At 41.7% G+C, this 144179-nt stretch overlaps 1 long non-coding RNA gene across 1 annotated transcript; it reads left to right on the forward strand.

Moving 5' to 3' along the window:
- Positions 1–5376: 5376 nt before the first annotated feature.
- LOC140202520 (uncharacterized) lies at positions 5377–68058 on the forward strand. The gene is made up of 4 exons (XR_011887119.1): positions 5377–5424; positions 33865–33966; positions 35931–35985; positions 67945–68058. It is a non-coding gene; the product is annotated as an uncharacterized lncRNA (long non-coding RNA).
- Positions 68059–144179: the final 76121 nt, after the last annotated feature.

Consider the following 144179-nt stretch of genomic DNA (forward strand, 5'->3'; position numbering starts at 1 on the left):
CAGACTCCGGAATAGTTTCTTTCTCCAGGCCATCAGACTGATTAATTCATGCTGACGCTGCTGTATTTCTACTTGATATCCTGTTGTACATAATATTCATTATAAATTACTATAATTGCACATTGCACATTTGAATGGAGATGTAACGTAAAGATATTTACTCCTCATGCATTTGAAGGACGTAAGTATTAAAGTCAATTCAATTCAATTGAGGAATTGAGTGTTCTGAGGAGCTGATACTAAAAAAGAGCTGAGGCCAGCATACATCATATTGAAAGGTAGGGCAGGCCTGAAGGGGCTGGAGACCTACTCCCACTCCGATTTTCTTGCATTCTTGTGTGTACAGCCATTAAAATACATGTGAAAACATTAATGTGTTCCAAAGTTAATGAAAGAATAAGTTTAATTGTTTAACATTTGCACAGTAGATTGTAAGAAACCAGCAATAACTTACAATTTTTTCTCAAACTCATTCTTTGGATGAGGGCATTGAAGACAAAGCCTACATTTATTCTCCACTACAAACAGCCATTAAGATCATTTTGAAACACTACAATCCATGTGATAAATTTTCCACAATACTGGTAAAAATTATAATGAAAAGGAAGTAACAAAAACTACAGGTACAAGTATATTCTATGATTAGGAGGAAGAATTGAAGGTGGTAGCATTCAAAAGCCCTGGCACTTCTAGATCGTGGAGGTTGTACTCTTGGGAGAGACCCAGCAAAGAATTCCGGGTAAATCACTGCATTTGGTAACATAGAAGGGCAGTAGATGTATATGTAAGAGGAGACTTGCCCCTTATAAAATAAGTTCTGAAAATTCTGGACAAACTCATCAGGTTCGCCAAAACCTAGAAAGAGAAGTCATTAATACTTTAGGTTCAGGACCCATTGTCAGAAATGAAATTTTAAGTTTTTGGCATCTGCAGGTGGTTCTTCATTTTCTTGTCCTTCCTGAAGCTGCTTCATGTGTGAGGCAGAACACTTAATCAAATCAAGGACTTGTGCTCTGTGAATAATGTAGGTATTTAGAAAGGCAAGAGAAGAGCCGGTCTTTGTCAAGAGTTCATTCTCTGATTTGCTTTGACAGCCCTAGTTTAGAAAGACCAGGTGAACATGCTCATTTTAGTATTGATAAAGGGAAGAGATTCGAGAAAATTTCAGATCCATTTAATATGAGTAATAGTTATATAGACAGACTGGGAGAAGTGGTGTGTTGATGAAAATGCCTTCGTACTCCTGATTTACATCTATTGCAGGATAAGGTCCATCATTCATGGATCTAGGTTTAATTTGATGCAGCCGGGATTTGGATAGGCAATAGTTCTTTCTGTTGTTGGGGACGGGGAGGAATAGGGGACTTATTACAGGATGTAACTTACTAAAGCAAGTTTGAGAATACAATTTATAGAGTGCCAGCCTAAACAAAATATGAAAGCACTAGATAGTATCAAAGCAAAATTATAAAGGAGCTTTTGATGATATGAGAAGTCAGCATTCTGACTGTAATATCTCATTCACTTACATCACTAAAAATGATTGGAAGTAACTGAGGAAATGCTCTTTAGTTTTAACTTCTCCCTCCTAGCAAGGCTAAAGAAGCCCATGGAAAATCAATTATCAAACAATTTCACTCATATCCTTTACAAAATTAAAGTGTGTGGAAGCTGGGGAAAGGGAGAAATAGCAGACTTCAGACTCCTTAAACCTTATCCACCATTCAATAGGTCCACAGCTAAACTTATCCTTGGCTTCAATTTGACTGTCTTATCCCATTCCCATAAACATTGATTCTCCTGTAGCCCTAAAAAATCTATCTCATCATTGAACATATAGTAACCACAGCATTTATCGCTCCCTAGGGTAGAATATTCCAAAGATTCACAACCCTAAGTATAATGTAAATAGTGGGGGTCCTCTTCTGACTGCATGTAGTGCTACCAAAGTATTGAGTCATGAAGAGCTATGGTAAACTATTTAAGCACAAGTGTCTTATTTATTCCATTTTTGCCAACTCTTCCTTGAAATCATAGAAATCATACAAGTATATCACACCCTTACGTACACTTCAATGTGTTTTTCCTTTTCTGAAAACTGTGATTCACATGCTTACATTATTTATGAGCTCAGTTCCTCTACAGGTTTCCTAACCGTTTTATCTTCTTAAAGGAATTTGTTTTATTTGTGTTGTATCCATTTCTTGACTGGAGGAAGGCATAATTCCTTAATTCAGTACAATCTTGGGCTAGCTCTTCCACTATCTCCAGCAAACTGACTGCCAGAACACTGTCAATATCATGTAGCTCTTCAATATTCTCTTGCATATCTCTCACAGGAATTAAGTTATTTAAGTGTACATCTCAGACTTCTATTTCCAAATGATATCTCTTTGTGCCATATACTTCAACTATCACTCTAGCATTCCAACTTGAAATGTCAGACTTATTAAGCGGTAGTAAGACATGAAATATATCAAGTTGTTTAAAATATTTCTCTTCATGGCTAGAGACATTATTTTGTTTCCCTCTCATCTGTTTCTTTCCTAATCTCTCCCCTAAAGATTTGGCTGAATTATCCTCAAATGTGGTTTGAGTCTTCCAGTGTGAGTAACACAGCAGAAGTAATCATTTGTGGTATGTGTTGTCAATCTGTGATTTAGGAAATAAGTTTATTGATGAATATCTCATTGTTTCTTCAGTGCTCTTGAACAATTCCCACTGATCTCTTTGCTACACCATTTGAAGTTGGATGATATTTGAAATAAGCATACAGTTAGTACTATTTTGCTGCACATATGAGATAAATTCTGACTTACTTGGATTAATTTGCACTTATCTTGATACAATAATGGCAATCATAACTGGTAATTTCTGTGGGCATTACGTAAGAGCTAGAATGATTTTTTGTTTGTGCATCTGAGTGCAATGTTGAAGTATCTATGATGCAAATCTCTTCTGGTTTCAACTCTCCCAGCACTTTGGTCAATTGGTACAATTAACTACAAACAGAAGAAGCTCTCTTTGTTGTTATAACTTTTCTGATCAAATGGACAGAAATTCATCTAGCATGGAAAAAACATCTTTCAGCCTAAGAAATTCCTATACAGGACTTTCAGCCTATCTTTATCATTCCAACTAACAACCATCTATAAGAGTAAGAGACGAGAAGAACTAGCTAAAATCATACATCCTGTTTATTTCACTCTCTCTCACTCTACTGTGCATGTTTACATACATCACGCATATATGTTAGTCATGTATATCCAACACACTGAGGAAAGAAATTCACCCAATGGTTATGGCATCTCTTCTGATCCCATTTACTTTTGTAAGCTGTGAGGAAGTGTGAGACCACCCCGCCCCCCCCCACCCCAAATAGGCAAGGTAAACACAAAAGAGCTTCCATTGAGCTGATTGCTATTGCCAGGCCACAGTGTGCTGAATCTCATTTCTCTATTGAGTTCCATACTGAAGCAGTAACTTCAGTAGTTACCCAGCACCTACTTTGGAACTAGTTGCTGAACATATGAAACATTATAATAGCAAACCTATTCATTTAAAAAGAGGCTAATAGTTACTGTGAGAAAGGTAATTTTCATTTATTGATTATCTGTGAGGACTTAAATGCTTAAAATGTGGGAATACTCAGCAGTAATCAACATTTAGCTGACAAACAACATTTAGGAAGAGAAAATTTTAATACAGTAGATCAAAGACCTTTCAGCAGATTGTGCTTTTAATTTTCAATGATTTCTACATTTTTAAAAGAGCCTTTATTTGTATTTTATATTTAAAATTAATTTATTAACAAATTACTGCTGCATTTAGTTTTCCCATGTTTTCGAGGTCACACAGTTCCTTGGAGCCTGGTTTAACTGGCTATCAAAATGTTTCAGTGGGATCTGTAACTGGAAGGCCCTTCACCATCAGATCAAGATGGTGGCTTGTGGAGGTCAGGGCAGGTTTAGCATGGAGGCCACTTGCAAGAACAGGAAGCAAGAATTTGTATCCCTTTAACTTGTTGAAATGCATTTTGTCTTCTTTCTCAGTTCATTGGATGGGAGAAAAAGAAACCCAGACATTATCTTCCTTGCATTGCTTCCTTGTTTGATGGATGTGAGACCAAACCATTCAAACAACATAATTCCAAAATCATATGAAGTTAGTACTGAAACCACTGGGGCAGCAATGGGGCTTGCTTGCTCTGCTTCGGGAGATGAAACCCCTTATCCATATTCTGTCTTTTATTCTATTTTTTATACATAGTCTGTTGTTATGCCATGAGCTGCATTGCATGAAAATATAGTGAAATCAGATTTTGTACCAACTTTCAAATGGAAATTGGACCTGTCCTTCAAAAGAGATTATTTTTTTCAATGCCATGTGGAAAATGTGACAGGTGGCGGACTAATTGGCCACCAGCTTCCTTCTGTGTTTTTTTTTAGTTATATCATTCTGTTCTGTGCTGTGAACTGGATGGTGGTGATCACAGGTAGTTGTTGAATGAGAGCAGAATTAAGCTCAGCCTGATCAGTTAGACTGATAGTGCATCTCACACCAGCAGGTCAGGCAGCATCTGCAGAAATAGGAACAAAGTAATCATTTCAGGTTAAATACTCTGAGTGAAAACAAATTAATTTTAAGTTGCAAACACGAGGAAATCTGCAGATGCTGGAAATTCAAGCAACACACACAAAAAATGCCAGTGAACGCAGCAGGCCAGGCAGCATCTATAGGAAGAGGTACAGTCGAGGTTTCAGACCGAGACGAAGGATCTCGGCTCAAACGTCAACTGTACCTCCTCCGACAGATGCTGCCTGGCCTGCTGCGTTCACCAGCATTTTTTGTGAAATTTTAAGTTGTAGAGGCGGAAGAGATGGATGGATGGATAGGACAAAGGGAAAAAGTGCAATCAGGTGAGACCAGGATTGCTCAGGTGATAACTGCAGGTGAAACCATCTGGTTGATAGTTTAATGAAAATAGATATAGATAGTGCTGTGGATTTAATATTTTGGCAATATTTGAGTAATATTGTAAATATATTGTTTGATTAAGCATTCTTTGTTGTTTATGTGATTTAATGTGTGTTATAGATATGTAAAGATATATTAAATGCATAAATCTTGCCATGCGTGTGTGCCTCGCTTAAAGTAAAAATGAAGTTAGACTCGCATTCCTGAGTCCTTTGTTTCCTTCCAATTAGTTTTATGTTCTGAAGTTACAAAACCTAACAGCAGTGATGAGGAAGTTTTAAACAAACCTGAAACGATTTCCTCTTCTGTTGATGTTCCAGTTTAAAAAAAGCTCGATGAAATGTTTGAGTTTAAAAAAAACAATCGCAGTGCATTTCACTTCAGAAGGGAGAGTGGTCACATTCTTTAAAAAGGAAGAAAATGGACAAATTCTTGGGTTCATAAACTGTGAGTACCAGTTGATAATAATTAGAAAATACAAAAAAGAGCAGAAATGGTTTGCTACATTGAAAAGATTGACGTGATCGATTGCACAAGAGATTACTGGATTTTGTATACTTGGTGAATTGTGCAGTAGTTTAAAATAAATGGAATAGCTAATGAGAAACAAATGCCAATTTTGCTGAGTGCATTGGATTTAAAGGCAGACAGTTCGCTTGAAGTTTGACTGCTCAACTGAAATGAGCTTTCCTGATATTGTGAAAGTAATGCAGGAATATTTAAAACCAAAACCGTTGTTGATTGCAGAACACTTTAGGTTTCATAAACGGAATCAAAAAGGAGAGTCCATTTCAGCGTACGTGGCTAAATTGAAGAAGTTGTTTGAGCATTGTCAATTCAGTAATGAGTTTAACGATGAATTGAGAGATAGTTTACTTTGTGGAATCTTACAAGAAAACATTCAAAATCAGCTCCAAACTGAAACACAACTCATATTGAAAAGAACAGTTGAAATTGCTGTATCAATAGAAACAGCAGCCAGAGGTGCAATTGAGTTGCAGTCAGGAATGAAAATGAGCAAGAACAAAATTGTAATTTATAAATCGAAGCTGGCCTGGCTGAACAATTTGTGCTATTGTTGTGGCAGGGCCTCACATACACCAGACCAATGCAGGTTTGAAGGTGAAACTTGCAGAAAATGCAACAAAGTGGGTCACATACAATTAGCATGTCAGGCAGGGAAATACACTGTACAGCGAAGAGAAAAGGATAAAAATTCAAAGTGCAGTTTCAAAAAGAGCACTAATCTGCAAATTGTTGATAATGATGAGAGTGATGTAGGACTGGGTAGTTTTGAGATTTATAATCTGAAAACTAACAATAGACAAGCGATATGGCTTACACCAAAAGTATACAGCAAATTAATTAAAATAGAATTGAACACTGGCTCGACTGTTTCAGTCATTCCACAATATTCCACAGCCAGTGAGATGAGTTACGGGGCAATAGAGGCATGGTGCAGATAAAGCAGAAAGCAACAAATACTGGACTGAAAGTGTTATATTTGAATGTAAGAAATAAAATGGACAATCTTGAAATTCAGCTACAAATTGGCAAGAATGACGTTGTGGACATCTCTAAAATTGGCTGAAGGATGGCTGACATTTGGAATTGAATGTCCAAGGATATACAGTCTATCGGAAAGATAGGTTAGTAGGTAGAAGGGGTGGTGTGGCCCTGTGTATAAGAAATAATATTAAATAATTAGAAAGTGATAACATAGGATCGGAAGGTGTAGAGTCTCTATGGGTTGAGTTAAGAAATGACAAGGGTAAAAGGACCCTAATGGCAGTTGTATAACAGGTTTCCAAACAGCAGCTTGGATGTGGATTACAAATTACAGCAGGAGATAGAAAAATTGTGTCAGAAGGGTAATGCAATGATAATCATTGGGGATTTTAACATGAAAGTGGTTTGGGAAAACCAGGTCAGCACTGGACCTCAAGGGACAGAATTTGTAGAATGCCTAAGGGATGGCTTTTTAGAACAGCTCATTGTTGAGCCCACTAGGGGATCAGATGTGCTGGATTGGGTGTTGTGCAATGATCCAGAAGTGATAAGAGAGCTTAAGGTTAAGGAGCCATTAGGGAAGAGTGATCACAATATAATCGAGTTCACTTTGAAATTTGAGAAGGAGAAACTAAATTCTAATGTGTTGGTATTTCAGTGGAATAAAGGAAATTACAATGGCATGAGATGGGAACTGGCCAAGGTTGACTGGAAAGGGACACCAGCAGGAAGGACAGCAGAGCAGCAATGGCTGGAGTTTCTGCATAAAATCAGTGAAGTGTAAGACAGATATATTGCAAATAAGAAGAAATTTTTGTTTGGAAGAAGGACACTACTGTGACTGACACGTGAAGTCAGAGCCAAAGTAAAAGCAAAAGGGAGGGCATACAAGGAAGCCAAAGTTCATGAGAAGATAGAGGATTGGGAAGCTTTTAAAAACTTGCAGAAGGAAACTAAGAAGGTCATTAGGAAGGAAAAGATGAATTATGAAAGGAAGCTGGCAACTGATATCAAAGAAGATACTAAAAGATTTTTAAAGTATATAAAGGGTAAAAGAGAGTTGAGGGTGGATATAGGACCAATAGAAAATGATGCTGATGATATTGTAATGAGAGATGCAGAGATGGCAGAGGAACTGAATGCCTATTTTACATTAGTCTTCACAGTGGAAGACTTCTGCAGTATACTGGACATTCAAGAGTGTCAGGGAAGTGAAGTATGTGCAGTGAACATTACTACTGAAAAGGTGCTCAGGAAGCTTAATGGTCTGAGGTCTGAGGGTGGATAAATCTCCTGGACCTGATGGAATGCACCCTGGGGTTCTGAAAGAAGTAGCTGGAGAGATTATGGAGGTATTAACAATGATCTTTCAAGAATCAATAGATTCTGGCATTGTACCAGATGACTGGAAAATTGCAAATGTTACTCTGGTATTTAAAAAGGGTGGGAGGCAGCAGAAAGGAAACTATAGACCTGTTAGCCTGACATCAGTGGGAAGTTATTGGAATCAATTGTTAGGGATGAGATTACAGAATACCTGGAGGCAAATGACAAAATAGGCCAAAGCCGGCATGGTTTCCTAAAAGGAAAATCCTGCCTGACTAACCTACTGTAATTCTTTGAGGAAATTACAAGAAGGGTAGACAAAGGAGATGCAATATATGTGGTGTACTTGGATTTTCAAAAGGCCTTTGACAAGGTGTCGCACATGAGGCTGCTTAGCAAGATAAGAGCCCATGGAATTACAAGGGAGTTACTAGCATGGGTGGAGCATTGGCTGATCGGCAGTAAACAGGGAGTGGGAATAAAGGGATCCTATTCTGACTAGTTTCCAGTTATCAGTGGAATTCCACAGCGATTGGTGTTGGGACAACTGCTTTTTACAATTTATGTCAATGATATATGTCAGCTCCATCTTGGGTGCTTGCCTACAAAGTACCCAGGACATCTTTAGGGAGCGGTGTCTCAGAAGGGCAGTGTCCATTATTGAGGACTTCCAGCACCCAGGGCATGCCCTTTTCTCACTGTTGCCATCAGGTAGGAGATACAGAGGTCTGAAGGTACACACTCAGCGATTCAGGAACAGCTTCTTCCCCTCTGCCATCAGATTCCTAAATGGACATTGAATCTTTGGACACTACCTCACTATTTTTTAATAAACAGTATTTCTGTTTTTGCATGTTTTAATCTATTCAATATACATAATTGATTTACTTGTTTATTATTATTATTTTATTTATTATTATTTTTCTCTCTGCTAGATTATGTATTGCATTGAACTGCTGCTGCTAAGTTAACAAACTTCACGTCACATACCCGTGATAATAAACCTGATTCTGATTCTAATTTGGAGTATGGAATTAATGGATTTGTGGCTAAATTTGACGATGATACAAAGATACGTGGAGGAGCAGGTAGTTTTGAGGAAACAGAGGGCCTGCAGAGAGACTTAGATAGTTTAGGGGAATGGGCAAAGAAGTGGCAAATGAAATACAATGTTGGAAAATGTATAGTCATGCACTTCGGTAGAAGATATATACGGGCAGACTATCATTTGGATGGGGAGAGAATTCAAAATGCAGACATGCAAAGGGACTTGGGAGTCCTTGTGCAGGATACCCTAAAGGTTAACCTCCAGACTGAGTCAGTGATGAAGAAGGCAAATGCAATGTTGGCATTCATTCTAGAGGTATAGAATATAAAAGTAAGGATGCAATGCTCTATAAGGCACTCGTGAGACCACACAGGTTTGGGCTTCTTATTTCAGAAAGGATGTACTGACATTGGAGAGGGTTCAGAGAAGATTCACGAGAATGATTCCAGGAATGAAAGGGTTACCATGTGAGGAATATCTGGCAGCTGTTGGGCTGTATTAACGTATAGCATTAATGGTAAGACTCTTGGCAGTGTGGAGGATCAGAGGGATCTTGGAGTCCGAGTCCATAGGACACTCAAAGCTGCTGCACAGGTTAACTCTGTGGTTAAGCAGGCATACAGTGCATTGGCCTTTATCAAACATGGGATTGTGCTTAAGAGCTAAGAGGTAAAGTTGCAGCTATATAGGACCCTGGTCAGACCCCACTTGGAGTACTGTGCTCAATTCTGGTCGCCTCACTGCAGGATGGATATGGAAACCATAGAAAGGGTGCAGAGGAGATTTACAAGGATATTGCCTGGATTGGGGAGCATGCCTTATGAGAATAGATTGAGTGAACTTGACCTTTTCTCCTTGGAGCGACGGAGGATCAGAGGTGACCTGATAGAGGTGTACAAGATAATGAGAGGCATTGATTGTGTGGATAGTCAGAGGCTTTTCCCAAGGGCCGAAATGGCTAGCACGAGAGGGCATAGTTTTAAAGTGCTTGGAAGCAGGTACAGAGGAGATGGCAGGGTAAGTTTTTACGCAGAGAGTGGTGAGTATGTGGAATGGACTCCCGGCGGCGGAGGCGGAGGCGGAACGATAGGGTCTTTTAAGAGACTCCTGGATGGCTACATGGAGCTTAGAAAAATCGAGGGCATTCAAATTTTGTGAGTATAAAGAACCAGAATCTACTCTGCATGCATTGTTATCGCATGAACTTCAAGTGGGACTCAAAAAGCTGCTTGTAAAAACAGTTGCAAAGACTAACGCCCAGCTGGATGAATGGAAGGCCAAAAAGAAAGTAGTCAATGGAGATATGAAAACAGAGGATGTGTCAGATGATGTTGTTGGTAAGGAAACTAAGCGGAGAGCTCAGATCATAAAGGGAGAAATAGAAGGATTAATAAGAGAATATTCTTGTGAACCAAATGCACCTTTCCAAGATCAGGATGTACCTCCTAGAAAGAGAAAAAAGCTGAAGAAAGAGAAGGATGACAGAGGCACTATGGAAATGAAAGAGGATAGATGAGGCCTGATTTCTCGAGAAATTAGCAAATGCAGAGATACCAATAAGTAACTAGAAGAAAAAGGAAGGCAAAGAAAAGAAAGAAGTTGAAAAGAAGAGTGGAGACAGAGAAAAAAATGAGCAAAAAAGAGAAAGGTGTGAAAAAGAGAAGGAACGTGAGAGAAAAAATAGTGGATAAAAGAAAGCAAGAGAAGCTGGGACTGGGGGAGGAGCAAGGATAGAAGGAGATCCAGAGAGAAAAGTAGAAGAAAAGTGTACAGAGCTGTCAGAACTACTTCCTGCAGTCTCAGAGTCAACTCTTACAACCACCATGAAGGAGGCCCCAGTTCCTGATACTGTTTTCACAGACACAAGCTTCACTTACCAAGCAGTGAAGTTCGTCAGGAACCTCATTTGTCAGGAAAGATATTATCCCACATGAGTAAGAAATCCTCCATGGCAATTAAATCTTTAGGCCTGAAAGGGATCATTTAAAATTTACTATGCTTTGGATGTCTATATAGAAGTTGTATTATAAGGTATACCATATATATAGTGTATGTATATGAATTAAAATGCACTCTATAGAGCTGAAGTTTGTAGCCAAGCAGGGAGGAGTCTTGTATTTTAAAATTTCAGCAATATTTGAGTAATATTATGTATTGTTTGATTAAGCATTCTTTGTTGTTTAAATAATTCATTATGGGTTATATGTAAAAATATGTAAATTGCATAAAATAAATTACCTCACATAAAGTAAAAGTGAAGACTCGAATTCCTGACCCTTTGTTTTCCTTCAATTAGTTTTATGATTTGGAGTTACAAAATATAGTAGAAAGAGAGAGGGGGGGAAGGGAGAGAGAAACAGGAAAAAAGGATGTAGAATCTTCAAAACACAGAACTGAGGAGTAAGAAGTACCTAGCAAATCAGACAATTTTACTGTTTTAGCAGAGAGAGATAGAAAACACTGTGTTAGTCTTACAAATGGGGGCTAGTCCTGCTACAAACAGAGCAATGTGTTAGCCACACACACAAATTGCTGGTGAATGCAGCAGGCCAGGCAGCATCTACAGGAAGAGGTACAGTTGACGTTTTGGGCCGAGACCCTTCGTCAGGACTAACTGAAAGAAGAGATAGTAAAAGATTTGAAAGTGGGAGGGGGAGGGGGAGATCTGAAATGATAGGAGAAGACAGGAGGAGGAGGGATGGAGCTAAGAGCTGGAAAGTTGATTGGCAAAAGGATACCAGGCTGGAGAAGGGAGAGGATCATGGGCCGAGATGCCTAAGGAGAAAGAAAGGGGGAGGGGAGCATCAGAGGAAGATATAGTGAGAGGGACAGAGGAAGAAAAAAAGAGAGAGAAAGAAAGGGGAAAAAATAAATAAATAAGGGTTGGGGTAAGAAGGGGAGGGAGGGCATTAATGGAAATTAGAGAAGTCAATGTTCATGCCATCAGTTTGGAGGCTACCCAGATGGAATATAAGGTGTTGTTCCTCCAATCTGAGTGTGGCCTCATCTTGACAGTAGAGGAGGCCATGGATGGACATATCAGAATGGGAATGGGACGTGGAATTAAAATGTGTGGCCACTGGGAGATCCTGCTTTCTCTGGCGGACAGAGCGTAGGTATTCAGCAAAATGATCTCCAAGTCTGCGTCTGGTCTCGCCAATATATAGGAGGCCGCACTGGAAGCACCGGACGCAGTATATCACCCCAGCCGACTCACAGGTGAAATGTCACCTCACCTGGAAGGACTGTCTGGGGGCTGAACGATGGTGAAGGAGGAAGTGTAAGGGCATGTGTAGCACTTGTTCTGTTTACAAGGATAAGTGCCGGGAGGGAGATTGGTGGGAAGGGATGGGGGGTGGTGAATGGACAAGGGAGTCGCTTAGGGAGTGATCCCTGTGGAAAGCAGAAAGGGTGGGGGAGGGAAAGATGTGCTTGGTGGTGGGATCCCTTTGGAGGTGGCGGAAGTTACGGAGAATTATATGCTGGACCCGGAGGCCACTCTGTCCGCCAGAGAAAGCAGGATCTCCCAGTGGCCACACTCAAAATTGAGTCAGAGGGCTTCAATATGCTCACAGCCACCAAGCTGTGTTTCCTCAAGCTTGTATTGGGCCACATAACACAATGCAGGAGACCACATGTGAGACTGGAACTAAGATACGTAACTAAACTGGCAGAAAACTGAAAGCTCAGAGTTGCCTTTGCAGGCACAACACAGGTGCCCCTTTCTACTTAAAGTGGAGATCAGATCACCTTTGATACACGCCTGTTGGAATGGCCCAGGCTCTTGGGAGCTACCCACATCTCCTTGTCATATTCCCTGTCTATGGCCCACTTGTTCTCCACTTTGCAGGACTTTCTATACTCACCTATAACTCTGTAGTCACCATTTACAGTGTAGTTTTCTTCCTCTTGGATCTGGGTCCTATATCCATTTCTTTAAGTTCAAGTTTAATTGTCATTCAAACCAGTCATGAATACCCATGAATACAGCCAAATATATTTCCGAGGCCAAGGTGCAAAAGAGTCCCAACAGTCATACACAGCACAATGCACAAGTGGCACATATAATTACGAGAGCTGTAAACATGCAGTCACATAAAATAACAGCATTATAGCCCAAGTCCCTGAGTGTCATGTCTTGTAGATTTATGGTTCATCGGATGTTGTCGTCAAGAACAAGCCTGCAGCAGTCCAATCATCGCGTGCTAGTGTAACCGCAGATGAAGGCATTCCAGCTTGTCTTCCACCAAGCAAAAACTGGAGAGCAGCAATGACTGGAGGGGCGAGACCCGAATGCAGCATGGCACACTGCCACCGGTGTCTCTCCCCACCCCCCATGGGCGGTTGCAACAGGAGACTGCGAGGCATAGGGCCCGGTCCGCGCTACAGGCAAAATCACGCAGCTCCCCTGCCATCAGTCTCAGCTATAAAGCAGTAAACTGGACTTGCAGTATTCTACATTGCCAATGTGCAACAGGGTCTTGCAAACACTGGGAAAATGTCCAAGGCGATCATTTGGACCACGCATTGCCTCTCAAGCATTCCTGTAGCATGCTGGAACACAACCCACAGCAAGTCCAGCTCCATCACTATTGAGCAACTCACTAGTGGAGTAGACCTGCAGTATCTAATGTTCATAAAAAAACAAATAAAGAATGAACAATTACACTTTTGTTTGGACCTGGAGAGACTGCTGTGACCAAACACGACGCCTTCTTATCAGTAGCTGGTATAGGTCCAATATTACTATGTTACTAATATAGTAATGACTAATATTACTATATATTGCTGATATACTATTGATCATAGTATATTAATGAGTACGATAGCAATTAATATATTATTATTGGAATAATATTATTCATATTGATCTTCCTTCTGCCTTTACCTTTTCTATTATTTCTTTAGTCCTGCTCTTTATCCCACTACAAACTTTCCTCTTGTTTTCCATAACTATGGTGACATACAGTACTGGTTAAATTACTGCATTAGTAATCAAGAGACCTGAACTGTGATGGGAGTCCTTGACGAGGATGATTTGGGCCAAACTGCTGGAGTACCCGAGGCTAGGATCAAGACACAGAATAAAACTGGAGCAAGAACTGAGCCCAAAACAAATGCTGGATGATTACTTCGGTTGGGCTTATGACCGAGCACTGAGGCTCCTTTCAGGTGCTCTTCAAATACTCAATTCTTGGTGCCCAGAAACATGACTGCCAATTAGGCAGATGGTCCTGAACCTTTAAAGGGGCTGAGCCAGCTATCCATATTCTGGAGAGTTAGAGAGTCTAAAACCCAGAAGCTGGTATGGTTGGGTATATGTCATAGCATGAACAAATGAACTGAAAGGCAAGTTATGCAATTACATTTAAAAAGGTATTTTGATGAATCTAGGATATTTAAATTCAGTTAACTCATTAAACTAGAGTTTAAAAGTGTAACTAGTTTAACTCATAGTGATGGTGAAATTATTAGATTAATTTATTTTTGAGATCTGGATCTCTAATATATTTGAGTGAAGTTGTTACAGCACTAGCACATATCCGATAATGTGAAAAATTATAGTACAGTATGTTTCATCTTCTAAAAGAAAGACAAATCCAATCTACTGTGCGATTAAACTACTCTCAAACAAGAGAAAATGATGGAATATGTTGTTGTATCGTACTGTGCAAAAGTCTCTGGCATACTAGCTGTATATACCTGCCTAAGATTTTTGCACAGTACCGTATTTGTCAACATGGAGTGGAGAGCATGTTTGTAAATCTGGCAAGATCAAAGGATGTAGGGAGTAGCAAGGGTGGAGCACTGTGGGAGGAGTGTCAGACAGGTGGCAGAGAAGGAGTGCCCGGGGCAGAGGTGTGGCACAGCTGCAGACACACCCAACCCTGAGACACCAAGCAAGGTCATTTGATTCCAAAAAAATTGGTTATTGATCATTGCAGATTGTCTCTCTGTTGCTTCCCGCTCCCTCCCCTTTCCCTTCCCCTTTTCCCAACCATGATTCCCCTCTCCCTGTTTCCTTCCCGCTTCCAATCCACAACAGAGACCCATATCAGAATCAGGTTTATCATCACCCACATATGTCATGATTTTTTTTTTTTGCAGCAATACAGCGCAATACATAAAATTACTACAGTACTATGCAAAAGTGATAGGCACCCTAGTTATATATATATATATATATGTGTGTAAGACTTTTGCACAGTACTGCAAGTGCTATAAAATGCTCAGTTTAAGCTGCAAACATTGAGTAATAGAGCACTACAGCACAGAAACAGGCTTGTGGCCCACCTAGTTTGTGCCAAACTATTAATTTTGCCTAGTCCCATCAACCTGCACCTGGACCATAGCTCTCCATAACCTTCCCATCCATGTACTTACCCACATTTCTCTTAAATGTTGAAATCAAATCCATATCCATCACTTCTGCTGGCAGCTCGTTGCACACTACCACCATCTTCTGAGTGAAGCAGTTCCACCTCAGATTCCCTTTAAACATTTCAACTTTCACCCTTAACCCATGACCTCTAGTTTTAGTCTCAAAGTTCAAAGTAAAATTTATTATTAGCGTATGTACATGTCACCACATTCAACCCTGAGATTCTTTTTCTGTGGGTATATTTAGCAAATTTAGAGAACAGTAACTATAAACAGGATCAATAAACAACAAACTGTGCAGTGCAAATGTAAATAAATAGCAATAAATAACAAAAGCATGAAATCACAAGAGAACAATATAAAGAGTCCATCAAGTAAGACTGTCTGTTGTGGGAACAGCAGAAGTAGGATGAGTGTAGTTATCTACTTCTGTTCAAGATCCTGATGGTTGAGGGGCAGATCTCAAACCTAGTGGTGCAAGTCCTGAGGCACCTGTACATTCTACCTGAAGGCAGCAGCGAGAAAAGTGTATGACCTGGGTGGTGAGATCCTTTGATGACGGGTGCTGCATTTCTAAGACACCGTTTCATGTAGGTGTGCTCAATGGTTTGGGGGGGGGGGGCGGGGTGAGTGGTCTTACACATGATGTACCCGTTGAATCCACTCCCTTTTGTAGGAATTTTTGCTCGAAGGCATTTGTGTTCCCATACCGGGCTGTAATGCAGTCAGTCAGCACACTTTCCACCGCACATCTATAGACGTTTGTCAAGTTTTTTGATGACATGCCCGATCTCCGCAGAATCGTGAGGAAGTAGAGGAGCTGTCATGCTTTCTTTGCAATTATATTTCATTGGTGGGTCCAGGACAGGTCCTCTGTGATAGTTACACCCATGAATTTAAAGTTACTAACCCTCCCCATCTCTGATCCTCTGATGACGACTGGCTCATGGACTTCTGGTTTCCCTCTCCTGAAGTCTACAAACAGTTCCTTGGTCTTATTGACACTGAGTGAGAGGGTGTTGTTCTTACACCACTCAGCCAGATTTTCAATTTCCCTCCTGTAGGTTAATTCATCACCACCTTTGATACAGCCCACAACAGTGGTGTCATCAGCAAACTTGTACATGATGTTAGAGCTGTACTTAGCCACAAAGTCACAGGATAAAGCGAGTAGAGCAGGAGGCTAAACACACATTCCTGCTGTTCTCCTGTGCTGATGGAGATCGTGGAGGAGATGCTTTTGCCAGTCTGAACTGACTGGAGTTTGCTAGTGAGGAAATCCAGGATCCAATTGTACAAAGGGATATTGAGGCCTAGGTCTCGGAGTTTGCTGATTATTTTTGAGAGGATGATGGTATTAAATGCTGAGCTGTAACTGATACAGAGCACCCTCGTGTATGCACCTTTGCTGTCCAGATGTTCCAGGTTTGAGTGAAGAGCCAATGAGATGGCACCTTCTGTAGACCTGTTGCTACGGTAGGCAAATTGGAGCAGATCCAAATCGCCACTCAGGCAGGAGCTGATATGCTTCAACACAAGCCTCTTAAAACGCTTCTTCACTGTGGATGTAATCAGAAAAGCCTGCTTGCAACTACCCTACCTGTACCCCTCATAATATTTTGCATACCTCTATCAAATCTTCCTTCAATTTCTGCGCTCCAGGAGATGAAGTCCTAACCTATAACTCAGGTACTCAGGTGCCAGCAGCATCCTTGTATACGTTTTCTGTACTCTGTCAATCTTATTAATATCTTTCCTGTAGGTAGGTGATCAGAACTGCACACAATACTCCAAATTAAGCCTCATCAACATCTTGTACAAGTTCAACATAACATCCCAACTCCTGTACTCAATATGAAGGCCATTGTGTCAAAAGCTCTCTTAATGACTATATCTACTTGTGACCCTACTTTGAAGGAATTAATGGTCCATATTCCCAGATCCCTTTGTTCTAATATACTCCTCAGTGCCCTATTACTCACTGTGTAAGGCCTACCCTGATTTGTCCTCCCAAAGTGCAACACTTTGTCTGCATTAAACTACTTTACATCTACCTGATGAGACATGACCTACCAAAGTTCAAGTTCAAAGTCAATTTATTATCAAAGTACGTGTAGGTCACCACATGCAACCCTGAGTTTCATTGTCTTCACGTTTATTCATTTATTCATACTCAATAAATCTATAATAGAATAATAACCATTATACAATTAATTAAAAACCAGACCAACTTGGCCATTCAACCTTTGTGCAAAAGATAACAAACTTTGCAAATACAAAAAGAAAAAAATAATGGTAATAAATAAATAAGCAATAAATATCAAGAATATGAAATGAAGAGTTCCTGAAAGTGAGTCCATAGGTTGTGGTTATATCTCTATGATGGGAAACTACTTGTTGTAGGATTTTTCATTCAAGGGCATTGATGCTTCCATACCAGGCTGTGATGTAACCAGTCAATGTACTTCCAGCACACACCTATAGAAGTTTGTCAGAGTTTTAGATGTCATGCTGAAACTGTGCAAACTTTAATGAAGTAGAGGTGCTGCCACATTTTTTTTTGTAATTGCTCTTACATGCTGGGCCCAAGACAGGTCCTCTGAAAAATAAACACCAAAGAATTTTTATTAGATCATTAGATTATTAGATTATGAGGATATTCTTTATTTCATGCATAAAGCCACATTAACCATCTTTTAATCCGGCCCTCCCCGTCAAAATACTTAAATATCTGGTCTCTTAGAATATCTTCTATAATTTATTTATTACTATAAATTACACATTGCACATTTAGGCGGAGAGATAACATAAAGATTTTTACTCCACGTGTATATGAAGGATGTAAGTAATTAAGTCAATTTAATTCAGTAATTTATCCGCTAATTTTTGATTTGAATGTTTTATGAGAGTTAAGCTCTAGAGGTGTTCACCTGACATCAAGGAAGCATTTGAGTGAATGTGGCACCAGTGATCTTGGCAAAATAGGAAAAAATGGGAATCAAATGAAACTCTTCATTGTAATACACACAATGTGCTGGAGGAGCTCAGCAGCTCAGGCAGCATCTACGGATGGGAATAAACAGTGGATGTTTCGAGCCAAGACACTTTGTCACAACTGGAAAAGAAGGGGGAGGAAGTCCAAACAAGTAGGTAAGGAGATGGGTGGAAAAGTTCAAGGTGGCAGGTGATAAGTGAAACTGGGAGGGGGGAGGGGTGAAGTAAAGAGCTGGGAAGTTGATTGGTCGAAGAGATAAAGGGCTGGAGAAGGGGGAATCTGATAGGTGAGGACAGAAGGCCATGGAAGAAAGGTAAGGGAGAGGAGCACCAGAGGGAGGTATTGATAAGGAGAGAGCGGGAAATGGGAATGGGGGATGGTGAAGGAGAGGAGGGGCATAATTACTGGAAGTTTGAGAAATCGATGTTCATGCCATTAGGTTGGAGGCTACCCAGAAGGAATATAACTTGTTGCTCCTCCAACCTGGGTGTGGCCTCATAATGGCAGTAGAGGGGGCCATGGACTGACAAGTTGGAATGTGAATGGGAAGTGGAATTAAAATGGGTGGCCACCAGTTCCCGCTTTTTCTGGCGGACGGAGCATAGGTGTTCGACGAAGTAGTCTCCCTATCTATGTCGGGTCACACTAATATACAGGAAGCCACACTGGGAGCACCAGATACAGTAGATAACCAAAACAGACTTGCAGGTGAATTGTTGCCTCACCTGAAAGAACTGTTTGGGGCCCTGAATGGTAGTGAGGGAGCAGGTATAGGGGCAGATGTGGCTCTTGTTCTGTTTACAAGGATAAGTGCTGGGAGGGAGATCAGTGGTAAAGGATGAGTGGACAAGAGAGTCACATAGCGAGTGATCCCTATGGAAAGTGGAAAGTTGGGTGAGGGAAAGATGTGCTTGGTGGTGGGATCCCATTGGAGATGGTGGAATTTATGGAGAATTATGTGCTAGGCTTGTGGGGAGGACAAGAGGAACCCTAGCCCTGGAGTGGTGGTGGGAGGATGGGGTGAGGGCCAATGTACGCAAAATGAAAGAGATTCAGGTGAGGTCAGCGTTGATAGTGGATGAAGGGAAGCCCCTTTCTTTGAAGAAGGAGGACATTTCAGTTGTTCAGGAATAAAAACCTCAACCTGAGAGCAGGTGTGGCAGAGACGAAGGAATGGAGTAAAGGGAATGACATTTTTTACAAGTGACAGGGTGGGAGGAGGTATAATCAAGATAGCTGTGAGAGTCATTAGGTGTATAAAAGATATCACTAGATAGACCATCTCTAGAGATGGAGACAGAGAGATCAAGAAAGGGGAGAGAGTTTTTGGAAATGGATCAAGTAGGGTATGAGGGTAGGGTGGGGTGGAAGATGGAGGCAAAATTGATGAAATTGACTAGCTCAGCTTGGGTGCAGGAAGCAGCACCAACAGTCATCAATGTAGCGTAGAAAGAGTTGGAGAGCAATGCTGGTGTAGGCTTGGAACATGGACTATTCCATGTAGCTAACAAAAAAGCAGGCTTGGCTGGGACCCATCCAAGTGCCTATGGCTACACCTTGAGACTGAAGGAAGTGAGAGAAGCTGAAGGAGAAATTGTTGAGGGTGAGGACTAGTTCTGCCAGATGCAGGAGGGGAACTAGGTGGGTCTAGCATCCAGAAAGAAATGAAGACCTTTAGGGCCCTTCGGATTGGGGATAGAAATGTACAGGGACTGGATATCCATAGTGAAAATAAGACAATCGAGGCCAGGGAACCTGAAGTAATTGAAGAGATCGAGTGCGTGTGGAGTGTCACAGATATAGGTAGGAAGGGACTGAACCAAGGGTGATAGGATGGAGTTGAGGTATGAGGACATGTGTTCAGTGGGACCAGATAGACAGAAACAATGGGTCTACGTGGCAGTCAGATTTGTGGATCTTCAATAGGAGGTAGAAACTGGAGGTGCAGAGTAAGGGAATTATGAAGTTGGTGGCAGTGGATGGGAGATCCCCAGAGTTGATGAAGTTAGTGACGGTGCGGGAGACAAAGGCCTGGTGTTCCTTAGTGGGTCCTGTTCGAGGGATAAGTAAGAAGAGGTGTCTGAGAGTTGCCATCTGGCCTTAAGCAAGGTTGCGGTCAGTCCACCAGACTACTACAGCAACCCCTTACCTACAGGTTTGATGGTGAGGTTGAGACTAGTGCAGAGAGAGTGGAGAGCAGCAAGTTCAGGGGGTATGAGGTTTAAGTTAGAGGGGGGAGTGTTAAAGTCAAGGTGGTTGATGTCTCATCGGCAGGGAAGGATGAGAAAATTCAGAGCAGGCAGAAGAGCAGAGGGGGGTGTCCAAGAGGAGGAGGATGGTTGAAGAACAGAGGAGTAAAAGCTCTCCATTTGCTGGAATGACACTCCGCACAATGGAAAATGTTATGTTTGGGTTGGGTGGGGGGTAGGGGTTCAATCATTTGTAGGCCAGGATATACCATACCTCTGTAGGACTTTCTCAGAAACAAATCCTAGGTCCAATTATCTACAAATGTTTCATCATTGACTTTCCTTATATCATAAGCTCAGAAGTGTGGGAGCTCACTGTTGGCTGTATCCATCAAGTTCCTCTCAGTAATTGAAGCAGTTCTTACCTGCATGAAGAAAGGCTAAGGCAACATTCAAGCAATACTAAGTAGCAAACATCATTCACACCACACAACTGCCAGACTATGACTATTCCCAGCAGGAGAAATCTATCAATCTAATATTTAAATTGTTCCACTATTGCAGAAGCCCCAACATCAATATAATTGACTCAGCATTGACCAAAAACTCGATGGACCATCCGACTTGTGCTTTCCATGCCTTTACTTATATCCAAACCATTGCTTGACACTTGAAAAGCATTTTGTAAGATGTCCAAATTGATTCACCTCACAAACAACTTGGAATCTCAGATACTGTATCAATAAGGTTAAATTTAATATTCTACAACTCTCTTGTGACATTAATGTACTGCAAACCTAAATAGGTTCAACCCAATGTCCTGTGTTTCAACAGGTATTACAGCAGCTAGATATGACTTTTGATGCTCTGCTGATGCAGGTAAATTCTCCTACAGCTATTTCCTGAAGTTCTATTTGAGCCCATCCAGGTGGAGAAAATCTGTCAAGACCTACAGAGCAACAGAACTCAAAACTGCCTTAAACAGTTTATTTAAAACCTAAACAAATTCCACAAGTAAAATAAGATAAACACAAAAATGGCAAATGATGTTACACATAATGTTCCATAAATAACTGAACAGATGTTATAAATTATTGCAAACTATTGTACGTTAATAGAGTCTCTGTATTCTGTACTTTCCATTTCTTCACCCTGAACTGCAACTTCTGACTATCTTTCCCTACAGGGGTCAATGCTTTTTACAGTTGTCTTACAAGCTACTCTTTTTAACTCAGATATGAACTATTCTCCAACTCAAATGACTTTAGATAGAAATGAAAACGCTGACCACTCAGGTTATTCTTCCTCTGACTTCTTACTAGGAGTCCCTCACAACACCAAAACCCTTAATCGCAGTAACTCCTCTCTCTCAGCACACTTCACTTCTAGAACATTTTGAGTAGACCATTCATCTGGAGCAGAGGGAGAAAAGCCTGTATAAAGAAATGAGGGAAAAAAATGGAGCAAGATCTGGCAAGTGTCAGGCGGAGGGGTGATGGAGGTGAGAAGAGTGGAAATAACGAGCGGCTCGATGTGATGGGTGAATGCAATAAAGGATGGTAGCTGAGGTCCCATTACCACAACAAAGGTACTATCATGGAGCAAAGTTTTTTCAGGTTTTCAAACTTATATAAACTTGTTAACGAATGTTTCTGCTAATATTCACATCTGCAGGCAGTTCAGGACAGAGCTAGACATAATGAAGTCATCTTGCTATTTATGTGATGGCTTGCCAGTTTTGTAACTGTGTTATATAACATAGATCAAGATAAAATGTTTGTCTTTCAAGTAAGCAAATAATTCAGGATTTCTTTTCTAGCTTAAAGTCTTTTTCATAGATTTATCTCTGACACACAGGCCCTGCAGCACCTTGAGAAAGGAATTTCATTTTAACTTTTAGTCAATTCTTGGTTTACTGGGATATTTGCCTTCTTCAAAGTTCAAAGTTCAAAGTACATGTATTATCAAAGTATGTAGACAGAACACAACTCTGAGATTTGTCTTCCAGCAGGTAGCCACAAAACAAAAAAGCTCCATGGAACCCGTTCCTTGAAAAACATCAAAGACCCATTGCACGAAAAAAGAACAAATTGCACCAACAGCAAAAAGTGAGTGAACAACACATGGAATATCAAACATCAAACCAGAAGTTCAGGAGTATTCAGTTTAGTTCTGCTCAGTGGCCTTAGCCGAATGCACGCCGCAGAACCAGACTTCACCAAAACGCCTCAGTCCTCACTGATCAAACTGCTCTAAAACAGCAAAAAGGAGTAACTAGAATCCAGTAACACATGCAACATGACCTCAAAGTCCCCTAAGATGAGTCCACGTCCATGAACCTTGTTGATCATATTTGCAATGTAGAACCCAAAACTTCAGCACTTTCCTCTGAAAGCAGCTAGAGAGAAGGAGCGGAAGACCGGACAAATGCAGAAAGACTCCGCCGAACACTTGTCCTTCCTCTACTCTCGTCTTTAATGGCTTCAACCTTGCTCAATACCTGAATTGGAGAGAAGTATTGTAGTCAATCAGGCCTCCAGGCTGCACACTCCACTCCCAATCTCACCAAACTCCTTTGGAGACAACAAAGTGCCGGATCACTCATTTGGCCCAAAAACATACCATCAAAACCCATATCACTGGTTCCAATCGCACACAGCTTAGTAGTAGAATCATATTTGAAACAAAGAGTCAAAGAAGTATTTTCGTGAGCTGTCTGCAGGATGTTGCCATAGGTCGCTTTGTTTGCTTGCTGCAGGGATATGATTACATCAGTTAAAATCTAATAGAACGTGTGCAAAGGATATCTCATGGCAAACTAGAGGAAGCAGTCTTTAGGAACTTTGTTTGCCCTGTTTGTTTGGCACATAATACTTCACATGTAATTGGCCATTGAGGTCAGGATTTGACCTTAGGGTGTTATCTCAACCTATACATAACCTAAGGAGAAAATTTATTTTTGAAGTAATCTGATGAGTACATTTTTGGTGTCAGCATAATATATTTTCAGCTACAGTATATACATTACTATAGCAACTAAAAGATGCTTATATATCGCTGCTCAAAATTCTCAAATAGTTTTGATGCTTTTTTTCATTCTGTTGCATGCTGCACTCAACAATCTCTTAGCTTATTGGTGTCAAGAAATATTCAAAGCATATCTGATAACACCCTTCAGTAACCTGAAGTATGAGGTCCAAGAGTGCTATGACTCTTGGTGTGAGATAACCTGATATTCATTCAAACAATATATCCCCTGCTGGAGATGCCAAAAAAAAACATTGTCTCCACAGGGGTACACAGTAGCACTACTTGCAAAATGCTGTACTGGTGCTCTACCTCTCTTACTAGCTCTTCTTTCAGTTAGTCCTGATGAAGGGTCTCGGCCCGAAACGTCGACTGTACCTCTTCCTAGAGATGCTGCCTGGCCTGTTGCGTTCACCAGCAACTTTTATGTGTGTATCTCAAACTTGTGACCACTTTCACGAAAAGGAACAAGGCAGTTGTGAACAGCCCCACCTGTAGGTTCCCTCCAAGGGCCCACAACATCCTGACTTGGAAATACTCACCTTGCCAGCAATGCCTGGATCCTAGATATGCATAACAAAACAAAATATATGGACAGATTCTAAAGCACCGTTCAGTTTGCATTAGCCATTATCTCCTGAATAGTCACACTGTTCTGCTCTCTGTATAACACAGCATGTCAGTGAAGCTTGGAAGCTTGGAAGTGTGATAGGGAAATGATGTAATGCACAAATCCTTTCAAATGTTTCCAAGAGACAGTGGAAGGCAAGTGGAACAATGAACTACCAGAGCTGCACAAAGCTGCTGGGATGCTCTCATTATTCTGGGATTCATGTGGTTCATATTGACTCCATCTAATACCCACATGCCAAAACCCACTTTTGGCACCGAACCTCCTGCTTTTACTTACAGGGTTCTCATTTGCAACCAGTTATCTCAAGCATTCCTGTTCCAGTGAGTACATGTTTTAAAAATGCATTGTTAATGTATTTTAACATTTCCATTTCCCAAATATACATATATATCAGCTTTACCCACACCTAATAACTAAACTTTCTTTGAAGGTGCATTTTGTGTTTGGATCCACACAATAAATTTCTGTGCTTGTGTACTGGGAATAGACTTAAGTGTTTTCTTCAACTGCGCTTCTCTTGTGATATATAGGAATTAATTGTAAGTTTAAATATTCTGTATTAATATTTTTTTCAGATCACTTACACCTTTATTTAAATCTTCATAAATATTTTGGGGTGCCATGGAAGTGTGGTGGCTAGTGTAATGCTGTTACAGCTTGGGGCATACCGGAGTTCAGAGTTCAATTCCGGCACCATTCTGTGCATCCTCCCTGTGGAATTTATGGTTTTTCCCCTGGTGCTCCAGTTTCCTCCACAGTCCAAAGACGTACCAGGTAGGTTAATTGGTCATTGTAAGATAGGGTTATCAGGGTTGTGGGGTTGCTAGGGTGACGTGTCTCGAAGGGCCAGAAGGGCCAACTCTGTGCTGTATCACTAAATAAATAAAATAAATTTTATTTATTAACTCCCAAGGTTCTCCACGATCTCCAATTCTCCAAAACATTGCAAACATTGATCACTACCCTCCTTAGTATTTTTGGAAGTTATTATCTTATTTATCTCTTCCTATTTTATCTCCAAGGGCTCTCATTTTAGCCACTTATCTCCTGAGAAGCATGATTTCAAATATCTTCTAAAAGTTTTAGATGTGTGATACCCTTTACCTTATACAAAACCACCAATTTTGATATATGCTTAGTGCATTCACTTAATTCATTTGGAAAGAATAACCTTTTTGTAAGCTTATAAATATTGCTTTTTCATTTGTTTTTAATAGTACTTGAATTACTTCCCTTGTAATACAAAAAGTCCCATGTTGTTTCCAACAACAGCTGAAAGAATTGACCAAAGTTTGACTTTAAAATAATTCTAGTAGGCCATTAGGACATACTTTATTGTTGATATTAAGTGAATCAGTGGAAATGGCATTATTACAGCAAAGTAGTGTTAAGATCAAAGCTCATCCGTGACCTGATTGACTAGGGAAGCAGGAATGAGGGACGAATAGCCTGCTCCTGTTCCTATTGCTTATGTTCCTCTATTCTTTAATACTACCTGACCAGAATACACCATAACCATTTTCAGTCAAAGTATTCTTCCTGCTTCATGATTTTATTAAATATTTGTTTTGCAAATTTTCCATTGAGTCTTGTTGTCTTATGATTTTCTACTATGTAACTCTCTCTGCATCATTCCCCTAAAAAGAATTTCTTTGATATTGCTAGTTTTAATTGCATTATGTAATAATGAACACTTAGTTTTGTACTGAGTCATTATTCTTAATCCTTATATTCAAATTTTCTGGCTTTCCTCTCCTTCCTCACTTGACAGTGTTAAACTCATGTTGCACAGTGGTGCCACATTGTTTGCCCTACCTTCTTTCCAGCCAACTGTTTGCATTCATGTGGGGTCTTGTCAGGGAGTTTCGTCTGTTCATTTGTTTGGGCATCACAGCTGTGGTATAGATTAAGTGGAAGTGAAGAGTTTGGATTGTTTTCTTCACCTGGCAAGAAGTACTAATGGTAATTGCAGCTGAGGTCAACTTGCACAGACCTGTGACAAGCCTTAGAGCTCCCTGTTTCTGTCCAACTACTCAGCCATCATGTGAGCCTCCAGAAATTAAATACAATTGTACTACAAAATATTAGCCATCAAATTCATGATGTGCGTCTCATAATGACAGTCTAGATTGATTGATAGGTACTGGAATTGTTCAAACACTCCAAGCAATTACTGTGTAAACAAGTTAAAGAAGTAAAGGGTATAGTTCCTGACTTTCTAAAACACAAAGAGGTAAAAAATGAAGGACTAAAGGTCGTCAATCAATCTCTTGAATATTATTCTTCATTCCAATATTTTATTGATTAACATAAGTTAGGTCATTGTGTGTTTTTCACTATGTCTCTAACCTAGGACCAGAGTTTCTCAGATTTTAATATTCGCCATACACTTCACTTTAAGATGAAAGAGGAAGTATTTTCACTAACACACTGGAGAACACTAGCGACTCATTAGAGACAGATGCAAAGTTGAACATTTAGTCCCTCAGGGCTGTTCTGTCATTCAAACTCATGATTGATCTCATACCCAAACCACTTTTTTTGCTGACTCTCTGATTCCTTTCGTGACTAATTGATCTCAGCCTTGAATCTAGTGATTGAATATCCAAAGCCTGCTGGAGAATTCCAAAGATCATAATCCTTTATTTCAAATCATTCACCCGTCTCAGTTCTAAACAGCCGAACCCTTCATCCCGAGACTGCCCTTCTCACCCGTTGCAGCCTTTAAGCTCTTCTACATTTCCCATTAGACTCAGCATTCACCCCGCTGTTTCCTCTGATCCCTTCTCAAATTATTCCAGAGAGTAAGCACACAAGTCTTGTGCAGAGAGTATGACATTCATAGGGGTGTATCCAGACGTGTCTACCACCCAGATTGACATCACAATTTATCGTTGCTCTTTCTGTCATCTGAACCTTTCTTGTGATTTTCTAACTGTTTTTCTTTCTTTATTTTCAATGCTTTGAGAATTTTAGGGGTTTATAAAAATATAGAGTAGCGAACAGATCAAAATGCAGTGTCACGTAAATAGAGGAAAATGGAAGTTTATAGAACAATTAGATTAATACTTAAGAACATGAGATATAAGAGTAGGAATAGGCAATTTTGCCCATCAAGCCTGTTCCACCTTTTCATCACAGCTGATCCAATTTTCCTCTCATCCTCAATCTCCGGCCTTCTCTCTGTATCCATTCATGCCCTAACCAATCAAGAATCTATTAACCTCTGCCTTAAGTATACATAAAGACTTGGCCTCCACAGCTGCCTGTGTAAAGAATTCCACAGATTCATCACTCTTTGGCTAAAGAAATTCCTCCTCTTCTCCATTCCAAAAGAACGCTCCTCTATTTTGAGGCTGTGTCCTCTAGTCCTAGATTCTCCCACCATGGGAAACATCTCCACATCTACTATCAAGCTCTTTCACCATTTGATAGGCTTTATCATAGTCATAGTTATAGTCATACTTTATTGATCCCAGGGGAAATTGGTTTTCGTTACAGTTGTACCATAAATAATAAATAGTAATAGAACCATAAATAGTTAAATAGTAATATGTAAATTATGCCAGGAAATTATGAAATCAGTCCAGGACCAGCCTATTGGCTCAGGGTGTCTGACCCTCCAAAGGAGGAGTTGTAAAGTTTGAGGGTCACAGGCAGGAATGACTTCCTATGACGCTCTGTGCTGCATCTCAGTGGAATGAGTCTCTGGCTGAATGTACTCCTGTGGCCACACAGTACGTTATGTAGTGGATGGGAAACATTGACCAAGATGGTATGCAACTTAGACAGCATCATCTTTTCAGACACCACCGTGAGAGAGTCCAGTTCCATCCCCACAACATCACTGCCTTATGGATGAGTTTGTTGATTCTGTTGGTGTCTGCTACCCTCAGCCTGCTGCCCCAGCACACAACAGCAAACATGATAGCACTGGCCACCACAGACTCGTAGAACATCCTCAGCACCGTCTGGCAGATGTTAAAGGACCTCAGCCTCCTCAGGAAATAGAGATGGCTCTGACCCTTCTTGTAGACAGCCTCAGTGTTCTTTGATCAGTCCAGTTTATTGTCAATTTGTAATCCTCCACCATGTCCACACTGACCCCCCCGGATGCAAACAGGGGTCACCGGTACCTTAGCTCTCCTCAGGTCTACCACCAGCTTTTTCACATTAAGCTGCAAATAATTCTACTCACCCCATGTGACAAAGTTTCCTACCATAGCCCTGTACTCAGCCTCATCTCCCTTGCTGATGCATCCAACTATGGCAGAGTCATCCAAACACTTCTGAAGATGACAAGACTCTGTGCAGTAGTTGAAGTCCGAGGTGTAAATGGTGAAGAGAAAGGGAGACAAGACAGTCCCCTGTGGAGCCCCAGTGCTGCTGATCACTCTGTCGGACACACAGTGTTGCAAGCACGCGTACTGTGGTCTGCCAATCAGGTAATCAAGGATCCATGATACCAGGAAAGCATCTACCTGCATCGCTGTCAGCTTCTCCCCCAGCAGAGCAGGGTGGATGGTGTTGAACGCACTGGAGAAGTCAAAAAACATGACCCTCACAGTGCTCGCTGGCTTGTCCAGGTGGGCGTAAACACGGTTCAGCAGGTAGACGATGGCATCCTCAACTCCTAGTTGGGGCTGATAGGTGAACTGGAAGGGATCTAAGTGTGGCCTGACCATAGGCTGGAGCACCAGAACAAGTCTCTCCAGGGTCTTCATGATGTGGGAGGTCAATACCGCTGGGGCGCGGCGTCTTCGGCACAGGGACGAGGCAGGACGTCTTCCACAGTACAGGAACCCTCCGGAGCCTCAGGCTCAGGTTGACTACATGGCGAAGTACTCCACATAGCTGAGGGGCACAGGCTTTGAGCACCCTGGTACTGACACCAACCGGTCCTGCAGCCTTGCTTGGGTTGAGACGTTTCAGCTGTCTTCTCACCTGTTCAGCTGTGAAGCCCACGATGGTGATTTCGTGTGGGGAAGGGGTATAGTCATGAGAGCAGTATGGGGGACAGTGAGGAGGGGTAGGAGGGGAGAGTGGAATATGTGTTGGTTGGGGGCCGACAACAGTTGGCTCATGTGGGGGATGGGCAGGGGCCACAATGTCAAATCTGTTAAAGAACAAGTTAAGTTCATTGGCCCCGTCCATATTGCCTTCCGCTCCTCTGTTGCAAGTTTGCTGGAACCCAGTGATGGTCCTCATCCCCCTCCAGACCTCTCTCATGTTGTTCTGCTGGAGTTTCCGCTCAAGCTTCCTCCTGTACCTGTCTTTAGCCTCCCTGATCCTGGCTTTCAGGTCCCTCTATATTGCCCTCGGCTCCTCCCTATTTCCATCTCTAAACACCCTCTTTTTAGCGTTCAGGATGTCCTTAATGTTCTTTGTCACCCATGGCTTGTTATTTGAGTAACAAAGGACAGTTCTTGTCGGAACATTGCAGTTCACACAGAAGGTGATGTAATCAGTGATGCACTCTGTGAACACATCAATATCCTCTCCATGTGGCTCACAGAGTGCCTGCCAGTCTGTCACCTCAAAACAACCCTGGAGCGCCTCATAAGCCTCCTCCGACTATTTTCTCACTGTCCTCGAGGTTGCAGGTTTACTCTTCAACAGAGGAACGTAGCAGGGTTTTAGATGCACCAGGTTGTGATCTGACCTTCCCAGTGGGGGGAGGGGAGAGGAGCTGTATGCATCCTTAACGTTAGCGTACATCAAATCCAGAGTCCTCTCCCCTCTGGTTGTACAGCTCACATACTGCTTTAATGAGGTTACCCCTCATTCTTCTGAATTTTAGTGCACACAGGCCCAGAACAATCAAACACTCTTCATATAACAAGCTGTTCAAACCTGGAATCATTTTCATGAACCTCCTCTGAACTTTCTCCAGTTTTAGTACACGTTTTCTAAGATAAGGAGCCCAAACCTGCTCACAATACTCTAGGTGAGGCCTCACCTGTGCTTTATAAAGTCTCAACATTACATCCTTGTTTTTATATACTAGTCCTCTTGAAAAGAATGCTAACTCTCCATTTACCTTCCTCACCACAGACTCAATGTGCAAATTAATCTTTAAGAAATCCTGCATGAGGATTCCCAAGTTCCTTTGTGTCTCAGCTTTTTGTATTTTCACTCCATTTAGAAAATAGTCAACCCTTTCATTTCTTCTACCGAAGTGCATGACCATACACTTCCTGACACGGTATTCCATCTGCCATTTCTTTGCCCAATCCCCTAATCTGTCTAAGTTCTTCTGTAGCCTCTCCACTTTCTCAAAAATACCTGCCCCTCTACCTATCTTCATATCATCAGCAAACTTTGAACAAAGCCATCAGTTCAATCATCTAAATCATTAACATAAAACGTAAAAAAGAATTTTACCCAACACAGACACCTGTGGAACACCAGTAGTCACAATGCAGTCAGTCAGAAAAGGCTCCCCTTTATTCCCACTCTTTGCCTCCTGCCAATCAGCCACTGCTTTATCCATACTAGAATCTTTCCTGTAATACCATGGGCTCATAGCTTGTTAAGCAGCCTCATGTGTGGTACCTTGTCAAAGGCCTTCTGAAAATCTAAGTACACAACATCAACTGATTCTTCTTTGTCTATCCTGCTTGTAACATCTTCAAAGAATTCCAACAGACTTGTTAGGCAAGATCTTCCTTTGAGGGAACTATGCTGATTACGGCCTATTTTACCATGTGCTTCCAAGTACCTTGAGACCTCATCCTTAACAATCGACTCCAACATCTTCCCAACCACTGAGGACAAACTAACTGGCTTATAGTTTCCTTTCTTCTGCCTCGCTCCATTTTTCAAGAGTGGAGTGACATTTGCAATTTTCTGGTCTTCCGAAACCATTCCAGAATCTAGTGATTCTTCAAAGATCATGACTAATTCCTCTACGATCTCTTCAGCCACCACTTTCAGAGGGGTTTACACCATCTAGTCTAAATAATTTATCTATCTTCAGGCTTTAAGTTTCCCAAGAACCTTCTCACTAGTTATGGTAACTTCGCACACTTTATGCCCCTTGACACCTGGAACTTCCATCATACTACTAGTGTCTTTGACAGGGAAGAATAATGTAAAACACTTATTCAGTTCATCTGCCATTTCCTTGTCCCCCATTACTGCCTCTCCAACATCATTTTCCAATGATCCAATATCCACTCTCACCTGTCTTTTACACTTTATGTATTCAAAGAAACTTTTGGTATCCTCTTTAATATTATTGGCTTGCTTACTTTCTCATTTCATCTTTACCTTCTTAATGACTTTTTTAGTTGTGTCCTGTTGATTTTAAAAGCTTCCCAATCCTTAACTTCTCACTAATTTTTGCTCTGTTATATGCCCTCTCTTTGGCTTTTATTTCTGTTGTTAGTCTTGGTTGTATCATCTTGCCTTTAGAATATTTCTTTCTCTTTGGCATGGGTTATATCCTGTGCCTTCCAAATTTCTTCCAGAAATTCCAGCTATTGCTGCTCTGCCTTCATGCCTGCCAACGTTCTTTTCCAATCAATTCTGGACAATTCCCTTTACTCATACATCTGAGTTTAGCTTCTCCTGATACTGATACATGTGACTTTAGCTTCTCCTTCTCAAATTCCAGGGTGAATTCGATCATAGTATGATCACCTGCCCCTACCTTCAGCTCTCGAATCAATTCTGGTTCATTGCACAACACCCAATCCAGAATAGCTGATCCCCTAGTGAGCTCAACTACGAGCTGCTTTAAAAAGCCGCCTTGTAGACACTCTAGAAATTCCCCCTCCTGTAATCCAGCACCAACCTGATTTTACCTTCATATTGAATTCCCCCATGACTATTGAAACATTACCCTTTTGGCAAGCATTATCTATCTCCCATTGTAATTTGTAAGCCACATCCTTACTACTCTTTGGGGATCTGTAAACAACTCCCATCAGAGTCTTTTTACCCTTGCAGTTCCTTAGCTCTTTCCACAATGATTCAACACCTTCCAATCCTACGTCAACTATTTCTAATGATGCTCAACCTTTTAATTCCTAACTTTGTCTGAGGTCTTACCAACATCTGCCTCTTCAACCTCTCCAGTACTTGTTTGGCACTCTGGTTCCCATCCCTCCGCAACTCTAGTATAAACCCCACCATGTAGCATTAACAAACCTTACCACTAGGGTATTAGTCCCCCTCTAGTTCAGGTGCCAATGCCCCTTCTGTACAGGCCCCACCTTCTTTGGAAGAAGGCCCAGTGATCCAAAAATCTTATGCCCTCCCTCCTACACCAACTCCTTAGCCACAAATTAAACTGTATAATCTTCCTAGTTCTGGCCTCACTAGCATGTGGCATGATTAGCAATCCTGAGTTACAACCCTGGAGGTCCGACCCTTTAAATTAGCACCTAACTCCCTGAACTCTCCATGCAGAATCTTGGCATTCTTCCTACCCATGTCAATGCTACCTACATGGACCATGACTTCTAGTTGTTTACCCTCCCACTTAAGAATACTGAGGACTCAATCCAAGGTATCCTGGACCCTGGCACCCAGGAAGCAACATACTATCTGGGATTCTCGTTCTTGCCCAGAGAATCTCCTGAAAGTTCCCCTAACTAATGAGTCTCCTATCACCATTGCGTGCCTCTTCTCCCCGCTTCCCTTCTGAGTCGCAGAGCCAGACTCAGTGCCAGAGACCCAAAAACTTTGACTTTCCTCTGTTAGGTCAACCCGACTCCCAATAGTATCCAAAGTGATATACCTGTCGTTGAGGGGGATGGCCACAGGGGTACTCTGAACTGGCTACTTAATCCCTTTCACCTGCCTGACCGTCAGTTTCCTGTATCCTGCACTTTGGGTGTAATTACCTCTCTATATGTCCTATCTATCACCCCTTCCGCCTCCTGAATGATCCAGAGTTCATCCAGTTCCAGCTCCAACTCCTTAATACAGTTTATTAGAATTTGTGGCTGGATGCACTTCTTGCTGTTGTAGTCGTCAGGGACACTGGAAGTCTCCCTACCTTCCCGCATTCCACAAGAGGAGTATTTCACTATCCTGCCTGTCATCCCTACTGTCCCACCTGAGCAGATATAAAGAAGAGAAGGAAAAACTTGAGCTTTTCTTTCCTTTGCTTTCTCTGACTGAAGACTCTCTTCGCTGAAGCCTTGAAGAGCTAAAGCCTTAAGATCACCACTCTGACTCCATACTCTCAGACCACAGCTGCTGCTCTTACCCCTGCTTTCCTTTAATTTGCTCTTACTGATCAATCCCAAAAGCCGATTGGTCACTGCCATGTCCAATTATGCTGCCTTGACCCTCTCCTGCCTTTTATCCTCAGACAGTCCTCTCCTCTCCAAACTTCTGATTGGTTGCTCGTCAAAGCTCTGTTTCTCTGCCACAACCTGCTCCTGCCTTTCATCCTTGGATAGCAGACCTGATTGAAGACCCCTCCTCTCCAAGCTTCTGATGCCTGGATTGGCTGCTCGTCAGAGATCATTTAGGATGTACATATTCCAATGTTAAATTTTACTTTCTACAAATCACAAAAATCTATAGCATGGAAATTGCTGTCATGTATATCATTACAGGTCAACGTCTCGGTCCATGTTCAGACCAGTCTGTCATAACTATATTGAAATATGTCTTTTAAGTAATGTATGAAGGTGGAATGAACTGAGTACAATTCTCTAAAATGCTCTTTGTCATCATCAAAGTTCAAACTTCAAAGTAAATTTATTGTCAAAGTTCATTTATGTCACCATATACAACCCTGAAATTCATTTTCTTGCAGGCACACTCAATAAATCTAATAACCATAACAGAATCAATGAAAGACTGCACCAACAGGGTGGACAGCCAATGTGTAAAGGACAACAAACTGCAAATGCAAAAAGTAAGAAAACAAATTATTATTATTGTTATTTTTTTTTCTCTGCTCAAGCTGGTAAAGCCTGATGTACAGGAATAGCCAAACACAGTCATTTGTCAATTGTTCAGAACTTTTGGAGTATTCTAGTGGTGCTTATATTGTGGCTTTCTGGAGCTTTACATAGATATTGCTGTGTAGCCCTAATTGTTTCATACTATTGTGTAGTGTCTTTGGGATGATACCAGTTGTAGATATTACTATGGGGACAATGTATACCCTGCTCATGTTCCATAGTCATTCAATTTCCTCTTTTATTCAAAGTTCAAAGTACATTTATTATCAAAGATTGTATAAATTACCCAACCTTGAGATTCATTTACTTTTGAGCAGCCAGAAAGTAAGAAACTCGAAATAATCCAATTTTAAAAAATGAAGACCAACACCCAATGTCAGAGAAAGGGGAAATAAAAGCACAAATCATGCAAACAATAGAAGCAAGCAATAACATTCTGAACCAAAATTAGTCCTAGAGCCGAACCCCAGAGCAGCCCAGAGTAGTCCAAGCCTCCGTATCAGTCCCTCATGTTCACGGGCATGAAGCACAGCAGCTGGGGGCAGTCTTCATAGAATCAACACCATGGAGAGAGGAGTGAACGTCGTGGGGGGGCGGGGGGTGAGCAAAATCATTTCTCATCTCCAATCCAACGCCCTGTCTTTCCAATATGTTGCTTAAATTGTCCAAACAGCATATTGTACTTTGCACTAGGACCCAGCACCACCAGCGAAAAACTCCGGGCCTAGAACACACCATCTGCGATTTGCTCTCGGCCCAGATTTCACCACCCAGCCCAAAGCTACTCTGGATTTCTCCAAGTCAGCTCGGTGCCCAAAGCGATCCGATCTTGCACCCAGGCCAGTTATATGGACATCAGAACTCCTCTGTCTTGACTTCTCCTCTCCAAATGGTTCATTCCATCTGGGTCAATTCTGCAACCAACCAGCATCACCTCACGCACCTCTTCATTTTTTGTCATGACAATTTACCACAACTTACTTCAGAAAAGATGTTATTAGTAATGTTTTTAGTCAAATTTCTTGCCTTTTGAACTATCAGTGAGCTATTGCACACGTTTGATAGCACCATCTTAAACTGGAAGTTTAAGCATAATTCAGAATATTTCTAGTGTTTTTCACTTCCTGATTTCAATATGTCATGTGTGTAGGGAATGGCTGTATCTGTTAAGCAAGGTTTTCTTTCTTGTTTATCCTGTAATATTATATCTAGTCGGTTATTATGGATGGCCCTACCTGAAATAATGGATTGGTCGTAACAGATTCTCAAATCTGATTGTAAGGTATGATGTTATTATGAGTTTGTATTTTAAAACAAGATTTTGGTGAATGATGTTTGCCACTTGATTGTGCCTGTGTAAGGAATCAGTTTGAGTTAAATTGCTGCAGGATCCTGTAATGTGTTGGATTGTTTCTGGTCTCTCTTGGAATTTTCTGCATTTATCATCTTGAATTTCTTGGTCTTTTATTATGTATTTTTGATAATTTTTGTGTGAACGACCTGGTCCAGTATTGTCACAAGAAAGCCCTTTGTTTCTGGGAAGAAGTCTCCAAATCTGAGCCAGGGATTCAAAGCTTTCTTGAAAGCATCTAGTCTGCTCAGATCATGGGAATGTCTTCCAAGGAGGATCATGCTCTTCCGTTGGTTAACTTTTTCTTTAATAGTGATCATTTCTTCATTTTTCTGGGTTGTGCTCCCATTTAAGTTTATTGCATATGCTTGCATGAAGTGCTGATTCCAGTTTTCATTGACAAAAATATACCCTTAGAAGTTTTATCTGACTGTTGTGTATTTTTTTAATGTGTGTTATTCCTCCTCCTCCTTCTGTCCTTGGGCATGTTAATCTGTGTGTGTTGGACTGTGCATAGTGTTCTCTAAAATTTGACATTTTATTTTTTTTTTTGTAAATTTCCAGATCAGTTTTGGACCAAGATATTATGCCAAAAGTATACATTAATATGGGTAACAGTGTAAGTGTTTATTGCCTTTGTTATATTTTTACTATTGAGCTCTGTTTGGCAGGTTTTCTTAAGCCTTGAAGTAAATTCTGTCAAAAGTTTTCCCGTTATCCCACTATGATCTACAGTATTTCCTCTGCTTGTTGATAGTCCAAATGCTTAAATGCTTCATATTCATCCATCAGTTGTATTGTATCCTGCTGCTCTGTTTTATATTCTGTGAACTCTATTCCACCTTTCTTTCTAGTCCAAAGTTCATGTTTATATCTTTAGAAAATAGTTCTACTATTTGAACTAATTGCTTTAGCTTTACTGATGAAGGAGCATATCATTTCAAATTGTTGATGTATGGAAGGTGTGTCAAAGTATAATTTGTTTGGTTGTTTCTGATTCAATACCCTATTTTCATTGGACTCAGCAATCAGAGAGTGGTTTGAAACTAGACAAAACAATAGGGGGCCTAGAGCGTTGCCTGAAAAATACCTCAGTTTATTTTGATTACAGTGGTTATTCTTTTTTGGTTAAGAGGCAGGGTGAATATAGTACACCAATATGCTCAATCAGATGTTGCAGGAATTTCACAAATATTGGGTGGAGTTCATATTTACTAAGAACTTGTATGAACTGCATGTGTGGGACAGAATCAAATGCTTTTGGTGTTCAATATAACAACATGAAAGATTTCTGTTTGATTTAGAATTACAGAATCTACTATCAGTTGTTCTTTACATCCTTTCATACCAGTATGGTTTCTTTTTTGCTCCTTGGTGAGGATATTGTGGTTATCTAAGTGAGTGATGATTAGTTGCCAGATTCCTGTTACAATTTTATGTATAGTTTGTAAACAACTAATAGGATGATATTTTGATGAGTTATTTGTGATTTCTCCTTTAGTTAAGAAATATGTTTTACCTTCTGTCAAAAAATTGAGCACTTTTTCAGGAGTTTTAAGAAACTTGTTGAAAAGTATTAATAGGTATGGATGAAGACAAATTAATTTTTATAGCAATAATTATGAATATTAGCACTGCTGGTACTTTTCCACAATTCTGCAATACTTTTCCCCAATGCATCACTTGGTGATGAGCCTGTGAGGGGTTTTCTGTTCCTCATCGGGCACGTCCCCAGGTGGCAGATTGGGAAAAGGCCTGCAGATACACAGGGAAGATGGGAAATAAAATACTACTCACAGTATAAAATAAAACCCGAACCAAATCCAGGCACATCTGAACCCAGGTTGGGCTGTGCTCTGGTCTGCTCTAGTCAGTGGTGCTCTGTTCTCCACATTAGGGATGGCTGAAACTAAAGCCTGGCTCTAAGTATGAAAATCAATACCCTTTCAGTTTTGAAATGGATAGATGTCTATGAAATGGGGTGATAGGGCCGCTGCCTGGGGATTGCCAAGGTAAGTCCCACACTAGTGTAGGGCATGACAGTAAGCAAACCGCTAGTGGTGCACTGCTGAATAGGAGGGCAGGTACTAAGAAGCTTCAAAAAAGATATAGCCAGCACTCAGATCAGTGAACCGATACCACAGTCTGTGACTGTCGCAGGTGTGTCTCAGGGGAGTAGTCCATTTATGCCTCAGATCACCAAACAGCTAAGGTAAGAACGACACCACATGAAATGGTCGTGAGAAGTAAACACATTCATAATATGTGTATATTATCGAGTAACAGCTTGAGACTGACATGATAGGATACAGGGACAAACTTCCTCAACAGTTTATAGCTCAATATCCCTTCATGCAAGTAAGTGCACAACAAATACCAGATCAAACGTAGAGCAATAACAATAAATAACTTAATCCCTGTAGACATGTTAAACTAAATAAAACATGAGGTAGCACAGGAGCTAGAAAGAAACCAAAGTAAAGTACACAACAATGCTATACAAGAAAATAATGAAGATGACAACCCCCTTAGCGCCTATGAAAATAGAATTTCTTCAATAATTGCTCCACAATCTAGTGGTAAGAGTAACCACACAGATGTAGAGCCTCCACAGAATGCTGATGAAGAAACTGAGTTTACAGATAAAATTATCCTAACATTTAACATCACACTAACAGAATACAGGGGCACTGACCCAACATATCAAGAAAACCTTACATAAAACAAAACGTCATCAAAATTTGAAAAAATATTGTTAATACTCTGAACAATATTATATTACTAGAATATTTAGGAAAACTTGAAACATTTGAAGAACTTCACACAATAACATACTGAACATCCAAGATGGTGCCAGGTACAGCAACGTGTTGTGTACTTCGAATTAGCATTGTAATTTTCTGTTTACCTCTCTACTACTTTCTGCATTTCTCTAACAAGAAGCTGAAAGTCACATCAGGTATGTTCAACTGACTCTTTTGAACATCAGAAAGATGGCATTCAGTCATATCGTGCTGCCTTTCTTTCACTGGGACCCCCTGCTCCCGTAAACCACAGGAGGTTCATTCACTACACCAGCATTACCGAGGAAGTGGCATCGGAGGAAAGGAAGAAGAGCCGGCGTCTTGGTTAGGTTTATACGGCCCACAAATTGGCCACCACTCCCTAGTATACTCCTTGCCAATGTACAATCCTTGGACAACAAGCTGTGTGAGCTGAGAACCAGAATATCCTACCAAAGGGAAACAAAGCACTATAATATCTTATGCTTTACTGAAACCTTGCTGTCGAAGGAGATAGCAGCCCAAGTCATCAAACCCATTGGGTTCTTTATGTTCTGAGCGGACAGGTCTAAAGACCTCTCTAGCTATAGCGAAAACTATCCACTGCTGGTCCAACCAATCAGACGCAATGTTACAAGACTACTTTGATAGTGTCACCTGGGAGGTATTTTGAGCTGAGAACATCACCGCGTACATGGACGTGGTCACAAGCTTAATTCGGAAATGCTTTGAAGACATTGTTCTCCAAGAATTGGTCCGGGTTTACCCAAACCAGAAGCCTTGGATAAACAGCTCAGTGTGTGCTGCTCTCAGTGCAAGGGATAAAGCCTTCACCCCCAGAGACCAACAGGAGCTCCAGAGCTGCCATGATGATTTACATAGAACCATCAAGGTGGCCAAATGGCAACACATGGACAAAATCCAGTCACAACTCAGCCACAATGACACACGCAGCGTACGCAAGGACTGCACACCATCATGGACTTCAAGAGGAAACGCAGCAATACAGCCAACATTGCTGCCTTGCTTCCAGACAAGCTAAATATTTTTGATGCTCAATTCGAGGTTGATAAGACTGAACCCCTGAGGAAAGCCGCCAAGGAGTCCTGCTCCTTGGTCACCTCCAAGGCTGAGGTACACAGGACATTGCAGCATTCCAACATCTGCAAGGCAGCAGGGCCAGACAGCATCCCAGAGTGTCCTCAAAGTGTGCGCTGAATGGCTGGTGCATCTATGGACATTTTTAATCTCTCCCTCTCCATTATGTAGTGCCTTCCTGTTTCAAATCATCCATCTTTGTCCCTGTGCCTAAGAAAACCAAGTAGCATGCCTGAACAATTGGTGCCCTGTTGCACTCACCTCAATTATAAGCAAATGCTTTGAGAGGCTGGTTAAAGATTACATCTGCAGGATGCTACCACCCACACTGGACCCTCTACAATATGCCTACTGATGGAACCGGTCTACCGATGACATCATAACCACAGCACTACACACCATCCTCATTCACCTGGAGAAAAGGGATACATAATTTAGAATGCTGTTTCTGGACTACAGTTCAGCATTCAACTCCATAATTCCCTCCAGATTTGACAGAAAGCTCAAAGATCTCAGCCTGCACCACACCTTGTGCAGCTGGATCCTAGACTTCCTGTCGGATTGCCAACAGGTGGTAAGGATGAGCACTCTCACCTCTGCCCCTCTGACACTCAACACAGGTGCCCCCCAGGGTTGTGACCTGAGCCCCCCCCCTCTACTCCCTTTACACCTATGACTGTGCTGCCACACACAGCTCCAACCTGCTGATCAAATTTGCAGATGACACGACATTGATCGGCCTTATTTCTAGCAGTGACAAGACAGCCTACAGAGCAGAGGTTAACACCCTAACACAGTGGTGCCAAGAAAACAACCTTTCCCTTAATGTCCAAAAATCAAAAGAGCTGATCGTGGATTACAGGAGAAACAGAGAAAGGCTTGCCCTGATCAACATCATCAAAGTGACTGCGTTGAGATGGTGAGTATTTTCAATTACCTCAGTATACACATCACCGAAGATCTCACCTAGACTGTACAGCCCGTCTGTGTGGTAAAAAAAGACACAACAGCGTCTCTTCCCCCTTAGGAGACTGAAGAAGTTCAGCATGAGCCCCCAAATCTTCAAGTCCTTCTATAGAGGCACCATTGAGAGCATTCTGAACTGCACCAACCTTGATTGCTGGGCACTGCACAGTGATACGAACAGCCCAGTGCATCTGGGGACATGAACTTCCTGCCACGAAGGACATTTACAGAAGAAGGTGGATAAGAAGGCCTGGGAGATTGTGGGGATACCAGTCACCCCAACAAGAAACTGTTTCAGCTGCTTCCATCTGGCAAGCGGTACCTCAGCATTAAAGCCAGGACCAACAGTCTACAGGACAGCTTCTTTCTACAAGCCATTAGATTTATAAATTCACATGTCTGTACATTGCAATGGAGTCATAACACAAAGATTTTTACTCCCTTATGTTGTGGGACGGATGTAAGATTTAAATAAATTTAAAATTCACAACATTAACAGCAATGCAGTGCAATGGCTCCAGAATAGAGGCACTCATTAATAGAAACTCAAAACTGAGTAATGAATAAAGAATAGCTAAATGGCAAAAGAGATTAAGAAACAAAATTGAAACCTTAGGAGCAGAAATAGCCTGTTTAATAGAGCACAAAATGGATAACTCGAGCAAGGAAGTTAAGTGAAAAGGTAAGGAAATATAAGTTCCATACAAGATACGACCATCTTAAAATAATAATAATAATAATAATGTCCCAATAGTAATATCTACAACCAGTATCATCCTAAAGTCACTATGTAATAGTGTTAAACAATTAGGCCCACATTGCAATACTCATACCTCAGTATTACCAGCCTGAACTGAGAGAGAATTAAAATTAAACAATAATAAAAATAAATAAACAATAAGTATTGAAAACATCAGATGAAGAACCCTTGAATGCGAGTACATGGGTTGTGGGAACACTGCAGTGAAGTTGAGTGAAGTTAGCCCCTCTGGGTCAGCAGCCTGATGGTTGAGGGGTAATAACTGTTCCTGAACCTGGTTGTTTGAGTCCTGAGGCTCCTGTACCTTCTTCCTGATAGCAGCAGTGAGAATAGAGTATGAGCTGGGTAGTGTGGGTCAGTGATGATGGATGCTGCTTTCCCGTGACAATGCTTCGTGTAGATGTGCTCAATGGTGGGAGGGCTTTTCCCGGGATGGACTGGGCCATATCCAATACTTTTTGTAGGATTTTCTGTTCAAGGGTATTAGTGTTTCCATACTAGGATGTGATGCAGACAGTCAATATACTCTCCACCATACATCTATCGAAGTTTGTCAAAGTTTTAGATGTCATACGGAATACTCATAAACTCCTAAGGAAGTAGAGGTGCTGCCATGCTTTCTTCGTAATCGCACATGCGTGCTGGGCCCAGGAGAGGTCCTCTGAAATAATAACAACAAGAAATTTAAAGTTGCTGATCCTATTCCCCTCAGATAGCCCAATGAGGACTGGCTCATAGACCTCAGTTTTCCTCCTGGTCAAAAATCAGCTTGCACTTCATGAACAAAAGTTGATTTCCTCTGTCACACCATAACTTGAGGGCAATGGATTAATTTGACTTTTAGCTACACAACAAAAAGTGGCTCCTCTTTATTCACCTTAGAACCATTATGCTATTTCTCTACCTGCTTGTGAATCAGTGAATGTTCCAGACCATGCAGCCCAATGAAACATAAAGTTAGTTACAGAATCATAATCATCACGGCACAGACTCAGGCCTACATACGACTGCTGTCTAGTACTTGCTGTTCAACATGAGCTGCTGACTCTAATTTTATTTCTGCAGTTTCCTTGGCAACTACCATACATGCCCCTGCCTCTCACTCCCCCTCCCCATCCAACTATTGGTTCCTTATGTTTGCATTAAATTTGGATGGAATTGCATTTAGTTATTTACTTTCCATTAAGCTCCATATATTATCACAGGGAGGTGCAAAATTACATTAGCTTCATGCTCAGAGGGAAAAGAGACTGGGGAAACAATGATAGGCAGACAATGCTGCCTGAAAGTTATTCTGACACTTCTATCCTCTGGCTCACTTGTACGCAGAGATCTGCAGACAAGGTACCTAATCCAGACCCTTGCAGGCATTATTGGTGGAAACAGCTTTTAAACTCAGAACGTCTCTGAGTGTAGGTACCACGAGATGTAAAGAGCAGTCTTATCCTTATGTTGAAAGGTCGATCAGAGGCAGTTCAACCAAGTCATAAAGAGATTAACAGAAGCTAATAATACTGCTGCTTGAACATACTCACCATTTCTGGAAACCCTGTCAAAGTCAAAGCCAGCCTTCTAAGAGTTTGGAATAGCTGATAAGAAGGCTGTGGCATCTGCAGAAAGTTCATCAAGAGCAAGTTGGAATGAAATAGTCTGGATAGGTAGAAGAAAAGTGCAGATGTGGACAAACAGTAGCTGAACCTTCATTCAGTTGTTTGAGAATGCTGTGTGTGGGATCATGATGTGCTTTTACACAAAGATAATGATCACCAATGTATCTATTATTTCTGGAATTACTTCCATATCTAGTCTGAGATGCAGATTATTGGCCATTTGGATTCAATTCCATCACTTCCCAATATAATATTTCTACCAATAATTCGGATTTTATTCAGTTCCTGCTTCTCGCTACACATTGGGTTTCCTTGCATTTTGGACAGATTACTTGAATCCTTTGTGAATACAGATGCAAACTGTTTATTAATTTAATCTACTATTTTTGTTTATAATTTTACCTATTTCTAAATGAGGTCTATATTTCTTTTCATTAGACTTTTTCTCAATGTATCTGTAGAAGATTTTACAGTCAGTTCCCTGCAAGCTTAATCTCATACTGTTTTTCTACCCTTATTTAATCCTATATGGTCTTCCTTTGCTGAGTTGTAAACTGTTTTCTTTCCTCAGGTTTGGGGCTCTTTTAGGCTAATTTATATAGCTTCTCCTCAGACCTAATACTATCTCTAATTACCCTTGTTAATCATGGTTGAAGCGTTCTTTTTGTGCCCAATGCCTGTTCATCCGTGAGTCCCTTAGATTTTTACCTGCACTGCACATTCCCTGGAGCTATGACACTCTATTTTGCACTCTATTTTTCTTTCTATTGCCTTGATGTACTAATGCATGGCATGGTACAACTTGATGACACACAGATAAAAGCTATTCACTGTAGTTCTGTACAAGTGTCGATAATAAAACCAAGATCAATATCAGTATCAAATGCTTATTATTTCTGATCCACACAAACAATGTTCCACAGTTTATTTAACCAACTCTTGCTTCTTGCTTCATACCATTGTTGTTTCCTTTACTTAGATTCACGGCCCTAATCTCAGAATATGAATCAGAATCAGGTTTATTATCACCTTCTTAGTTGATGTGAAATTTGTTGTTTTATGACAGCAGGACAGTGCAAAGATATAAATTTACAATAAATTTCGAAATAATCTGTGCAAAAAAAAAAGAATGATGAAGTAGTGTCCAAGGATTAGATTAAGTTTATTTGTCACATGTACGTCGAAATACAGTGAAACGCATCATTTGCATTAATGGCCGATACAGTGCTGAGGACAGCCCGCAGGTGTCGCCATGCTTCCAGCACCAACATAACATGCCCACATCTTACAAAACCTTGCTCACCCATACATCTTTGGAACATGGGAGGGAACCGGAGCACCGAGAGGAAATCCATCCAGTTACAGGTTTTATGGACCATTCAGAAATCTGACGGCAGAGGGGTAGAAGGTGTTTCTGAATTATTGAGTGTGGGTCTTCAGGTTGCTGTACCTCCTCCCTGATGGTGGCAATGGGAAGAAGACAAGCCCTAGACAGTGAGGATTTTTGGTAATAGATGCTACCTTCTTGAGTGACCACCTCTTGATAATGTCCTGGATGATAAGGAGCTTAGTGCCTGTGATGGAATTGGCTGAGTCTGCAGCCCACTGCAGCCTCTTGCAGCCCTATCCATTGGAGCCCCCATACCAGGTGTTGATGCAACCAATAAAAATGCACTCCATGTACATCTCTAGAAACTTGCAAGAGCTTTTGGTGACATAACGAATCTCCTCAAACTCTTAACAAAGTAAAGCATCTGCCATGCCTTCTTTGTGATTGCATCAGTGTGCTGGGCCCAGGATGGATCCTCCAAGATCACCACCAAAATGGGCTAAAATATCTTGCACATTGGAGGCAAAGCAAAGAGCCTTTAAAAACTAGGACAGAAATCCATCTCAAGCAGTAGTGTGTAACAGGAACATTGGAAAGGCCTCTTTGCTATAGGCAGTACATCATTTTCAATTCCCCTTCAGTCAGTGGGATTAAATATTAGTTGCTGTGCTAAATGGGTGACCGAGCTGATAGAGATCCCATTTTGTGCCACTGCCTGTGATGAACTTCCTGCACTTAATAACATCAAGAGCCTTTCAAGACACACAACAAGCCAACAGCAATGATAAATGCCCTTTGGTAACAGGGAAAAGAGAAAAGAGCACTGAACCTTTTTGGCCCAGGTGCCAATGGTAACCACAAGTAACTGATCCACCGTGTGGAGCCCCTACAACTCACTTCAGCTAGACACAATCACTTAGCAGTGACAGGGATATTGATTTTTCCTCATGAAATGCTGCTCACAGCACAGATGTAGCTTGATCCAATTGCAAGCTGGCAATGTCATTTACCTGCAAGCTGATGATGAAGAAGCAGACAGCAAGGAAAGAAAAGGAGAGGATGCATCTTTAATTGCTGCCTGTTCCCTTGTAGCTGTACGTCCTGACATATGAATTAGATGCACTTCTTAACCTGATGGGATCATATTTCTTTAGAAGCCAGACAGGGTATTAAGTTTTTTCAGTACTGACTCCAGTGAGTAATACCTCAGCTACACTCTATCAGAAAAAGGCATTGTTAACAGGAACAATAATTTGGCTGCAGGCATGAGTGTAGATTAACAGTTTGTTCAGCCAGCTAGAATTTTGACATGAGTTGCCAACGTGTAGTCAAAATCATCCCTTGCTATTCCAAGTGTGATTCAATTTACCTGCCCAAAAAAACCCTCCAGGACAAATAGAAAATTAACAAAATGAATGGTATGTATCATTTGACCTTCTAACTGTAGTCCTTCAAATACTGTTGCAGTAAGGTCAGAAATTACAACACCTTCCAGTGTAACTAAAATTAACTAAGACGATACAAGGGATGAGTGACTACAATTATGCACAACACTGGAAAACGTGAAGTTGCTTCCTCAGTGCACAAAAGATTATAGAGAAATTTAAAAGATATTTTCAAAATTATGAGATAATCCCCAAAGTAACTAATATATTGTTATGATTTATAATACACGTAGTGTGTGGTTGGCAGCAGAAGATTCAATCATAACTTTCAATCGGGAATTTGCTTTGTATTTGAAAAGGAAATAAAATAGGGTCTCTAGGATAAGAGAAACCAACTATCTGTTTTATGTTTTGCAACACCAAAACTAATCAAAAGAAAAACATGGGAACCTGGGGATAACGTGTGATATACTCAAATAGGTAATGTATTGTTCTCTAGTCATGTTACACTGTGTGTAAATATATATATATATGCATGTGTGTGTGTGTGTGTGTGTGTGTGTGTGTGTGTGTTGAGAAAAATTACTCACAGATTGAGGGAGAGACCTTGAGTCTGTAGCCAGATTTGGAGATGTTCTTTGTCATCCTGACTGGAAACAATAAGTGCCTGGCTAGCCTTGCAACAGCTGGTCCATGGCTTTCTGCCAGAGTGCAGGAGCAGATGCTACTCCAAAAATAAGCCTATTGTAGCAATAAAGCTCTTTGTAAGTGTTTATGGTGAGAGATACTTTGGATTCTTCTTTCATCTCCATCTCTAGGTAGACCTCAGCTAAGCCCACTCTGGAAAGTTTTGCAAAGATACTCTTTATCCTATCTATTGCTAGTTTTCATATTATAAATCTCAAAACTATCTAGTCCTGTGTCACTCTCATCATTATAAGATCTTTCATCAACAGCATGTAGACTAGTGCTCTTTTTGAAACTGCATATTTTTAAAAATCTTTTTCTCTACCTTGTGCAGACTATGTATTTTTGTCTGCCTGACATGCTCTTTGTATGTCCTACTTCGTTGCATTTTCTGCAAATTTCCCCTTTAAACCTGCATTGGTCTGGTGTATGTGAGTCCCTGTCATAATTTGGTGGGGTAGGCAGATTTCTATTTAGATATTGCAGTTATGTTGATGCTTACTTTTATTCCTGATTGCAAATCAATTGTGGCTCTGTTTGCTGTTTCCATTGATACAGCAATTTCAATTGCTCTTATTAATGTGAGTTGTGCTTCTGTTAGGAGATGTTTTTGAATATTTTCTCGTAAGTTTCTACAAACTAAACAATCTCCCTGTGCATCATTAACCCCATCACTGAATTAACAATGCTTGGACATTTTCTTCAATTCAGCCATGCATGTTGAAATGAACTCCCCTTCCTTTTTACTCCACTCCTGAAACTTAAAGTGTTCTGCAATCAACAATGATTTTGGTTCTAAATGTTCCTACATTACTTTCATGATATCAGCAAAGTTCCTTTTAGTTGTTTTTTTTTTGGAGGTTTAAACTTCTAAGCAAACTGCATATTTTCCCACCTATTACATTCAGTAGCACTGGCACTTGCTTTAGACCATAAGACCATAAGACATAGGAGCAGAATTAGGCCATTCAGCCCACCCAGTCTGCTCCATCATTCCATTTTGGCTGACCCCAGATTCCACTCAACCCCATACACCTTTCTTCTCACCATGTCTTTTGATGCTCGGACCAATCAGGAAATTATCAACTTCTGCCTTAAATATACCCACAGACTTGGCCTCCACTGCAGTTGGTGACAGAACATTCCACAGATTTACTACTCTCTGGCTAAAAAATTCCCCCAGTTCTAAAAGGTCACCCCTCAATTTTGAGGCTATGCCCTCTAGTTCTGGATATCTCCACCATAGAAAACAATGTCTCCACATCTACCCCATCCAGTCCTTTCAACACCTGCATTGGCTATTTCATTTGCCTCAAAATATTGCTCAATTTGTTCAGTATACAATATCAAGTTATCTGTTGTGCAATCAAACATGTGTTTGATTGATAGGGCCAGCTATTTCTGCTTTTTTTACATTATTATTATTATTACCTTGTACTCACTGTTTATGAACCATAAATTTCATCCATTTTCTGCCTTTTCTTAAACTTGAATGTCTCATTGCACTTCCAAATTTTAAAAAAAGTGCTGCTTTTTTTTTAAATTCAAACGTCCCTCTCCCACCCCCTTGCAAAGAAAAAAAAGTGCTGTGATTCAACAGCTAGGTAGTCACCTTGGATTCGTTTTAAAACTTACTTGTCACCACTGTTAAGTTTTATAACTCCAAAACTAATTGAAAGGTAAACACTGGAGCCTGGAGATATCGTATGTACATTTTGTTTCCACTTTAGTAGGGCACTCACATGTAATGTGATGGCATAATGACATGCCATTCATGTACTTTTGCATATAATCCATAATGAATTATGTAAACAACAAAGAATGATTAATCAAACAATATTTTTACAATATTACTCAAATATTACTGAAATATTAATTACACAACAGTCTGGTCACCATTCAAAAAGTTGGCAAAACTATAATGGGCTGAGTAGAGTTCTGCACCATTTTGTTTCTGCTGAAAGACACTAGTTGGCCTCGAACGATAACATGAAGGGGCAGAGCTTCCTTTTAAGAACATGAGCACAAAAGATTTCCCAGAATTCATAGAAGAAAACTTAGCAAGACATCACAAGCCTGTGAAAGAGGGCACTCAACTTTCCATAAACTCATTTCACTTCAAACCTTGTGAGAAATGCCTATTTTTTTTTCTTTTTTGCATTTTAATGTTTTCATGTGTCCTACTTTCTGGTGTAGTTTGAGTTATGATTAGATTATAAATGTTTTATATTGACAAATCTCCTGTCATTTTCCTGTTGCAAAATGCAATGAATTTTGGAGGCAGAGTACAACATTTCACTGTTGCTACCTTGTGTTTTAAGCAGTAGGCATGGATATGGATTTTCAGGGCAAGAGGATAACTTTATCCTACCCTGTTTTGCACCAGATTCAGTGAGCTGTTCAGTGTTGTTGCATAAGTTTGCATTTGAGTTAGGCTATAAAGCAGTCCTCAGGTAAATAAATTACTAAATTCAATCATTCAATTAATATCCTCTCTCTGATCTAGAATATTGAGGATTTCAGAAATTGAGATGAACAATTGTCATTCCTTAGCTATCCTAATGGTAAGAAAAGAAGGTGGTTTCTATAACCAAGTAGAATAAATTGCAAACTATACTTAGGAAAAGGATCTTGTTTAAAATTCCTCATGCACTTACCATGCTATGTTGTATAACTTGTACAAGAAAATGATCTGATATCTCCCAGGGGACGCTTCCACCTTGCATCTGCCATTAGAGCAAATGCAAATTGTGCTTACTTCTGACTCACTTGCAGGAATCATTCTCAGTGACACATTTTTGCGAGGGGGGGGTGTTAGCCTACTAATGTTAGCGGGTACTGTATGTGATTTGTTCATCTGGATAAATAGGACATATAAGGTAAAATATCTGGTGCTACTGCTACTTCCAGCATCCAGCGCTCTGTAATAATGAATTGGAAGGCAGACGGTTGAAATAGTGCTCCGTTCTGTCAGCCCCTTTGGTATCCGCAATTACCATGTGCAATGAGGAAGGGGTGCAGCATAGTGACACTTCATGCCTCACAGCTTCAGTGACCTAGATTTGATTCAGCCCTTTGGTGCTGTCTGTGTGAAGTTTGCACATTCTCCAGGTATTCCAGTGTTCCCTCACATCTCAAAACATGCTGATAGGTTAATTGGCTGCTGCAACTGATCTCTTAGTACAGGTAAGTGATAGAAGAACAAGGAGGTAGTTGATATTGATAGCAAGGTGAGAGAGAATAGGCTATAGGGGAAATGTTGGAAAGTATATTTTTATGTATATATATGTTGCAAGAAAAAGTTTATAAACCCTTTGCAAATGCCTGCTTTTCTGCTTTAATTACTTTAAAAATGTGGTCTAATCATCATCTGAGTGGCAGATGGAGTTCAACCCAGATAATTGTGAGGTGGTTCATTTTGGTAGGTCAAATATGATGGCAGAATATAGTATTAATGGTAAGACTCTTGGTAGTGTGGAGGATCAAAGGGATCTTGGGGTCCGAGTCCATAGGATACGCAAAGCAGCTGTGTAGGTTGACTCTGTGGTTAAGAAGGCGTACGGTTCATTGATCTTCATCAATTGTGGGATGGAGTTTAGGAGCCGAGAGGTAATGTTGCAGCTATATAGGACGCTGGTCAGACTCCACTTCGAGTACTGTGCTCAGTCCTAGTCACCTCACTACAGGAAAGATGTGGAAACCATAGAAAGGGTGCAGAGGAGAGTTACAAGGATGTTGCTTGCATTGGGATACATGCCTATTATTAGAATAGGTTGAGTGAATTCGGCCTTTTCTCCTTGGAGCGACGGAGGATGAGAGGTGACCTGATAGAGGTGTATAAGATGATGCGAGGCGTTGATCGTGTGGATAGTCAGAGGCTTTTTCCCAGGGCTGAAATGGCTAGCATGAGAGGGCACAGTTTTAAGGTGCTTGGAAGTAGGTACAGAGGAGATGTCAGGGGTAAGTTTTTTATGCAGAGAGTGGTGAGTGCGTGGAACGGGCTGCTGGTGATGGTGGTGGAGGCGGATACGATAGGGTCTTTTAAGAGACTCCTGGATAGGTACATGGAGCTTAGAAAAATAGAGAGCTATGGGTAACCCTAGGTAATTTCTAAGGTAAGGAATATTCAGCACAGCTTTGTGGACCAAAGGGCCTGTTTTGTGCTGTAGGTTTTCTATATTTCAATCTCTCTATGTTTCTAAGTCACAATAATAGACAAACACCATCTGCTTAAACTAATGAAACACAGTCAATTGTACTTCTTTTCAATACTGTATTGAATACACCATTTAAACAATCACAGTCTAGGTTCAAAGAAGTATGTGAACCTCTAGGCTAATGCCTTCTACAAAAGCTATTTGGAATCAGGTGTTCGAATCAATGAGTTGAGATTGGAGGTATGGGTTGTAGAGATGTCCTGCCCCATAAAAAAGACACACAAAGTCAGATTACTGACAGAGCCTGCTCTTCTCAAGAAAGATCTGTTTATGTGCACTATGCCTCGATCAAAATAGCTTTCAGAGGACCTCAGAAGAAATGTAGAGATGAACATAGGTGGAAAAGATTTTCAAAAGTATTTCTAAAGAGCTGGGTGTTCATTAGTTCACAGTAAGAGAAGCTGTCCATAAATGGAGAAAATTCAGTTCTGTTGCTATTCTCCCGAGGAGTGGGCATCCTGCAAAGATCACACCAACAGCACAGTGTGCAATGCTGAAGGAGGTGAAGGAAAACCCAAGAGTCATAGCAAAAGACTTGTAGAAACTCTAGAACTTGCTAAAGTCTCTGTTCATGTCCACTACAAGAAAAAAACTGAACAAGAATGGTGTTCATGGAAGGACACCATGGAGGAAACCACTGCTCTCCATAAAAAAAACATTACATGCTGCACATCTCAAGTTTTCAAAACACCATCTAGATGCTCCACAATGCTTTTGGGACAATGTTCTGTGGACATATGAGACCAAAGTTGAACTTTTTGGCAGAAATGCACACTGCTTTGTTTGGAGGTAAAAGGGCACTGCACACCAACACCAAAACCTCAACCCAACTGTGAGGCATGGTGGAAGGAACATCATGATTTAGCACTGCTTTGTTGCCCCAGGGCCTGGGCAGTTTGCAATCATTGACATAACAATGAATTCAAAATTGCATCAGGACATTTTCCAGGAAAATGTCAGGATAGTGGTCCATCACCTGAAGCTTAATAGAAGTTGAATGGTGCAACAAGACAATGATCAGAAACAGAAGAGTAAATCAACAACAGAATGGTTTAAAAAGAAGAAAATTCATGTTTTGAAATGGCCATATCAGAATCCAGACCTTAAACCAATTGAGATGTTGTGGCATGATCTGGAGAGGGTTGTACATGCAAGGTATCCCAGAAATAAGATGAACTAAAACAGTCTTGTATGGGGGAATGGTCTGATCAGCAGCTCAGGAAACATTTGGTGGAGGTTATTGCTGCTGAGGAGGTTCTACCAATTATTAAATATAACGGTTCACATACTTCTTCCAGCCTGAACTGTGAGTGATTAACCAATGTGTTCAATAGGGACATGAAAAGTGCAATATATCTCTTCCACAGATGCTCTCTGGTGTGCTGAGTTCCTTCAACATTTTGTGTGTGTTGCTTGGATTTCTAGCATCTGCAGGTATTCTCTTGTTTTTGTTTGTGTGTAATTAGTTTAGGCACATTGTGTCTGTCTATTATTGTGACTTAGATGAAGATCAGATCATATTTTATGAGTAATTAATGTAGAAAAACAGGTAATTTCAAAGGTTTCAGAAACGTTTTCTTGCAGCTGCATATAAGAATCATGAATTCTGGATTTTAGTGCACTTAGCTACAAAGTAAACAAGACCTGAGTCATAATGTGTATCTAGTGAAGTTGTCCAACAGCTCCAGTGTTGTGGCTCACTCTGCAGAAGCAGCTCTGCACAATGTAGATAACACTTAGTTCAGCTTCCAGCATCTGCAGGTTTTCTCTTGCTTGTCACAGTAGATCTTCCTACTGGCAGGATCATTTAAAATTTTCCAGTAAGTTTTCTAGTACTTAAAGCTACCATCAGTCTCCCTGCTATATCCAGGTCTTGTTAAACCTACAGCACCACAAACCGTCTTAGTAATGACATAACCCTAACCTCATCGCCTGTAGTTGATTGTAACTCTCACCCCACATTCTCATACTTAATCAACAAAGTGCTGCTTTCTTGACTGAATTTGTGACACTTCTTCCCATGTCACAGCCTACCCCTGTTTGTCTGCATGTTCCTTGGGCTTTGAACTCAATTGGCAATACTGTACTGGTGAGGTCGCATGCACAATAACGCTGACAAATTGTTCATTGATGTCTTTACATGGCGGTTGATATGGAGACAATTTACAGGCCTACATAGAACAATACAGCACAGTAAAGGCCCTTCGGCCCACAATGTTATGCCGACCCTCAAACCCTGCCTCTCATAGAACTCCCCACCTTAAATTTCTCCATATACCTGTCTAGTAGTCCCTTAAATTTCACTAGTGTATCTGCCTCCACCACTGACTCAGGCAATGCATTCCATGCACCAGCCACTCTCTGAGTAAAAATCCTTCCTCTAATATCCCCCTTGAACTTCCCACCCCTTACCTTAAAGCTATGTCCTCTTGTATTGAGCAGTGGTGCCCTGGGGAAGAGGCGCTGGCTATCCACTCTATCTATTCCTCTTAATATCTTGTATACCTCTATCATGTCTCCTCTCATCCTCCTTCTCTCCAGAGAGTAAAGCCCTAGCTCCCTTAATCTCTGATCATAATCCATATTCTCTAAACCACGCAGCATCCTGGTAAATCTCCTCTGTACCCTTTCCAATGCATTCACATCCTTCCTATAGTGAGGCAACCAGAACTGGATACAGTGCTCCAAGTGTGGCCAAACCAGAGTTTTATACAGCTGCATTATTACCTCGCAACTCTTAAACTCTATCCCTCGACTTATGAAAGCTAACGCACCATAAGCTCTCTTAACTACCCTATCTACCTGTGAGGCAACTTTCAGGGATCTGTGGACATGTACCCCAAGATCCCTCTGCTCCTCCACACTTCCAAGTATCCTGCCATTTACTTTGTACTCTGCTTTGGAGTTTGTCCTTCCAAAGTGTACCATCTCACACTTCTCTGGGTTGAACTCCATCTGCCACTTCTCAGCCCACTTCTGCATCCTATCAATGTCTCACTGCAATCTTCGACCATCCTCTACACTATCCACAACACCACCAACCTTTGTGTCATCTGCAAACTTGCCAACCCACCCTTCTACCCCCACATCCAGGTCGTTAATAAAAATCACGAAAAGTAGAGGTCCCAGAACCGATCCTTGTTGGACACCACTAGCCACAACCCTCCAATCCAAATGTACACCCTCCACCACAACCCTCTGCTTTCTGCAGGCAAGCCAATTCTGAATCCACCCGGCCAAACTTCCCTGGATCCCATGCCTTCTGACTTTCTGAAAAAGGCTACCATCTGGTACCTTGTCAAATGTCTTACTAAAATCCATGTAGATCACATCCACTGCACTACCCTCATCTATATGCCTGGTCACCTCCTCAAAGAACCCTATCAGATTTGTTAGACACGATTTGCCCTTCACAAAGCCATACTGACTGTCCCTGATCAGACCATGATTCTCAAAATGCCCATAGATCCTATCTCTGAGAATCTTTTCCAACAGCTTTCCCACTACAGACATAAGGCTCACTGGTCTGTAATTACCCTGACTATCCCTACTACCTTTTTTGAACAAGGGGACAACATTCGCCTCCCTCCAGTCCTCCGATACCATTCCTGTGGACAACAAGGGCATAAAGATCTTAGCCAGAGGCTCAGCAATCTCTTCCCTCACCTCATGGAGCAGCCTAGGGAATATTCCGTCAGACCTCGGGGACTTATCTTTCCTAATGTTTTTTAACAACTCCATCACTTCTTCCCCCTTAATATCAACATGCTCCAGAACATCAACCTCACTCATATTGTCCTCACCGTCATCAAGTTCCCTCTCATTGGTGAATACCGAAGAGAAGTATTCATTGAGGACCTCGCCCACTTCCACAGCCTCCAGGCACAACTTCCCACCTTTATCTCTAATCGGTCCTATCTTCACTCCTGTCAACCTTTTGTTCTTCACATAATTGAAGAATGCTTTGGGGTTTTCCTGTACCCTACTCGCCAAGGCCTTCTCATGCCCTCTTCTTGCTCTCCTCAGCCCCTTCTTAAGCTCCTTTCTTGCTACCCTATATTCCTCAATAGACCCATCTGATCCTTGCTTCCTAATCTCATGTATGCTGCCTTCTTCCATCTGACTAGATTTTCCAACTCACTTGTCACCCATGGTTCCTTCACCCTACCATTCTTTATCTTCCTCACTGGGACAAATTTATCCCTACATCCTGCAAGAGATCCCTAAACATCGACCACATGTCCATAGTACATTTCCCTGCAAAAACATCATCCCAATTCACACCCGCAAGTTCTAGCCTTATAGCCTCATAATTTGCCCTTCCTCAATTAAAAATTTTCCTGTCCTCTCTGATTCTATGTTTTTCCATGATAATGTTAAAGGCCAGGGAGCGGTGGTCACTGTCCCCCAGATGCTCACCCACTGAGAGATCTGTGACCTGACCCGGATTGTTACCTAATACTAGATCTAGTATGGCATTCCCCCTAGTCGGCCTGTCCACATACTGTGACAGGAATCCGTCCTGGACACACTTAACAAACCCTGTCCCATCTAAACCCTTGGAACTAATCAGGTGCCAATCAACGTTAGGGAAGTTAAAGTCACCTATGACAACAACCTTGTTATTTTTACACCTTTCCAAAATCTGCCTCCCAATCTGCTCCTCGGTATCTCTGCCACTAACAGGGGGCCTGTAGAATACTCCCAATAGAGTAACTGCTCCCTTCCTGTTCCTGACTTCTACCCATACTGACTCAAAAGAGGATCCTGCTACATTGCCCACCCTTTCTGTAGCTGTAATAGTATCCCTGACCAGTAATGCCACACCTCCTCCCCTTTTCCCCCCTCTCTATCCCTTTTAAAGCACTGAAATCCAGGAATATTGAGAATCCATTCCTGCCCTGGTGCCAGCCAAGTCTCTGTAATGGCCACTACCTCATAATTCCATGTATGTATCCAAGCTCTCAGTTCATCACCTTTGTTCCTGATGCTTCTTGCATTGAGGTACACACATTTCAGCCCTTCTACCTTACTGTCTTTACACCGTTTATTCTGCTTCTCTTTCCTCAAAGCCTCTTTATATGTTGGATTTGGCTTTACTCCATGCACTATACTTGCAGTTTTCACATGATCTTTATCCTCCTCCACCTCACTATCTGCTCTAACACTCTGGTTCCCCTCTCTCTGCAAATCTCATTTAAACCCCCCCCGGAGCAGCACTAGCAAACCTTCCCACAAGGATGTTAGTCCCCCTCCAGTTCAGGTGCAACCCGTCCCATCGGAACAGGTCCCACCTTCCCTGGAACAAGGCCCAATTGTCCAGAAACATGAAGCCCTCCCTCCTGCACCAACTCCTTAACCATGTATTTAGCTGCATTATCTTCCTATTTCTAGCCTCACTAGCACATGGCACGGGTAGCAATCCTGAGATTGCAACCCTGGAGGTTCTGTCCTTCAACTTTGCACTTAGCTCCCTAAACTCTCTTTGCCGGACCTCCTCCTCCTTCTTATCCACGTCATTGGTCCCTACATGGACTATGACATCTGGCTGCTCACCCTCCCTCTTGAGAATACTGAGAACTCGATCCGAGATATCGCAGACTTTGGCACCAGGGAGGCAACAGACCATCCGGGATTCTCGATCTCTTCCACAGAACCTCTTATCTGTCCCCCTAACTATTGAGTCCCCTATCACTACTGCTCTCCTCTTTTCCCTCCTTCCCTTCTGAGCTGAGGGTCCATTCTCGGTGCCAGGGACGCAACCACTGCAACTTGTCCCTCGTAGGTCGTCCCCACCAACAGTATCCAAAATGATATACTTATTGTTGATGGGAATGGCCACAGGGGTGTTCTGCTCTTTCAGTCTATTCCCCTTCCCTCTCCTGACAGTCACCCAGTTACCTGTCTCCTGACTTTTAGGGGTGACTATCTCCCTGTAACTCCTGTTTATTTCTGCCTCTGCCTCACAAATGATCCAAAGTTCATCCAGCTCCAGCTCCAGTTCCCTAACCCGGTTTGTCAGGAGCTGCAGCTGGATGCACCTTTTACAGGTGTAGTCATCAGGGACGATTGTGCTCGCCCTGACTTCCCACATACTGCAAATGGAGCACACGACTGCCCTAACTGCTGCCTCCATTACTTATTCCTAAGTTAATTAGAGTTATTAAAGGAACTTATCTGGCCTTACCACACTGGGAGCAAACTGGTCCTCAGCCTCTGCTCGCCGAAGCCTCTGGAGCCAAAGCCTTCCTACTCTGTCTCCCACTACTATGTCGCCCACTCATACAACGCCTGCTCCGTTAATCTGCTCACTTTTTAAACTCTCCCGCTGTCTCACGGGCCGACTTTCACATGCTTGCGCAGTCGTGCCCTGTTCAAATTGCCAAAGAAATGACCACCCCTTCTCAATCTGCTCGCTTTTTAAACTCTCGTGCTGTCTCACGGGCTGACTTTCACGCGCTTGCGCAGTTGTGCCCCGTTCAAACTGCCGAAGAAAATATCTCATTCCTCCTCTCCATCCTGCACCACGTCCTTCAAGTAACCTCTGCTCTCCCAGACAAAGTCATCATTAACAGAATCACAGCTTCATGTCAGCTTTTGCAGTCCACAATACACCTTCCTCTTATGGAGAGGTCCAATTTTTATTAATGCAGTAAATACTGGAATACTCAGCAAATTGGGAAGCATTTGTGGAACGGGAAAAAATATTAACATTTGAGGTTAACGATCTGACATCAAAAGTATCGTTGGCTCAAAAATATTGTTAACCCCCTATCTATGTATGCGATCACTGAAGAGTGACTAAGTGGTGATTGCATGCAAGAAGCAAGGGGCTGTTGATATCAAGGATCACAATCCCTATACACCTCCCGTGGCAAATGTAAATCTCACAGGACAATTTGAAGAAGTGGAGAGAATTTCTTTCTGAATCCTGACCATCAAATGTACTTCAGTAAAAACAAATGTCATTAAACCATTTCTGGGGCTTATTTAGTGTAGGGCAACTCTACCGGGAGTCAGCAAAAGGTACAGCATTGATAAAGACCTTTCGAACTACTGAGTCCATTAGGGCGGCATGGAAACGTAGTGGTTAGCACAACACTTTTCGGTACAGGTGAATCAGGTTCAATTCCAGCTGCTGCCTATAAGAGTACATTCTCCACACCCAAATAGTACATTCTTCTCACAGTCCAATGTACAAGTTAGTAGTTTAATTGGCCATTGCAAATTTTCCCATGATTAGGCTAGGATCCTAGCTATTTCAATAGCTACAGTAAATTGAATGCAATATTTCTATGAGAGAGAATTATCCTTGAACGCCTGATGTGGCCAAAGAAGTGATGAGTATCAAAGATCGGGAGGAGGGGATAGGGGTGGGAGAAGCATAATTTACATGTTTGTAGATTTTACCCAGAATTAAGAATTCTTTGGTAGTTTAATTGATCACTTGTCCCCAATGTAGAGATGAGGGGTAGAATAAAGAAAGAGTTGATGAAAATGTTGGGAGAATAAAATATATAGCTCCTGGTAAACAAGAGGAAATCTGCAGATGCTGGAATTTCAAGCAACACACATAAAAATTGCTGGTGAATGTAGCAGGCCAGGCAGCATCTATAGGAAGAGGTACAGCCGACGTTTCGGGCCGGGACCCTTCGTCAGGACTAACTGAAAGAAGAGATAGTAAGAGATTTGAAAGTGGGAGGGGGAGGGGGAGATCCAAAATGATAGGAGAAGACAGGAGGGGGAGGGATCTGGAAAGTTGATTGGCAAAGGGAATATGAGAGGATCATGGGATGGGAGGCCTAGGGAGAAAGAAGGGCAGGGACGGAAACCCAGAGGACGGGCGAGGAGTATAGTGAGAGGGACAGAGGGAGAAAAAGGAGAGAGAAAAAAATAAATGAATAGATAACGGATGAGGTACGAAGGGAAGTTGGGGCATTAACGGAAGTTAGAGAAGTCAATGTTCATGCATGAGAAAGCAGGATCTCCCAGAGGCCACACATTTTAATTCCACGTCCCATTCCCATTCTGATATGTCTAGCCACGGCCTCCTCTACTGTAAAGATGACGCCACACTCAGGTTGGAGGAACAACACCTTATATTCCCTCTGGGTATCCTCCAACCTGATGGCATGAACATTGACTTCTCTAACTTCCAATAATGCCCCACCTTCCCTTTGTACCCCATCCGTAATTTATTTATGTATTCATTCATTCATTCTCTCCCGTCTCCTTTTTCTCCCTCTGTCCCTCTCACTATACTCCTTGCCCATCCTCTGGGCTTCCCCCCTCCCCCCCTTCTTTCTCCCTAGGCCTCCCATCCCATGATCCTCTCATATTCCCTTTGCCAATCAACTTTCCAGATCCTGCCCCCTCCTGTCTTCTCCTATCATTTCGGACTTCCCCTCCCCCTCCCATTTTCAAATCTCTTACTATCTCTTCCTTCAGTTAGTCCTGACGGAGGGTCTCGGCCCGAAACGTAGACTGTACCTCTTCCTATAGATGCTGCCTGGCCTGCTGTGTTCACCAGCAATTTTTATGTGTGTAGCTCCTGGTAAGATTGATGAAACATGTGTGCTTGATAGTTATTTACCTATTGAGATACAATGTGGAGTAGGCCGTTCCAGCACTTCATCAATCTTACCAGGAACTACGTATTTTAATCTCCCAACATTTTCACCAACTTTCTTTATTCTACCCCTCATCTCAACACTCAGGACAAGTGATCAGTTAACCTATCAAAGACTTCTTCTTAATTCTGTGTAAAATCTACAAACATATGTAAATTATACTTCTCCCACCCCTAACCCACCCACCCCCTGCCGATCTTTGACACTCATCACTTCTTTGGCTACATCAGGCGCTCAAGGATAATTCTTTCTCGTAGAAATGTTGCATTCAATTTACTGTAGCTATTGAAAGGTTAACATATGCTACAATCAACTAGAAGAAGTTTTAAGCATTTTTAGAATGTATCCTGCAGGGCAAACTGTAAATCCTCTTGGATTTATTTTTAGGAGAATGCCAAACAAACATAATCCTGTGCAGTTTTTGAAATGTTCTATTTGTTCTTAAAGAATATCACAGATTAAGTTGCAAAGCTGTTGCAGGATTACGAAGGATGACCTTCAGTTTATCTACAAATCAGTTATCTTCTTATTTTATTTGCTGATCATTTTGTATATTTCAGGGCATCTTAAAGGGAACTGGAGTCTTTCAGTGACAGAAATGAATAGGGTAACATAAATCTGCAGACTTTTAAGAGTGAGAAGTGATGATATGAATAAATGAAGGAAAGTCAGGGAACACCTGTAGAAAGGAAAACAATATTAATATTTCAACTGGTACAGAAAACATTTGGCTTAGTATGCCAAAGCACTTTGACAGCCATTAAGTACCTTGAAAGTGAAATCATTGTTCTAATGAAGGAAACTTCCACATAAAGTACTGAAATAAACTCAATAGCCATTGTTCGGTGAGACATTTCTTGGTGTGAATTCAGAGAACTTCCTTTACCATAATTCCTTACAGCATGGAAGTTTTTTTCCTGTAGCCTAGTCTTCCCATATTTACCATCAACATCCCACAGATCTAGTTGTCTACATGCCTTCTAGACGGGTCCAGAAGGGTGAGATCACATGGGGTCCATGGTCACCTAGCCAATTCGATAGAAAATTGGCTTGTGGAAGGAATTAGAGATTGGTAATAGAGAATTTTTTCCCTCAGTTTGGAGCCCTGTGAATAGTGAGGTGCACAAGGATCAATACTGGAGCATGTTGTTGTCATATATATTAAAGCTTTGGTTCAGAATGTAGGTGGCATGGTTAGTTCACAGATGGCACCAAAATTTGTTGAGTGGTGGATTGTGAAGAAGGTTGCCTTGGTATATAGGATCTAGTTCAACTGAGAAAGCGGACAAAGAAAGGGCAGATGGAATTTAATTCAGATAAGTTCAGTGAGAATTTATGCTTGAGCAGGTCATACACTGTAAAAGACAGAACACTGTGGAGCGCTGTAGAACAGGGAGATCTTGAGATAGTACATAGTCCCTTGAAAGTGTTGACAGGCGTATGCAAAGTTATGAAGTATAGATGTCGTATGCTTACTTTAATCAGAGGAGCCTTGGAGTGCAAGAATGGGACATTATGTAACAGCAGTGCAAGATGCTGGTGAGACTGCATTTGGAATATTGTGTGCAGTTCTGGTCACCATATCATAGGAAAGATATGATTAAACTAAAGATGATGTAGACAAAGTTGTTGCTAAGTCTGGACAGCTTGAGTTACAAGGAGAGACTAGATAGGCTTCTTTCCCTGACCTTAGCAAGGCTGATGGGGTGACCATATAGAGTCTTGTAAAATCATGAGGGGTATAAATAAAGTGGATGAGCTCAGCCGCTTTCCCAGTGCTGATGGATATATTACTGGGGTCTTAGGATTAAAGTGAGAGAAGAAAGATTCATAGGAAATCTGAGGGGTAGTTTTTTTTCTCACAGAAAGTGCTGGATAAATGGAATGAGCTGCCAGAGGAAATGGTAGAGGCAGGTACAATTACAATATTAAATAGGCATTTGGGAGGGAGCATGGATATGAAATGTTTAGCAGGACATGGGCAGATTAATGAAGACTATCTCAGGGAGGTAGCTTGGTCAGCATGGACAAGTTACGTTGTAGGGCCTGTTTCTGTGCTGTATAACTCTGACTTCATCACTCACCTACACAATCTACAGCAGTGAATTAACCTCCCAAAAAGCATATCATTAGGATTTCAGAGGAAAGCAGGCAACATTACCAAATTTTGCTGCCCTTTGGCAAAAGAAGTATTTTCTGACATTGCCTCTAAATATGCATACTGTACATGCAAACTCCACAAAGGTAGCACTGGAGGTCAGGACTGAACTTAGATGTTAGGCAGCATCACTGTACCCATGTTTAAATTGTGCAATGGGATCTTTTACAATGACTTTAGAGGATGTACAGACTCCTTCAATCAAAAGTCATTATTTCTGAAAAAAATATATTTTTTCCTTTTTATTTTCTGGAGAAACCAGTGGGATAAACCATTTAATTCAGCAGCAAGACTGACATCAACTAATCTTTAGCAGATCTATACTTTTACTTGGGTTTTACTTGGGTGATCTCTTGCAAAGGTTATGGTGGACAATTGAGAATATTTCCCTAGAGAAATGACTGGTATATACCCTTGTATGAAATCACTTTGAAAATAATATAATGTTGCCTCAATTATAATTCAACATTGCAAGTGAGCAAGTTGAGCCTTCTTGCTAAGGCATTGGAACAGTTTAATTTCAATGGCCATTTTGTAAATCTGTCTTTCTGTTTCTCTGTTTGACTATTTTTCAACTGTTTATTACTGTTGTTTAAAAAAAAAACTCTCAGTTTTAAATTACAAACAAATGTAGGTGTAACTGTCCCTTCTAAGCCAAATGAAGTTGGTGATAATCCCTGTTTGGAATTTGAGCACACAGCACACAGTAATGTATTGATATACTTCCAAAAAAATTGTTTTGTATGTCAGATTAAGAGGTGATCTAAATAAAGTCCTTAAAACAATTTAAAAATTTGGCATGTACTTTATACTTTATTGTCACCAAACAATTGATACTAGATCGTACAATCATCACGGCGATATTTGATTCTGTGCTTCCTGCTCCCTGGATTACAAATTGATAGTAAATATTAAAAATTTAAATTATAAATCATAAATAGAAAATAGGAAAATGGAAAGTAAGGTAGTGCAAAAAAACAGAGAGACAGGTCCGGATATTTGGAGGGTACGGCCCAGATCCGGGTCAGGATCCGTTCAGCAGTCTTATCACAGTTGGAAGGAAGCTGTTCCCAAATGTTAGATTGAGATAAACTATTGCCAGGCAAGTCCAGAACATGGGTGTTTGTTAACACAGAAACAAAATCCTGCAAGTGCTGGATATCTGAAATTACAGTAAAAAAATGCTGAAAGCTCAGGTCTGACAACACCTATGGAGAAAGTTAACATCACAGGTCAATGATTTTTTTTGTCGGTACTCTTTAAATCATGTCAAAATTATACCATTTAGAGATGATGTCAGAAAATACTTCTTTTGCCAAAAGGGAGCAGAAATTGGAAATTTTCTGAGTCATAAAGCTGCAAGGCCAGTTTAATTAAAAAGGAAACAGGTTGATAGATTTTTTTTATCTGTTTAGAATTCAAAGCTGATAGATATGGATCAGCCATTATTTCATTGAATGTGAGAACATGCCTTTCTTCTATATTGCAGTTCATTAGAAGTTTGGAGTTTGCTAGACAGTGTGTAGAGTTCATGTTCTTCTACCAGTCCTGCAGAGCCCCATAGTTGATTCACAGGTACAGTTTTACCCACTGGATAATGGAAATTGGATTTAATGCCATGCAAGGAACTTTCTCATGGATGGCAAGTTAATGCAATCCTATTTTTGTATAAATGCAACCAACTCGGCAGCTTCCTAAGCATGCCTCACATTATATCCTTGTGAATTCCATATGTAACAAAAAAACAAATATTAATGATGAGGGTTAAAATCTACGCCTAGAAGTTCCAAATTTAAGAAGCTAGATCAGTACCAATGTTCTCATGTAGATAAAGTTTTATGGGTATATATTTAGTGCAATCTTCAGCTTCTTCAGGTGAATGCCAGGTTCTATGGAATGTTGAAAAGCAGACAATTTCACTTGAACATACCCAGAAGAGCCTTATTTTTATATGGGACCTTTGAAGTTTATTAAAGATGTTTAACAACCAGGTAAAAAGAATTCTGAGTCAAGGAAGGAAACAATAGGAGAGGAACTAAACATTCAGTCAAAGCTTTCACTGAGATTAAGGGCAGCATATTGCTGAAAATGTTAGCTCCAGGGATCTGACTTCAGTTCTGCCCTTTGGTTACGTCCGTATCGAGTTTTCAGGTTCTCCCTGTGATAAGATAGATATCAGCCGGGTACTCTATATTACTCAGTAGTGTGGATAAATGTGAAATAAATCAAAAGAGGATTCCATGAGCATGTGAGAAAATAGTTTGCAGGAACTACATTTTAACTGGCAGGTTGAGTCAATAGTAAGGAAGATAAATGCAATGTTAACATTCATTGCGAGACAAGCAGTATATAAAAGCAAGGATATAATGATGAGGATTTGTAAGGCATTGTTTAGACCACATTTAGAGTGTTGTGAGGGTCCATGGGAGATTTACAAGAATGATACATGGAATGAAAGGGTTAAGATATGAGAAGCATATAATGATTCTGGGCCTCTACTCACTGGGGCTTAGAAGAATGGTGGGCATCTCATTGAAACCTACTGAATATTGAAAGGTCTAGATAGAGTGGATGTGGAGAGGACATTTCCAATAATGGGAGAAACCATAGATCACAGCCTCAGAACAGAAGGACATCCTTTAGAAAAGAAATCAGAAGGAATTTCTTTAGCCAGAGAGTGATGAATCTGTGAAATTCATCACCACAGATGGTAGTGGATGCCAAGTTATTAGGTATATTTAAAGCAGAGGTTGATAGGTTCTTAATTAGTAAGGATGTCAAAGGTTATGGGGAGAAGGCAGGAGAATGGATTGAGAGGGAAGATAAATCAGCCATGGTTGAATGGTGAAGCAGACTTAAAGGGCCAAGTAGCCTAATTCTGCTCCTATGTCTTATGGTTGTATGAAAAGGCAAAAAATAAAGAGATATAGTCTTTGTCCAGGCAGATGGTATTGGTTCAGACTGGCACCATAGTTGATGCAGGTGTTGTGAGCTGAAGGGCCTGTTCCTGTGCTGTGTTCTTTATTTGTTAAAATATTAATATGGGTGCGGTCAAATTCATTAGAGTTGAGCCTGATTTGTATGGGAAGAGTGGGATGTAAAACATTTATGTTGATCCTGTTTGGCTTTTACTATCTTGGTCTTCAAACTATATAATGATAATGGAATTGTTGATTAATCATACCGTCATCTCCAGTCTTAAACAAGTAAACTACACTACACAGTGAAGAAACAAGAAGACGCTAGTCAGAGCAATAGAATCAAAGTCACCTTTTCCACCCAAACACGTTATATTACAAGTCATTTTTAAAATTATTCATATACTGTATCCCAAATGTTACTTTCTGAGAGAAACTATCTAATTTGCATTTGAATGAATCAATACTGCTTCCACCATCTCCCACGAGAGCCTGTGTCATTTTCAGTATTCTTTGGCTGTGGAGGGGAAGGTCAGCCAGAGAACCTGCTGCTGTCTCCCAGCAAATGAGCCCTATTAGAAATAAAACTTCACTGTAAAATGATTGGATGTTTTAGAAACTGCACTTGTGCACGCACATCAAATACCTGCCTTTTATTTTTACATACTATTTTAATGTTCTCATTTTATCAACTTGTGAATCTTTTGCCTATCCATTAATATCAATAAATAAATCTTGCAAATTTTGCCCTTTCCTGATCATGGCTTCAGATAATTGTACTGTCTGCAATTCCATTGTAAATTATTGTCACACAAAATGGACATTGTTTGAAAGCTATAGTTATTACAAACAGAAAAAGAAAGCATTGCAGAATTGATCATTTATATTTTAAAATGCCTGCTATCCTGCACGTGGTTATCATACCCCAAACACCATCTTTCTCATGCCACATTTGGCCTTAATTAAAAAGCGCAACTAACTCTTCTGTGTGCACGATCTGTCTGTAATATGAGATGGCAAAATATAGGCTTCACTGCAGGTTAACACAGATTTCTGAAAGATAGTTCAGATTTATCATCTTTATAGAGTGGTTTGAACAGATCATACAGCTATACTGCACTGATATATGCCCTATCTATGTCCTATTTGCCAGTGTTTGGTCCTCAGCCTTCTAAACCCTTCCAATCCATGTATCCGTCCAACAGTCTTTCAAAAGTTGTTATTGTCCCTGCCTCAAACACTTCCTCTGACAGCTGATTCAACATAGATACCACCCTTTGTGTAAAAAATAAAGTTGCCTTTCAAGCCCCTCTTAACCTTTTCCCTTCTCACTTATGCCCTCTGGTTTTTGATTCCACATCTCTAGGAAAAGACTGGATGTATTCACCATATCTATGTCCCTCATCATTTTATGCACCTCTATAAGACAACCTCTCAGTTTCTTACACGCTAAAGAATAAAGTCCTGGCTTGTCCGACCTCACCAGGAGAAGTGAGGGGAGTAAGCAGCCAGTGCAGGGTCCCCCTGTGGCCATTTCCCTCAGCAACAAGTACATCTCTTTGAACAGTGCAGGGGGAGGATGGCCTATCAGGGCACAGCAGCAGCAGCCAGGCCAGTGGCACTGAAACTGCCTCTGAGGCTTAGCAGGGAAGAGTAAAGTCAGGCAGGGAAGAGTAAAGTCAGGCAGAGAAGTAGTGATAAGAAACTCGACAGTCAGAGGGACGGACAGCAGGTTCGGTGGCCGCGAAAGAGAAGCCAGGATGGTATGTTGCCTCCTAGGTGCTGGGGTTCAGGATGTCTCCGACCAGCTGCAGAAGATTCTTAAAAGGGAGGGTGAACAGTCAGAGGTCAGGGTGCACATTGGCACCAATGATTTAGGTAGAAAGGGGGAAGAAGTCCTGTACAGTGAGTTTAGGGAGTTAGGGAAGAGGCTGAAGAGCAGGATCTCCAAGGTAATATGAATAATATAGTTGGGAACTTAATATCCAAGGATGCACCTTGATTGAAAGGAAGGCAGGTAAAGAGAGGGAGTGGGGTAGCTCTGATGGTCAAAATTAAATTAAATCCTCAGAAAGAGATGACATAAGATCAGAAGATGTAGAATCCTTGTGGGTAGAGGGAAGAACATGCAAGGGTAAAAAGACACTTATGGGAGTTATATACAGGCTTCTGAACCTTAGTCAGGATGTGGGCTACAAATTGCAATGGGAAATAGAAAATGCATGCAATAAAGCATGTTACAGCAGTTTTGGGTGATTTAAATATGCCGGTAGATTGGGAAAATTATTGGTGCTGGATCCCAAGAGAGGTCATTTGTAGAATGTTGATGAGATGGCTTTTTAGAGCAGCTTGTGGTTGAGCCCACCAGGGAAAAGGCAATTCTGGATTGGGTACTGTGTAATGAGCCAGATTTGATTCAGGAGCTTAAAGTAAAGGAACATTTGGAAGCCAATGATCATAAAATGATAGAATTCACCCTGTAGTTTGAGAGGGAGAAGCTAATGCCAGATATATCAGAATTAAATAGTGGAATAAAGGAAATTACAGAAGCTTGGGAGAGGAGTTGGCCAAATTTGATTGGAAGGGGACGCTAGCAGGGATGACAGCAAAGCAGCAGTAGCTGGAGCTTCTGGGGGCAATTCAGAAGATGCAGGATAGGTACATTCAGATACTTTATACTTTATTGTTGCCAAAAAATTGATACTGGAGCGTACAATCATCACAGCAATATTTGATTCTTCTCTTCGTGCTCCCTGGAGTACAAATCGATAGTAAATACTAAAAATTTAAATTATAAATCAAAAATAGAAAATAGAAAAGGGAAAGTAAGGTAGTGCAAAAAAACCGAGAGGCAGGTCCAGATATTTGGAGGGTACAGCCCAGATCTGGGTCAGGATCCGTTCAGCAGTCTTATCACAGTTGGAAAGAAGCTGTTCCCAAATCTGGCCGTATGAGTCTTCAAGCTCCGGAGCCTTCTCCCAGAGAGAAGAAAGACGAAAAGTGTGTTGGCTGGGTGGGTCATGTTCTTGATTATCCTGGCAGCACTGCTCTGACAACGTGTGGTGTAAAGTGAGTCCAAGGATGGAAGATTGGTTTGTGTGATGTGCTGTGCTGTGTTCACGATCTTCTGCGGCTTCTTCCGGTCTGGGACAGGACAACTTCCATACCAGGTTGTGATGCACTCCAGAAGAATGCTTTCTACGGTGCATCTGTAAAAATTAGTGAGTGTTTTAGGGGACAGGCCAAATTTCTCTAGTTTTCTCAGGAAGTAAAGGCGCTGGTGGGCCTTCTTGGCAGTGAACTCTGCTTGGTTGGACCAACTCAGGTAATTTGTGATATTGACCCCGAGGAACTTAAAGCTTTTGACCTGTTTCACTTGCGCACCACCGATGTAAATTGGGTCGTGCGGTCCGCTACTCCTTCTGAAGTCAACAACCAATTCCCTTGTCTTGCTGACGTTGAGGGATAGGTTATTGTCTTCGCACCATGCCACCAGGTTCTTAATTTCCTCTCTGTAGTCAAACTCATCATTACCCAAGATACGGCCTACAATTGTGGTGTCATCAGTAAACTTACATATTGAATTCGATGGAAACTTGGCTACACAATCATGGGTGTACAGTGAGTACAGCAGGGGGCTGAGTACACAGCCTTGTGGGGCACCGGTGCTCAGAGTGATTGCAGAGGAGAGCTTGTCCCCTATTTTTACAGCCTGGGTCCTGTCTGTGAGGAAGTTGAAGATCCAGCTGCAGATCTGAGTGCTAAGGCCCAGGTTCCGGAGATGCAAGGGAAGTCAAAGGCAGAACAAAAGCAAAGGAGAGGGCGTGCAGTATAATATAGCAAAAATTAGTGGGAAGTTAGAGGATTGGGAAGCTTTTAAAAATCAACAGAAATCAACTAAAAAAACCATAAGGAGGGAAAATATGAAATATGAAGGTAAGCTAGCTAGCTGAAAGGGAAGGAGGGAGGAGAGAGAGCAGTGCGCCTGCGCGTGCGCAGCCCTCCGGTGAAAAATGATATTGTATCTGTTAAATAGGGGGCCGTGGACAATTCTGATTTGATGGAGAATGGACGTGAAAGCACAGAGGAACATCTGGGGAAATTTCTGAAACGCTCGTTCGCTGCTGTCGTTACTGTGTGGTCGCGAATCTTTCGGAAGATAGGCCTCAAAATCCCCAGCTTTGCCTGCTGTTGGCGACCGAGGTTGAGGTCAAATCATTCGGACAGAGATGGCGCTCAGTACTCGGTGTCGGAGAGCTGATCAGAGCTTGAAGTTTTCGGATGACTCAGAGTCGGACTGTGGTCGGCATGGCAGGGAGAATTTTTCTTTCTTCTCCCGTCTGCGTGAGATGTGGGACATTTGAGAAACCTTGAACTTTACTGTGCTCATGGACTTCTTCATCAAGTTATGGTATTGTTGCACTGTTGTAACTATATGTTATAATTATGTGGTTTTGTCAGTTTTTCCAGTCTTGGTCTGTCCTGTATTTTGTGATATCACACCAGAGGAAATAATGTATCATTTCTTAATGCATGCATTACTAAATGACAATAAAAGAGGACTACGTGTCTTCATAATCTAATAATATTAAAAAGGATACCAATTTTTTTCAGATATATAGTAGGTGCAACAAGAGAACACACATCTTGTACAATAGTCTCTGCTTTATTATTTCATACATTATTACTGCACATTGGTAAATTATTATTGTGTATATTATTATCCTGTACATTATTATTAGTTAAGTCTGCACACTGCTAAGTGTTTTTAAATGTTGCTGTAACAAAAGTATTTCACACTCAGGATCAATAAATTACTTATTATTATGACGAATATTATTATTATTTATTAAAAGAGGTGAGAGTGGATATTGCACCACTAGAAAAACGACACTGGAGAGGTAGTAATGAGGGAGAAAGGATTGACAGACAAATGTACGGAAGGTGGGGATGCGGAATCTCATTGAAACCTATTGAACATTGAAAAGCCTAAACAGAGTGGATATGGAGAGGATGTTTCCTATAGGGGGTGAGTCTATGGCCAGAGGGCACAGCCTCAGAATAGAGGGACATCCATTTGGAACAGAGGTGAGAAGGAATTTCTCTCACCAGAGGGTGGTGAATCTGTGGAATTCATTGCCACAGATGGTGATGGAGGCCAAGTCATTCAGCATATTTAAAACAGAGGTTGATAGGTTGTTTATCAATCAGGGCGTCAAAGGTTATGTTCCAGAGAGAATGCGGGAGAATGGAGTTGAGAGTGATAATAAATTAGCCATGATGGAATAGTGGAGCAGGCTCAATGGGCCAATTGGCCTAATTCTGCTCTTATACCTTAAAATGGAAATAAATAAAGGGACATGGGTAATATCAACATTCATTAGTGCACATGACATGATACCTCCTAAAACAATTCATGTAAATAAAGTTGAATCAATAGGATTAATCAGAACTTGGAGGATGAGTTGGCTAGAAATCATTGCTCATATTAGACCAAGGGCTAGAAATCTAGTCACAGTATCAGTTGTAAATGTATTCTGGTTTCAGCATTGAAGATCTGGGACAGAAACCCAGCAGCGACACACACTGTACTCCCACAATGGAATGGATATTCAAAATAAACAACTGAAGGTGAATTTATACTTTATAGTTCTTTCACCAGAACTTATGTTTGATTAATTAATTTGTTTATCCATAACTCCATAAAGCTAAATTGAACTTTCCTTCAGTGATTGGGACTTCAGTGCTGAGGAGAACTCTAAACGCTGTAATTATGAATTATAAGGAAAATTGATAAGAACTACAAGATGACAAAGAAATACAAACAAACTGGAGAAATATGTGGCAGATGAAGAGAAAGTAAAATACGTTTCTTGTAAAGGGAAGAGGGATTGTGAGTGTTAGCCATATTATAATATTTAAAACTAGAGGAGCACATTTATGCACAGACCCACAATAATCAAGCTGGTAATTGAAAAGTAAGGGAAGGAGGAAATATCAGACGCAATTCAGAGCTGCTTTTGCGATGCCAGTCTAACTTTACTGGAAATGGAAACTTTGCTGAGAAGGTAATAGCTGCAGATAAGCTACCAGTGAAAGGAAAATTACTGTTAAAAGGTTTAGTGCTTTCCCAGCTTTTGGTAAAGAAAGCCATTGAAATAAAACTAGAGGAAAAGAATTTTAACAAAGGTCTCGCTTTAAGTAAGAACTGGATTTCAATTGTAAAGAAAGTGGGAGAGTGGAAACCTGATTGGATGACGAGTAACCAATCAGGAGGGACGAACTACAGGGATATAAATACCTCTGGACTTGACATATCCAGGCATCATCCCTGAAGAAGATGGCAAATTTGTTATCGAAGCGTCAGTTATAATCGATACCTGTACCCAGCAGGAAGCCTAAGAAGAGTTTATTGAAGGTCATTGTTGTTTTCAAAACAAATGCTGCAAACAATCAGCTGGTAGTAGAAGTCAGACTACAGCGGGGGTTCCCACCCTTGTTTATGTCATGGACCAATACCATTAAGCAAGGTCCGTGGACCCCAAGTTGTGAAACCCTGCAGTACAGTTAGTTAATAAGACCGTAAGACATAGGAACAGAATTAGACTATTCAGCCCATCAAGTCTGTTTCACCATTTCATCATTGCTGATCCATTTCCCTCTCAACCTCGTTCTCCTGCCTTCTACCTGTAAACTTTCACACCCTAACTAATCATGAACCTATCAACTTCTGCCTTAAATACTCACTATGAACTGGGATCCATGGGAGCCTGTGGTAATGAATTCCACAGATTCACCACCCTCTAGCTAAAGAAATTCCTCCTCATGTTTCTTCCGTTCTTAAGTGACGTTCCTCCATTCTGAGGCTGTGCCCTCTGGTCCTAGGAAACATCCTTGCCACATCTACTCTATCTAGGCCTTTCAACATTCAATAGGTTTCAATGAGATCCCCCCCCCCCATTCTTCTAAATTTCAGTGAGTAAAGGCCCAGAATCATCAATTGCTCCTCTTATGATAGATAACCCTTTCATTCCCAGAATCATTCTCGTGAACCTCTCTCCAATGTCAACACATCCTTTCTTAAATAAAGGCCCAAAACTGCTCATAATACTCCAAGTGAGGCCTCACTGGTGCCTTATAAAGCCTCAGCATCACACCCTTGCTTTTATAATGAACCCGAGTTCTTCTGGTGTCATTGTGTAGGAGACAATTTGAAATCTGGGAACTGGATAGGGATCCCGAAGAACCTGGTGGTGAAACCAAAGGTCACCCCTCACTTGTAGAAGCAAAGGTTTCATGAATTAAAATGGCATCAATCAGGTGATACTGGGGACAACAGTATGCCACAGTGACATCACTGGAGGAGCTGCAGCCACACATTTCCAGCTATCCTAGCCTCTGGTGTTGCTTGTGTGGAGATTGTACATTCTTCCTGTGACCTGTGTGGGATTTCTCCAGATGCTTCAGTTTCCTACCAGATCCCAAAGGTGTGCAGGTTGAGGGATCAACTGCCCCTGTTGCATGGCTGAGCAGCAGAACGGCAGGAATGTAGGAGAATAAGAAAAGGTTTAGTGTGGCATTGGCGTAACTGGTATCAGAGGGCTGAAAGGCCATTTTTAATGCTGAATGTCTGGAGCTCATACAGAACATAGAACGTACAGCAGAGAACATAGAATTTAGAACAGTATAGTGCAGTACAAGCCTTCCGCATGCACTGTTCTGCAAAACTCATAACCTACTCCAAATTCAACCTAACCCTTCCCTCCCACAGAGTCCTTAATTTCTCTTTCATCCATCTGCCATCAAGAGCCTTTTAAATATCCCGAATATAGATAAAGATTAGCTTTATTTATCACATGTTAGCGAAACATCAGAGCTTAGAGTGAAATGTGTTGTTTGCTTTAATGATGAACACAGTCAGAAAATGTCCTGGGAGCAGTCAGCAAGCGATGCCGTACATGCCCACAGCTCAAAAACACTTACTAACCCATGCTTCTTTGGAATGTGGGAAGAAATTGGAGCACTTGGAAAAAATCCACAATGTACAAGCTCCTTACAGAAGTGGTGGGAATTGGACTCTGCTTGTTGGCACTGTAAAGCATTAAACTAACTACTAGGCTACATGCCATCCTAATGTATCTGCCTCTGTCACCACCACAGCAGTGTGTTCCACGTACTTATCACCCTCTGTGTCAAAAAAAAACACCTCTGACATCCCCCTGTACTTTCTTCCTGTCACCTTGGAAGTATGCCTTCTCATGTTTCCATTGCTGCTCTCGGAAAAAGGCACTGGCTGCCATCCTGACTATGCTCCCTAACATATTGTACATCTCTATCAAGTCACCTCTTATCCTCCTTTGCTCCAAAGAGAAAAGCCGGAGCTCACACAACCTTTCCTCATAAGACATGCTCTTTAATCCAGGCAGCATCCTGGTAAATCTTCTCTGCACCCTCTCTAAAGCTTTCACATCCTCCCTGTATCGTATCAGATCGATGACAAAAATGTGACAGATGCGCACGCAGCCTTTTGATAGTGCGGTGAATTGATTCGGCCTCCAATGCGCAGAGGGCTCTCTCTTTTCACATGGGCTTTCAAGTGCGCACTTTTGTTTTCATCTCACCTGGCCCTGTACATTGCCCAGCGTGTACCATTACTGACATGATTCAGTAAAAATGTTTAATCATATGACTCTGTCATTCTTGCTCTGTGTGTATGTAATATTTGACAATGAGGATCAGAACAAGAATGGCCACTCTTCTCCAAGTCCCCAATCTATCTTGGGCCACAGCTATGGCAAAACCAAACGCTGGACCTGGCTGCAGTGGGAGAAAACCAATGCAGAAATTGCAGAGGCCCAAGGAGAGAGAGAATAATAGTCAAGTTAGCAAGCAGTAGAGAACTCAGTGGCAAAGAAACAAACTACCCTTAATTAATTAACTCCATGGTCAACTCCTCCCAAATGCTATTTTAATTTGTGATGAGGGCTTAAGTCCTTCACTCATCATTGAGTTATGATTGAATATTTGCATAAGAAATGGAAAATTGTTATGAAACAGAAAATACTGAAAGTACTCGTCAGTTCAGGCAGCATCCATGGAGAAAATAAAAGCGTCAATGTTTCAGATTAATGAACTGCTGAGTGTCTCCATCAGCAACTTATAACCTGCTGGAAGAACTCAGTACATCCAGTAGAATTGTTTGTCACACCAGATTCCAGTCCCGTGTCCCCTCTCAGCTGAGTGTTTCCAGCTTTCACATCCACAGTCATTTCCTTCAGTGTTGCTGAACTTAGTCAAGATAAAGAAAAGAGCCGAACATAAGAAAATGAGACTTCGGAGCAGAATTAGGCCATTCAGCCTATTCAGTCTCCTCTGCCTATACTATTATGGCTGATTTTTTTATCCCTCTCAACCTCACTCTCCTGCCTTCTCCCTGTAACCTTTGATGTGCTGACTAATCAAGAACCTATCAACCCCCGCTTTAAATATTTCTACTTGCAGGGGAAGTCGTCAGGGACACTGGAGGTCTCCCTGACTTCCCACGTCCCACAAGAGGAACATTCCATTATCCTGCCTGGCATCCCCACTGCTCTAAATGTGCAGTAAGAAAAAAACAAGGTTTAAAAAATGATTAAATAAATTTTTATTTATTGCTTATGCCTCTTCTCGCCAAAGCCTCAACACCTCATTCTAACACTGGCCCACTCCCACAAACGCCTCTCCACTTAAACCTGACTTCTTTTTATTGGATCGTGCCAAGCGCCTGATTATGCGCGATCCAATGTCTCCTCAGGAACTGTGGAGTGCAAAATGTGAAAACCACCCGCACTCACTTCTTTTTAATTCATTCTCCTGCTAAGAAATCCGATGACTCCTTAGGAACTATGGCATGCAAAATGTATCAACTGTCCTGGCTGGCTTCTTTTAAACCCTCTCTCCCTCCACTAGCCATTTTATGGGGGTTGACTCTGTTATCAGACAGGTATTCCTGAACTTTTTGTGCATAGGTGGTCTTTGCCTTCTTGATACCAAAAATGAGATTGCTCCTGACTGTCCTGTCTCCAGACTTAAGAGAGCATACAGTCCTTTAGTAGACAGCACACTTCTGTGTTTTGCCAGGGCTTCTGCTTAGACCATGAGACCGTCCTCGATGTACCAATGACATCTACACACTTACTGATGTAGCTGGTGACAGATGAGGAATATTCCTCGAGGTCTGCATCTTCTCTGTTTGTAGCGGCCTCCTTGAACGTTTGCCAGTTAACCCATTCAAAACAGTCTTGAAACATAGAGATTGCTGCACTAGGCCATACAGCAATGGCCCATTTGACTGGTTTCTCCATTTTCAGCTGTGATCAGTATGCTGGGATAAACATTATAGGATGTAGTCAGAAAGGCCAAGATGAGAGCGTGGGATGGCTTTGTAAGTACCGCGTCTGTCTGTATAAATATGTTCTAGTTGGTTCGTTCCCCTAGTGGCCATGGTGATGTGTTGATGGAATTTGGGTGAAATATCCTGCAGGTTAACATGATTCTCAGGTCTAGACCTGAACATGGCTACAATCAGGTCACTCTGGATGAAGACTCTCGGGAGGTAATGACAATCAGTACCCACAGAGACCTGTTTTGATACAAGTGGCTGCCATTGAGAGTGAGTTCAGCCCCAGATATATTCTAATGCCTTATTGATAATTTGGTTAAAGATATCCCCCATGTCTGTGCCTACCCTGATGGTGTTTTAGTAACCGGGAGACCAGAGGCCCATCAGCTTGCGACACTAGACAAAGTACTTCCATTTACAGGAGGCTGGCTTTACTCTAAAGAAAGACAAATGCATTATTTTGGCTGACTCAGTTGATTACCTGAGCTTCAAAATCAACAAAATGGGTCTCCATCTGCAGAAGCACAAAATCAAAGCCTTAAGAGCACCACATCACCAAAAAGTGGTGCAGATTCACTCATTCCTTGGACTAGTCACTCATTACAATTAGTTTTTGAATCAATCAGCTGCAGCATTAAAGCCCCTGTACCGAATTCTCCAGAAGGACCAGCACAGGGGATGGTCGGGAACTAAGCAGAAGGCATTCCACAGGTAAAAACCGATCTCAGTTCTTTGTATGTGTTGGTGCATTATGAAAACCTGTAGTGACATCTCACCATATGGGGAAAGATTGTACTCTTGTGCAGCGGTCCCCAACCACCGGGCCGCAAAGCGTGTGCTACCGGGCCGCGAGGAAACGATATGATTTGGCGATATTGGTCAGCTGCACCTTTCCTCATTCCCTGTCACTGCCACTGTTGAGCTTGAATGCACGCATCATTCATGTCAGCGCCGGAAGGAGATCAACTCCTTGAGCTTGCACATGACGGTGGGCTGAAAAGTATGTTTGACTCTCTGCTGACATTCTGGATCAAAGTCAAGGCTAAATATCCTGAGATAGCCACAAAAGCACTGAAAACGTTGCTTCCATTTCCAGCATATCTCCGCAATGAATGCAACGAAACCAAATTGCGGAATAGACTGGACATAAGGAACCCCCTTATGGGACTGCCTTGTTGCAGGGAAACAAGCCCAGGGCTCCCACTGCTTCAGCGACATTGGTGTGTTGCAATGATTTTATATGTTCATACGGGCTGTGTGTTTAATATCCAAACATTACTTAAAATGATATGATGCTATTGACTTATATAACCATATAACTGTATAACAATTACAGCACAGAAACGGGCCATCTCTGCCCTTCTGTCCATGCCGAATGCTACTCTCACCTAGTCCCACCGCCCTGCACTCAGCCCATAACCCTCCATTCCTTTCCTGTCCATATATCTATCCAATTTAACTTTAAATGATAATATCGAACCTGCCTCTACCACTTCTACTGGAAGTTCTTTCAACACTTACTTCAAGCTCCCCTGTCCTCCCCTGATAATTGACTAATCACTATATTCATGCGAGGAAAATATGGGCTGTGTGTTTAATATTAAATTCGTTAGATAAACCCTTTTAGAAATGAAATTGAGTGTATTAGCCACTTATCATCTATATTCTGGTCGAAATTAATGCCCCCCCCAAACAGAATCGCCAAAAACAATTTGTAGAAAAAAAATCGGCACGTACACGCATCACGCATGCGCACTGGTGCCCGCGCAAGGCTTCATGGTCATTGTAGTCTTTCTCGGAGTAAACCCAACGTATTTGACTGCGACTCTTGTCTGTTGGCAACACCCCACCCCCTACCCCACCCCCAGGTTGGCTGGTCCACAAGAATATTGTCAATATTAAACTGGTCAGCAATGCAAAAAAGATTGGGGACCCCTGCTCTTGTGAAATGGAAGTGACTATTGTGTTTACTTCAAGACAATGTATCAGTTGGAGACAAGTTATTCACAGCTTGATCAAGAAACCCCAGCCCTTATGTTTGGCATTAAGTGCTTCCATCCTTACCTATTTTGATGTCCGTTTGAAATCCATATTCATCATAAGCCTCTCCTAGGCTGAATGGGAGGAGACATGAAGTCATCACCCAGAATGCAATGATGGGCACTCACCTTATTGGCCTACTCTTACACAGTGAAGTATACACCTGGAAAAGAAAACGGGGTGACAGACGCCTTAAGCAGATTACTAGTAATCGAGGTCGCCGCAACTAGCATACCACCATTCGAAGTTGTCCAATTGTTACAGAGTTAGTGGACTGCCCAGGATCCACTCCACCAGAGGTGAAAAGAGCACTACGGGTTAGCTGGCCTATCCACCCTCCACCCGAATTAGTCATATTGTGGTTCTCCCTCCGCCAAGAACTCAAGCTTGTGCATGGCGATCTGCATGATTCCCACCCAGATGTGCTGAGAATGAAGGCACTGGCAAGAAGCTACGTGTGGTGGCCTAAAATGGACACCGATATTGAGAACATGGTGTGCATCTGCTCTGTATCTCAGCAGACGAAAACAAAAATTTGCCAAAGGCCCCCCTCTTAAACCATGGACCTGGTTTGATCACTCATGGAAATGCATGCACATTGATTATTTTGGACTGAGACAGGGACACATGTTTCTGGTTACTGTGGATGCCCATTTGAAGTGGATAGAGGCATTGTCACTAATTCATCACGTTTTTCCACAATTATCATCACTAAGCTAAGCATTCCAGGAAGGATTATTTCTGACAATGGCAAGTGCAGGGTTTAAGGAATTCGTCGAGAGGAATGTTGTTAGGCACCTTGCAGTGGCTCCATATCATGCAGCAACCTGGTGGAGCGAGCAGTGCAAATTGTGAATGAGGCCTTTCCAAACAAACACACAGGGCGACTTGATGACTAAGCTAAGCCATTTGCTTTTCCATTCATTCCCGAGTTACCCCAAACGAACCTACAGTTGCATCACCCACCAAGTTAGTGTTTAAGTGGGCCTTACTCACCAGATTAGAGCTCCTACACCGGCAATCCAGGAGAAAATTTGTAGCAAGCAACAGGTTCTGAGACAAAATTACAATATGCACAGCTGGCTGCAAATGTTAGGTTCCAGAGCCAAAGTCTACAAGCACATCTCTCAGGAAGAAAACCTGGCTACCAGCTGTCATCCGGCATTGTCATGATCAAGTAGCAGAACTTTAGCTGACAGACAGACGAATTGTTATTTGACAGTGGGATCATTTATGCCAGAAAGCTAAGGGAGGACCCAGGGAACCTAAAGAAGTGTCATTTGCTGATGAAGCCATCGTCCCAGCAAATAAACCAACGGACACTTCAGCAAGAGAAGAGGAAGTTCACAATGCATTTCCTCAATATCAGCTAACAAGGAAGACAAAGAGAAAGAAGCTACCATCCTGCAGCAGTCCATAAGGGTGCACTGAGTAGTTGACCACAACCAAGCAGGATAGATATTTCATAATTTTTCTCAGATAACCTGACTTATTCACTCCTATGCAGTCACCATCAGCAGAGGGATGAACTGATTCATATTATTCGGAAGAATGTGGCAGGTGAGCATGCGGCCATTTGATAGCATGGTGAATTGATTGGGACTCCAATGCGAGGAGGGTTTTCTCTTTTCATGCAGGCCTTAGAATGCATATGTTTGTTTTGGTCCTGTAGATCCCACACCTTAAATTGCCCAGCATATACTGTTATTAAATGAGACTGTAAGAATATTTAATCATTGACACTCTTTCTCTCGCATACATAACACTTCCTATAATGAGGCAACCAGGACTGAAAACAATACTCCGAGTGTGGTCCAACCAGAGTTTTGTAGAGCTGCAATGTTGCCTCATGACTCCTATACTCAATCCCCTGACTAATGAAGGTCAATATTGCATACACCTTCTTAACTACCTTTTCAACTTGCGTAGCAACTTTGACAGATCTATGTACATGGACCCTAATATCTCTCCATTCTCTCACACTGCTAAGAAACCTGCCATTAACCTTGTACTCTGCCTTCAAGTTTGACACTCCAACGTGTACTGCTTCACTCTTATCTAGATTGAACTCCCATCTACCTCTTCTCAGCCCTGTTCTGCATCCTATCAGTATTCGATTGTAACCCATGACAACCATTAACTCTATCCACTATACCAATCTTTCTGTCACTTGTGAACTTACTGACCTATCTTCCACCTCCTTAGCTAAGTCATTTATAAAATTCAGTAAGAACAGGGGTCCCAGTAAAGATCCCTGTGGAAACCACTAGTCACTGACCTCCAGGCTGAATACGGTCTATCTACTAACATCCATCCTCTGCCTTCTGTGGACAAGCCAACTCCACATCCATGATCCATGCTTCCTAACTTTCTGAAGGAGTCTACCATGGAACCTTGTTGAATGCCTTATACATCTCATCCACTCTCTACTTTCATCAACTTACTTTGCTTCTTCCTTGATAAAGTCATTCGGGTTTCTGAAGCACAGTCTATTCCTCACAAAGTCACACTGATTATCCCTAATCAAACTATTCTTCTCCGATAGCTCATAAACCCTGACTCTAGGGATCCTCCCCAATAGTTTGCCCACCACTGATGTAAGACCCACTCGACTATAATACCCAGGATTATCCCTATTACCATCCATGAACAGAAGAATAACAATAGTCATCCTCCAATCTTTCAGTACTAATCCTGTGGCCAGTGAAGGCAGAAAGATCATCGTCAATGGTACAGCAATTATTTCCCTCACTTCCATTGGTAACCTGGGTTATATACCACCTGACCCTGGGGACTTAACTATCCTAATGTTTTTTCAAAATTTCCCAGCATATCCTCTTTCTTAACCTCGACATGTTCCAGCACATGACCCTTTTATATTAACCTCACATTCACAGGTCTCCCTCACTAGTGAATACTGGAACAAGGTATTCACTAAGGACCTCCGCTACCTCCTCCTACTCCAGGCACATGTTTCTTGTTTTATCCCTGACTCATCCTACCCTCACTTTAGTCATCCTCCTGTTCTTCACATATGTGTAGATGTATTGGGTTTTTCATAATCTTATTCACTAAGGCCCTCTCATGTCTCCTACTGGCACCTGTAAGTCCTTTTCTAATTTCCTCCTGGCTACCTTATAACAATCAACAGCCCTGTCTGATCTTTGTTTCATAAACCTTAAGTATGCTTCCTTCTTCCTCCTGACTAGATGTTCCACATTTCTTGTTAACAATGGTTCCTTCACCATGCCATCCTTTGCCTGCCTCAATGGAGCAAATTTATCCAGACCCCCCTGCCAGTGCTTGCTGAACAATCTCCTCATTTCCATTGTACATTTCCCTCAGAACATCTGTTTCCAATTTACAGTCCCAACAGTATCATAATTTGTCCACACCATCTAAATACTGTCCCATCCCATCTGTTCCTATCCCTGTCCAAGGCTATGATAAAGGTCAGGGAGTTGTGAACAGTGTCTCTAAGATGCCCACTGGCCGAGAGATCTGTCACCTGACCAGATTCATTGCCGAGTACCAGATCCAGCATGGCCTCTCTTCTAGTCAGCCTGCCCACATATTGTGTCACTAATTTTTCCTGGGCATGCTTAACAAATTCTGCCCTATCTAAACCTTTTGATTTAAGGAGGTCCCAATCAATATTAGGGAATTTGAATTCACTCAAGACAACAACCCTGTTATTTATGCACTTTTTTCAAAATCTGCCTCCTAATCTACTCCTCTGGGTTTCTATTGCTTTTTTTAGGGGGTGGGTCGATAGAATACTCTCAATAGAGGATTGCTCACTTACTATTTCTGACTTCCACCCACATTGACTTAGGAAATGAACCCTCCATAAGTTCTTCCTTTCTGCAGCTGTATTCCTATTAGCAATGCCACTCCATTACCTCTTTTACCTCCCCCCCCCCCGCCATAGTAATTGAAACATCTAAACCCCAGAATATCTGGCAACTATTCTTGCCCTTGTGTTAGCCAAGTCTCTGTAACGACCACAATGTCATAATTCCAAATACTGGCCCAAGTTCTCTAAGTTCACTATCCTTGTTCCTGATACTTCACACATTAAAGTAGACACATTTCAACCCATCCAACTGGCTGAATTTGTAATCTACCCATTGTCTATCCTTTCTCCAAGTCGCTCTACACATCTCGTTAACATTTACACTAACTGTCCTATCCTCTGACCTGTCAGTCAGGTTCCCACCCCCTTGCAAAATTAGTTTAAACCTCTAGCAAAGGATATTGGTCACCCTCAAATTCAGCTGTAACTCATTCCTTTTGTACAAGAAATACCTTCCCCAGAAGAGATCCCAATGATCCACAAGTCTGAAATCGTGTACCCTGCATCAATTCATATTGATCTGCCATGCTACAAGAAATGTCTTGTTTCATTCTTTCAAAGAAAGAAACAAAAATGCAAAGAGGCAGCTGTGAAACCAAGATGTCTTTGCTATTCAGTTACTGCTTTACAATTGTACAGAATCTGTCAGAACAGCAAGAAAACTTAGATTTTTAGATTTCATCATTTTCAACATGGAAACCAAAATACAGAACAAATAATTGAAAATGTAAGGATATCATGGAATGAGGACAAAAACTGATGGGTTTTGTATCTAGATAGAGTATTTGCTCATAATTTGAGCTTTGGAGCAAAGTGTGTTTATGGGCTAGCTGAGGAGAGTACTGGACCATTGTCACATCTAGTCATTCTGGGAAATGGACAAGTTGTCCTTTGGTGTATAGATTAATTATGATCATGGGTTACAGGGTGGCACAATCAGGATCCTGAAGAGCCTTTAGATCATTGTATATGACTGGGAAATTGTTCTCAGGTGTTGTCCCTGGTTGTTTTCCAGATTCCTGGATCAGAAAAGCTTTTCATATCAGAAAAGGAGTCCAATTCTGCCTCAAGTAGAGGATGAATGAAGTGGCTGTTTTTGAACCAGATGGTGTTGGACTTCAGGCTTTTGTATCACCTGCCCAATAGTAGCTGCAAGAAGATGGATTGACTTGGATGATAGGGATCTTTGATGAAGGATAGTTATATTTGTTAATATAACACCCTCTGTTAGTGCTTCCTTCCAAAATTCTTCCTATCTTTCCAAATCTCTGTAACTTCCTCAAACCTTATAAATCAGTGAGTAATCTACATTCCATCAATTCTGATGTCCATTTGCATCCTTTGTTATATCTGTCTCATTATTATCAGTTAATATTTTCAACCATTCATCTCATCTCTCCTCTTTTTAGACAACCTGTAAATCTTGCGTCAGTAACCAAAGTAATCCCTCAGCCTAATATATCTTTAATTAGTTAGGTGAATTTATGCCTGTGAAGCATCTTGGTATGACTCACTCTATTAAAGGTGCTCTATAAATGTTGTGAAACTATTGTAAACAGATCACACAAACCCAAAGTTTTGAGATTGGCTTCTAAGGACAAGAGTTAAAACACCTAACTGTGAGGCTAAAATTGAAAAAAAATGCAGATTCACATGTTCTAACTGAATCACTATGCATATAAATGTCACAAATTGGATTTTATTATGCTCATAGGAAACTGTTCAAGTAGGGCAAAAATGGATGTGTTCAATTTTAATGCAAAAATAGGTTTCTATTACTTTTCAACAAAGAAAAATGCCTCGAATGCAGTGTAGTCCTGAGGGAAATGTGAGTACGGCATGCATTAAAGAGATACCAGTACCAAAATTTTCTATATGAGTATAGCAGTCACACTTTGTTTTTCATTGGCACCAAAGGAACTGCTTAGATCTGAACATAGCTAATGAGGAAACAAAGAAATACTTTTGCAGTGACATGACCTAACAGTGCTGAAGACATTTTTTTAAACAACTAATATTCACACCAAAATGAGACACAGTGAGAACAAGATTTCTCATGAACAATATAGGGCCAGGAGAAGCTGTGTTTCTGTAATATTTAGTAAATGAAGATTAATAAATACTGCTGTATATTTCTGACCAATGAACTTATGACCAGGTTTTTGACATTCTCTAACCAAACAATGGCCATCCATTGATCAGACCGTGTAGTCACTGATGAATCTTGTTCATAATCAGCAATAATACATGCACGATCTCGTTTTCAAATTGTTTCTAGTCATTAAAGAAATCACATGATGTAATGGAGACTCTGTGTACATTAGCACATTGCTAGTTTAAGCTGTGGCACATTGTGTAGTTGGAGTCATTGCACAGAAAGGAGATAGTTTATCTTAGACTGTTTTTCGATCTTCCACCTGCATTGGATCCATTTTTTTTTTCATTCCCCTTTACTCTTGTGTACTAGGAATGACATTAAACAATCTTGATCTTCATCTTGCACACCCACTGTTATAAGACTCTTAGCAACCTGTGCTACACTTTCTCTGTAAGTGTAACATTATTTCCTCCATTCTGTTTTCCTCCCTTTTGTACTGTCTCTGTCTCAGCGGCATGCAGACAAAAGGCTTTCCTTCTACCTTGTGACAATAGCAAATCAATTATCAATCATCTTCCGCTGTTAAATTATAGTGCTGACTTGAAGGAAAAGTCTGAAATCAACAATCATGCTGACCTGTTCAATAAGGGTAAGGCACTCCAAAGGAGAAAATTGGAAAAATAAATAAGGATGAGAAACTGGAAACGCAGCTTGATTACTATGTGCAACACCAAAGCCGGTGATCTACAAAGTAAATTTGAAGGAAGTTCAGTTTACAAGGCTGAACAGATGATTGCAAATTATCCCAAATCCGTTGGACTCACTTTTTCACAGTGGATCGTTCTTCCTTTTTATTTTGCAATTTGGAATTTTGATTGGATAATTTTAATTGAGGGTGGCAGGGTGGAGCAGATCATTATACAAAAGGAGGTACAAGGGACTCCTTCGCTCTGCTAGCCTGCAGGTCATCTTTGGGCATGGTGTAGCACCTGCTTAGCCCCCTAGTCAGGGTCAGGTGAAACCACGGAAGCAGGTGGTGGATGGTTGTATGAGCTGCTGGTTAATATCACAAGTCCTGGTTATGTGAACACCAATACCAGACAGACAATCTAATGGCTGGGGTCACCTGTCTTGTAAAGACACTGCCCAGAAGAAGGCAATGGCAAACCACTTCTGTAGAAAAAAATTGCCAAGAGCCCTGATCGCTCATGTGATATGACTTGGCACATAATGACAATGATGGATTTTGATTGAACTAATACCTCTCTTTTGTGAGACAAAATATCAGTTTATTGATGGGCTTTGCTGAAATACTGTAGGCAGAAGATTGACAGGGGACCTCTGCTTACCTGCCAAGCACTTGAACAATATTAAACCACATCTCTCACCCTTACAAAGCATATAGTTGTAGAAATCTGTTATCAAAATGAAAAACTAAACACTGCATCCACAACTATAGTCTCCAGATCAAAGCATATAATAATGAGGATGGCCTGAAACAGATCATTATAGCAATGCCATCAGCTGATCCTAATGTAACTACATGACTTAAAATATAATAACTTCTCGACATGAACATCAAGATTCAAGGTTGTTTAATGTTATTTCCATTACATAAGTGTAAAGGAGAATGAAATAACTGTTACTCCAGATCTGATGCAGCACAAAAAAACACATGCAACAAGATAAAGAAAACAATAATTAAAAACACAACAAAAATAAACACTTAAGATAGTTTCTATACATAAATTTATTAAATGTTCATAAGTTGATGCACAGGAGTGTCCGTATATAAGTTGACTCTGACAGGAAATGATAAACTAGTGGGGTGTGGGGAGGGGTGGAGCTGTTGATTAGCCTTACTGCTTGGGGAACGTAACTGTTTTTGAGTCTGGTAGTCTTGGCATGGATGCTACGTAGCCTCTTCCCTGATGGGAGTGGGACGAACAGTGCACGAGCTTGATGGGTGGGATCCTTCATGATATTACTGTCCCTTTTCTGGTACCTTTCTGATGGCTGATTAGTTGGTACCAGTGATGCTTTGCACAGTTTTTTTTCTACTCATTGTAGAGCCTTCCTGTCCACCAGAATGCTACTTTGGCATTGTGCAGTGATGCAGCTGGTTAGGATACTCTCTACAGTGCATCTGTAGAAGGACCTGAGTATAGATGTGCATAGTCCAATTCTCTTCAACCTCTTCAGAAAGTAAAGGTGTTGTGTGCTGTCAGGAAACGCAAAGGAGGCTTGACCAGAGCAGCAGAGACAATTCAGTTGAGAACAATAACTTTTGTAACCGACTGCAAAATAACAGGCCAGGAGGGGCCACAAAAAGAGAGAACAGAAACTAAACACAACAGAGGAGAAGTTGACACACTGGCACAGTGGTGTCAGAACAACAACCTCTCCTTCAGTGTCCAAAAAACAAGAGCTGATTGTGGATTACAGGAGAAACAGAGACAGGCTTACCCCAATCAAAATCAGTGAGACTGCAGTTGACAGGGTGAATAGTTTCAAGTTCCTCAGTATACATATCACCAACGATCTCACCTGGACTGTACATACCGGCCTTATGGCAAAAAAAAAAATGCACAACAGCATCTATTCCACCTCAGGTGACTGAAGAAGTTCGGCATGGGCCCCCAAACCCTCAAGACCTTCTAGGGGGCATGATTGAGAGCATCCTGACTAGCTGTATCACCGCCTGGTACGGGAACTGCACCAATCCTGATCGCTGGGCACTGCAGAGAGTGGTATGGATTGCCCAGCGCATCTGTGGATGTAAACTTCCCTCCACTGAGGACATTTATAGCAGCAGACGCAGAAAGAAGGTCCAGAAGATCATCAGGGACACTAGTCAACCCAACCATAAACTGTTTCAGCTGCTTCCATCCAGCAAACAGTACCGCAGCATTAAAGCCAGGACTAACAGGCTACAGGCTTCTTTCTACAAGCCACTAGACTTTTAAATTCACATGTCTGCACATTGCAACAGAGTCATAACACAAAGATTTTTGCTCCCTCACATTGTGGGATGTAAGTAAGATTTAAACAAATTCAAATTCAACAAGTAACAAGATAAACTTTAGATAGGGAGAGTGAAGGCTAGGAGCAACTGGTTGAGGCCAGCCAGTTCGACGAGTGAACAAGGTCTGTGAATGAGAACAGGGTTAAATAGGCTGCAGGTGATGAGTGTGGAATGAGTGGCAGGTGAATCCTATTAATTGGGTGGTGACTGGGAGACAACTGCATGTGCAGCCTAGGAGGAGTCAGTAGGAGCTGGCCTGACAGGAGCACACACTCCTGTCTATGGCTTCCCCCCCCCCCCAAGGCAAAGGACAATCTGGATGGATCCAGTGAATGAGTGATTGATCCAAGATGTATCTGGATGCAGCCAAAAACTTCTGCTGTGCACCGTACTGTTCCCAATCAACCAGGTACTGCACACCCCCTCCACAGCAATGTGAATCCATCCATCGGTGGACCATAAACACTGGACCATCTCCCGCTGACTTAGCAGCATGCTCAGATAGGTTGGGTGGTCCATAGACAAGGGGCTTGAGGCAGGACACATGGAAGATAGGTGTGATCCTGATGGATAGTGGCAGCTGGAGGTGGTAAGTGACTGGATTGATGCAACGGGTGATCTTGAAGGGAGAAACGAGCCGGGGCATGAACTTGTGGGAGTCAGTGTGCAGGGGCCGATCTCGGGTAGACAATCAGACACGTTCCCCAGGCGAGGGAAGGTTGGCTGGGAACCAGTGGCAGTTGGCCTAGTGGCAGTAGGCGCAGTTGGTAGCTAGGATGGCCTCCATCGAAGATCTCCACTGTAGCCTCCTCCGTGGGGAACAGCAGGGTTTGGTAGCCACAGAGAGCTTCTGTGGCAGAGGAGGTGTGTAGATTGTTGGACAGCTTGGTCCAGAGTAGATACTTCTTCCATGTGGAAGTGTTAGAGCTGGTCCACTTGCTGATTGGTTCTTTCTGACTGACACCTGATATTAGCGGATGATAGTCAGAGGTGTCATGATTACCGTGGCTCCATCGGAAGGTGGCAAACCAATGATGAAATCCATGGAGGTGTGGGATCACGGGTGTTAAGGGACTGCAGGAGCCCTAGGGATGCTGTTTGGAGGAATTAAACCAAGCACACTGAGGGCAGGCAGCAAAGAACTGACATATATCTGCGATCATGGTGGATCAACAGAATTAACATCACAAAAAACCTAGAATCCGTTGTGCTCCTGGATGGCCAGAGAGGGGTGAGGGGTGGTCCAATGTAGTGTGTCAAAGCACACGGTCACCGGCATGTACATGCTGTTGACAGGTGTGTCGGCTGGAGCAGGCTCACGTTGTAGGGCCTGGCTGATCTGATTCTCAAGGTCCCAGATGATCAGAGTGAGGATTTGAGAGGATGGAATAATGGGCTGAAGGTCAATTTCTATTTCATCTGGGTTGAACTGTCATGACAGGGTGTCCTTCTTTGTGTTCTTGTATCAGGGTCATTAGGAGATGATGAAGTTGAATCGTTTGAAGAAGAGAGCAGAGCCTGACATGGGTTGAGTCTGTGGGTCTGTTGTATGGATAGGAAGTCCTGGTGGTCAGTCCAGTTCAAGTGGGATTCAGTGTTTCCCATCAGTCAATGTCTCCATTCCTCCAGTGCCCATTTGATAGTGAGTAGCTCCCAATCCTCTACTCCATTATAATGCTGTGCAGGCTTCAACTTGGGTGAGAAGAAGACACAAGGGTGTGTCGTCCCATTCAGTCCTCACTGAGAGAGAATGGCCTCAGCGCCCTTATCAGATGCATCCACAACTACCACGAAAAGTCTGCAGGGGTTCAATGGCAGAGACTGGGATCAGTGGTGAAGCGTCTCTCGAACTACTGAAAAGCGTGGTCACAGCAGTAGACCAAGTTATCTGTGAGGTAGGCGATTTGGTGTGAGAGATGAAAGGAGTAGTGATCTGGCTGTAGGTTCTGATGAAATGATGGTAGATGAAGCTTAGGAAGTGCTTTAGCTGTTTGAGGGTGCGCAATTGGAGATGTTCAACGATAGCACACGCTTTCTCTGGGTCCATGGTTATGGCGAAATGATGTAACCCAGGAAGGAAATGACTGGGGTATGAAACATTCAATTTTTTAATTTATAATACAGTTGGTTTTCGAGGAGTTGCTGAAGAACTGAATGGACCTGACAGACATGGTCTTGGGTTCTTTGGAGAAAACGATGTCGTTGAGGTAAACAAACACAAACCTGTGTAGCACCTCTCGGAGGAACTCGTTAGTGAAGGCTTGGAAAATGGCTGGACTGTTGGAAAGTCTGAAAGGCATCACAAAGTATTTGCAGTGGCTGGTGGGATTTTGAACACCATATTCCACTTATACCCCTGGCAGATGTGGATCAGGTTGCATGCACTCTGTAGATCCCGTTTGGTGAAGATCCAGGCCTCATGGAATGTTTCAAATGTGCTGTCCATCAAGGAGTGAGGGTAGCGGTTCTTAATGGTGATTTTGTTGCATTAATGATAGTCAATGCAGGGATGAAGACCTCCATCCTTCTTTTTGACAAAAAAGAATCCTGCGCTGGTGGGAGACAGGAATGGCACTTCAGTGATGTAGATGGCTTGAGTTTCAGAAGGAGAAAGGGAGAACAAATGTCCTTGAGGAGGTCAATCATGTAGTCATGTCATGTGTGAGGAGGCAGAGTGCTAGCTTCCCTTTCACTGAAGGTGATGGTTAATTTATGATCTTCCTGTGGGAGTTTGTTGAGGTCAATGGTTTCCTCCATCTTCACGAATTTACAGGGTTATGTCAACTGAGGTTACAGCCAAGCGGGTCCCAAACTCAGGAGTGAACTGGATGACCAGGTGAAGTGAGAGCATAAGATTTAGGAGCAGAATTAGGCCATCTGACCCATCACATCTACTCCACCATTTCATCATGGCTGATCCAATTTCCGTCTCAGCCCCAATCTCCTCTCCTCTCTCTATACCCCTCATGTCCTGACCAATCAAAGGTCTATCAACCTCTGCCATAAATATCCATACAGACTTGGCCTCCACAGCTTCCTGTGGAAACAAATTCCATAGATTCATAGGTTAGTCCTGACGAAGGGTCTCGGCCTGAAATGTCGACTGCACCTCTTCCTACAGATGTTGCCTGGCCTGCTGCGTTCACCAGCAACTTTGATGTGTGTTGCTTGAATTTCCAGCATCTGCAGAATTCCTGTTGTTTCCATAGATTCATCACTCACTCTCTGGCTAAAGAAATTCCTCTTCATCTTTGTCCTAAAAGGATGCCCCTCTATTCTGAGGCAGTGTCCTCTAGTCTTAGACTCTCACAACATAGGAAACATCTACTTTACATCCACTCTATCAGGGCCTTTTACCATTTGATAGGTTTCAATGAGGTCACTTGTCACTCTTCTGAATTCCAATGGATAAAGGCCCAGAGCCATATAACGGGCCATTCGAACCTGGAATCATTTTTGTGAACCTCCTTTGAACCCTCACCAGTTTCAACACATCCTTTCTAAGATAAGGGGCCAAAACTACTCACAATACTCTAAGTAAGGCCTCACCAGTGCTTTATAAAATGTCAATAGTACATCCTTGCTTTTATACTCTAGTCCTCTTAAAATGAATGCTAACATTGTATTTGCCTTCTTCACCACAGACTCAACCTGCAAATTAACCTTTAGGGAATCCTGAACAAGGACTCTCAAGTTCCTTTTTTGTGTATTTTCACTCCACTTAGAACAGGGGTCCCCAACCTTTTTCGCACTGCGGATCGGTTTCATATTGACAATATTCTCGCGGACCGGCCGACCGGGGGCGGAGCTGGGGGGGGTGGTAGGGTTGCCAACGAACAAGAGTAGCAGTCAAATACGTTGGGTTTACCCCGAGAAAGACTACAATGACCATGAAGCCTTGCGCGGGCACCAGTGCGCATGCATGTACGTGCCGATTTTTGGCGATTCTGTTCGGGGGGGGTGTTAATCACAAACGCAATATAGGTGATAAGTGGCTAATACACTCAATTTCGTTTCTGAAAGGGTTTATCTAACGAATTTAATATTAAACACACCGCATATTTTCCTCGCATGAATATAGCGATAAGTCAATTACCAGTGGAGCTTGAAGTAAGTGTTGAACGAACTTCCAATAGAAGTGGTAGAGGCAGGTTCGGTATTGTCATTTAAAGAAAAATTGGTTAGGTATATAGACAGGAAAGGAATGGAGGGTTATGGGCTGAGTGCAGGTCGGTGGGACTAGGTGAGAGCAGCATTCAGCACGGACTAGAAGGGCAGAGATCACCTGTTTCCGTACTGTAATTGTTATATGGTCAATAGCATCATATCATTTTAAGTAATGTTTGGATATTAAACACACAGCCCATATTTTCCCCATATGAACATATAAAATCATTGCAACACACCAATATCGCTGAATCAGTGGGAGCCCTGGGCTCGTTTCCCTGCAACAACACAGTCCTAACGAGGGGTGATGGGCGACAGTGATACTCGAACAGGGTTCCTTATGTCCAGTCTATTCCACAATTTAGTTTTCGTTGCATTCATTGCAGAGATATGTTGGAAATGGAAGCAACGTTTTCAGTGCTTTCGTGGCTATCTCAGGATATTGAGCCTTGACTTTGATCCAGAATGCCGGCAGAGATGTTATGTCAAACATGCTTTTCAGCCCGCCGTCATTTGCAAGCTCGAGGTGTTGATCTCCTTCCCGCGCTGACATGGATGACGCGTGGGTAATGACCTCGCGTGCGTTCAAGCTCAACAGCAGGCGTGACAGGGAATGAGGAAAGATGCAGCTGACTCATATCGCCATATCATATCCTTTCCTCGCGGCCCGGTAGCAAATGCTTTGCGGCTCGGTACAGGTCCGCAGCCCAGTGGTTGGGGACCGCTGATTTAGAAAATAGTCAACCCTTTCGTTTCTTCTACCGAAGTGCATGAGCATACACTTTCCTGACACTGTATTCCATCTGCCACTTCTTTCCTCAGTCTCCGAACCTGTCTAAGCCTTTCTGTAGCCTCTTCACTTCCTCAAAACTACTGTCCCTCCACCTATCTTCATATCGTCGGCAAACTTTGCAACAGAGCCATGAATTCCATCATCCAAATCATTAACACATAACATAAAAAGAATTGGTCCCAACACAGACACCCGTGGAATCCCACCAGTCACTGGTGGCCAACTAGAAAAGGCTCCCTTTATTCCTACTCTTTTCCTCATGCCAATCAGCCACTGCTTTATCCATCCTAGAATCTTCCCTGAAACACCATGGGCTTGTAACTTGTTAATTATTATTTGTGTGGCACCTTGTCAAAGTCCTTTTGAAAATCCAAACACACATCAACCAATTCTCCTTCGTCTATCCTGCTTGATACTTCAAAGAATTACAACAGATTTGTCAGGTAAGAATTTCCCTTAAAGAAACCATGCTGACTACAACCTATTTTATCATGTGCCTCCAAGTACCCTGAGACCACATCCTTGATAATCAATTCCAACATCTTCTGAAGCCGAATTATTTTTTTAAATTATTATTTTAATTATTCATTTATGGGATGCAGGTGTCACCAGCTAAGCCAGAATTTATTGCCCAAATGGGAGAAAATTCTTCAATTAGTTAATACTTCCTCAATGTGTGCCAGACACGCCTTGATACAACTTAAGGTGGTTCACAGGGCTCATATGTCCAAGGATAAGTTAGCTCACTTTCAATGCCACATAAATCCTGTTTGTGATAGATGTAATTCTGAGGTAGCTGCCTTGACACATATGTTCTGGTCTTGTCCTCTTCTAGAAAAATACTGGAAAGATATTTTTGATATTATTTCAGTAGTTCTGCGTATTGATTTACAACCTCAACCTATTACTGCAATGTTTGGACTGCCAGTGATAGACTTTGATAGGCTTGTCGTCTAATTGCATTTGTTACATTAATAGCCAGAAGATCCATTTTAGTTAAATGGAAAGATTCTAATCCCCCCACTACATTTCAGTGGTTTTCCCAAACAATAGCATGCCTAAACCTGGAAAAAATTAGGAGCGGTACTATGGATCCTTCAGGTAAATTTGAAGAAACTTGGAGGCCATTTATTCAATATTTTCATATGATGTAAGTTGACCCTTTCTGAATCCTTTGTAGTAACTATATGTTCATGTATAGAGGAGCAGAGTTAACAACAAATAATAATTTTAGCCGATGTAATATGACAGCCCAAGCTTTGTTTTTTTTTGTTTCGTTGTTTTTTTTTTAGTTTAGGGTTTTTTTTACTCTCTTTATAAAATCTCTCTTTCATGGTCAGTTACTATGAGATTGGGAGGCTAAACTGTATTTGTTACTTGGAATCTGTGCTTGTACATGTTAACTGTTATTATTGTAATCCCGATCTCTATGTATCATCACTATTATTGTTACGTTTATTAATTTTGAAACTTAATAAAAAGTTTGAAAAAGTAAAGAATTTATTGCCCATCCCTAGCTGCCCTTGAGCTGCTTTCTTGAACCACTGCAGTCCCAGAGGAATAGATACCCTGACAGTGCTGTTAAGGAGGGACTTCCATGATTTTGACCCAGCAACAATGAAGGAACAGCGATATGTTTCCAAGTCAGGATGGTGAGTTGCATGGAGGGGAATTTCCAAGTGGTGGTGTTCCCAGGTATCTGCTGTTCTCGTCCTTCTAGATGGTAGTGGTTTTGGGTCTGGAAGGTGCAAGTTAATGTTGCAAAAAAGATTGCAAGTTAATGTTCAACAAGGAAGGCATGACAGACTGTAGGTGCTGGAATCTGGAACCAGAAACAATGTGCTGGAAAAACTCAGAGGGTCAAGCATCATTCGTAGGAGGAAAAGAATTGTGGATGCTGGAATCAACAATTCCTTTCCTCCCACAGATGCTGTTTGACTCAGTGAATTCTTCCTGCAGATTGTCTTATGCAAGTTAATGCTCAGTGAACTGCATGCAATATTCTCTGATGTTTCTGGAAAAGTCTTAAATGCTTGGTCTCCTTTCAATACCTGAATCTGAAGAAAATTCAGATATGATCCAGGAGAACTTGGCGCTGCCACAGAAATGATTCTGTAAATTGTTCCCTCTGGGGCAGGCTGCTGTGACACCATCATAACCTCAGCAGCCACTGATATCTTTGGATTTCTTCCAATCATCCCCATAACTCGTTTTAGACAGGAAGCTTCTCATAAGTAGAGCAAACTAGTAACTTGAATATGTAACGCAGCTGGCACAAGGTGTAGAAATAATGAAAAGCAGAAGAAAATATGTGTGAATTTTAGGGCACCATTTGATTTATGCTAATTGTTAAATCATAACAGCAAAAATGTCCTCTGAGAAACATAGTTCCTTAATAATGAAGAATATTGTGGGACATTGGAAAGAAATGGACAGGTAATTTTCTTTTCCTCTTTTCATGTGAGGGGCATAGATAGGGTGAATGTACATAGTTCTTTTCCCTGGGTTGGAGAATCAAGAACCAGGGAGCATAGGCTGAAGGTGAGAGGGAAGAGATTTAATCAGGACCCGAGAGGCATCTCTTTTATCCAGAGTGCGGCCAATATATGGAATGAGCTGCCAGAGGAAGTGGTTGAGGCAGGTACATTAACAACATTTAAAGGATACTTGAACAGGTACATGAATGGGATATGGGCCAAAATGGTTGAATAGGACTAGTTTGGATGGGAATCCTGGTTGGCTGGGACCAGTTGCACCAAAGAGCCTATTCCTGTGCTGTATGACTCTCTGAATCTTTGAAGTGTAGTTTAAAGCATTGTGCTACAGTCTCCATTTTTCTCTGTGTGCTGGCTATTGCCAATCCATTTCTCCCAAGGCACTAAAAACTTCTCAAATTATGGTGTTCATTATCATCTCTTTCAGCTTCAGTAAGGTGCTAGACTTTTTCTATAGAAGTGTTCGAAAGTGCATAGTAAGTTGCAATGATTCTGGTGACTCTTGAACGGTTGCATTGTGGTGTTGTATCAGATCTCTCTGTGATTTTAAATACTGCCTACAACAATCTAAGACATTTCTTGTTGTGTAGTGGGCCTCTTGATATTGTTGTCTGCCTCTCACTATGCTGGTCTAAAAGCCTGAGTACAGGAGATGGTGTTCATCATCAATTAACCATTCTAATAAATGCAAAGCAAGGTGGATTAATGCATAAACAAATATTAGTGTTTCTTGCACATATTAAGTAAAATGAGGTTATCCTCAGTGTTCATGGACTGCAAAATTCATATAATTAAGGAGGTTATCAGATGGGGCATTGAGCTCCTCATTCATAATAACAATTGTTCTTTGTACCCATGAGAAAACTGCCTGCCTACAAAACTGAATAGCTTGCATTCTCTCTGTCTGTATGATTCTTCTGGGAAGGGTCTGAAATTTATTGTCCTCCTGTAGAAATCATCACTCTTTCTAGCCACAGTGGAGAGAACTACAGTGGCCATTATTCTTGCATGCCTTTAGTGCTAGCAACCAATAACATTCCCCTGATGAATTTTTAAATCATATGCCTACATAGTGGTGTATTTAATCAAAGACAAACAGGGATTCTGCTTCCACTTTCTTCTTCATTTTCTTACTTGTTAACAGGATATGGGAAATTCTGCAAGACCACATTTATTAACTATGGTAATTTATCCTGAAAAGGTGAGAGGGGTCAGGATTCTGTGCAGCTAACAGTTTATTCTAACAAACTGAGTAAATTTCCGGGCCACTTTGGATGGTATTATGTAGCGTATATCTGAGTCACACGTTTGCCCATGCTCACCAGACTGCCTTCTCTTGAGAATATTTGTGAATTCCCCCATCACAATATTGTTTTCACTTTATTATAACGATCTGCAGATTTTGTGATTTTTTTCCCCTTGTAATATCTCATAAATTATTCTGCTAAACACATACAGTTTAATAACTTGCCAGAAAAGAAACTCAACTCGTGACATCGAAGTTGCTATGCCATTTCCAATGATCAATTACCGAACGCCCTACTGCAAGTATAGAACAAGCACCTCTCTACCCTTTGGCTTTTATCTTCTGCATTTCCTAGTCTAGCCTCTCACACCCTTTCTTTCTCACATTGTTTAGGTTCTAATAAGAAATACAAGTACATCAAAAGAAGAACTTGCAACTGGTAATATTTTTACAGGTTTTACTCACATTATTTTTGGGCAAGCATTTTCTTATTCTTGTATGAGTCTATAAAATGAAAACAACCTTTCCCTTAATTTCAATGTTGAAACGCAGAGCGAGGAATGACATGCTGTTTGGACAATTTAAAAGCCAGGCCTGATTGACAAGGCAGGAGTCAGGGTCAGAGCCAAGAGTGGGGCTGGTTCTTCTCACTGCTCCGAGACTCTTTCTCAACTCTGCATTGAACTGAGGCTGAGGCTGTGGCTGTGGCCTGTTCCAGCTGCTCCGGGCTTTGTGTCTGTGGTCTCACTTTCATTCTGAGTGCAAATTGCTTGCTTTCATTGTTTGCACGATTTGTTTATTTTTCTCTGTACATTTGGTGTTTGATGATCTCTTTTTTTTAGTGGGCTCTTTTGAGTTTCTTTGTTTTGTGGCTGCCTGTAAGGAGACAAATGTCAAGGTTGTGTAAGGGGGTTTCATCTTTTATGTTACTACGTAGGCTAATTAAAATGGCTTCTTTGTTATGTTATACTTGGGAATGCTTCTTTGTTATGTTAAACACTGAGAAAGTTCCTGCGCTAGCAGCTTGTTTTGGGTTAGACTGTGATAAGAAGATGTTACGAACCAATTGGGATAGCTGTTATGTTTTTGGTGTATCTGAAGATATTGTATGCACGGGGTTTTGGGGCAGAAGGCAGGAGAGAGAGACAGAGGATGGACCAGGTGCTGTGAGTCCACTGATGGGGTCGGACCCCGAGTGAGGCGTTCGGTGAGGAGAGGAGACGGAGACAGGCTCTTGTGGAACGTCTGGTCAACCACCGTTGTTGGTCTCAGGTGGCCGGTCGAGGTGGCTTGAGGGGTCGCAGGGTGAAGAAGAAGAGTCCTGAGCTCCAACTGTTTGTGCACGAAGAGATTGAACTTTGATAAGTGTGGTGCATTTATCTTCCTTTTATATTTTACTCTCTATTAATTATATAGTTCCAGTAATATCTATAAACTGTAAAGCATTTAATCGTATCTGGTGTTTTGTCTGTTATTTGGGCGGGGTGGGGTACATCACACATCATCCACACAAACTAATTACCCAGTTTGGTGGGGCCGAGGACTGTTTCCCTAGACGACAGTGAGACGAGCGACCTTGAGGCTGGCCCGGGGGGGGGCTACATTGTGTGGGCTTTTGTCCGGGATTGGATCTACTGGTATGCTGTGTGGTGGCCCTGTTTAAATCAGTAATGTGAGTCTCTGTGGGTTATTTGCTGGTTATTGCTGCATGCGTGGTGGGTGAGGTCTTTGTTCGAGTTCAGACTAGCATTGACGAGTTGGAGGTGGGACTCGGGGCTGTCTATGCTGTTGGGAGAGAGTGGAAGGAGTGGTCTGATTTGGAGGTAGTATCTGCCAATAAATGTTCTAGCTCCGGCAGGCTCCGCCTGGCGTTTGGGATAATGTCCACCCCAAGAGGGGCGGAGGCGTGCGAGACGTGGGCGGAGTGGATCTCGCAGTTGTTAGATGAGTGGCAGTGCTCGGTTGAGGGAGAGTGACAGGGATTGGTTGAAAGTTTAAGTAGGCGGGCTGGTGACGGTGTTAGAGCTGTCAGGTTCACTTACACCATTATTTGAAAGATGGGGGAGGGTTTTCAGTGTGTCTTCTCTGGCTAGGAGGGCAGCTAAATTGCTTACAGTACCAGGGGGATCATTTCAGGGGATCAGTTGTTCAGCTGATCAGAGAGGTGTCGGGAAACTTAGTGGAGGTCCAGTGGGGAAACGGCTTGTGGTCTCTGGGGGAGCATGTTCCCAGCAATGTACCAATAAACTTCCGAAAGGAAAAGACCCTATTCCTGAAGGCTTAGAGTGACCACGCCCCAGGGTGTCGTTACGGATAGAGGGAAGTGATGCTGAAGCCATCCTCGACCCCGGGGCACAGGTCAAGTTGTTGTACAGTTCGTTTTACAACTGGTGTCTGAAGCATTTATCCTTGACAACCGCAAGGGCACCGGAGATTTTGGGTTCCAGTGCCAGTAGTTATCCAGAAGACGATGATTGGTTAATGACCCTGGAGTTCATGGGGGCATTGTCTGGGCACCCAGCGTGTCGAGTTGCTTCTGAGGACGTGTGAAGCAGCCTTGAGCCAGTACCGAATTTTAACGAGGTCCAGCGGTGGGACGGCCTGGGGAAAATAGCTGAGGGTGAGACCCTCTTAGTAGATGCTCCGAACTACTGCGAGGGAGGGGAGTTGACCGCTGAAGACACCTCAGTGAAAGAGGAGTTGGCAGGCAGGCCCAAGGTATCCCTAGTAGTGTCTGAGCCTTTAGGGTTTAAGTGAGGGGGTACGGAGGTCTCGGAGGATTAGGAAGCTCCCAGATAGGTTGGCCTATGTAGCGCCCATGGAATGGGCGTAAGGTCCACTGTTTGGGGAGCACTTTCACTGTGTTTATCTGTGTATGTGTGTGTTGTGTGTCTGCAGGACTGATTGGCGAGTTATTTAGAAGTCATGAGGACATGACTTTGTTTGGCGGGGGGAGAGTGTAAGGGGGTTTCGTCTTTTATGTTACTGCGTAGGCTAATTAAAATGGCTTCTTTGTTATGTTATACTTGGGAAGGCTTCTTTGTTATGTTAAACGCTGAGAAAGTTCTTGCACTAGCAGCTTGTTTTGGGTTAGACTGTGATAAGAAGATGTTACAAACCAATTGGGATAGTTGTTATGTTTTTGGTGTGTCTGAAGATATTGTATGCACGTGGTTTTGGGGCAGAAGGCAGGAGAGAGGGAGACAGAGGATGGACCAGGTGCTGTGAGTCCGCTAACGGGGTCGGACCCCGAGCGAGGCGTTCGGCGAGGAGAGGAGACGGAGACGGACTCTTGTGGAGTGTCTGGTCAACCACCGTTGTTGGTCCCAGGCGGCCAGTTGAGGTGGTTCGAGGGGTCGCAGGGTGAAGAAGAAGGGTGCTGAGCTCCAACTGTTTGTGCACGGAGAGATTGAAATTTGATAAGTGTGGCGCCTTTTATTTTCCTTTTGTATTTTATTCTCTATTAATTATATAGTTCCAGTAATATCTATAAACTGTAATTCATTTAATCGTATCTGGTGTTTTGTCTGTTATTTGGGCGGGGTGGGGTACATCACACAGCATCCACACAAACTTATTACCCAGTTTGGTGGGGCCGAGGGCTGTTTCCCTAGACGACAGTGATCTGAGCGACCCTGAGGCTGGCCAGGGGGGCTACAGTTGTATATTGTATACATACTTTGATAATAATTGTGCATGAAATTTTGAACATTGAACCTTAGAAGATCAGTCTGTTGGGGAAAAGAGGTAGTAGTTGAATGAAGCCTTGCTCCAGTTCAAGATGCAGCCTTTGTGTTGATTTCTTATTAACCTGCTACTTTCATCTAGTTTGCTTTCCTCAGCAGAGGAAGAGGCACTTGAACAATTCCAGTGTTCCACCTTGAGTGTAGGAGAGCCTGTTAGTAATTCTATAGCTTCTGGTTCACCTTGACACTGAAGTGCTGTTCTGGAGACTTGATTCAGAGGTGTTTTGTGCACTCGTGTAACTCTTGTGTCAGCATATATCATTTGGCTCGAGCCCAACTTTCCCTTTGCTGTCATACTTAACCAGCTCCAGAGTCCTGTTTTTGTATGTTTGCTTGTTTTGGTGGACCCTTTCGTTTTTATTTTATTTATTTCTATTTGCTCATGTGGGAGCAATGGTTGACTTTAATGTTACATAATGAGTCTCTTTGCTGCTGTTATTTTCTTTGTGATTTTCTCTGGGTCTGTAGAACATGACCAATAAGTAGACCAAGAGGAAATCAACTCATGTTTAATGTAGAATGATGATGTAAAGCAGTACTGACATTGCTTGCTTTTCCAAATGGAAAAAAAAGGAACAATCATATTATCTCGGACGGATGTTCATTTGGTTGAGAGAGACCCTGTGTATATATGGGAATACAGTGGTAATGATGCAGGTTACAGCCAGACGGGAGAAGAATCAATGTGGATAGATCGGTGTAGACTGGTTGAACCAGACAGGGATGCTTGGGATAAAATTGCCCTTCAATGAAATTACTTAATGAGAAATTACAAATCAAAAGTCCATGTTATATTCTGCGCTATTTCTTTCCATTAATTTCATCTCTGAGGAAAAAGAAATCAGGTGCAATGCAAATTCCTGCTTGTAAACTGCTAATTTCATGTATTTGTGAAAGACCAATTCGCCTCAACATGACTCACATGCACAAGAGGAATAATGTGAGGTTTTTGCAAGGTAATAAAGCAAAGTTATGTATACGTAGGGAGACAAAGGGGAAAAATAGAGAAAAATGAAAAATAAAAGAGTAGTGCTCCCTAAAAGCTCTTAACCTTGGTCAGCCTTTAACTCGTTCAGGTGGGGTAAAGCTAGCAAAGACTCATAGGGCAACATAACTCAGAACTTTCTTTAATAACGTTAGAAACAGGACTACTTATATACATTAGATACTGCAACTAGTATCACATAAAATATTCCAGTAAGCTATCAAAGATAAGTGACATTAGATTATATGATAAGAAACGTTGCAAGCTACAACAAAATAACATGCACTGTTATAGCCTTTGTACTCTCTATAATCTTCAATAGCTTTTATATTATAACTAACTGTTAATTCAGCTCCCAGGCATGTAATGGAAATTGTTCCAACTGTGGCTTTGGGCACAGCTCACCCTAATATTAACCCTGATAAGACATGACCACAGTTTGTTTGCAAACTGTCCTTTCCTTTTCCATAATGGCTTGCTCCTTTCTGATCTCATTTGGACCAGTGTCTCAAGCTCATATGCTCCCCTAACTTCAGTCACAAACATCATTCGTTAATCCTATGAATCCTCACTGTCCTTCACTGCCCTTCTATATGGAATGGATGATTAAATCCATCACAAAGACATTTGCATCCACATAGTTTAATCCCAACATTCCTCACTCCTCATGCTAATTTATTAAAATATATGACTTTTGTGGCTCACTTGTTCCCACCAACCAGCATATTTCCCATAAAGGAGCCACAAGAGGACGGAAGGGAGGGAAAATGAAAGAAAACCTCACGTATCCTGAAACTCAACAATTAAGCAGAGCTGCAGAGACAGTGACATTATGACTGTGGTGAGACACAGCAAACATCCGAAGGGGAAATCAAGTGTATGAAACCCATCTAGAATATTGTAACTGTAGGAAGCTCAGACATATGGTTAAGATTTGATAGGCTCCAGGGAGCAATGATGCCTCTGTGAATCCCTTGAATGTCTCTGTATCTATCAGATATTCCCTCCTCTTTCCTACAATCAGATCTATGTTTTTCTTCCAATGTGGGCCCAGGCACGGCAGTCAATGGTTTATTGTTCAGTGTGTACCTGCATTGGTTTCTCTCTATCTCCTCCCCAATTTGGGTTTATCTCCCATTGAATAATCATGATATCTGGTGCTTTGTGTGCTCAGAGACTTACCAGCACTATATTCCTCTTCCTCATGCCTAGCAATCCCGAGTCACATGACCAAACTTGCCATTATTATAACAACTTCCGCCTGTTTTACAAAAAAGTATGGTTAGGCCGCACTCCAAGTATCGTGTGCTATTCCATTCTCTGTGGATTAAGCTAGAGAGGGCGTGAGTTATGAGGAGAGATGGATAGGCTCGTACTGTTTTCCCTGTAGCAAAGGAGGTTGAGATGTGACATTTTAGACTCAAACAGAAAATCCTGAGACAGATAGATGGACCATATAGCCAGTGTATAGGTGCTGAGTCTTTCTCCTTGAATTTCATTATAAGCAACTATCAATGAATGCTTTTGTGCATTCTTCCTTTCCCTGCTCAATTTCTCAACATTTCTAAATGAATCATATCCCTCATACCCACAAGCTTCCCTAATTTTAATACTTTCTGTCATTCAATATTACCCTGGGCCAGCCATACTTGGCTTCTTGGTGTAATCTGACCAAAGTTGTCCGATCCAAGCTAAGAGGTGATTTAGTGTTTTCACAATAAACTATGTGAGTCTGTGGACGTGCTGTAGAGATAATAGTTTGTTCTGAGGCTATGTCAATATTTAGGAATAGGTTCAATCAATGGTTAATGTACAAATGTGGACATTAGTCAAGGTTACTGCTCGTATGGAGAATAAACACCAACATGCTTATTGGGCTAAACTTTAATCTTTATGCAATTTTGTGTATCAGTATTTTGCCTGTATTCTTCAGAACAATGTAGAAATGCCTGTTCTTCAAATAATATCGTGGGAACTTTAACAACCATCTAAATTTCCCTTAATTTAGTTACACTTCAAGTTGGTAGATCTTACCACTTGCTTCAAATTGTGATGAGTTAGTCGTAGTCATGGAGTTGTACAGCACAGAAGTAGACCCTTAGGCCTACCAAGCTGCCTTCCTGAGCTAGTCTCATTTGTCCCAAATCCCTCTAAGATTTTCCCATCCATGAGCCCATCCAATTGTCTTTTAAATGTTGTAATTATACTTTCCTCCACTACTTCCTCGGGCAGCTCATTCTTTACACCCACCACCGTCAGTATGAAAAACCTGCCTCTCAGATCCCTATTCAATCTTTCCCTCTCACATTAAACCTATGCCCTCTTCTTTTTGGCTCACCTACCCTGAGAAAAAGAATGTAACCATCCTCCTCATCCATGCCCCTTATTATAAAAGTCACCCCGAAGTCTTACGTGCTGTAGGGAAGCAGTCCTAGCTTATCTGTTCTGTTCTCTCCTTACAACTCAAGCCCTTCAGTCTTGGCAACACCATTATAAATCTTTTCTGCACCCTCTCTAGCTGTAGCATGTGATCACATATGCTAACAGTCTGGTTTGGTTGATTAAGCATGTTGAACCCTGCTTCTGAAATCTAATTTCATGAATTTTCAGTTTGACAGTTTGTTTCCGATATTATGTCTTATTGATAGAATATCTTGGGTCACAATTTCATTGTGAAAAAGGACACACTCAATATCCTGAAAAGCTCCACTGACGAGAGTAAATGGTGATGCTGAACTCATGAAAATCTGGTATAGACCCAACATTTGTAACAGAGGTAGCAATTCCTACTATGGAAGAGTAAAGTGGGTGATAATCATTCAACCATTCATTATACCATCTTTTCAAATCAGGAGAAATCTGAAATATGCAACTGAGTTGATAGTTTTCCTTTCAAAAATCTCTTGATGCCAAACTAACCCCTGAAACCTTAACACAATAAGACAACAAAAATTATGAAGACCATGAACATTTTGTAGCTCAAGCAATTAACAGGAGTTTGTTCCTTTGTCCAGATCCAATAATTCATAACTATCTCTGGTTGTTTTTTTTTCTAATAACTTATCAAGAACACTTACCATGTGTTCACTGCCCTCAATGTGAAGAATCCCCCTGTCATTACTTGTATGTTTGCCTTTCACCATGTATGGAGGGTTGCTTGGATTTTTATGTTCTCTGAAGATTACTCTGTCATCACGTTTCAAAGGCTAAATAATCAGATTTTCCTCATTTATTTTCCTCGTCAAATCACCCATGCTAGGAATTAGTTTACAACTCCTTGCTGCAGGATAATCGCTGTCTACTGAAATTGTGTCTGGGTATTGGATTAGACATGAGGTCCAACCTGGCCAGAGGTCTGAATATTTTTGTACTGAAATTTTGAATATGTCCACTGGCATAATTTTGCCTTTTCACATTAAGTGAATGGAGCTAATTTTCCATTCTTTGAAATTAGAAAATTAGATTTTCACACATGGAACTTGCATGCCCAGTGGGTAACACTTTCTATTGCTCTGTGCTCATACTCTGCTAGTATGGTAATAAAATGCTATTTTGTTCTCCTTTATTGAAAATTGCTAAACAGTGATCGGAAATATTTAGCAACATTGTCTGGTAATCACTTCAATCCTAAAAACTGATATCCATATTAACAGGCAAATACACTGATTTTATGATTTTCCTTTGTTTACATCTTGACTGAGACAGAAATATCCAATAAAGCAGCAAAGGGATATCATACAAAGATCCCAAAAGTAACTTTGCTGGCAGCATAGGCAGCCATTACTGTAACTAACGTTGGTGTGATTAGCTGTTAATGCTTTCTTTTGGTGTACAGTAAGAAACTGAAAGATGCAAATACATCAGCTCCCAGGACTTCAGGATGTCCCAAGTGTTTTACAGAGATTGCAGTTCTTCTGAAGAGCAGTCACTGGTGTAATACAGGAAATGCAGCAGGACCTTGCGCAACATGCAATATAATAGACTGTAACTATTTCCAGTTATTCAAGTCTTTTAGTGGTGTTAAATAAGAGAGATAAATACTTGTTAAAACAGCAGATATATCTCCCTTACATTTCTCAAAGTAGGATTTTTTTTACATTCACGTGAAGAGTGAGTATGAGCTCAGTTTAATGTTCTCCCTCATGATCACAGCTCCAATAATAAACAATCCCTATCCTACTCAACTCAGTTTGTTTGCTCAAGACAATGTTGTTGGATGGACTTGAACCACAGTCTTCTGAAAGCAATTACCAAATTCTGTTTGGAAATTGTTGTGAGATCTGTTTCCATTAGCCTTTGAATCCATTCAAGATAATAACATTAAAAATGTTTTCTTTTATTTTCACTGACTCTCTTGCCAAAATTCTTATAACAAGAATAGACATTTAATCATAGAGTCATAGAGAGATATAGCATGGAAATGTATCCTCAGCAACTATCAAACAGAGGAGATTCAGCTGGAATGGAGAACTTGTGTTCTGGGGAGAAATCGGAGAGGTTGGGCTCCCAGCGAGGGAGGCTGAGGGGTGATCTAATAGAGGTATATAAAATTAGATACACAGATTTTTTTTTCCATGGCAGTGCAGTCAAAAACAAGAGGGCATTGGTTTAAGCTAAGAGGACAAACTTTATAGAGCATCTGATCCACAAATTGGTTGATGCAGGTTTTCAACCCATAACATCAACAGACTCTTTACTCCCACAATTGCTGGGTGACCTGCTGAGTTCCTCCAGCACATTGTTTGTTGCCCCGGATTACTGCATCTGTAGACTCTTGTATTTCCTTTGTAATAAGAACAATGCTATTTTCTCATCTTTCTGGAGTGTCTCATCCTTGGTGGCATTCTAGCAAATCACTTCAGTAATTTCACTAAGACCTTGAATTCTTCGCCAGTATGGTGTCCAAATCTGGATACAGTACTCCTAATAGTTTCCATTTTTAAAAATATTTCATGTTGCTTATTTCCACTCATTTATGCAACTCCTTTTTGTCAGCCCATAGACACTTTACCAGGTTAAGTTAGAAGGTTTGTTTATTGCCATATTCACAGTTAAAAGAAACTGCACTGACTTTCTTAATTCAAAACCTGATTTTATTTCTCTCTGGTATAATGCTGAGGTGTCACTTGGAATAAAACTGGAGACCTGCCCATTCTGACTAATGCACAATCTCCGAACAGTAGTTTGCTCTTTTTTAGCTGGTGAGAGCTATTTTTAAATATGCAAATTGTATCCAGGTGACATCATGTGAATCGAAACAGCACTCTGAGTGGAATACAGAACAGTGACTAGACATGCTGGGACTGAATATCGTGGGCTAAGGATAAGCAAAGCTGGTTAGTTTTATTATTAATGTTATCTCCAGGTTTGGAATGGGCATCAGAACCAAATTACAAAAAATGCAGTCGAGCCACAAAAACTAGCTGTATTGGTGTTTCTGTGCACCCCTGAGATTAGGGCATAATCATCTAAGAAAATGGTCTCTAACTTTCATCTCCAAGCAACTCCCCTAGACCACAGACATGCACAACGTCCTTTCTACCAAGCAATTTGTGTCACTTTCAAGTTTTGCTTTACTTTAACCTTATTAGCGACCATTCATGAAGAACTTAATGGGCACTGTAGCTTAAAATGACTTGCAAAATCAGGAGGGAAAAGTAAACTTCATAAATAAAGATTGCAATGGTAATGTGAGGAAGCGAACCTAAAAATAGACTACTGTGACCTATTTTTATATTTCTTTTTAATAAGGGCGTTTTGCAAAATTGAAGTAAGTTTTTAAAGAATCCAATATTGCCAAAACTCTTGAGGCGCCAGATGATAATTTAAGGCCACTGAGCACAAGCAGAAGGAATAATATCGCAATAAGGATCTTGCCACTGTTCTTTTCACAAATGGTGGCTCATAGCCCAAAAAGGTCATCCTCTTTCAATATTAATTGCAGGCAAACTACTCCACTGTCTTATCTCACAACACAACACACTCAATTAAAGGGACACGGGTCCTCGGAGCCCTTGTTGGTTCTATTGCAATCAATACTGCATTCTGGAGGCTGCAAATAGACTGAGTCAACTTTTTATTTGTCAATCACTTCTTCCAAATCTGAGAAAGGAAGTCCATGCCAAAATAAAGGTTGCCAATTCAGTCTAAACTATATCATACCCGTTTTCCAAGTCTTGGGAAATCAAGATAACAGTACACCTGAACCTTACTACAGTAGTATGGATTCAGATTTTCACAAAGTTTCTCAGATTTTATAAATTCTGAAGCTCTGCTGCATTGGTTCAAGTGCTTCAGAAAACAAAACTTCAATACACTCAGCCAAGATTTGACCTGAATTCACTCAGAGGACTGTGAGAGTGTGGAACGAGCTGCCAGCACAAGTGGTGCAAGTGAGGATATAAGGGAAGTTTGGATGGGTACATGGATGGTAGGGATATGGAGGGCTATGGTCCCGTTGCAGGTCGATGGGAGTAGGCAGGTTAAATGGCTCAGCACGGATTAGATGGCCTGTTTCTACACTGCACTTTTCTATAACTCTGTGAACCCTATTGGAATGTTCTGATGGCTATTAAAGTGATGTAATTGATCCCAGGTTCCACAGCCCAGGGCACAAATCCCATTCCATTTCCCAAGGGTGGAACAACTTGTGTACCAACAGTACCTCGTCAGTCCTCAAAATATTCCTTCAGTCCATCCCAATCTGCTCAGCAAAGCCAGCAGTGTCTTATTGTTTTGTCTGATGCTCCTTCAAAGTCCAATGAAACTAAAGCATTTTCACCGGAGTATTCTACTCCCTGTGGAGGCACTGTGTCACAAGAGAGTAGAACTACTTCTCTACAGACTCTACCTGTCTTTGGAAGCACTTAATTGGAACTCACATCAGGTCCTAGCTGAGCCCATTCAACTTTTCCCCCTACGTGTGAAGAGGACACAAGTCAATTACAGTGTGATATAGACAGGCTACATAAGTGAGCTAAGGTTTGGCAAGTGACATGTGATGCGGCAAAACGTGAAATTGTTCCCTTTGGCAGGAAAATACAGTATAAACAGCGTGTTGCATAAATAATGAGAGATCACTGAGATCTGAGATGCAGAAGTACCTCCTCAAAAGACTAGTTAACAAGTACAGCAAATACTTTCAGAAGTTAAGAGGATATTATCATTTATTGTGGGAGGAAATGAATACAGAATTAGGGAGATCATATTTCATTTATTTAGAGCAGTGGTAAGGTCATGTCTACACTGTTGTCTACAACATTGAACTCCCTATTTGAAGAAGGATGTTAATGTTGTAGAAGCTAATCAGAAAAAGCTTCCTGGACTCCTGTGGGAATGGGCAGGTAACTTTATTTGGAAAGATTGGATAGGTTTGACCTGCAACTGCTGGAGTTTACAAAAGTGTGAAGTGATGCTTGAAATTCATAAAGTCCCTGTTTAAAAATAAGGTGCCATCCATTTACAGTAAGTTGGAGATAAGATGAATTTGTTTTCTTTCAGAAGGTCATGAGTCTTTGGAATTGTCCTCATGACAGGTTAGCGGAAGCAGGTTCTGAATATTTTAAAGATAGATTTAGGCACATTCTTGATTAGGTTACATTGTTATCAGATCAACTGTGATCTTATTAAATGCTTCAGAAGCTGAACAGACTACTCCTACTTGTAATTTGTATATTTATGTATTCTTATGCTCCTAAAACAGGGTGGGGGGAGCAGTACAAGCCCAGACACATTTAGCCTAATCTAAATTTAAAGATCAGATCTGAACAGGGCAACTCATCAGTTTGAGTTTGTTTTAAAGTCAATGCCATGAGATAAAAGGGCAATTGTATTAACTTCTGTTCATAATTCGATATGTCCTTGCATTGTTAGTACAGATTATGAAGAATATTGTTCATTAAACAGACCTAACAATGAGAATTGAAGATCACAGAGAGCTGTAAAAAAATCTAAACTATGAAATATTTTATTCCTCAGTCAATATCACACAGGAGTCAAAAAATGAATCCACTATTTGCCTAACTTCAGACAAGTTTTCAATGCATCACTGACCTGTCAAAATAAGGCTTGGAGCAAACCTTGCTAGTAATCACTTTCCTCAAGTCTGATTATCTAGAGCGTGTACAGTAAGAGCCACTGATAGCAGAGAAATGACGCTGGTTCAAGTCCATTGCACTGCAATCTCTTTCTTCTTTATTCCTCTAAAGTATAAAATCTAGGTTTCTTGCTGCACTCTAATTGCTTATTTCAAAAGAAAAGACCTGAAAATCATTTTGCTGATCCTATAAAATAAAATAAAATAAAATATTGTTTATGTTGAAATCTGTGAAGAGACCACCAAGCATTTATTTTTGGTTAAAAGAATTAACATAGAGTTATCTAATTTTTCCAGGAAAATAAAAATTAAACTGTAATTAAACAGTAATTCTTCATATTTTTAATTGGAAAGTTGGAGAATGGAAGGAGTCCAATCTAAAACTGGGGTGGGAAGCTTAAGTGGTAGAGCTTCTTCCGCCCTTAACATTCATTCCCTTCACATTGGCTGTATTGTATACCATTTACAAAATAGTCTGCTGTTACTCAGCTGAGCTACTCTGACAGCACCACATAGGTTCATGGTGGCTACCATCAGAACATGCAAGCAGGGTTGATGCGTGGAAACACCCCTGGATGCAGGTTACACTCCAAGTTGCATACTACCCTGACTTGGAATTATCTCAGTGGTTCTTTGTCAACCGAGTTGCTCCAATTCCTGAAGCACCCTTCAGTACCTATGGTCAAGGTGGAGTTTGGGGGGTAGGGGTTGGTTTCTAATGGAAGATATCTTTAGAAATTTTTAAAGTAGACTTTATTCATAATAAAAAGTATTTATACAAAGGAAGAAGCAGTGGAAAAACTTTCATGTTCATGGTTGCTACATTCAGTAGTGTGCAATCAAGGGTAATATGCCCTTTATTTTGTTGGATGGACTTCTCCGCCCCTTCATGTGCAGTAGTAGAAGGATCCTAAACTGCAGTGCTTCCCCACTAAGCCTTAGCATTGGTTACACCAAGTTTCATTGCATCCCTTAGCAAGTAGTCCTGCAGCCTGGACTGAGCCAGTCTGCAGGATTCCCTTAGAGACAGCTCACTGCGTCGGAAGACCAATGGGTTCTGGGCATAGTCAAGGGCTTCTCTCACCAGGCTGATGAGCTTCCGGTAGCACTTGATGTCTGTCTCGGTGTGTATCGCTGGGAAAAGCCCATAGATCAGAGCAGCTGGGGATGCATCTATCTCCACACCCTCTTAGCAAATCCACTGTTTGCAAAGAGATGGGAGACCATCTTCTCCCTGCTGCAGCAGTCCTGAGGGCAACATACATTAGAGGTGTTATGTCATCTGGAGAAGAAAGACTTTGAATGGGAAGGCACTTCTCACCACCAGTCAAGTAAGGGCTTGGTGCTTGTAGTCAGATCTGGTGTTCAGAGGCTCTTCCAAATGGCTTGGACCATTTTCTCAGGGAACAAACACACACCATTCCTCTGTCTCACATTGTGTGCAGTACATTCCAGGGTGATCACTGGTTGATGACTTGTGATCAGAGGTATTTACTTGGAAGTACTCTTCCATAAAAGACGATGTCAGCTCACTAGGACATTGCATAATAACAGGACCAAGCTTATCCTCTGCAACAGCAGTGACATGTAGAATCTTAGCATGTAGCAACCCTTGGTCCCCTCATAGACTGGATCCACACCCGCCTGATGCAGCCACACCCAAAGGTGGTCAACATGATGAGGGCAATGCTTGGCACAATTTTCCCCATTCTCTGGGAACTTATGCATCGTGACTTCTTGGATTTGCCCCATTTTTGAACCACCAACTAAATTGGGGTGCGTCCTAGATAATTACCAAGATAGAGGAGCCAGGAACAAGTCACAGCAGCAAGTACGGCAGGGCTGAGAGCAAACTGCACCTGATGAAAAATTTCTTCCCAGTTGTTGTCAGGGAGCTTTATTTCTACAGACACAACTTTTGTTTGGCTTGGCCAGTCCACTTCAGCCAATTCTTGTTACACACCTCAGCCTCTGCAAACCAGATCTTCATCACCTTCAGATAAACAAACCTGACAGTGAAGGAGATGTTGGAATAGTTGGGCCAGTTGCTGAAGAGCATGTCCTCCGATGTCAACTCAGACTGGTTGCAGATCCTCCTCAGTCTACCATAAGGCAGCAACGCAGAGAAGTTTTAACTTGTGTGCCTCCACTGCCTGCTAATGTCACCCCTCTTATACTCTGTCCTTCCTGATGAATTCAGCAAGTCCCCAGGAAATGAGAGTGCCATTGGAAGATGGACCAAAGTGTGTGCTGCCAGGACGCTAATGTGTAGGGATCACTGCCCTGTTCTTCCCTACTCCACATTATAGTGAACAGCAATAGAAGCTTACACTTTTTGCTGTGGTTTTTAACGACCAAATTCATCGTAATCCTGAGTGTAATTTACTCAACTCAGAGCAAATTAATTTCTGGACTGAGACCTCAGACCTAATGATTGGTGGCTTATTAAAATATTCAAGACTAATTCTTGAATACCAATGTATTTCTGCATCAGTTATGGTGTCTGAAGCTTTGCTGCCTCTGTCAGAGCATAGGGAATGTCCCTTTAAATTCAGGTTTGTGCCTCCATTTGCCTCTATTTTCTGACCAGTAAACAGCCCTAATGAAGTCCAATTTTGCCAAATTTGTTTAAATGCCATTTAGAAACATAGTAAGTTAGATATAGCAAGCTAATCTACTTTAGTGAACTGTGATCATGACCCAAACTTCATATGAAAAGACAGAATCTTAAATCTCTGCAGCTTTTTGCAACAAAATATTGCTAACAAAAGACTTTGACATTGATTTTATGTGACAACTACTTATTGAGCTACCTACCACTCTACATTTCTCAGAAAGGTTTTAGAAATCGAAGACTAAAGTACACACACAAATTATTAGGTTATTCTTCCTTTGAAAATTAAATGATTTCTTCTCAAAAGTCAGCAACCAGAACATATTTTATCACTTTAAAAAGTAGCTAAAAAGGGTCATCCACAAGAACATGATTTTCAATTGGAAATCGTAATCGGGTGCACATGCTTGAGTTGGAATTTGCACAGAAAATAATCCTTGCGCTTAAGAGTATGTGAAATCTGATTAATGTGAGATCAAAAATTCTATTTTTATCACAACTCTTTCTTTTTCTGTTTTTTTGATTGTAGGAAGTTAACGTCAGGTGTTTTTGGATGGCAACTTAAATCCTGACCAATTATGGTTTACCTTATCAGTTTCATTTCTTTGAGATTAAGTCCAGGCATACATCACACATCAAAACATACAGTCAAATGCATAGCTTGCATCAAATCAGATCAGTGAGGATTGTGAGCTGGACAGCCCGCAAGTGTGACCGCACTTCCAACACCAACACAGCATACCTACAATTGACTAACCCTAACCCTACATCTCTGGAATGTGGGAGGAAACCTGAGCACCCGGAGGAACCCACGCAGGCACAAGGAGAACATACAAACTCCACAGTGGGGATTGTATCCCAATCCTACAGCCTATGCTGTAAAGCATTGGCAAACTGCTGTGCTACCATGCCACCTCAAGGAAAAAGTTGTCCTCAGTTGCAATTATTGTACATATAGCTGTTGTATGTTCTACTCCATTTCTGAAATCTGGTTGTAGTGTTCAATGGAACTGAATTTCCAAAAGGAGAATTCACAGAATTTTCCTTCTGATCTTGAATCTTTAACTTTAAGGTAATTATAATCCATTTGTTCCAAAATATGTCTTGATTGTTGATTATGATACAGTAGGTGGTAATTGCCAGGAAAGCACAGCAAATTCATTTTCAATCAATAGTTGCCATTTCTTTCATCCAGTGTTCCCATTGCCCTATTTTTTATCAACTACCTAAACAATGGCTTATTATGAAACAAATCAAAAGACTCAAATTCTGTACCTCTTGTCTCCCGGGGGAAACCAAATCCTAATGTCAGCATTAGAGGCAGATATAATAGAAATAATTAAGAGGCTCTGAGATAGGTATGTAAATACGCAGAGAATGGAGGGATATGGACCATATCCAGATTAGTGTAATTAGGCACCATAAGCTTAATTAGTTTGGCACAACATCATGGGCCACAGTGCCTGTTCCTGCACTCTCCTGTTCAATGTTCTACTCTCTGTGTTCTTTCAGAGCTGGTCCCAGAGACTGGGAAGGAAGTGTGAAAACTAGAGCATGAAAACTGAAACCTTGACGGTAGTTGAGAATGATTGGACAATGGATATTCGGAGATTTGCTGCATGTTATCTTTGGCTGGCTGAATATTTGAACCAAGGCAACATGGGTCTGGTCTTAAATGATTATTCAGAAATGTTCATCCTCTCCTGTTGCTGTATCATTATCAATGGGTCAAACTCCTTTAATATCCTGTTTGATTGCATCACGACATGACCATTGTGTAAGGCCATGGCAGAGATGAAGGTGGCCCAACATCAGCAGAGATGGGAAGTAAAAATGACTTTGCTCTCTCCTCATCTTCCCAAGAACAAACAATGCTTCATGTAAAACTTATGCAGCACTGTCTACTTACAATCAATATTTAGGAAAATATGATTTACTAGTGAGAATGCTCTTATGTGTTTTACTTTAGTAATGGAATGGAGTCAGTTAACTTGTAATCGCTTACAATAACAAATAATAGTTCAAGACTTCCAATTTGTGTGCCAGAAAAATCTAGCAAGTGCAGGATGCACAGCAAACTTGCAGCATGTCTCCATTTTGGAATCCGTATTGGACATCATTGCACAGTTAAAGAATCAATAGCTCATTTCGTCTGCAGTTAGAATGGTTTTTGCTGAAACTAGTCGACACTGACATTGATCTTCCAAAGATTCACTGCAGAGGTTGTTCACATGGTCCACATCTTGCCATTGAATAAAGAATCAAGTTGATTTCATTCGTATCTGACCCTAAAATTAGTTTCTAAATGGAAACGAGGGAACATCTTTAATGTACTTCTTTCATTTAAGGTTTCCAGTTCTGAAAGAAATAAAAGAAGAAGATCATGGAATATAGAAGACAGAACTGTATTGCATGGACAGGCCATTTGACCCAAATAGTCTCCTCCTGTTTATCATCCATATTCCTCCATTCCTTCATATTCATACCTAAATTTCTCATAAACTCCACCAAACTGCCAGATTCCACTCTTATCCCAGTAACCCATTACAGACACCTTACCACCACCTGCATAAAGAGCTTACCACTCTTTAAGCTTCCTCCCTCTAACTTTAAAAGCATGTCTTCTGATGCTTGACATTTCTATTACGAGGAACAGATTCTGGTTGCCTATCCTACTTATGCCTCTCATCAGTTTAAAACCCTCCACCAGGTCTCCCTTCTGCCTCCATTACTCTAAAGAGAACAACCCTAGTCTGGCCAACCTAATCCAGGCAGCATCATTGTAAAGTTCCTCACCTGCTTGAGAACCTCCACATTATTCCTATAATGGGGCAATTAGAACTGCAAATAATACTCCAAGTGTGGTATAACTAAAGTTTTATAGAGCTGTAACATGACTTCCTTACTACTATCTTCAACACTTCTACCAATTAGTGCAACCATTTCCTTCTTTACCATCTGATCCACTTGTGTAGCCACTTTCAGTGAACTATGGACTTGGATCCCAATTCTCTTCCACATTCAGTGTTAGTACAGGGCTACACCACCAGGTTCAGGAACAGCTATTACCTCTCAACCTCAAACTAGTAGAGATAATTTCACTCAACTTCACTTGCACCATCACTGAAATCTTCCCACAAACTATGGACTCAATTTCAAGGACACGTCATCTCATGTTCTGGATATTCGTTGCTTACTTATTATTATTATAATTAGCTCTTTGTTTTTCTTTTGTCTTCGCACAGTTTGTTGTCTTTTGCACACGGGTTGTTTGTCCATCCTGTTGGATGTGGTCTTTCATTTATTCTATTATGTTTCTTGGATTTACTGAGTATGCCCTCAAGAGAACGAGTCACAGCGTTGTATATAATGGCATATATGATAATAAATTTACATTGAACTTTAAAGGAGTCTACCATCAACTATATACTTTTTTTTTCCATTTGACCTGTAAAAGTGCAACAGCTCACAATTGCCCCAGTAGCACAGTGGTTAGGGTAAGACTAGTACTGCGCCAGCAACTTGGGTTCAATTCCTGCCACTGTCTGTAATGTACCATCTCTCCATGACCATGTGCGTTTCCCACTGTCTGTAATGTACCATCTCTCCATGATCATGTGCGTTTCCCACTGTCTGTAATGTACCATCTCTCCATGTCCATGTGCGTTTCCCACTGTCTGTAATGTACCATCTCTCCATGATCATGTGCGTTTCCCACTGTCTGTAATGTACCATCTCTCCATGTCCATGTGCGTTTCCCACTGTCTGTAATGTACCATCTCTCCATGACCATGTGCGTTTCCCACTGTCTGTAATGTACCATCTCTCCATGATCATGTGCGTTTCCCACTGTCTGTAATGTACCATCTCTCCATGACCATGTGCGTTTCCCACTGTCTGTAATGTACCATCTCTCCATGACCATGTGCGTTTCCCACTGTCTGTAATGTACCATCTCTCCATGACCATGTGAGTTTCCCACTGTCTGTAATGTACCATCTCTCCATGACCATGTGCGTTTCCCACTGTCTGTAATGTACCATCTCTCCATGACCATGTGCGTTTCCCACTGTCTGTAATGTACCATCTCTCCATGTCCATGTGCATTTCCCACTGTCTGTAATGTACCATCTCTCCATGACCATGTGCGTTTCCCACTGTCTGTAATGTACCATCTCTCCATGACCATGTGCGCTTCCCACTGTCTGTAATGTACGATCTCTCCATGACTATGTAGGTTTCCTCCTAGTGCCCGCCTGTCCTCCCATATTCTAATGATGTGCGGGTTAGTTGGCTAATTGGTCTCATGTGTGTAATTGGGTGGCATGGGCTTGGTGGGCTGAATGGTTTGTTACCTTGCTGTATCTCTAAATAAAATAAAATCAAATTAAACTCCATCTGTACTTCTCTGTCCATGTCTCTACCTTATCTCTATCCCAATATATACTTTGATAGTACTTTACACTATCCACAGCTCCACAAGTCATGGTGTCAACCACAAACTTGCTAATCCACCCATCGACATTTTCATCTAAATCATTCATATCCATTACAAACAAGAGAGGTCCCAGTACTGATTCTGGCAGAACAGCACCTAGTCATGAACCTCCAGCGAGAATAACAACCTTCCACCCTTTCACTTAGTCTTCTATGTGTCAGACAGTTCTGAACCTAAACTTGCAATTCACTCTAGATCCCATGCATCTTTATCTTCTGAATCAACCTAACATGAGCCTTTATCAAATAGCTTACTAAAGTTCTGGTAAATAATGCCCACAGTCTTACCCTCATCAAGCTTCTTTCTCACCTCCTCCAAACATGTAATCAATTGTAAGGCATGACCTGCCCCTCACAAAGCCACACTGACTGTCTCTAAGCAGGGTAGGACTTTCCTAATGTACATTAATCCTATTCCTGAGAATCCTCTCATATAGCTCCACTTATGTGAGGCTCTCCGGCCTAAAGTACACCAGTTTAACCTTTTCTCCCTTATCTATACTTTTCCAGTATCGTATCTAATGTCTCTAGTTAACACTGAGTACAAATAAAGATTTATAAAAGACGTTAGTCTAAGTAGCAGACTCTCTGAAGTAATTATGACCCAGCATGGTCTAAAGTGTTTATTAAGTTTTTATGTGAGTACTGGCCCACAGTCATCAGATGTTCTTTACAAATTTAATGCTTTCTTTCCTGGAATCCTTCTCATGAACCTCCTCTGGACCCTCTCCAATGCCAGCCCATCTTTTCTCGGATAAGAAGCCCGAAACTGCTCACAATACTCCAAGTTTGGTCTGAACAATGACTTATAAAGTCTCAGCATTACATCCTTGTTCTTATATTCTCACCCCCTTGAAATGAATGTTAACATTGTATTTGCCTTCTTTAATATTGATTCAAGCTGCAAATTAACCTTTAGGAAATCCTGCACAAGGACTCCTAAGTCCCTTGGCACTTCTGATTTTTGAATTTTCTTTCCATTTCAGAAAGAATTTACACTTTTGTTCCTTCTACCAAACTGCATGACCACACACTTCCTGACACTATGTTCCCCTGCCACTTCTTTGTCCATTCTCCAAATCTGTCGTTCTCCCTGCTTCCTCAGCACTACATGCCTCTCCACCTACTTTCATATAGTCTACAAACTTAGCCAAAAAGCCATCAATTCCATCATCCAAATCTGTGACATATAATGTAAGAAGAAGTGGTCCTAACTCCAAACCCTTCGGAATATTACTACAGCCAACGAGATAAGCCCCCCTTTAATCCTACCCTTTGACTCTTGCCAGTCAGCCGACCTTCTCCAGATTACAGGAAGAGATCCATATGACCCAGAAATCTGAAACCCTGCACTCTGCACCAATTCCTCAGCCACGCATTCATTTGCCAAATTATCCTACTCTTACTATCACTGGCATTAGTCTTCACTGTGGAAGACACTGGCAGTATGGTGGAAATTCCAGTTGTCTGGGTCATGAGGTGTATGAAATTACCATTACTAGAGAGAAGGTTCTTGGAAAACTAAAAGATCTGAAAGTAGATAAGTCAACTGGACCAGATGGTGTACAACCCAGGGTTCTGTAGTGATTGTGGAAGCATTAGTAGTGATCTTTCAAGAATCATTAGATTTTGGAATGGTTTCGGAAGACTGGAAAATTGCAAACGTCACTCCACTCTTCTAGAAGGGAGAGAAGCAGAAGAAAGGAAACTATAGGCCAGCTAGTCTGACCTCAGAGGTTGGGAAGATGTTGCAGTTGATTGCTAAGGATATGGTTTCAGGATAATTGGAGGCACATGATGAAGTAGGCCATAGTCCGCATGGTTTCCTCAAGGGAGGTCTTGCCTGACAAATCTTTTGGAATTTTTTGAAGAAGTAACAAGGATAGACAAAGGAGAATTGGTTGATCTTGTGTATTTTGATTTTCAGAAGGCCTTTGGCAAGGTGCCACACATGAGGCTGTTTAACAAGCTATGAGCCCATGCTATTATGGGGAATATTCTAGGGGGATAAAGCAGTGGCTGATTGGCAGGAGGCAAATAGTGGGAATAAAGGAAGCCTTTTCTGGGTGGCTGCTGGTGACCAGTAGAGTTCCACAGGGGTCTGTGTTGGGATTGACTCTTTTAATGTCATTTGTTAATGATTTAGATGATGGAATTAATGGCTTTGTTGCAAAGTTTGAAGATGATATGAAGATAGGTGGAGGGTCAGGTAGTTTTGAGGAAGTAGAGAGGCTACAGAAGGACTTAGACAGATTAGAAGAAGGGGCAAAGAAATGGTAGATGCAATACAGTTGGGAAGTGTATGGTCATGCACTTCTGTAGAAGAAATGAAAGGATTACCTATTTTCTAAATAAAGGGAAAAAAACAAAAAACTGAGATGCAAAGGGACTTGTGCAGAATTCCCTAAAGGTTAATTTGCAGTTTGAGTCTGTGATGAGGAAGGCAAATTCATTTCAAGATGACTAGAATATAAAAGCAAGGAGGTAATGTTGAGGTATGTTATGTAGGACGAGATGTTAATATCCCTTCTTTGCTGTCCTGAGACATGCTGCCTAGACTCTGTGGGGTGGCCGAGTGTGTGGTGGCATCTTCTGGGTTATCAAGTGGGCACCCTCTTTCCTCAGTGTTTCACTGATTGGCCCACGACACCTCCAGAGGGTTCAGCAGTGAATCCCGGCGTCCCGGGCTCACCCCCTAGATGCCTTTCACTCAATTGGGGCCCAGATGGAATCCTTTCTCTTCATCCAGAGCCACTGACTATCCTTTTCAGCAGCTCTGGAGAGGTCTCTGACTGCTTGTCAGTGTGTCTTACCTCACACTCCCGACTCCCGGAGTAGCCTTGATGTTGGTGTGGCTACAAATCCTCTGCAGCCTACTTCGACCGGTCAGACTCTTGCTCTCCAGCCACGTTGTTGTGCATCGGCTGCAAGCTCAGCATACCTCAGCTTCTTGCGCTCGTAGGCCTCCTCCATGGCATCCTCCCAGGGCACTGTAAGCTCAATGATGTAAACGAGATAGAGTGAGGCCCACCATAGCACAAGGTCTGATCTGAGGTTGGTTTCCGCGATTTCAGTTGGGAAGCAGAGCCTCTGGCCTAAGTCTGCCGCCATCTTCCAATCACGTGCCCCGCCTAGCCGCCCGGTACCGGTCTGGTCTCGATGTATCGAGTCTGGCTTGACCCTCACCTTCCCGGACAAATGCTGTTAACGGCCAGCGGGATGAAGGGGGAGGGAGAGCGTTGACGTTCATCCGCCGACTTTCCAGCACTGCTGCAAGACACCGTAGCACCTGGTTGTGCCACCAGGTGTATCAGCCTTGAGTAAGGCTGGTCTTGCAGCCCACCAGAATGTGTTTTAGTGTTGCTGAAGTTGGGCAGAGGGAGCATGTGGGGTCCTCTCCATACCACTGGCTGAGATTCATGGGAGAAGGCTTTATAAAGCACTGGTGAGGCCTCACTTGGAGCATTGTGAGCAGTTTCGGGCTCTTTATCTTAGAATGGATGTGATGAAGCTGGAGAGGGTTCAAACCAGGTTCACAAAAATGATTCCAGGATTGAATGGCTTGTCACATGAAGAATGTTTGATAGCTCTGGGCCTCCATTCACTAGAATTCAGAAAAATTAGGCGTGACCTCATTGAAACCAATCGAATGGTGAAGGGCCTTGATAGACTGGATGTGGAGAGGATGTTTCCTACCAGAGGACACAGTCTCAGAATATAGAGGCGTCCTTTTGGAATGAAGTTGCGGAAGAATTCCTGTAGGCAGAAAGTAGTGAATCTTCAGAATTTGTTGCTACAGACAGCACTGGAGGCCAAATCTCTATGTATATTTAACATTGAGGTTGATAGATTCTTGATTGATCAGGCCATGAATTCAAGAAGAAGGCAGGAGTTTGGGGCTGAGAGGAAAATTGGATTAGCCTTGCGATATGGCAGAGGAGACTCGATGGGCCAAATGGCCAATTTATGCTCCTATATCTTATGGCCTTATGGCACGTGGAACAGATAGCAATCCATAGATTACTACCTTGGAGGTCCTGCTTTGCAGCTTTCAGGTAACACAACTACCAAGGGAAATGGCATGAATAAGCATTTAAACAGATGCAGGACTTATCCCACGGTGTTACTGCTGGCATCCAACAAGTGTCTGCATTGAAACTTCTGAAAATTCAGTAGGTTCAATAGGTACATTGAATGTCAGAGAAATGTATACAATATGCATTCTGAAATTCTTTTTCTTCAGAAACAGCCACAAAAACAGAGGAGTGCCCCGAAGAATGAATGAGAGTTAAATGTTAGAACCACAAAGCCCCGCTCAGCTCCCCCCCACTCACGCATAAGCAGCAGCAAAACAATGAACCCCCTCTCCTCCACCTGCAAAAATGCATCGGCACCCCCAACCAAGCACTTAAGCATGCAGCAAAGCATCAATAAAGACACAGACTTGCAGTACCCCAAAGACTACTCGTTCACCCAGTCATTCGACATACCACAAGCTCTCTCTCTCTCCCTAATGAGGTAAAAAGAAGTGTCCCCGTTTCAAATTGTGAAATTATTACAACTTTAAAGATTAAGATAGCCATTTAGTAGCTATCTAAATACTTATGGGTTCAAGGTTATTATATCAACACATAATCCCTGGAGTCTGCCCACTTCCCTGCCCTTCTTTCAAGCCAGTGACTAATTTAAATTTATACGAAGAGATTCTTTTACAGAATGGGTAAATATTACATGCAAATCAATGTATTTTCCAATAGAGCTCTGCAAAATAATTTGCAGAATTTCCAGACAACAGGAATTCTGCAGATGCTGGAAATTCAAGCAACACACATCAAAGTTGCTGGTGAACGCAGCAGGTCAGGCAACATCTCCCTGAAGGGTCTCGGCCTGAAACGTCGACTGTACCTCTTCCTAGAGATGTTGCCTGACCTGCTGCGTTCACCAGCAACTTTGATGTGTGTTGCAGAATTTCTCGAAAAATCTTCTCACTATTGTAATAAATTCATTGACATGGATAAATGAGAAGAAGAGGAGAAATGTCAACTTTTCTAATTTAACAATGCTGAACTTTATTACCTTTGCATTGATTTTTACATCTGAAATATCTTTCACAGCATTTGTCATTGACTGTATATTTGTTTCCTTTTTCTGTAGCTTCTTTGAAATGTTACTCATCCTAACCTCTCTTTTGGAAGATTTCCTCCAAGGCTCATTTTTTGAAATCTACGTGACATTGGAATTTCATTTGGTTCTGTTGAAAAAGAGAGATTAATTTGCCTTGGTATGAAATCATGCTTTATAGATCTGGGTATTTTTAAAGTCTTTACCATATAACTGCTCCTCCAGAAACCGCATCTAGTTTTATCTTTATTTTTAACAATTAGAGTGGTTGGGGAATTGTGAAGTTAGGAAGGGTGTGCCAATATCCAAGAAAGAAGTGAAAATCTGCAGTGATTAGAAGGTATTAACTACTGTTCATTGGTCTCACCAGTAACAAACAATAGATTTTAACTATTGTCAGACTCTGACAGTGAATATTTGATGAGGAGCAAAGGCAAACCACACATGGTCTGAAAAACTCAAGAGAATTTGAGGGGAATCAAAGAGACAAGATGTCCTTTCAACACACTTAACCCAAGAGCAGAATTCTTCTCCTGAACTTATTCTACTTCTCTTTCTCCTGTGTGCAGACACTCCTTAAAACTCACCTCTTTCACTGAACTTCTGTCACTCTGCCTAATATCTGTTCCCTTGACTATCTTTATGTTCATTCTTCACTGCAGTTCAAGTATGTACACACTTCAAGCATTCTTTATAAATGAACCATGTTTATGTCCATGTTTGGGATTGGAAAGGCTGAAGATTGTAAGAAAATATATCATCCGAATTTAATTCATGAATGAAGGACCGAGATTAGCATACACAAGCCTGCAGGCACAAGTTCCCCGCTTTACCACTGAAATTACAAAAGCAGTTGAGTGGAAATTCTGGTTATATTTCTAGAAAATTAATAGAAGAACTTTTCAGCTTTGATTTTACATAGAAAGGTTAGAAAAGTACCATATATGTAGAATTATGGGTTACAATTTAAGTGGAACAATGACATATCTGGTGCTGATAAAATGCTGCACTCTGAGTATTATAAGGAGTAATTTTGATTTTTCGTGATATTTTCTGTAACACACTTCTCCCTATTTTAATTTCCATTGATAACTATGTCTCAAAATATATGTAAGAATTTTACAGGGAAAAACCTGCACAAGAAAATATTGGGTCATTCCAACCCTACCAAAACCTAAACCGGACATTCCTAATGCATGCCTTTCTCAACGCTGACCATCATTGCTGAGTGTCCTCAGACAGGCCCTTCATTAGCATATGGGAAGTCTATCTACCATTTAAGGAGTTATCTGAGGTGCCAAGGAAATGGATACTCGAGTTATCTTTTTTTTAAAAAAGGTTAATGTTATTCATTGATTTGCAGAGGTGAAAGATGATCAACATCATACTAGTACCTAGATCAATGAAAACTTTACTGCATCAAAAAGCACAATGCTATCCATTCAGAACCTTGTTGGATGGGCACGTACACTCTGTGGCCCCTTTATTAGGTACCTCCTGTACTTAATAAAGTGGTCAGTGAGTGTATATTTGTGGTCTTCTCCTGCCGTAGCCCATCCACTTCAAAGCTCAACATATTGTGCATTCGGAGATGCTCTTCTATACACCACTGTTGTAACATGTGGTTATTAGAATTGCTGTCACCTTCCTGTCAGCTTGAATCAGTCTGGCTATTCACCTTTGACCTCTCTCATTAACACAGCATTTTCCCCCACGAAACTGCTGCTCACTGACTGATGTTTGGTTTTTTTTGCACCATTCTCTGCAAACTCTATAGACAGTTGTGTGCGAAAATCCCAGGAGATCAGTAGTTTTTAAGATACTCCAACCACCCCATCTGGCACCAACATATATTCCATGGTGAAAGTCACCTGGATCACATTTCTTCCCCATTCTGATGTCCAAACAACAAATGAAGCTCTTGACCACGTCTTCATGCTTTTAACCATTGAGTTGCTGCCACATGATTGGTTAACTAGATTTTGCATTTATGAGCAGATGTACAGGTGTACTTAATAAAATGGCCATGGAGTGTATAACACAAGGATCAAAGTCTATTCTATGAATTGTTGATGAACTGTGCCTGCTGTGTTTCAGCAACTCACTAAACTAATTTTGATAGCACCTTCTGACTCACAACCTTAATGATCAAAAAGGACAAGAGCAGAAACAGCATAGGAAAATGATCATTTGCAAGCTCATCTGCAAACCACATAGAATGGGCACAGGTCACCAATCCTTCACTGATGCTGTGTCAAATCCTAGTAATGCTTTTGATTACTTTTCATTCAGGGAAATATGATTTGATTGTCGCTATATTGTATTTAACTTGCACGTAAAGTCACCTCTCTTCCAGGGAGGTGACTTGCTACAGTCACTTTCCAACATCACACTTAACAGATGCTCTACTGAGATCAAGTAACAGGAGGCTGGTTGCATCTCAAGCCTCAAGTTTCATGACAGATGGGGTGGAAAATCATAGAATAAATTATCAAAGACATTACTTAAGTAAAGGAGGAGAATATTACTTATACCTGCCCCTTCAAAAATCCATTGCATTAAAGTCCTTCCATCACCACGGGTGCTGCCCTTATCCCCACATCTCCTCCATTTCCCACAGATCTGCCCTTACCTCACATCTCCTCTATTTCCTACAGTCTCATGTGTGTGGTTGCCATCTTCTTTCAGCTGCTACCTGTGTGTGTGCCTAGACTGCACAGCTGTATTGCAGTTGTGACAGGGCCCTCTTCCCTACAGCACAGTTCCCGATGCGCCTGAGGCCTGTGCCCACTGGAGTCCCAAATGAGAGACTTGTCCGCGATGTGTTTAGCTGGAACCAAATAACAATCCTCAGGGCATGCCCTTCCTCATCAACAAAGTACTGGACACTGCCTTGGTCCCAGTGAGATGCCAGGCTGCGCTGCACAAAATAGACCAGCGACCCATCCATCAAGCAGGATATGGGGGAGTGATTGGAGCAACGGGGGAAGGAAGTCACCGACTTCTGGGAGACATGGGACATGTGAATCTTCGTGGATCTTCTGTAGGTTCAGCCTACAGAGGCTCAGTTGACAGCCTTCTTCACTATAGATGGTCCCACATTGTGAGCGACCATCTTGCGACTCTCAACTCTCAATGTAGATACCAGCCAGACATTTTTTGCTGGCTTGAGAGGCCTTAACTGTCAACAGAGCCAATTAGCCAACCGGGCATATTGATTCTGGGTGCGCAGCAGAAAAGCCCTGGCCCATCTCTAAACGCACTTACAGTGTTGGACCAACTATTCAGCAGCAGGGACTCCAAGGGTAGTGAGGTCAGACAGTGGGAAGAACAGACCAGCAGAGTGCTGATCTGACACCTTGTTCTGGGCACAAGTGGGACAGGCAGAGACAAAGTCGTGAGCATCTTGGGACATAAGTGGCCACCAAAATCATTTCTTTATGAATTCTAAGGTCCGTTGAAGCCCCGGGTAGCCAACCAGATGGGAAGGGTAACTCTATTCCAACATTCTGGAGTGCACAGTGGCAGGGACAAGCAGCCTGTTCGGAGGTCCCTCATCCCAGGCTGGATCATCTGGATCATTGTGTCATCTTCACCTCAGTTTCTATTCCAAGTCACCAGAACAGATATGCAAGTGCAGTGAAGAATGGGCTTTGGGTTGGTACTGCCTCAGAGATGTCAAACTGGTGGGGGGGGGAACATTAGCCTTGGTATTCTTTCTGCCTGTCCCCACTCTTAGAACCCTTGGGTACCAATTGATCCAAGGGTTGTGTATAGAACAAAGGAAAATAATAAACGCTAGGCCAACAAGGCCACTCTCTAACTAACACTATTACTGCAGCTCAAAAGCAGTAATATGGAACTAAATTAACACTGCTCCCTTAACAGACTCTACCTAAATCACTGATCTTCTTTACCGGAACAAGGACGAAAGTAAACGGAGCGTTGCTGTACTTCGTTCAGGACATGACAAGACTGAAGCGAAAGGAAGAGAGTTAAATACAACTACAAAGGAACCCTAATCTGCTGGAATGTTCTCACATGCATGATTGTCATCTTCTTTCAGCTGCCTGCCTGCAAGAGCACTCAGACTCCGTGTCCACGGTTGTGACAGGTGAATCTGCCGGGTTGGGGGGGGGGTGTAATCTAATAAGAATGTGCAAAGCATTGACAGTGGGACTAATGTAGGACTAATGTAAATTGGTGGCTGATGATCTGTGTTCAGTCAGTGGGCAAAAGGGGCTGTTCTCCCGTTGCATCCCTCTATGACTCTAGGTAAAACACAATTCCTCTTCGTTATGCCATCAGCCCTGGAAACTTTAATGTTTTTAAGAAGACCCAGCACTACCCCCTCCTTAAACTCAAAATGCCCCAGCGCATTTTCACTATACTGGAACTCCTTCTCCTCAGTAAGTACCAACACAGCTGAGGCTTCAGAAAGCATTGGTCACACCACACTTGGAGTATTGTGAGCAGTTTTAGGCCCATTATCTAGGAAAGGATGCGCTGGCACTGGATCCAGTCCAGAGGAGGTTCATGGAAATGATTCAGAATGAAATGGTTAACATGTGAAGAGTGTTTGATGGTCTGGGCCCATACTCATTATAGCTTAGAAGAATTATGGGGGATCTCATTGAAACCTATCAAATATTGAAAGGCCTAAATGGAGTAGATGTGGAAAGGATATTTCCTATAGTGAGGGAGTCTAGGACCAGAAGGCACAGCCTCAGATGGAAAGGTGTCTCTTTAGAATAAAGATGAGGAGGAATTTCTTTAGCCAGAGGGTGGTGAATCTGTGGAATTCATTGCCACAGATGGCTATGGAAGCCAAGTCATAGGGTATATTTAAAGTGGAGGTTGATATATTGTTCATTAGTCACAGCATTAAAGGATATGGGGAGAAGGTAGGAGAACTGGGTTGAAAGGGATGAAAGATCAGTCATGGTTGATTGACACAGCAGACTCTATAGGCTGAATCACCTAATTCTGCTCTTAAGTCTTATGGTCTCCAGGTCTTACAAAGTACTCATTTAGTACCCCAGCCAATTTCACTGGTTCAAGCACAAATTCTTTTATCTCTGAACAGACCAACCTCTCCTTAGTTATTTTAAGATGTATACAATACCTTGGGATTCTCCTTGATCCTCCTTATCAAGGACATTTAATAGCTCCTTTTGGCCTTTCTAATAGCCTGCTTGAGCACTGCTCTGCTAACTTTATATTCCACAAGGGTCCAGGCTGATCTTATCTTCCTGAACCCTACATACCTGCATGCTTCTTTTTGCTTCCTGAATAATTATTGGACCCTTCGGGTTATCCAAGGCTTCCTTACCTTACTTCCTTGTCCTTGACCCTTACCGCACCATGATCCTGAATTCTGATCAGTGGGTCTTTAAAGAAATCCTTTGTATCAGATGTGGACCTGTGTGACAGCAGCGGCTCCCAATCAATGCCCCTTAGCTCCTGTCTTGTCCTGTCATCATTTGTCCTCTCCCAATTTTATACCTTACTGCAAGATCCAGCTATATCCTTACTCATAATTATCTTAAAACATACTGAGTTGTGATCACTATTCCCAAAAGGTTCATCCACTATCTGATTTGACTCATTTTTCAAAACTAGACCCAATATGTTCTCTTCTCGGGTTGGTCTCTCCACATGCTATATCAAGAAATCTTCTTAGAAGCACTGAAAAAGTCTTGCCCCGTTTGAGGAATTAAGGAAGTTCCAATCAATTCAGGGAAAGTTAAAGTCTGTACTAATGAAGCCCTGCTGTTTCTTCACCTTAACATAGTCTCTCTACATAACTGTTTCTCCACATCTTGATGGCTATTGAGAGATCTATAGTGTAGTCACATAAATGTAATTGCACCCACTCAAACTGCCTCTGTGGATTAACACCATCACACCACCACCACCACCAGTATGTCCCCTTGGAGCACTGCTATAACATTCTCCCTTATCAGTAGTGCAGCCCTACCATCTCTCTAACCCCTCCCTGCTAACATACCTAAAACAACAGAACCTAGGAACAATGAGTTACCAGTTCTTTCATTCATGCAACCAGGTCTTCATTCGAGCAGCAACATTATCATTTCATATATTTATTCAAGCTCCAAGCTTATCTTCCTTACCCATAATAGTGTTAAATCAGCCCCACCTTGCTGTCCTTACTTTCAGTTTTATCTGTCATACCATCTTTCTTCCCTCAACCTTCCCACCTGTTGCTTACTGCTGTGGTTCCCACTTCCCTACCACTCTCGTTTTAACCCTCCCAGGTAGCAGTGACAAATCTCCCAACGAGGATATTGGTTCCCAGTTCCGATGCAAACTGTCTTGTTTGTACAGGTCCTATCTGCCCTGGAAGAGACCCCAATAATCCATAAACTTGATCTCATTCCTCCTACACCACATATTGAGGATGTAACAAAACACATTGATGAAGGTAGAACAGTGGATGTAGTGTATATGGCTTTCAGTAAGGCATTTGATAAGGTTCCCAATGCAAGGCTCATTCAGAAAGTAAAGAGGCATGGAGTGCAAGGAGACCCTGCTCTGTGGATCCAGAATCCCCAGGGCTGTGTCCTAAGCCCCGTCCTTTACCCTCTGTACACCCATGATTGTGTCGCCAACCACAGCTCCAATCTACTAATTACATTTGCAGATGATAAAACATTGATTGGCCTTATCTCAAATAATAACGAGGCAGCCTGCAGAGAAGAAGTCATCACCCTAACATAGCGGTGTCAAGAAAACAACCTCTCCTTCAATGTCGCAAAAACAAAGGAGCTGGTTGTGGACTACAGGAGGAACGGATACAGGATCACCCCTATTGACATCAATGGATCTGGGGTTGAGAGGGTGAGCAGCTTCAAGGTCCTTGGCGTACACATCACTGAGGATCTCACGTGGTCTGCACATACTGGCTGTGGGGTGAAAAAGTTTGGCATGAGTCCCCACATCTGAAGGACTTTCAACAGGGATACAATTGAGAGCATCCTGACTGGCTGCATCACTACCTAGTATAGTAACTGTACTTCCCTCAATTGCAGGACTCTGCAGTGAGTGGTGTGGACAGCTCAGCGCATCTGTAGATGTGAATTTCCCACTATTCAGGACATTTACAGAGACAGGTGTGTAAAAAGGGCCCAAAGGATCATTGGGGACCCGAGTCACCCAACCACAAACTGTTCCAGCTGCTACCATCCAGGAAACGGTACTGCAGATAAAAGTCAGGACTAACAAGCTCCGAGACAGCTTCTTCCACGAGACCATCAGACTGATTAATTCTTGCTGATACGGTTGTATTTCCAAGCTATATTGACTGCCCTGTTGTATATCTTACTGCACATACTATTTGTTACAAATAGCTATAATTTGCACATTGCACATTCATTTGGAGATGTAACATAAAGATTTTTACTTGTCACGTATGTGACGGATGTAAGATATAAAGTCAATTTAACTCCATTGGCTTGCCCACAGAAGGAAAAGGGTGGTTGTAGATGGTTCGTATTCTGCACGGAGGCCGGTAACCAGTGGTGTCTGCAGGGATCTGTTCTGGAACCCTTCCTCTTTGTGGTTTTTATAAATGACCTGGATGAATAAGTAAAAGGGTAGGTTAGTAAGTTTGCTGATGGCACAAAAGTTGGGGGTATTGTGAATAATCTGGAGGGGTGTCAGAGGTTACAGCGGGACATTGACAGGATGCAGAACTGGGCTGAGAAGTGGCAGATCGAGTCCAATCCAGAGAAGTGTGAAGTGGTTCATTTTGGAAGGTAAAATTTGAAGGCAGAATATAATATTAGTGGTAAGACTTCTGGCAGAGTGGAGGATCAGAGAGATTTTGGGGTCCATGTCCATAGGACACTCAAAACTGCTGCAGAGGATGACAGTGTTGCTAAGAAGGCATATGGTGTGTTGGCATTTACCAGCCTTGGGATTGAGTTCAAGAGCCGTGAGATAATGTTACAGTTATATAAGACCTTGGTCAGACCCCATTTGGGGTCACCTCACTACAGAGACCCCAGTTCTGGTCACCTCACTACAGAGAGGATGTGGATACTATAGAGAGAGTGCAGAGGAGATTTACAAGAATGTTGCCTGGATTGGAGAGTGTGGCCTTATAGGAATAGGTTGGGTGACCTTGGGTTTTTCTCCTTGGAGTGACAGAGGGTGAGAGGTGACCTTATAGAGGTGTATCAGATGATGAGAAGCATTGATCGTGTGGATAGTCAGAGGCTTTCTCCTCTGAAATGGCTGAAATGGCTAACACAAGGAAGCATAGTTTGAAGGTGCTTGGAAGTAGATACAGAGGAGATGTCAGGGGTAAGTTTTTCACTCAGAGAGTGGTGGGTGCGTGGAATGGGCTGCTGGTGACTGTGGTGGAAACAGGTACTATAGGGTTTTAAGAGCTTCTTAGATAGGTACATGGAGCTTTGAAAAATAGAGGGCTATGTGCTAGGGAAATCCTAGGCAGTTGTGGGCCGGAGGGCCTGTAATGTGCTGTGGATGTCTGTGTTCTATATTGAACTGCATGTCCAATTGAAGTGTCTATTTCTTACCTCATTAGCATGTGACAGAGGTAGTAATCCTGAGATTACAACCATGGAATTGCAGCATTATAATTTCTACCTAGCTCCCTAAAATCACTTTGCAGAACATTACCTCTGCTTCTGCCTATATCTTCGATACCTATAAAAACTGCTGTTACATGAATTAAGCCACTGGAGAAAAGTACAGGTAGATATAAAGCAGCTTCTTTATTCGACGAAACAAGGTACAACAGGCATCATACAGTCATTTGCTAAATGTAAGTGTGCTAAACCCAAAAATTGTTCTAACATAGACTATGACCTCTGGCTGCTCACCTTCCTGTACTGACTGAGCGCCATCCTTGACCCTCGCACCCAGGAGGCGATACACCACCCTGGAGTCTCAATTACAACAACATAAATGCCTGTCGGCACCCTTAATCTCGAGTCTCCCACCACAGCAGATATTGGATGTTATTTCCAAAGTATGGAGGGGCAAATTGTTTATGTCCAAGACTACCGTTCATCTTGGGTATTCAAAGCCACAACCTATGAGAACACAGACTAATTGTAGCACGCTAGCCACCACTTTGCATGGTGTTAAGTTTCAACTGGAATTGACTTCATATGAAGTAATAGCAAATCCCTACAGCTGTTGTCAGGGTTAATTAAGAAAAGCAGCAAGATTAATTTTCACACAAACTCACCAAACAGAAGTGCATGTGTGAAAATGATGGTTGCTGAAGCAAGGCACCAGAGAGTGCCACTCAAGTGTGGAATATTGGAAGAACATTAATCTGTGCATCAGTGTTTTCAGAAGAGGAGTGGGAAAGGAAAACAGAAAAATTAAGTCCATGCAAAGCAATTATGGAGTAGATTATGTTGGATAATACGCTTACATCAGAAATGCTGTCAAAAACTGAAATTTGTGCTAACTTTCAAACAACTACAGCTATAAAAAGAGTTAAATAGATTAATTGACTATCCCAAGTATTCAAAAATGCAGAATACTTTAAAGGTGCTAATCTACCTCAGGCCAACCAAGATCATTAGTTAATGACCTCTGAAAGTCAATGAATTGTCCTCAACCGTGTGAAGTCTTGTATCATGTAACAGCAAGCATATTGGTGTGTCTGGAGCTTCATTTATGACCAATTTGTTAATGGATTGCCCTCTCATATGATCGTGCTTTCTTTCTTGTTTTGTGCCAATAATAGCCTGCTATTATGCAGGACAACAGCCACGTCAGGGTTCCAAATCAACCCAGTGCAGCTGCAGATACTGAACTGTGAAAGCAGCTCAGATTCTAACGTCTGTTTATCTTCCCATTAAGATTCCATGGGGTATCCAAGGTGATGCTACGGTTCACTATATGAGAATCTGTTCTCTTTTGATTATGATTAATTAGCTGTTCAATCTTCAAACAAAAGCTAAAGGTATGAAACAAGTGGATCTCTTGTGTTTTTGGTTGAACTCACCTTTGCCATAATAACTCTGAAGATAGAACTTCATGACTGTGCAGTTTCACATCGCCAGTGAAATTGCAGTTTCAGCCTAAAATATAGAGAATAAGTTAACATTTTAAATATATGCTCTTAATTTAAGTAATTTAATGTATAAACACATTGAATTTGTCACACACAAAATGCTGGAGGAACTCAGCAGGCCAGGCAGAATCTGTGAAAAGAGAACAGTCAGTATTTCAGGACAAGAACCTTTGGCAGAACTGGAGAAAAAAGATGAGGAGTAGGGTTAAAATGTGGGGCAGGGGAGGGAGAAACACAGGGTGATAGGTGAAACTTAGAAGGGGAGGGATAAATTAAAGAGCTGGGAAGTTGATTGGTGAAAGAGATACAGGGCTGGATAGGAGGAATCTAATAGGAGAGAACAGACAGCCATTGGAGAAAGAAAAGAGGGGAAAACCACGAGAGGGAGGTGATGGGCAGGCAAGGATGTGAGAGAGGGAAATGGGGATAGGGCATGGTGAGGGGGGAGGCATTGCCAGAAGTTTGAGGAAGTTCATGACATCAGGTTGCAGGCTACCCAGACGGAATATAAGGCATTGTTCCTCCAACTTGAGTGTGTCATCATCATGACAGTAGAGGGGACCATGGATAGACATGTCGGAATGGGAAGAGGAAGTGGATTTAAAATGGGTGGCCACTGGGAGATCCCACTTTTTCTGGCATATGGAGCATAGATGCTCAATGAAGCAGTCTCCCAATCTATGTTGGGTCTCATCGATATACAAGAGGCCTACATTCCATCTGCCAGAAAAAGTGGAATCTCCCAGTCACCACCCATTCTAGTTCCACTTCCCATTCTCTTTCTATCCATGGCCTCCTCTACTGTTGCAAAGAAGCCATACTCAGTTGGAGGAATAGCCTTATATTCTGTCTGGGCAGCCTCTAACCTGATGGCACGAACATCAATTTCTCAGATTTCTAGTGATGGCACCATTCTCCATCCCCTTTTCCCTCTCCTTCCTTTGGATTTCCAACATCAGCAGGTATTCCCTTGTCTGTCATTGAATTTGTCTATTTTTCTGTGAACTGCAGCAGAGTTAGAGGAAGCTAAACTGATGAAACCCCAAGAGCAGGTTTGCACTTTGTATCATGTGATTAGCCCGGGAATCAGATTGCATGACAGCATGTCAGGTTTGATATCCCTGCTCATTTACAATCTTACTGCATGTAGCCAGCACTAACTACACTGTTTGTTGGCGAAATATCTCAGCCAAAATCCAGCATTCTATGTCGTTGTCACTGCTTAAAGTTTCCCTGCATCCTAGAACGCTAGCTTACCACTCTTAAAAGCACTCTTGGGCACATAGCAATTTGTATACACTTTCTCACTATGGAGTATCAATGTGTGAATAGGGTGAGGGTGAGGTCAACGTTCAGAACCATACGCATGCAATTCTTTTCCTGCATCTCAAATTTTACCCAGCTCTAGAACCATGCACACACACTTCGTATGGTTGTTCAAAGCTAAAAACCTTCCAGAACAACAACTCTAAAAATCCCTTGCTGTGTTAAGCCGTCATTCCCAAAAACGTCAGCGCTGACTACTTTGTTGAATGTTAGATTCTTTATTACTTGACTTGGAGTTTTGATTTATTTTAGTTCAGAGAAACAGCACATTAACAGGACCTTCTGGCCCAACAAGGTTGTGCTGCCCAGTTACACCTATGGGACCAGTACATCTTTGGAATGTGGGAGGAAAGTGAGGCACCCAGAGAAAACGCACAGGGTCACAGGGAGAGCGCACAAACACCTTACAAACAGTGGCGGAACTGAATCCAGGCTGCTGGCACTCGCCCAACCGCTACTCTACGCTGCCACCCCAAGGAGAGGGCTGTCACGAGTTCATGTCAAAGTCACCAGAGTCCCAATCAATTGCATAAATGGGCAGAAATGTACAGCCAAATCTAAAAAAAAATTATAGGAGTGGGGAGAACTGTGGCTGCAACAGGAGCTGACAACAGACTGAAGATCATTGTGATCTGGAAGGTATTTGATAATGCCACAGCAGAGTAGGCTGCATGGTGCAGGAACACATGAAAAATGCTGGGGGATCTCAGCAAGCCAGGCGGCATCTATGGAGTGGAATACATGGTCAAAGTTTCAGACTGAGACCCTTCCTAGGACTGGAAGGAAATGGAGGGGGCAGGAGAGGGAAGCAGCTCTTTATTCCCCTTCATTGATCTGCCTGGCTTGCTGAGTTCCTCTAACATTTCTTTTGTGCGTTGCTCAAGACTTCCAGCATCAGCAGAATTTCTTGTGTTCATCTGCATAGTTTAGGACATTACATGAGAAACTGCAGGAGTGTGAATACAACTTCAAGTATTACATGTGCCATATGGTACAACCTGGATGCATTGTTGTATCTGACACTACTGATTTCTTTGAAAATGACTGTCTTTTTAAAGGAATATCTGTTTTAAGCTCTGCCTAAACTGAGAGAGATTTTTTCTCAGCAGCTCTTGATAGACAGTGCATTGGTGGTGGGTTTGGAATGCTGCTGCTTGTGAGGGTGACATGAGACTGTGTAGTAAAAAGTAAGCTGTCTGAGCAAGAGGACTTCTCCTGAGTAAAGCAGGAAATTGGTGATTGAAGTACATTGTAAAATACCCAAGCAGATTCAGCCACACTTTGGCTTCGTGGAGATCTTCTTTAAGGCAAACAACATCATTGAGTTCCATGGAAGGGATCAGAACTAAGAAGCATGTTGATAAATTAGTAGAAAAGTCAGCGATGTTTCAAATGTGAATTTTTGATGTATCACAAACCAGGGCTTATGCAGGGACATTGTAAAAAAACTTGAAGAAACACTTGAGCCCAACACTGTCAATTTTAGTTGAGATAGTACAAGGAAAGTGGAGAATGCAGCACCTTGACCCATAATGTTGATGATCCTTTTGCCTCCACAGATGTTGCTTGACCTTCTAAGTTCTTCCAGTACATTATACTAGATGTTATACTTGAAAGCACGAAGTATATGGAATAAGGTAGATTATCTTGCCGCGAGGTTGGAGATTTAAAGGTGTAATGTTGTGGGCATCATTGAGTCGTGGCTGAAAGAAGATCATATTTGGGAGCTTAACATCCAAGGACATACATTGTATTGAAAGGACAGGCAGTTAGGCAGGGCGGGTGGGATGGCTCTGTTGGTAAAAAAAGAAATCAAATCCTTAAAAAGAGATGAAATAGGATTGAAAGATCCTGACTACTTGTGGGTAGAGTTAAGATACCGCAAGGGTAAAAGGGCATTGATGGGAGTTATATACAGGCCCCCAAACAGTACCCAGGAAATGGGATATACATTTCAGCAAGAACTAGAAAAGGCATACAATAAGAGCCATGTTATAAGAGTCATGGGGATTTCAATATACAGGTAGATTGGGAAAATCAGGTTGGTACTGGATCCCAAAAGAGGGAATTTGTAAAATACCTATGGAGATGTTTTTTTTTAGAGCAGCTTGTGGTCGAGCCCACTAGGAGAAAGGCAATTCTGGATTGAATGTTGTGTAATGATTTGGGAGCTTAAGGTCAAGGAATCCTTAGGAGACAGTGATCATAACATGATAGAATTCTCTCTGCAGTTTGAGAGAGGAAGATAAAATCAGATGAGTTGGTATTACAGTGGAGAAAATGGAATTACAGAGGCATGAGAGAGGAATTGGCCAAAGTTGATTGAAATGGGACACTATCAGGGATGGCGACAGCAATGGCTGGAGTTTCTGAGGAGCAATTCAGAAGGCATAGGACAGATACATTCCGAAGATGAAGAAGAATTCTAAAGGGTGAATGAGGCAACCGTGGCTGACAAGGGAAGTCAAAGACAGCACCAAAACAAAGGAGAGGGCATATAATATTAGTGGGAAGTTAGCGGATTGAGAAGCTTTTGTAACCAACACACCCCCACCCCCCCCCAACTGGGCTCCTATGCAAACTTGGCTTGTTAGCTGGCTCTGCTAACAGCCACTGAGCCACTGGACTCAGTGGTGAGAAGACCACCTTTCTTAAACAATATACATCTAGGGTCGGGTTGATTTGGATCCAAACAAACAGGAAAGTTGGAATGTTTTGATTAATAGGATCTCAATATGAGTGAATGCTATGTAAAGTACTGGCCATACACAATTATCTGTTAGCAAGAAATAACAGATTGTACATCATATACAATTATAAAGAAAGTGTATTTATTATTTTCAGCTTTATCAATCAGTTATTGAGAAGAAGAAGATAAGGAAAAAAGATAAAAGGGCCCGTTACAATTAAACCGGTCTAAATGTGCACATTTTTGGAGCTCGTATTGTTCAAGAGCTGGGTATGACTGTTACTCATGGTGTCGAATTCTCATCGCCAATCACCAGTAGAACTTCCCATCTTGGATTCCTTTGACTTGTGAAGTATTCCTTGCAATCAGGTCTTCCAGTCAGATCGGATCCTACGGCCGTCTCTCCCGATATTCTCCTCTCTCCTGCCAAAAAGACCATGAATCCCACCAATGTCTATCAAAAACCTCTCACCACCCAGTTTTTTCTAGAACCTTCTCCCAATTCCACCATCCTGATTGGCTGACACAACATTCCTGAGTAGAATATCATAGCCCCTTATCTTTAAAGAATACCCAAACATGCTTCCAGCGGGACACACAGCTTCTACAGAAAGCTACTAAATGAAATACCCTACAGCATTAGCAGTAAAAATCTTAACTAGGGGACTGCATTCTCCCCCCATCAAAATTAGTCATTTCCAAATGACTTTGAAATGTATTAAGACATTATTAATAGCACCTTATTCAAATAAATTTCGTAATTTCAGGACCCTCAATCCACTTGTAAGTGGCAGTAACATTTCTCACTATGGGGATAGATGCAACACTCAGTTTCTCCAGTGTGTCATATGCCAGCCTATCTGGAGGTTTCCAGACTCTCTGAGACCTCATATCATCTTCAGCTTCTTCATCCTCAGGCACTCCATGGGATCTTTCTTGTCTACTTGAGGAAGCTTCCCTCTGTCCATTACTCATGTTTTCCAGCAACTCAGGTCCCCTTGACACCAGACTGGGATTGGCTTCATCCCCAATTACATTGGGGCCCAGCTTCCCTTCATTGTCTAGCATTGCGTCCTCCAGTCCACTGCTTATCCCCCCTCCTACTCCCAGATACATCTGAGTCAAGGTTGGGAGATTCAGAAATCTCTTCATCAATTCTTGGGGAGTTTGCATAGGATAACATATACCACACACCCATTTCCTCATCCTCTGAGTCCATATGGCATTCAGTAGTTGGGCCCTTTTCAGGTCTTTCTGCTGATTGCCTTTCTATTCTCCTCCCTCTGCGCAGAGTTCTCCTACCAGCTGTAGGTTCCAGCTCAGGTTTTGAGTCAACACATGCCTCCTACTCGAGGGGTAAAAGGAGATTCCGATGGAGAACTTTGACAAGGCCATTCCCATCTTCTGGCTTCACCCAGAAAACTGGTACAGAGGCATGCAAAAGTTTGGGCACCTCTGGTCAAAATTTCTGTTACTGTGAATAGCTAAGCGAGTAAAAGCTGACCTGATTTCCAAAACGCATAAAGTTAAACATGGCACATTTCTTTAATATTTTAAGCAAGATTACTTTTTTATTTCCATCTTTTACAGTTTCAAAATAACAAAAAAGGAAAAGAGCCCGAAGCAAAAGTTTGGGCACCCTGCATGGTTAGTACTTAGTAACACCCCCTTTGGAAAGTATCACGGCTTGTAAATGCTTTCTGTAGCCAGCTAAGAGTCTTCCAATTCTTGTTTGGGGGATTTTCGCCCATTCTTCCTTGCAAAAGGCTTCTAGTTCTGTAAGATTCTTGGGCCGTCTTGCATGCACTGCTCTCTTGAGGTCTATCCACAGATTCTCAATGATGTTTAGGTCGGGGGACTGTGAGGGCCATGGCAAAACCTTCAGCTTGCTAGTCCATTGTGGATTTTGAGGTGTGTTTAGGATCATTATCCTGTTGTAGAAGGCATCCTCTTTTCACCTTCAGCTTTCTTACAGACGGTGTGATGTTTGCTTCCAGAAATTGCTGGTATTTAATTGAATTCATTCTTCCCTGTACCAGTGAAATGTTCCCCGACTGACTGGCTGCAACACAAGCCCAAAGCATGATTGATCCACCCCCGTGCTTAACAGTTGGAGAATTGTTCTTTTCATAAAATTCTGCACCCTTTTTTCTCCAAACATACCTTTGCTCATTTTGGCCAAAAAATTCTATTTTAACTTCATCAGTCCACAGGACTTGTTTCCAAAATGCATCAGGCTTGTTTAGATGTTCCTTTGCAAACTTCTGAAGCAAAATTTTGCGGTGAGGACGCAGGAAAGGTTTTCTTCTGATGACTCTTCCATGAAGGTCATACTTGTGCAGGTGTCACTACACAGTAGAACAGTGCACCTTCACTCCAGAGTCTGCTAAATCTTCGTAAAGGTCTTTTGCAGTCAAACGGGGATTTTGATTTGCCTTTCTAGCAATCCTATGAGCAGTTCTCTCGGAAAGTTTTTTTGGTCTTCCAGACCTCAACTTGACCTCCACCATTCCCGTTAACTGCCATTTCTTAATTAGTTACGAACTGAGGAAACGTTTACCTGAAATCACTTTGCTATCTTCTTATAGCCTTCTCTTGTTTCGTGGACATCATTTATTTTAATTTTCAGAGTGCTAGGCAGCTACTTAGAGGAGTCCATGGCTACTGATTGTTGGGACAAGGCTTGAGGAGTCAGGGTATTTATAAAACTTTGAAATTTGCATCACCTGGCCTTTCCTAACGATGACTGCAAACAAGCCATAACCCTAACAAGCTAACTAAGGTCTGAGACTTTGGTAAAAGTTACCTGAGAGCTTAAATCTCTTGGGGTGCCCAAACTTTTGCCTGGTGCTCCTTTCCTATTTTTCACTCTAAAATTGCACAGAACAAAAATTATACACTAATCTTGCTTAAAATTTTGAAAAAAAAGTTTCATCTTAACTTTATGACCTTTGGAGATCAGTTCATCTTCAACTCAACTACTCACAGAAACAGAAATTTTGACCGGGGTGCCCAAACTTTTGCATGCCACTGTATGTTTGACAGCTGGTTCTCCACAACATAAGGCATAGACACCCAGTGGTCCGCCAGCTTATGCTTCCATGGTAGCCTAAATTCCTTATTAAAACTCTGTCTGCAGGCATCAGGTAAGAGACCCTAATCTTTTGATCATATCTCCTCTAGTTTCTTTGAACTTGCTTGGTAGCAGAGACATCTGCTAGCTCATAAGCCTTTTGCAGTTCTTTCCTCATGTGAAACACATACTTAAGATATTTTGTCTGCTCCAGAACAGAAACCTACAGGTAATCTCGCTTTGTGCCCGAACATCAAACAACATGGTGAGTATCTGCTAATTTCATTCTGTGTACAGTTGTAGCTGTGGACCAAATGCCCAATATGCTGACTCCATTTGCTCTTTTTGCTGATATCCAGGGGTTCCAAGCATGTCCAACAATGTCTGATTGAATCTTTCAGGCTGGGGATCACCCTGACGGTAATAGGACATGGTCCTCGACTTCTCAACACCAAGCATGCTCAGTAACTCATTAATGAGCTGACTCACAAAATGCCTTCCCTGATTATTGTGTATTCTTCCTGGGAGGCCATAATCAACAAAATACTTTTCCCATAACACTTGGGTGACTGTAGATGCCCTCTGATCCCTTGCGAGGAAGGCTAGAGCAGAGCTGGTGTAGTGATCCATGATGACCAAGATATTTGCGATGTTGCTGGAATCAGGTTCAATGGAGAGGAAATCCATACACACTAAGTCAAGTGGCCCTGCAATCTGTAAATGGGATAATGGAGCAAATCTCATAGGCAGTGCCTTCTTCTGAATACATCGAATGCACAACTTACAGTACTCTTCAACCTTAGGCTTCATTCGAAGCCAATAGAATCGATTTTGGACCAATCCATAGGTCTTATTAAACCCCAAATAACCTGAATCATCATAAAGTGACTTCTACACAGTCCTCCAATGCTTCTCAGGCAAACCAATTGGGAACACCGAGGCCTGTCTGGAGGAGACAATGACCCTGTATAAAACCTGGTTCCTCAACTCCAGTTTGTTCCATTCTCTCATCAGTAAGGGTTTGGTAGGGTGTTTCATCTTTTCAACATGGGCCATAGCCCCTTCTGCAACAGATAACTAAATGGCATCTATACAGGGGTCATCTCGTTGAGCTGCTGCCACTGCCCCAGGACTCAAGGAAGGTAACTGCTTTGTATTCAGAGAGGTTAAGTTGCAGTAAGCTTGTGGAATGGTGCAACCAGAAGCTCCCAAATGATCCATGGCTCTATCCTGCTGGGGAATTGCCTCTGATTTCCCCGTAGCGGAAAACTGACACATTGCTTTAACAGTAGAGGCAGGAACACTCTCTCACTCTTCGTTCATTTCCAGCACCTCATGCAAGCGTCGGGACAACATATCTGCATCAATGCTCCAACACCCCGGCCAATACTTCAGGCTGAAGTCATGAGCAGACAACGCCACTGACTATTGAAGACTAGTGCCATCCAACTTTGCCAAGTTCAGGGTACAAGTCAGTCCACACCTCAAACTTGTCACTTAACTTATCCACCACAGCCCATTTCAATGCCAGGAACTCCATTTTGTGCATGGAGTAGTTTCATTTAGAGGGTGACAAACTCAGAATCGGAATCAGGTTTATTATCACTGGCATGTGACGTGAAATTTGTTAACTTAGCAGCAGTACAATGCAATACATAATACAGGAAAAAAAAACAAAATAAAATAACCATAATAATAAATAAATAAATTACAGTATACACATATTGAATAGATTTTAAAAATGTGCAAAAAAACAGAAATACTATACATTAAAAAAGCGAGGTAATGTCCAAGGGTTCAATGTCCATTTAGGAATCCGATGGCAGAGGGGAAGAAGCTGTTCCTGAATCGCTGAGTGTGTGCCTTCAGGCTTCTGTACTTCCTACTTGATGGTAACAGTGAGAAAAGGGCATGCTCTGGGTGCTAGATGTCCTTAGTAATGGATGCTGCCTTTCTGAGACACTGCTCCTTGAAGATGTCCTGGGTACTTTGTAGGCTAGTACCCAAGATGGAGCTGACTAAATTTACAACCCTCTGCAGTTTCTTTTGGTCCTGTGCAATAGCACCCACCCCCATACCAGACAGTGATGCAGCATGTCAGAATGCTCTGCACGGTACATCTATAGAAGTTTTTGAGTGTATTTGTTGACATACCAAATCTCTTCAAACTCCTAATGAGGTATAGCTGCTGTCTTGCCATCTTTATAACTGCATTGATATGCTGGGACCAGGTTAGATCCTCAGAGATCTTGACACCCAGGAACTTGAAACTGCTCACATCTCCACTTCTGATCCGTCTATGAGGATTGGTATGTGTTCCTTTGTCTTATCCTTCCTGAGGTCCACAATCAGCTCTTTTGTCTTACTGACATTGAGTGCCGGGTTGTTGCTGCAACACCACTCCACTAGTTGGCATATCTCACTCCTGTACGCCCTCTCGTCACCACCTGAGATTCTCCCAACAATGGTTGTATCATCAGCAAATTTATAGATGGTATTTGAGCTCTGCCTAGCCACACAGTCATGGGTATAGAGAGAGTAAAGCAGTGGGCTAAGCACACACCCCTGAGGTGCACTAGTGTTGATCATCAGCGAGGAGGAGATGCTATCACCAATCCGCACAGATTGTGGTCTTCCAGTTAGGAAGCTGAGGATCCAATTGCAGAGGGAGGTACAGAGGCCCAGGTTCTGCAACTTCTCAATCAGGATTGCGAGAATGATGGTATTAAATGCTGAGCTACAGTCGATGAACAGCATCCTGACCTAGGTGTTTGTGTTGTCCAGGTGGTCTGAAGCCATGTGAAGAGCCATTGAGATTGCATCTGCCATTGACCTATTGTAGTGATAGGCAAATTTCAATGGGTCCAGGTCCTTGCTGAGGCAGGAGTTCATTCTAGTCATGACCAATCTCTCAAAGCATTTCATCACATTGATGTGAGTGCTACTGGGAATAGTCATTAAGGCAGCTCACATTATTCTTCTTAGGCACTGGTATAATTGTTGCTTTTTAGAAGGAAGTGGGAACTTCCGCCCGTAGCAGTGAGGTTGAAAATCAGGCATTCTGGGGAACTTGGGGTTTCCTGTCACTTTAGCTACTTCCCCAGGATGTTTGGGCAGGGTGTACCTAATTAGGCTCATCATTCTGCTTAGGAGGAAGTTGCACCTTCTCAAAAACAGCTCTGGACACCAGGTGAATGGAAAAGGTCTTCAAAAAACTCTCTCCATTTTTCTTCTTGCAGGTTCCCACGAGGAGCTTCAAATGCAAAAGAGCGAACCACCAGATACCAACCATTGTGGATGTGGACCTATGGAGATCGGAGCGGAACTAGGAGGAACATGTGAGCAGTATAGACTCTTTTTGCTGGTAGTACCTTTACTGTTCTTTGACTGTTCATGGAGGGTCAGGAGAACTTAGTAAGTGTGCACACAGGTATTCGGTGGTGTAAGATCACATGTTCTTCTGTTGAGCCAATAAAGGTACTTATTGGTAAATACAGTTTATTTCTGAACCTCTCGGATCATTATGACTAAGGAGTAAATCCTTTTAACGGATCTTTGGCCTCCTCTTGTGCCAAAGTGAGGCTGTCTCCCAATTTATGATGGATCTCACCAATGTAGAGGAGGCTGCTTCAGGAGCGCCGGACACAGTTGAAGATCCCTGCAGATTCGCAGGTAAAGTGTTGCCTCACCTGGAAGGGCTGACTGCAGCCTGGATCCGTGAGAGAAGAAGCATATGGGCAGATGTAGCCCTTAGACCACTTGCAAGGATAAGTGCCGGGAGCAATGAACGGGCAAGGGAATTGCAGAGGGAGCGAATCCTGTGGAAAGTGGTGATGGGAAGGAGGGAAAGATCCTTTTGGAGACATCAGAAGTTGCAGAGGATAATGTGTTGATGCGGAGGCTGATGGAGTAGTAGGCGAGGACAAGAGGAACTCTATCACGGCAGGAAGATGGGGTGAGCACGGACTGATGCTGGGTAATGGAGGAGATGGGGGTGAGGGCAGCATTAATGCTGGAGGGTGGGAAACTGTTGTTTAAAGAAGGAAGACATTTCTGATGTCCTGGAATGGAAAGCCACTCCTGGGAACAGATGTAGTAGAGGCGAAGAAGCTGAGAAAGAGGAATGGCATATTTACCGGAGATTTGGTGGGAAGAGGTATAGTTGAGATAACCATGGGAATAAGTTGGATTATAAAACAGTTTGTCTTCAGAGATGAAGAGAAAAGGGAGGGAGATGTCAGAGATGGACCAAATGAATTTAAAGGCAGGGTGGAAGTTAGAGGCAAAATTGATGAAATTGAAAAGCTCAGCATGGGTGCATGAAGCGGTGCCAATGCATTTATCAATGTAGCAGAGGAGGAGTTGGGGAGTATAACCAGGGAAGGCTTCAAACGTGGACTGTTCTACATAATCATTGAAGAGGCAGGCATAGCTGGTGCCCATATGAGTGCCCATGACTACCCCATGAGTTTGGTGAAACTGGGAGGAACCAAAGGAAAAATTGCTCAGAGTGAGGACGAGATTTGCCAGATAGAGAACAATGGTGGTGGAGGGGGATGAGTTGGTTCTTTTGTCAAGAAAGAAAGGGAGAATTTTGAGGCCTTCTTGATGGGGGATATATGTGCATAGGGACTGAACATCCATGGTGAAGATGGGGCAGTCAGGGCCAGGGAATTGAAAGTTACCGAGGACATCAGGGGCATGAGAAGTGTTGTGGATGTAGGTGGGAAGGTGGGATAAAGTAGGCCAAAGTCAGCATAGTTTCCTCAGGGGGAAATTTTGCCTAACAAATCTGTTGGAATTATTTAAGGAGATATCAGGCAGGATACAAAAAGGAGAGATGGTTGATGTTGTTTACATGGATATTCAGAAGGACTTTGACAAGGTGCCACACATGAGGCTGCTTAGCAAGGTAAGAGCCATGGGATAACAGAAAAGCTACTAGCATGGATAGAAGATTGGCTGACTGGCAGGAGGCAAAGTGTGGGAATAAAGGGGGATTATTCTGGTTGGCTGCTGGTGACAAGTGGTATTCCACAGGGGTCAGTATTGGGACCGCTTCTTTTCATGTTACATGTCGATTAATTGGATGATGGAATTGATGACTTTGTGACCAAGTTTGCGGACAATACAAAGATAGATTGAGGGGCAGGTAGTGTTAAGGAAGGAGAGAGTCTGCAGAAGGATTTTCACAGATTGGGAGAACAGGCAAAAATGTGGCAGATGGAATATAGTATAAAGAAGTATATGGTCATGTACCTTGGTAGAAGGAATAAAGGCATAAACTGTTTTCTAAATGGAGAAAAAATTCAAAAATCAGAGCTGCAAAGGGACTTGGGTGTCAATGTTAGCATTGATTTCATGAGGACTAGAACAGCAGGAATGTGATGCTGAGGATTTATAAGGCATTAGTCAGACCACACTTGGAACATTCTGAGCAGTTTGGACCTTTTATTTAAGAAAAGAAGAGCTGGCATTGGAGAGAGTCCAAAGGAGGTCCGTGAGAATGTTTCTGGGGATGAAAGGGTCAAATTATGAGGAGCATTTGATGGCTCTGGGCCTGTAATCTCTGGAGTCTAGAAGAACAAGGAGGTATCTCATTGAAACCTATTGATTATTGAAAGACTTAGTAGAGTGGATGTGGAGAGGATGTTTCCTATAGTGGGTGAGTCTAGGACCCAGAAAGCACAGCCTCAGAATGGAGCAATATCCATTTAGAACAGAGACGAAAAGGAATTGCTTGAGTTTGAAGGTGGTGAATCTGTGGAATTCATTGCCATAGATGCCCTTGGAGGACAAGTCATCGAGTATATTTAAAGTGGAGGTTGATAGACTGTTGATTAGTCAGAGTGTCAAAGGTTACAGGGAGAAGTCAGGACAATAGGGTCAAGAGAGATAATAAGATGGAATGGCAGAGCAGATGTGATGGGCTGAGTGGCCTAATTCTGCTCCTACTCTATGTCTTATCGTCTTATGGCTTTTCTTGCTTCAGAATGCAAAATCTTATTTTATTGATGCTTTGCTGCACGCTTGAGTGCTCGATGGAGGGTGCAGATGTTTTTTTGCTGGTGGGGGGGGATTGTCGCTTTGCTGTAGCTTATACGTCGGAGGGGGAGCTGGGGGGGCTTTGGGGTTCTAATATTTAACTGTCCTTCATTTTTTGGGGCACTCCATGTTTTCGTGGACGTTTGTAAAAAAATAATTTCAGGATGTATATTGTATACATTGCTCTGACATTAAATTGAACCTACTGAAATTTGCATTTGCTGTGTCTCCTAAAATATGACTCCTTCAAATTCCATCCCTTAGAAATCTTCCTTTCCTTGCACAAGTTTTTAAGGCATAGATGATAGATTCTGAGAATGAATAAATGAAATTATTGCAATGTATCTTGATATCAGTATATTGAAATTTATTAGTGTATCTACCAATGCTCTCTCTTTAAAGCTGCATATAATATTAAGTAAATTTAAAGTGATATTTTTTATATCCTTAGCCAGTAATTTATTTTATTAATGTCTTGCAGCATGCATTTGTTGAGATCTGGCTCAAACTTCATGTAAGAAAATAACAGAGTGCAAGTATAGGAAATTCAGTGTTTTTCAGAATTTTCAGAAGGAAACAATAGAGCAAATATATTGAACCAATGTGAAGAATCTGTCTGAGAACAGATTGCAAAGATAAGTGGTAAATAGATGGGATGTGATTTTTTTCATGGGTTCCCTTTGACCTGTGCTAAAATTTTATTTTTCCCCACTCAGCTCATTGCTTATTTAGAAAATAAAGCCTAGAAAACGACAGTAAAGCCTTGTGATGATCCGAATACCTGGCTGGAGAGTGCAGACATATAAAAACAGTCTAGCAACACACACAAAATGCTGGAGGAACTCAGCAGGCCAGGCAGCGTCAATGGAAATGAGTACAGTGGACGTTTTGGGCTGAGACCCTTCATCAGGAGAAATAAGAATAAGGAGTAGAGTTAAATGGTGGGGGAGGGGAGAGAGAAACAGAAAGGGATAGGTGAACCCAAGGAGGGGGGAGGAGTGAAGTACAGAGCTGGGAAGTTGATTGGTGAAAGAGATATAGGGCTGGATAGGGGGAATCTAACAGGAGAGGACAGAAGGCTATGGAAGGCCTTCTGTCCTCTCCTATTAGACTATCCCTTCTCCAGCCCAGTATCTCTTTCACCAATCAATTTCATTCCCTCTTTTCCAGTCCTGTATCTCTTTCACCAATCGACTTCCCAGCTTTTTACTTCGCCCCTCCACCCCCAGTTTCACCCATCACCTTGTGTCCTTTTAACACTACTCCTCATCTTTATTTCTCCAGTCCTGCTGAAGGGTCTCGGCCCGAAACGTGGACTCTTTATTCTTTCCCATAGATGCTGCCCGGCCTGCTGAGTTCCTCCAGAAATTTGTGTGTGATGTATGGATTGCCAGCGTCAGCAGATTTTCTCTTGTTTGTCATTAAAAACAGCCAATGTAAATCTCCTTGTTAGGCACATTTGCACATTGAATTAGTCCTTCAGGAGAAGCAAGGAGTAACAAGGAATGGGAAAATTGAAGTTTAATTGATTTAAAATCGGAAACACAGAAGGGAAGTGGGCCTTTCAGTTCTTTAAGTCTGTTCTATTATTTAGTAATGTCATAAGAGATTCATGCCGAATTCTATTTCCCCACTTGATCCCTGTTCTTTAATACTCTCAACTAGCCAAGATTGGATTATCCAAATTGGGAAATGTTTAATTAACCCATGCTTTTGAGAGAGAGAGCTATGCATTCTCAACCTTCTTTGGGCAAAAAAAATGTTTACTAACTTGTTTCCCATAAGTGTCTCTAATGTTAAGTTTCTAACCCAATGTTCAATTTTTGTGTTCTTGTCAAATTAAACTCATCAAAATATTAATTCAATCTTCTAAATTCAAAGAAACCTAACCCAAATTA

The sequence above is a fragment of the Mobula birostris genome, chromosome 1 (genome assembly GCF_030028105.1).
Source record: "Mobula birostris isolate sMobBir1 chromosome 1, sMobBir1.hap1, whole genome shotgun sequence".
NCBI classification, from domain to species: Eukaryota; Metazoa; Chordata; class Chondrichthyes; order Myliobatiformes; family Myliobatidae; genus Mobula; species Mobula birostris.